At 44.4% G+C, this 144,179-nt stretch overlaps 2 protein-coding genes across 2 annotated transcripts; one reads left to right on the top strand and one right to left on the bottom strand.

Moving 5' to 3' along the window:
* The first annotated feature begins 50,899 nt into the window (after positions 1 to 50,899).
* Positions 50,900 to 69,354, top strand: RSPH9 (radial spoke head component 9). Its single transcript, XM_005530598.2, has 5 exons — positions 50,900 to 51,126; positions 51,304 to 51,466; positions 52,169 to 52,298; positions 52,867 to 53,013; positions 69,092 to 69,354. Exons 1-5 carry the CDS (start codon positions 50,900 to 50,902, stop codon positions 69,250 to 69,252), a joined length of 828 nt encoding a protein of 275 aa, XP_005530655.2. The 3' UTR covers positions 69,253 to 69,354.
* Positions 69,355 to 70,604: 1,250 nt separating this feature from the next.
* Positions 70,605 to 91,947, bottom strand: MRPS18A (mitochondrial ribosomal protein S18A). Its single transcript, XM_005530599.3, has 6 exons — positions 91,835 to 91,947; positions 91,634 to 91,665; positions 88,851 to 88,955; positions 80,798 to 80,921; positions 79,920 to 79,986; positions 70,605 to 71,407 (listed from the first exon to the last, which is right to left on the bottom strand). The coding sequence occupies exons 1-6, from the start codon at positions 91,932 to 91,934 to the stop codon at positions 71,263 to 71,265; spliced, it is 573 nt and encodes a 190-aa protein (XP_005530656.1). The 5' UTR covers positions 91,935 to 91,947; the 3' UTR covers positions 70,605 to 71,262.
* Positions 91,948 to 144,179: the final 52,232 nt, after the last annotated feature.

Below are 144,179 nucleotides of genomic sequence, written 5' to 3'. Positions count from 1 at the left end.
ACACTTCTACACATTCACTCTGCCATGAGGTTTCAGTCCCAACATGCTTGGAGTCCTAAGCCTTCTCCAAGTCTGAAAACTCTTTAACTATATTCTGTAGAATGAGACAAGTAAGAAATAGGCAACAATAGAAAACTACTCTGAGTGTAACCTTAAGTGCAATACAACAAAAGATAAAGTAGAGACTTAAAATTTTGATAAGGATGGAACACTTTGAAGATTTTGGCTTATGTACCTTTAAGTAGGCAAATGAAAGTTCAGAACAGCTGCTAAATAGTATGATTTACCGGAAAATGTTTTCAAATTATCTGTTTTTCCAGTGAACCTTAGGTAAAAAATACATTAGAATAATATAAAAATAAAAGAACAAGGAACAAAATTGTAAGATTATGATCTTTAGTAATTAAAGTCTGCATTGCCAGGAATTCACATTGCTGCCTTTGGCGCACTGTGGCCAGACACATCACATTAATAATAAATGACAGGACTAGAAGTTCAAACAAACTGGAACTTGTCCCATTGCCATTTCTATAAGGACGAAACAGAAAATTCAGTTGTCACAAGTTTTATTCATATATCCTATGAAACGGCTTATTTGCAATTCCACCAAGTTTTGTTAGCTTGTTTTGCATTTCATTAGGTTAATAAAGTGAGAGAGGGGTTTACTATCATTATGGCTTCTGGAATGTGTACAGGAATAGAACATGAATTATATTAATGGCAAAGAAATTAATGAGAGAATCAGGAGCTCCAACCTGGAAGTGAGAAGCATTAATTTAAGCTACTACCCAAGTAATCCCTCTTTGTCTTCTGCTTACCTGACACTCTGCACCTATTGTAGACAAAAGTCTCCTTTAGAATAAAGCAGATTCTGTAACATAGCCAGGACTCGAAGAAGGAAGTGTACAGATTCATCCTGACTGACGTAAGTTAGCATTCCCACAGGACCCATACAAGGTTACAAGCAACAAAGGAAAATCTCTGCAAGGACCAGAAAGGTTTCACTTGCCAGAGTCATGTATCACAGTTCAGTTTTGGATAAGTGCATAGGAGTCCCCAGGTGATGCCAAAGGGATCCAGGGGATCTGTTTGCAGCCTGGCCAGTAGCCATTAGACCAGTTTGTGGTGTTAAATGCTCAGAGCCCCATCAGACACATTTCCTTAGAGGCAGAGGCCAGAAAATGCAGTCAGTAATGGCCTCTTCCAGAGGCAGAACCTCATCCTCCTGCAGCGAAGATGTCTGGTAACAATTTGAAACAATTTATGTATTCCACATAATATTCCTCTCTTTATCTCAATTAGTGATATTTTTCCTCCAGACTGCATACAGGCTTCCTGATTTTACAGGCAATGTGGCAATGTGGCCATAATTAGGCCTGTCTGATGTCATAGATAGAAATTTATAACAAAAGAAACTGTTTTAACATTTTAGCCCAGCTCTGAGGTCAAGCCAAAGATCTTTGGAGCACCTGTTGATCAAACTCAAGTCCCCGTTGCCCAATGATCTAAATAATGTGCACAGTAACTGCAAGCCCCAGTGAGACTGTATATCATCCTGCTGGATTAGAAATTCTTTGCTCTTAAGAGTAACACTTGAGAGATTGCCAAAGATCGGTTCTGTCATAGCTCAAAGGAGCAACAGCTTATATCAGGAATTTGTGTGTTGGTCTGCCATCCAAAGAGTACTCAGTGACAAAAGTCTGAATAAATTCACAGCACATCCTTTAATTTATTTATCTGGGCCAGTTCGGGACTACAGTAAAAAGCATGAGATCAGATCCCAGACAAAAAATTACTACATCTCAGTCTACCAGTCATTAAAGTTGACTGTAATTAGACAGAGGGAAACAGAGAGCAGGCTTTTACTGCTTATTTAGTCTCTCTCAAGAATACTTCAAGAAACTGTTTCTTTTTTCGAATAACAAAAAGAAATGCTTGTACCCTGTGAAAGGGGAATTATAAAATGGTATCATCAGAAAAATAAACTTTTGTTTTAGCAGCAGTGCCTCTAAAGAATTCCCAAGATGTCATGGCTGATACAAGCAGCTCTCTAAAGTATTCAGTGCTCCCAGATGGCACAAAGATATTCTTACGCACTTTTCTTTGCCCTGGAACTAGATAAAGTGTTTAATGTCATTTCAATCTCTCCTCAACTTGCCATAGTAGAGGGTATCAATTTTCTGTTAGGTGTTCTAGACTTATGCATAGGTAGCAAAGCTCTTTTCCTCAAATTTGCTGGTGTTCCCAGATAAGCAAACCTACAGATAATTACAGAATTGCTTTGTACCTACGGCATCATGGGTGATGAACAGAAAAGGTGCATAGCTAATAAATCTATGAAGTATAAATGACCTAATGTACCATGAAGTTCTTAACAGGTCTTTTTCTTGGCTCTGGGGCAGAGAACTACCTCACTTCTCACCAGAGCTTCAATTCAAATCCTACAAGATCTGCAAAGACACTTTTAGTTTCCAAACACACATTATCCTGCTCCAGTGCTTCCCCTCCCTTAAAAAACAACAATGGAAAACTATGGGGAGTTTGACAAAAAGGAACCTGCCAATTTGAGAAGGATTATGTCACAACTAAGCTGCCACCACATGTTTTAATATTGCTTTGCTTTACACAAGGTCCAAGTTTAAGCAAAGAAAAACATCTATTTGTCAGAGCTGTACAGTACTTTTCAGCTCACATCCCAGCTGCCTCCACAGGCCTGCCTTACGGGCTAGGACCAGCATCAAAATGAATTCTGCTGTTCCTCAACTTCTTAAAACTGTCCTGAGACAAAGAGAAGTAGCAATAAAGAAACAAAGGTGTGGTCTGACTCAAGATGTTTTCTGATCACAGCTGCCACATAAGGGTACCAGGCAGAATGTGCCTTCAAATGAAAAAAGTCTGGGAATCAGTTCATGTGGCATCATTCTCCTGAGCCTTTGTGTGTCTCCCTGAAAGAGTGTTACCATTTCATTTGACTTCAAATGCATTTAAAACCCAAATACATCTTTAGAAGAGGGGCCATGCACAAGAAGTCACAGCCCGTGGTGGCATCCCACCATGTGTGGGTGCTGAAAGGGGGGCAGGTGAGTTTTCTGTCAAAAATTGCAGGCATTCTGAGAAATACTTCTAAAGCCAAATGAAAAAATAGGCTGATCCCACTCTTCTGCAGGCCCTTTCCTTCTGCCAAGCTGCTGAAAAATGGCCTTCATGGCAGAAAATGAATGATTCTCACAGCACAGTTATTTGCTGTGCAGAAGAGCAGCTTGTGCAGTCCACTGGCCTGGGTACACATCATTGTAACAAAGAAATCCATGCTGTGGGAAAGCTTGGTATCTGAAACGTAAAGAAAGGAGAAACCTAAGTAAAGCTGATCTCCCAAACAGCAGCAGTGCTTTCTGCTTGATGTCACACAGCTCCTGCGTTCCCTTCAGTGCCAGCGAGAAAACAGAGAGCAAGACACAGTCACTTTGCTTTTCATTCCTGGTTCTCACAGTCTGAAGCTGCATCCTGTCCTCTTGGGTCCTCTTGGAGAGGGACAGAGCACTGTCATTTCTTTGTGGGATAGGTTCCTTAGTTTCTGGCAAAGATATATTCATATTTCATTTCTCTGAGAAGGAACAAAGACAGTTTCTCTGCAGGGTTTTAATTTTAGATCTTTTCAGTCTCCAGACTTGCTCAGGCTATTGCTCTGGGCAACAAACTAGTCTATTGAAAAGAATGTAATGAAAAGCTGGCATTGGTGAGGTCTGTTACAACAAGCAGGAGGCTCTGGAGGAATTTAGCAAACATGAACAAAGCACAGGAAAAACACTGAAGGGAAAAAATCCTTTGCTGGCCAAGCTGACACCATATGTCATTTGACCTTAAAAACCTGTGGCCTGTGCAGACCTGAAGCCACAGGGGATAACATCAAACTAAGTATGGAAGGCAATTCAATAGGTTATCTAGGGCATTCTTCTCCTTTGTAGGATTAGAAGTCCCTTTAATTCACATGTACCAGGTCAGCACTCACTACTCAGTTTTTTTTTACCACAACAGTGACCAAACTAATCTCTGCTTATTCACACCCCTCAGTCTTGATTGAGACAATCTAAAAGATTTAACAGAAACTGTAATGAATTTGTTTCATTAAGTAATTGCAGAAAGTTCAAACCGAGTTTGCAAATCCCTTTAATGATGCTAATCACCTTCTTATTTCTGTGTTTACTTGTTTTGCTTATCATTTAAATGCACAGAGTGCCTTGCCTCTAGGTGAAGTTCAGCCTGCACAGAGCATGCCTCAAACCAAAGAACGAGGCTGCAACAATGACGGATCCTCACACATTGCTATTAAGTAGGTGCAACCTTTCTGTGCATTCACTGCAGCTCTCTGGGGACAGTTAGAGGATAAGGGTCTCAATGACAGCTCTACCCTATGCACAAAGCTAGATGCCCTCTTTGTTATCCAGGGAGGGAAGCCCAGAAGCCCTGAAAGTTTTTCTTTCATGTGTATGTTTTGTCCTGTCTTGAAAACAGCTAAGTGTTAGGGTATTTTCAGAAAAAACTTCAGATCATGCCATTTTTATATTTCAGAACAAAATCACTCAAACTGACTGAGCAGCCTCATATTTCATCCTCCTCAAGCATCTGAAATGGCTTTTCTATCTGGAATGTACACATGTCCTACAAGACGCAAAACAAAGGCTCCTACCATCATGTGATTTTGGGTTGGAGTTAACACATTAAAAGGAAGAAAGCTTTTCACGAGATTTAAGAGATTTCCCTTGTCAGTAAATCTTTTCACTTAACCTTTTCAGATTTTATACAGTGCTTCTGTTCACACAGATGCAGGAAGACCCACAGATGGTCACAGTGCTGCTGTGACACAGACCATAGCCAGCAGAAAAATTAGCTCTCAGTGTTCACTGCAAACCTGTGCTGTCTTATGTGTAACTCTCTGCAAATGACCCTTAATAGTCAAGGAAATTAGTTCCATTTGCCATGAATCAGAGAAGCTGCTAAGTGAGGGCCTCTAAAATGGGCCTGTCAGGACAGAGAAATACTGAGCTGTTGTACTTTTTTTAGCATTCATACAGTGGGACAGCTGCTGTTTAACAGTTAACTGCAGGAAATAAATGCCAAAAGTCATAGATACTGCAGGTAAGGAAAGCTACCTACCCTGTATCTGAGCAATGTGCATATCAGACCTGAACTACAATCAAAGCTTGTTTTTTTTTTTAAACTATCTCTTAGTGACCGGTATCAGGTACATCTGTTACTAAGAAGGTAGAAATGCATAACATTAAAATCCTCAAAAGATGACATTGAGAATTTCCAGCCAGGCACAGTAGTACCAAGGAAGCATGTTGTGTGCCATTTCAGATCCAATATAATCACCATGGCTGGAACTTCTGGAGGGAGAGCCCTTAAAGCATGTATGGCATGCAAGTTATAATTGCTTACATGTCCCATGGCCACGGGAAGCTTCTGCTGAAGGTGGGCAAACACTGCACCTTAATGCTTTCATTGCAAGTCAACTCTGTGTACTACTGGGGATTGCCTCTCTTACCTTCTTGGCAAATAATGAACAGAAAGCTGATTTATCATTTATCAGCTCAGAAGTCCTGCTACAGCTGAGAGGCAGGAGCTGTGATTTAAATCCTTGCAGGCAAGGGCAAGAATGAGAGCCAGATCTCTGCTGCTTATGCTCTGAACATCAGGGTCCTGAATTACAATGTGAGGGAAGAGGCAGCATTACCCTCCCAGCAGTTAACAGGAGCAGCAGAAGAACTGTTCCATGGGAAGCTGAGTGCACATGGCCCTGAGGATCTGAGAATCCTTTCTAGATCAGACCTCTGAGGAGGAAGAGTACCTACTTTTAGATGTTTGTAGCTGTGCAGTAATAGCTAAGCTATTCCTCCCTAACAGATGCAGGCAGCTGAGGAAGCAGGTTGCCTAAAACCATGTCTCCTCAGTAAAAAAAAAAGAATAATGAAAAGTAGAAAAATACAACATCTGTACTCAGGGGAATTTCTTCCAAGCGTGTTATCATCAAACAAAATATATATGAAGAAACCTCTCACATGAACAGCTTGGAAAAGTTCCCAGTTCCTCATCCGTCCTCATGTTACATGGCAGTTGTGTGTTAGGATAAGATTTGAGCTCAGACAAATCTGGCACTAGCATCTTGCACTTCTAATCATATAAGTGATCTCCACTCAACCAGCAAATGCATATCACAAACAAACATGCCTCCAGGATTGTACCTTTGAGAATTGAGGTGAGAGGAAAATCCCACTTGCTAGTCAGAACATCAATTTCATGGACAAGTCTATCCTATCACTGTCTATCCACTGCAGAAATGACACGAGTGACAAATGCGCTGTTTCATGCGCCCTGGACTTACAAGTGACACAGCAGTGAACCCAGAAATTCTCAATTGCTCTTTAATGATACCACATCTTTGGTTTTCACCCCAGAGGGAAAAGCTTACAGCAGTAATAGCCAGTCTGAACGTAGCACAGGATGTATATACACTGTCATACTCCATGGCAATTTGTGAAGCAGTAAGGAATGAAAAATCTCTGAAACCTGCATCTATTAAACCATATATACTAGCTAACTGCAAATGTAATCTCATTTAGTCTGTGCTGACATGGCTGTTAGGCAGCATGTGTTTCCTAGCTCTGTTGGACTTGTATCCCAAGTTCATTTTCACTGCCTTCTCTGCCAGAGCAAGGCCCAGAAGATGGCATTATGTTACAAGGAAACATTACCCTGGTGCCAGTTGCCTTCCCCTCTGCTCTACAAGTTCAGAGGGGAAGTCTCTTTGATTGGGCATATCGCTAGCTTCTTCTTGCTCTTATTGTTTTGCCAAGCCTAGCATCAAGTTGCAACATTTCAGCTGGATGTAAATACAGAGGAGCAAAGCCAGAGAGAGATAGGAAAGCTTTATGTGACTTTCACCTTCATTCTTTCAGCTCTGTTTCAAAATCCCTCACCTCCTGTTGTAGTTGATAGCTTGAAATGTATCTTTTCCCATCTTTTAGTTGTGATTTCCCCCCCCCCAGCTTCTCTTTCTCCTAACTGTTTACCTGGCGTCAAGTTGCCATGGTTACTGAAGTTTCTCTCCTCAGCCCCACGGCGAGAGGCCGGAGAGTGTAAAGAGAGGACCCTGCTGGCATTTCCAGCTGCTTGAAGTTTCTTTAGCTCAGGAGACTCTTCTTTCCAACACGGAAGTTTGTAACTCTGTTTTTCCTGTCCCAGAATACCTCTGAGCTATGGAAGCTGAGAGGGCATGCTTACCTTGCCTTCCCTTTCTTTCCCCCCTGTGTTGCCAGGAAACCAGCCTCCCCCCTCTCTCCCTCTCTGCCCCTCTGTGGAGAATACTCCTACACCTTTGTGGGCATTTGAAGAAGTTGGTGTCTGTTATTTCTTATCTTGGTGTGTGTAACCTTGATTAGTAGAAAGTTTGTAAGGTGTACTAACTTGAGAAAAATAATTGGTTCTTTCTCTGATGTTCCCTCCCTCCGAGAAACCCTGTTAAAAGAGACCCCCCAGACCCCAAATCCTTGGTCTCTCGTCCTTTAGATTCCCCTTCACAAAAATAAACTGTGGAATGCTGTCCTGGGTTGATTATGATGTTAAATTGTGTGAGAAATGAACTTGTAAAAATTCGTAGAAATCTAAATAAATGTATATAACAATAATGATATAAAATATAAAGTACAGTATGACACACAAGCCCTTCCCAGATCTAGCCACGAATTCCCACTCAAAGGATAACGATCCTAGCCGGCGCCCATCAACGAAAAAGAATAGACAGGACACGGCTCATCAAGATGACAGGACAAAAACTCATCAAACTGACAAGGACAGGCTCGGTGCCCATCAACGGGAAAGAATAGACAGGACACGAAACATCAAGCCAACAAGGAGAGGCTCCGACGAGATACTCATCACCGGACCTGAACACCCCGTCTTGCAGGCTACCGTTGGGGGAAGCCATCAGGTAAACAAAAGGAAAAATCCAGCCGAGATATCCATCGGCTCCAACCCGGATCCAACCATCCCATCCAGATGGCCTGAACCACAATGAAATCAAGAACCACCCAGAATTTCTTTACATATGAGGAGACTCGGTCCGGACGTCCATTTGACTCTATTCTCCAACGCCAGGAAATCAATTCATACGACAATCAAGGACTGTTGATGAATGGTGCCTGCCTGGAATTTGGCCTCAAGGCTAAAAATCCCTATAAAAACCCCGGACAGTCTACCCTCCTTCGTGGATTTGGGAACACCTATACCTTTGGGTATAGACCCCTGTCCACCCAGCGCTGCGCTGTTTGTTTTATTGTGGTTTTTCCTCATTGTTTATTTTTTTTATAGAAATTGTTTTATAATAAATTGTTTTTATTTAACCCAAATCTGCCTTTGCATTTATAACAGATTGGTGCCGTGACTCGGATCGGAGAAACTGCGGGGAATCTCGCTGCCCAGGACGGGTACCCCCGCTGATTTTGGCGGCCTGGTGAGTTGAGAACCCCCGTAGTTCATTCCGATATCCGAACCAAATTTAGGCGGAGGTAAAAACCACAATAAAAAGGAAAAATCCGGATCGGAGAGCTCGGAAGGCACGGAGCCTTCGGGAAGCCGCGGCTTACTTTGCTCATAAAACGTCTAGTGCGCACAAGGACACCCACGCAGGAAAATAGCTGTAAGTACTGCTGGTTGAGCGGGCGATCGGGCGAGTGTGTGAGACGTGATCTGATCACGAAGCGAGTGCGGACTTCAAGGTCGCGTTTCCATCCTCCCGCGAGGGAATTGGCCGGCCGCGAAGGAAGCGATACAGAGTGAAAGTTTTTTTTTTCCCTCGACACACACTCGTAAAACCTGAGGCCAAAGGGTGTCTCGGGAACTGATCGCAAGGTACTAAGAGGGGAAGGGACGTCTTGTCGAGCTCGAGGCTGGTAAACCCTCTTAGTAACGGACCCAGGGAGAGGTCCAGGGAAGAATCAAAAGTTCCGATTACAAGAGACCTCAGCTCAGCTCGCTGAAAGGTGAGTATCGGCAAATTTTGATTCCTAAGTACACAACGCAGAAACTGATATCGACTCCCGGAGAAGTCGAAGAAAGGTAAGAATATATTTGCGAAGTATGGGGCAGAAAAAGAGTAAGCTTCAAGGAAGAAGCACAGGAAAAGATTCCTCCGATCAGGGGGAGGAATCACCAGACATCCCACTGGAAAGTCCCTTGGGGTGGATGCTAAAACACTGGGAAGATTGTCCCCAGAGGAAGGGGAAATCAAAGGAAAAATTAATACATTATTGTATGGAGGTTTGGGGAGGACAGGAGTTGAGAAGTCACCTCAATTGGCCAGTGTTAGGCACATTTGAAAAATGGACGTGTAACAAGTTGTTCTCCTATGTGGAGAACAAAGTCCCCTCAGATCCTGAGGAGAGGGAATACGCTAAGCTCTGGGTAAATGTCAGAGTAGGGCTATTTCCAATAAAGCAAAAAGAAAAATGTGAGTCGAGAGCTGAGTCCTGGGAACCCCTCGATCACTTACCACCCCCGTATCGAGGACCAGCGGGACCTTCCTCTGCAGATCAAGTAGTGCCCACAGCACCCTTGGGCCCCCGAGACCAACCCACTGAGATACGTGTGTCTCAAGCGGGAGACTCGGGGCCAGCAGCAATGCCGGCAGCCCTTCCCCTTTCCCCGCCTGTAAACACCGTAACCACAGCAACCTCTTCGGAGGTTTCTCCTGCACAAGGCTGGGGAACACCCTATCCGTCCCTGCCGGTCCAGCCGCCACTACCGGGACCCTCCCATACAACGGAGGGGACTCCTCCCTTCAACCGGGTGGCGGCAGAATTCCCACAATTAATAACAGGGAGGCAACACACAATCACCAATTCCCCTCCCGCAAGTAGAACCCGTTTAAGAGCAAGAATGATAGATAATGAATGGGGAGAGAGTGAAGAGGGGCACCGGTTGTTCCCTCTTAGGGAAGTACCGACGGCCCCGGGAGTGATCGGTTTTGTGAATGTCCCCCTTAACTCTGGAGATGTAAGAGCATTTAAAAAGAGATGGGGCGGTTGTTAGATGACCCTCTCGGAGTGGCTGAGAGGTTAGATGAATTTTTAGGGAGTAGCATTTATACCTTTGACGATCTTATGGCAATCCTGAGATCACTGTTTAATCCGGAGGAAAGGGAAATGATTAAACAAGCCGGGATCAGAGACTGGGACAGACGCAATCCACAGGGGATGCCAGGTAACCAGAAATGGCCTAGCGCAAGCCCGAGCTGGAATGCACAGACGGAGGAAGGCAGACGGAACATGATGGATTTAAGGAGCATGATTATACAAGGTATAAGAGAAGCGGTCCCTAGGGGCCAGAACATTAGCAAAGTTTTTAAAGAGTGTCAAGGAAAGGAGGAACCACCCACTGAGTGGATCGAGAGATTACGGCGAAGTTTACAGATTTATTCTGGGACTGACCCGAACTCTCCTGTGGGGGAGGTTCTGTTAAAAACACAATTCGTTGCTAAATCTTGGGAAGATATTAGGAGGAAATTAGAAAAGATCGAGGGGTGGCAAGATAAAAGTCTTCAGGAGCTCCTAAGGGAAGCTCAAAAAGTGTACATGAGAAGAGAAGATGAGAAGCAGAAATCGCAAGCTAGAATTTTAGTAACAGCGGTAAAAGAGGTCCAGAAACAAGAACAGATGCAGGGTAAGTTTAAATCACTACCCGGGAAAGGTCGAGGTTCTCACCGGGCAGCCCCGGCCCCATGGAAAGAACCCCCTGAATGCTACTACTATAAAAAGGTAGGACATGTTCAGCGGAATTGTAAACAAAAATTAAAAGATGAGAAAATTTTTCAGGAAGACTAGGGGTGTCAGGGGCTCTTTAATTTGGGGACCAGAACATCCAAGGAGCCCTTGATAAAGTTAAAAGTGGGACCCCAACGACAAGTGGTAAGTTTTCTTGTAGATACTGGGGCAGAAAGAAGTACTCTGCAGAAATTACCATACGGATGTGTGGCGAGCAGAGAAAAAGTTTTTGTAATCGGTGCAAAGGGAGACCCCTTTGAAGTACCTATAATAAAAGATGTGGAAATAGAATCTGAAAATAAAATTTGCTTAGGGAATTTGCTATTAGTAGAAGAAGCAGATTACAATTTACTGGGAAGGGACATGATTGTTGCTTTAAGAATTAATATCTTGATTAAAAACTCTGAATTGGTGGTAAAAATATTTAGGTTGACTCCTAAGGATGAGGAGAAAATTAACCCTAAAGTATGGCATTCAAAAGGAGAGGTAGGAAAGCTAGATATCAAACCTATCAAAATAAAAATCGAGAACTCTGAGGACCCTATAAGAGTCAAACAATATCCCATCCCGATGGAAGGGAGAAGGGGGTTGAAACAAATAATTGATGACCTCCTAAAAGGGGGAACTTTAGAGCCTTGCATGTCCCAACACAACACCCCCATCCTGGCTGTAAGGAAGACGGATGGTAGCTTCCGATTGGTCCAGGACCTACGAGCGGTAAACGCTAGGACCCGGACTAGATTCCCGGTGGTGGCCAACCCCTATACTTTACTAAATAGGCTCACACCAGAAGATGTGTGGTATAGTGTGATTGATTTAAAAGATGCCTTCTGGACTTGCCCTCTGGATGAGAGGAGTAGAGATTATTTTGCATTTCAGTGGGAGGACCCAGAAACAAACCGCAAACAACAGCTAAGGTGGACGGTCCTCCCCCAGGGGTTTGTGGAGTCCCCGAACCTGTTTGGACAAGCTTTAGAACAAATATTAACCCAATTTGCTTTAGAGGGCGATACAAAGCTTTTGCAATATGTAGATGATTTGCTAATAGCTGGACCAACTGAAGAAAGCGTTAGAAAAAGCACGATTGCCTTGTTAAACTTCCTAGGAAAGAAAGGTTTGAAAGTATCAAAATCCAAGCTGCAATTCACAGAGCCTGAAATAAAATATCTTGGGCATTGGATATCTCAAGGGAAGAAAAAATTAGACCCGGAGAGGGTAGCAGGCATCCTCGCATTGCCTGCACCAAAAACAAAAAGGCAAATTAGACAAATTCTGGGGCTCTTGGGATACTGCAGGCAGTGGATTGAGGGTTACAGTGAAAAGGTGAAGTTTTTATATGAAAGATTAAACACTGACAGGCTAAAGTGGACTGAACAGGATGAGTCCAATTTTCAGAAATTAAAAATTGTCCTTATGACTGCCCTGGTACTAACTCTACCAGATACGAATAAAGAATTCCAGTTGTTTGTGGATGTGAGTGGACAAACAGCACAGGGAGTCCTGACTCAGGAATGGGCAGACAAAAAGAAGCCTATAGGGTTTCTTTCAAAGATCTTAGATCCAGTCAGTCGAGGTTGGCCTACGTGTTTACAAGCAATTGTAGCAGTAGCTCTGTTAGTAGGAGAAGCAAAGAAAATAACTTTTGGGGCTCCTCTGGTAGTCTACACTCCCCATGATGTGAGGAACATATTGCAGCAAAAAGCAGAAAAGTGGCTGACTGATTCCAGGCTCCTGAAATATGAAGCCATCTTAATCAGTTCACCCGGTTTAGAATTAAAAACTACTTCTGCACAAAATCCTGCTCAGTTTTTATTCGGTGAACCTTTAGAGAAATTAGTTCATAACTGTTCTGAGATCGTGGAGCTGCAGACTAGAATAAGACCGGACTTAGAGGATCAGGAGTTAGAAGGGGGAGAGAAGTGGTTTGTAGATGGATCCTCGAGAATTATTGAGGGAAAAAGAAAATCAGGATATGCGATAATAAATGGTGCATCTGGGGAAGTTGTGGAATCTGGACCTTTGAAAGCAAGTTGGTCTGCACAAGCTTGCGAGCTCTATGCTCTCCTAAGAGCCCTCCGGAGGTTGAAAGGAAGGAGAGGGACCATATACACAGACTCACGGTATGCTTTCGGTGTGGTACATACTTTTGGAAAAATTTGGGAAGAGAGGGGTCTAATAAATACCAAAGGAAAAGATCTAATTCATGGGGAAATAATCAGACAGATTCTAGAGGCAGTCCGGGGGCCAAGAGAAATATCAATTGTCCATGTAAAAGGACACCAGACAGGGTTGCAGTTTCAAACCCGAGGTAACAACTTAGCTGATAAAGAGGCAAAACGAGCAGCCCTGCTTACCGTAAGTATTCCCGAGGTGACTCCGGAGGAATTACCGGAAATTCCTATGCTCCCTTCAGAGAAAGAGATTGAAGAATTCAAAAAAATAGGGGGGAGTCATGAAACAGGGAAAATGGTGGTTACCTGATGGGAGGGAGCTGATCCCCGAGGGGAGTGGCAAGGAGAGTGTTACAAAGACTACACAAACAGACCCATTGGGGAACTCGGGCGCTGGCAGATCAGTTCCTGAAATTTTTCGGATGCAAGGGGATTTTTGAAATTGCCAAACAAGAGGTACAGGGGTGTGTGGTTTGTCAAAAAGTAAATAAAATCCAACTCCAAACAAACCGTTTGGGGAGGGCGGCCTCTCTCATACCGACCATTTGAGAGGATCCAGGTGGACTTCACCGAATTACCAAAAAATCGGGGAGATATAAATTCTTATTAGTAATAGTTGATAAACTTACGCACTGGGTAGAAGCCTTTCCCAGGGCAAGGGCTACGGGCCCAAACAGTATCAAAAATTTTATTGGAAGAAATCATCCCTAGGTATGGGATAGTAGACTGTATTGATTCGGATCAAGGAACTCATTTCACTTCAAAAATTATAAAACAAACTTCAGAAGCTCTGGGTATCAGATGGCAATACCACACTCCCTGGCATCCTCAGAGTTCAGGGCAGGTGGAAAGAATGAATCAGACACTTAAATCCCAATTGTCTAAACTCATGATAGAGACAAAAATGTCATGGATTAAGTGCCTCCCTCTTGCTTTACTAAATATAAGAACAATGCCCCATTCTGAAACGGGTCTGTCCCCTTTTGAAATGTTGTACGGAATGCCATACAAACATGGAATACCGGTGGGACACCCCCAAGTGGAGGATGTACAAATACAACCATATCTCATTGCTATCAACAAAAATTTACAGGAACTACGAAAACGAGGACTGATTCCCCAAAGCACCACTCTGGGATTTGCAATACACCAGATACAGCCTGGGGATAAAGTCCTCGTCAAAGCGTGGAAGGAGCTTCCCCTCACCCCCCATTGGGAAGGACCTTTCCTGGTTCTCCTGACCACAGACACAGCTGTCCGGACCGCAGAAAAAGGTTGGACCCACTCATCTCGGGTAAAGAAAGTGAAGGAATACGACACCTCCAAGTGGAAAGTCACCACCCCTCCGGGAGAACTAAAGATCAGACTACAGCGTAAACCACAAATTGAACAGTAAACGATCAGATAAGTTGTATTCACCCTGAATGTAATTGTTTTCCGTTTATACATTTTAAATGCGCCTATTGTAACCAGATTTGGGTAACCCACTGTTTGGGAGGGTACAAACCTAAAGGATTGTGCACAAAGTGTCTAGAAAAGGAACAGGATTTGACTAGCCGTCTCTTAATACTTGCCACCAGGGCGGGGTTGTTGGAACTCGACTCTCCTGAGTGGTTCCTACTTTTTCAAAAGGGGGATAAGAGGGAAACTAGACTCCAAGGCAGAGGCTTTGGAAATCGAGTGCCGAAAAGACAGTAAAAGTACCGTGCAGGACAGACACGATTAAGTCGTCTCGGTGGGCTACCTTTAAAAGAAGATAACGCCATAAGAACTACAAGGGCCCCTGAAGAATCTCCTTGCTGCCGGGAAGATGGTATTCCCCGCCGTATTTTTTTATAGGGGCGAAGGGCAAGGCAGAGGGATACACTGGTGGGGAATCCTGATGTTCCTGAATCTAGCCATGTGCTTGACCAAGGGGAATGAGCCCGAGGTGCCTCTGGGGGATCCTCCCCTAGAGAAGTGTGAGCGGTGCCAGACCACCACAAATGCCGGACGAATAATCGGACTGTCCTCCAGAACAACAAAGGGGGTTTTGTATATCCAATGGCACTCAGTACAATCTATGTGAACTAACTAAAGGGGGAAGTCTGGTGTTATCATCCAGCGGCGAGTCTTTAAGGACGGGCAGTCTAAAACTATGAAAAATATGACTGAAATCTTGAAACTTCCATTTCAGGTATAGGAGAGAAGTGGGAATGATTCCCCCAATTCATCAAATCTGCAGTCAATGTAACAAAACTGTCTGGATAGGGGGGAAAAGACAATCCACCTTTTTGGCATATTATGCGGTTAACCCTTTATGTTACAATAAAGCGAATTTGAAAATGTGTACCATGGGAGGGAAGGTATATTGGGAAGGTAGAAACTTAAAACATGAAGGAAAAAGCTTTTTTTAATAATGAACCGATAATCCTTGATTTGTTAAAAAGTAGTGATGACCGGGTATGTTTGCAATTCAACCCAGTATTCTGCTTCTCCAGGGATGAGGAAGGGGTGGACTCTGAAAACAAAATAAAACAACTAAACCCTAGAGTTAAAGAGGCGAGAAGCGGAAGCTCGGGAAAAAGAGGCTAGAACAGGAGAGGCTTAACTCTCTTAGTGAACATTATGAGCAATTAGAGAAACAATACAGCAATTGGGGGTTGCCAAACCCCAACCAGAATCTTTTCATAGATCTAATGCAAGAAATAGCCACAGAATTAGGTCTATCTAACTGTTGGATCTGTGGTGGGTTAAAATCAGCTGAAAGATGGCCTTGGAAGGGAGAGGGACTAACCCCAGAGCAACTTCTAAAATGGGAAGGCTCTAAAATATCAAAAACAAAACAAAGACCAGAGGGATGGGTTATAGACCAAAGAATAATCGGTACTGTCTGCATTAGCAGAGAGGAAAAAGAATTCACTGATTTAGTAGGCTATACCCCGTGTGTAAGCACACTCACGGTGAATTCGGAAAGCAAAACTAAAACCTGGCAACCTGAACCACCCGCGGGCTATTGGAGTCGCTCCCGGGGGAATAACTGTGAATGGATGGAAATAATTGGACTTTGCTGGTACAAAAACTCTGGGGCCAATCCCTTCCATGAGCTAATAGGATTGAAGGAATATTGGGATGATCCGGCAAAGTTGAACAAGGGTTGGGAAGCTCCTGATGGTATATATTGGAATATGTGGGAAAAAAGGCTTATAGCGAGCTACCCAGAAAATGGAAAGGATCCTGCACACTTGGAATAATTCGGGCCCTTTTTCTTTACTCTACCTAAAACAGAGAGTAAATCATTGGGAGCCCCTCTCTTTGAAAAATTAACCAGACAAAGGAGGGAATTAAAACGGGGAAACTACCAATGGCGGGAGGCAACCAGAAGTGGAACGAGGAAGAATGGCCTGCCGAAAGGATCATTCAATATTACGGGCCCGCTACTTGGGCAAACGATGGCAGCTGGGGTTACAGAACCCCCATTTCTCTCCTCAACAGACTTATCAGATTGCAAGCGGTGGTAGAGATAGTTTCCAACCACACTTCAGAAGCCCTAGAACTCCTAGCCAAACAACATTCACAAATGAGAGCTTTTGTGTACCAAAACAGACTAGCTCTCGATTATTTGCTAGCGAGGAGGGAGGAGTGTGTGGCAGATACAACGAATCCGAGTGTTGTATGGAAATAGACGATTACGGAGAAACAATAAAAGGATTGGCTGCTGAAATTAAAAAAGTAGCCTCATGTGCCAGTCCAAAAATGGAATTCAATCCTACAAGCCTCCTGGTGGGACCAGATATTCGGGCAAGGGGCTTGGTGGAAGAAGCTAGTATTTTTCATCAACTTGTTCAGTTGCGGAATCATTTTCCTTCCCTGCTTAATTCCTTGCTTCATCAGACTAATTCACTCTGTTGTGCAAGGAATGCAGATTGCCACACTTCCAATCGATCCTGAGAAAGCACAAGGGAGACCTACTCCTCTCTCTCTAAACTAATGAAATTAGAGGAGGAAAAAGAAAACGAAAATGTGATTAAAGCCTTAAAGAATTTTGAAAATAAATATAACCTGGCACAAACATATAGTGAGAATTCGTTAACGGACTGGGAAGAAAATGAATGTGAGTAAAAAAAAATTATAGTCCTCCCCTGCAGAATTGGATGAAATAACACGAATTTTTAATGTAATGGATTATTAGGCGGGGGACTGTGAGAAATGAACTTGTAAAAATTCGTAGAAATCTAAATAAATGTATATAACAATAATGATATAAAAATATAAAGTACAGTATGACACACAAGCCCTTCCCAGATCTAGCCACGAATTCCCACTCAAAGGATAACGACCCTAGCCGGCGCCCATCAACGAAAAAGAATAGACAGGACACGGCTCATCAAGATGACAGGACAAAAACTCATCAAACTGACAAGGACAGGCTCGGTGCCCATCAACGGGAAAGAATAGACAGGACACGAAACATCAAGCCAACAAGGAGAGGCTCCGACGAGATACTCATCACCGGACCTGAACACCCCAGCCTTGCAGGCTACCGTTGGGGGAAGCCATCAGGTAAACAAAAGGAAAAATCCAGCCGAGATATCCATCGGCTCCAAACCCGGACCCATCCATCCCATCCAGATGGCCTGAACCACAATGAAATCAAGAACCACCCAGAATTTCTTTACATATGAGGAGACTCGGTCCGGACGTCCATTTGACTCTATTCTCCAACGCCAGGAAATCAATTCATACGACAATCAAGGACTGTTGATGAATGGTGCCTGCCTGGAATTTGGCCTCAAGGCTAAAAATCCCTATAAAAACCCCGGACAGTCTACCCTCCTTCGTGGATTTGGGAACACCTATACCTTTGGGTATAGACCCCTGTCCACCCAGCGCTGCGCTGTTTGTTTTATTGTGGTTTTTCCTCATTGTTTATTTTTTTATAGAAATTGTTTTATAATAAATTGTTTTTATTTAACCCAAATCTGCCTTTGCATTTATAACAAATTGTATCCCCATTCGTCCACCTAACCCAGACACAAGTTTTGTATTCTTAAAATTCCATCTCAGAGTAAAAGTGAGTGGAAAAAAAACACCGAGTCTGTTATCAGAGACTGTACTTGCTCCCCCCGCATCGGGAGTTTTGACTACAGCACAGACAGACAACAAGAGACAGATCGCCTTGACTTTCCAACTAGCCAGAGCAGAGAGGTCTTCCTGGACTGTTTTCTTTCCCTTTTCTGAAACAAATCGAACCTGCTCTGGACTAGAGACTCAGGAGAGCACCGGGAGCTTGCACCCGTAGACTACCGGGAGCCCAGCCTGGGCAGCGGCATTTTCCAGCGCCAGAGGGACTGATAACAGAGCGAACACCCACAGGAAAGAGACCCTCTGAAGTTTGTAATCTCTTCTGAAGGACAAGAAGTTTTGTAATGTGATATCATTCATTTTTGTGCTGGGTAGTGCTGTGCCTGTAAAATAAACAGGTTTTTTCCACTTCTCTCAGAGAAATCTCTTCCCGAACCGGTTAAGGGGTAAGAAAAAAAAGGCCACGTATGTTTGCTTCCCGGAAAGAACCCCACTAGAAATTTTCTCCCAGATTTTGCCCTAAACCAAGACAAATGCAAACCAGAGAGAGAGTCCCCCCCCTGATTTCTTTACTCGCTCTATAGACTTGGATTCTTGAAGAAAATCAGTGAACCCCACAAACATATGCTGGCTCGAAACTCGAGTGAAGAGAAACCTCATCACTGAGCTAGCCCGGCCACACTTGAGAAGATCGAGTCAACCTCCTTGCACCCTTTGAGGCCAGAATAATCTTTATGTCAGCACTGTTGTATACAACAGGCTGATAATAACTGTTGTCTCTCTAGATACTCTGTAGTGTCTTTTCTAAGAGCCAGACATTAAGCAAGAGTAAATTCAGTGCTGAAATTACTTTGAAATCAGATGGCATTGAGACATAAAAGGTTTAAACATCAGACATGTGAATGCAGTTGTCTGTATTTCAGAGAGAAATAATCCAGAATGTCAAATTAAAGCAGTGGGGTTTTCCAGACCTGTTAAATAATGAGAGCTGAGGGTGCAGGTAGAGCAGCCCCTCAGAACTCTTGTAACTTCTAGCACTGCTACTCTCTGTTCATCCTCATCTGCTCTTCCCTCCATTTTACCAATTCCCTGCTGATCCAGTTCTTCTTGTCTTCAGGACTTCTGCATGGCTGGTTTTGTTCCTAAGATTAGAAATCATACCATGCAGATGGAGCAAAACACTGCTGTGATTCAAGCTACAGAGGTTACATCAGCAGTCCTTAGCTCAGTCCATGTTCTTGCCTGCTACTGAATCATGCTGAACTGTTGTGTACAAGCACAAGAAGCTGGACTTACAGTTATGAAGACCTAGTGATAACTCCTGTGACCCAGCAGTTTTTTAGGATCATACAAAGATACAAGGGTTTGCCACTGTGAGATATAATTCCCTCATCTTTGTTACACAGCTAGTGACCATGAAGGATCGAGCTCCCTACTGCCTATAAAATCAATGAGAAGAAGGCATCAGCTAAGGATGGGAATAAGCAGAATAATTTAAAAAGGAAGATATTTCATTGTAATCAATCTGCTCAACTGTGGAAGATGCATAGAAGCAATGAGATCAAGTTAATTCTGGCTCACTAGACAGAATTTCTTCTGCATCTGCATTGCTTAGTACCCTGCTAGGTTGCTGTGAGGCCCCAGAAAGCTTGCACAATGAGGCTCTTAAAAGGGCTTATAGTTTTTTATGGACTCTGAGTTAGATGTAGGGGAGAAATATTGACAAGATCTTCTCAAGAGGTCAAAACGGCAAAAATCTTTACAGGCAACTTTAGAAAATCAGAGAATTTCAGCAAAAGGTTTGGAGCAGCATTCAATCAACATAAAATATTTCCCGAAGTATTAACTTAGTCCATTCAACTTAGCAAACTACAAGCCTACCTGATTTTAAGTTACTGAAAACTCCAAGAAGAAGGAATTAGAAGAAAAAAAAGACAGAAAATATATAGAAAAGAATGAATATAGCTACACTCCTAGTTCCAACAATGTTCAGCTCATAGAACTTCCAAGAGGAGGTAGGGACAAGACATATGCTTACCTCATGGCTCAGTTTAAGTGCCCTTTGGCTTTCCTGGGCCATTCCCCCAGGTGGAACTTGCTGTCATCTGGCCACTCTGGGGTTGGACTGGGGCTCCAGAGGGAGGTGTGGAACATTGACTGCAGTGTGCCAGGGATTGGCAGCCACCAGAGCAAGGCCCCACCTGCCCTTTCCCCTCACACCCATGTACCTAAGATGTTTTGAGCCAGCAATCTCCTCCAGTCTCTCACAGTTGTATGCCCAGATGAATTAATGCCTCAAGTTCAGATGCTTATCTGATACATATTAAAACCTTCTAAGCACCAGTGTAATTGTAAAATGCTAAACAATCATAAGAACATAGTTGAATTTACAGTAGAAAGAAACATGAATTTTAAATTTGAATTATGAGAGAAATTAACAAATTAACTTTGAATTAACTCCTGCTTTTCTAATGGTTATATTCTCCTAGGAACAGCCCACTTACCTTAGCACTACAGACTTGATTTTGTAGAAAGAAAATGCTCACATTACTTGTATGTTAATCACACAACTCTACTGTGTTTTTTAGTCTTCCTAAATATTAAAAAGCACAGTGAATTTTGGTTCCATAACTGAAGAGGTTCTACTACTCAACTTACAAAAAGAAATGTAGTAAAGATGAGTTCAGTGAGCCTCTGTTTAGAAAAATTAAACTTTCTGAGTCCTTTTGTCTAGTAAAAATAAATCAGTTGAAAAATAAAATTGTATTTCCTTATCATCTAGGCTGTACCTTCTGCATTTATGATGCATACATCAAGATGTAATCACATAATTCAAGGACTCTAATCAGGAATAATTAGAAATAATTATATAAATTGTCAACAAGTTATTTGAATAATTGCACATGTAGGAGTGAGGCCTTCTGTAGAAGCAGATTGTAAATCAACTTTTTTCTTTTGCTTTATCTGATGAATAGGGTTGTTTTCTTTTTTACTTCTAGTTTTAAGGGTTTTTACTACATCTAGCATTGTGATATGATAAATATAGGACTGGTCTTCTGACCCAGAAATTTTCTCAGTATCTTAAAAAACAGAAAGTCTCAGAAACCTCGAGAAACAGCAATTAAACTGAAAAAAAGAAAAAGTAAGAAAAAATGTTTACTGCTTTGAGATAGAGCTGGATCTTCTTGTGCAAGTTCTTTCACTGGGGTTGTTTGGGTACGTTTTTCATCTTCAGTGTCTGTGACATGCTGTGTCACTGAACTATTTCCTAACTGATTAGCAAGTTCCCAAATTAATGTGTAAAAGACAGAGAGAGGCTGTAATATATGGGTGCTAAATCTGAACCAGAGTGCCTGTAGCTATTACAGGCCACAGAGCTCTGTCCTGCCTGAGAGCTAGCCTGAGAAATTCATGGGAGGATTTAAAAACAATCCTCAAAGACAGAAAACAACCCTTGCAGGTGTTGTTTGTCTGTCTCTTGTTTTAGTTGCAGGAGAAAGTCAGGAGGTGGTGTACACCACTGACCAATGATGGTGATGTAGCAGTTAACTAACTAATAAGAGTTTCCTTTCTGTACTTTCCACGAACTAGTCTATAAAACAAAGCTAAAGCAATAAACTAAGGAATTCTCCTGTTCTGACTCCATGAGAGTCTGTCGTCTCTACCCAGCCGATCCTAATTAGAGCGACATCTGGTGACCCCAACGTGATGTGCATCTACTGACCCCTGAGGTCTGAAGACAACCAACGTGATGACATCTGCTAAACCCCTGAGGGTAAGCAGGGAGCGGGAAAACAGCCAGCCCTTCCCCCCAGAGGGGTAAGTGGAAATTCTCCCGGCCTTTCCTAGAGAAAGCTGGTTTGGAAACCAACGGGATAGTGGAGCCTGCCAGTGAGCGGGCTTGGAACGGCTTATCTTAACGAAGTGGAGCTCAAAATCCCGGGTCTGAGCCGATAGCGTCCACAACCGTGTTCACAGAGCCGTTAAGATAAAATTTTCATAATGGAAAACTGTAATTCAGCTGATGAACAGCTTATCTACCTTGCATGGCAGGATGCCTTGCTGAGCATGAGACTCTGTATTCCTGAAGAAGATATACGCGCTTTGCTCCACTGGGTGAACACGCAGGAGTTTACTATAACTTTGAATAATGCATTTAACCTTGAAATCTGGCTATCACTGGGAGACCACTTGTGGACTGAGCTGGCCGCGGGAAATACCAGTGCGTGCAGCTTGGCAGCAACCTGGGGAGTAATTTTTAAGGTGCTGGAACAGTGCCAGCCTGAAAACAGTGAAGCTGGGATGAAAAACTTAGATGCCAGGAGTGCCTCCCTTGTACAAGATGAGAGACTGGGAGATGGGACCGTAAATGAGCAGCGTAGCACTCCCTCGGCTCTGCCCGGACCCTTAAAGAACTTTAACCGTGGGCAGGAGCAGTCTGTGAGCCAGAGATCTCCCTCTCCAGAAAAGTTTGAGCGCCCGCCACCCGCGGAGCTGGGCACCCGGACTTTGCCAACAGAAAAGCAACAGGAGAGCGGAGATCGCGCGGCTCCGCCTTCACCAGCCCCACAGGCACAGCTGCCACCGGCACCGCGAGAGCTGCCTCCGTGCACGCCCTTTGCGGCGCGACCCGGCGCGGCGGGAGAAGAGAGAGTCGGCGCTCGGCTCCCCGGCGCCCGGTGTGCAGGGCGCCGTCGAGGGGTCCGAGCGCCAGTCTGGAGCACTGCAGCCCGCCGCCGCCGGAGGGCCCGGGCAGCCGCCTGAGCTGCGACCGCCAGCCGGCCGCGAAAACCCTGTAGAAGCCGAGCCCGAACCCAGATCTGGGTCCAGGGCCAGAACAAATCCCCCGCGTGTTGCCGCGGCGGGGCGCGCGGCCCCCCCGCGTGCCGGGGCGGCGGGGTGGACGGTGACCCGCGGGGCGTGCTGGCGCCGCGGGGAGAAATCGCCCCCCGCGCCCATCCAGAGTGCCGGCAGAAAAGCGGCGGGGCCGAGCTCTGTGGCCTGTAATAGCTACAGGCACTCTGGTTCAGATTTAGCATCCATAGTAATATATTAAAATGGCAGAGATAATAAAGCCTTCTCTCCCCTTTCCAGGCTGTAAGCAGGTAAGAAACACAACCTTCTAATTTGCAGCTTCCCTACCAGGATACTCACAGTAATTCAGTAGAGAAAACCATGATATTTCTTTCCTCTCCTTTCTCCTTAAAGCAAGTTTTTTGCAAAGTCATAAGGTCATGAGTGATTACAAGGGGACAGGTACCATGTGCTGCAGGTGAGGAGAGTTGCAGCAAGCTTACAAAGGGTTGTAACAATATGGTTTTCAAAAATCTTCATACAATTCCCTGACATGTCTCCCTTTCTGATACGTGACCAATTGGACTGAGCTTTGAGTAGCACCAAAAGTCAAAATTCAGTGTTTCAGGATGTAAGAAGAGGCAATGCTACAGGAAGAGTATTAGGTATCTACTTAAAGGAACATGCAGCAGCCAAGAGGTAACAAAAGTTCTGGTACAGTGAAGGGACAAGCTACTCTTTCTTTGAGAAGGAATTATGTACAGATAATTTTGCCCCACAGTACATTCCTCCCTCCTACATACCCACACACTTGTATGTAATTTGAACACCTGACATCCAGCCAAGGGCAAACCATTACAGTCCTTTTTGGCTGTAAAACTTGGAGCAGTGTATGGTTATGGTGTGGTGGTGCAGGTGCTGCTCTTCAGAGTTCCAACCATTCCTCCTCAGCTGTCAGACCCTGATCAGGAGTCCATGGCTACAACACAGACAGCCAGGTTCAGAGGGGCCTCCCTAGAGAGCTGGCCAGGCACCCCCATGGAGGCAACTCCACAACAGAGACTATGAGGGGTGGCAGGGCACTGAACTGGCTGCCAAGGGAGGTCATGGGGATCTCCCTCTCTGGAGATGTTTAGAACCCACCTGGATGATTCTGTAATCCTACCAGATTCGTTTGCCTTGCCTCATGGGGCCAGCACAAGTATACCCACGGTGTAGGCTTCATTTCTCATCTCTGCCACAAGGCTTGGTTTTGTCCTCACTCCTGACCAATTGCTTCTGCAGTCAAGGGCTGCGTTTCCAGCCTGGCACCTGTGCTCTGGCTCCAATGGCAACTAAACCTCACTGCTTTCTTCCATTGCCCCAGGCCACAACAGCTGGGGAGGCTGGGATTTGATCCCAAACTGTGGACCTGAGGACGGGTTCTGGCCCTACGTTTCCCCGTGGGTATCACTGACTGCTGGAAGCCGCCAGGGAAGCAGGGGGTCTTACACAGCAGGGCCTGGTGCCAGCAGGAAATCCACCAAGAAATCCTTGCTGGCTTGGGAGGGCCCTGTCCTTTCCACTGCTGGAGACTGGGGATATCCAGGAAATTGCCACCATGGGCATGGCCTCTTCTCAAATTATTCTTAAGCCTCCCCTTTTGGTCACTGGTGGAGGCAGCCACTGGGCTAGAAGGACCCTTTGCATGTGCATGATACATTTGTATCAAAAACAAGGAAACTTGAAACATGAATTTTAGTAATTCTGGTGAGTTCTCTTAGGACATTTGGCTGTCTCCATCTATGGAGAAGATATGGCAATGGTGAGCCCCAGTAATAAAAATTAAATTGTGACGCTGCTTCAGATGGAAAAGATTTGTATCCATGAACACTAAGTAACAGGGAAACCAGTGCTGCTTGTTTCCTAAGTCTGCTTTGCAGTCAATGACTTTTAAGGTGGAAGGAGAAATAAGGATTTCTTACAGGGTTTTAGAGGGGTTTTTTGAGTGTATAAATAACAATATCTTAATAATATTTATCATTATTTTAATTATATTTTTATTATGTGAATATAGTAATTTATTTTACACTTGTTTAGGGAGCTTGAGATCCGTGACACAAGTGTTGTCTCTTAAACTCAAGGACTGACAAAATGACACCAAGGCCACTGCTGTGCATTAATATGTACAATACAATTATCATGAGTGTGGCTTGCTGCTATTTACCATCCATAAAATTCTGGAATTGAGACTCTTTGTTTCTTCCACTGCTGGTAAATAAGCTTGGTCTACTGGTTGTTGTGCATGACAAAGAGTTAGAACTGAAATATTATTCATTTTTAATGACACGATAAGGTTGAAAATGCTGGCATAAAAAATACTGGAAAAAACAATTAGTTTAAGATTGTGAAATATTTTTTTAAGATTTAAAATATTGTGCTGATTATCCTGTCCCCAGAATTCTGCGTTAAACTGTAGCCAGGAAAATGAAATTGTTGCAATGTCTTTGTTGTGCTTGACTCCAGGAATATCTACCTTTTACCACAGAGGACATGATTCCTATCAGTATGCAATGCTTGAAGTGGAGCCCCATCACCAGTGAGCTCTGTGATGAGCTGTGAGTTCATATGCAGCCACGGTGCCATCAAAAAGAGACATTAGGAAGAAAAGCTTGCAAATCCATCATCTGGTTGAAGTTCAACTTATTTCTACACTGTAGCTATTTTTGATCCTGTCTACTCCTTGGATTACTTACCTTTAACATTATGTTTCCCAAACAAAAGTCATGTCTCTTAAGGCTTCTTGAAAGGTGGTATCCCTTACTGCAAAGGGGCTATAATTAGAAGACTGGAGAATTATTAGCAATTAGAGGAAAGAATTACAGCCCACGTGGAAGGTAACTGTAAGGTGCCAAGTTTAGGTACAACAGGCTGTGATGTTTCCAGGAGACCATAGCAAAATTCTAATTATTATTCAGCACTGCATAAAGGCTGGGGGAAGAGGGTCTGGCTTGAACATCTTAGAGTGAAATTATCTATACAAGGAATGTGTGAAAAGAGACAAAAGAGCTAGTTCATACTGCAGAGAAAAGATACAGGTTGCTGTTCTCTAAAAGGTTTTGAGAATCAGAAGACCTTTTACTTCAGATTTAAGGGATCACACTAGGGACATTAATGCCCTGGGCCTAAAAGGCAACAAACTGGTACTGATAAATCTAAAATAGATGAGATGTCAGGATCTACATACATGCAAGGAATGTACAGGAGTTTTCTGTGAGCTCTGGTGGACAAAGATCAAAGACTCACAGAGAAAGTCCTGCTCTGGGATGCTGCAGCAGATTGTCTGGTGGAAAGCAGTATTTTTTTCCCTCTCTCACAACTTCTAGTGGCCAAAATGCACAAATCCAGGCAGAAACTACTTGCTGGAGACAGCAAGGCTGCCTTCCACTGGATTTGATGCATGTGTCATAAGTGGAAAGGGGAATCCCACAGGAAAGGATCCTCACAAATATCTCAGAGCATCTTCCTGTACTGGAGCAGGATCCCTTAGTGAAATATGTCTCAGCAAATGTGTTTTTAAAAAGCCTCCTTGGAGAACTATTGGAAAGTTTTCTGCCTCTGTCACATTGCTGTGATTTTGCTGGCATAGCTGCTCTTCTGGCATGGAAAGAAAGACCCTAACAGTGACAAAAAGAACAAAATAATCAGGAGAGAGAATAATATTTTATATACTGTATCTCATTATTGCAGCTCCATCTAAACTTTCAGTTGTTACCATCCTGTAGTCTCTTTCCAACTGGTATAACTTTACTAGAGGATTTCATATGTTTCCATTGCATAAATCACATACTAATAGAGGGTTTGTTTCCTATGTTTTTGTCTTGCTCTTGTCACTGATCTGCAGGATCACCCCTGCAGCAATGACAAAAAATGTGCACATGGAACTGCATAAAGTATTTTTTCAGCTGGTTTAGCAGCTGGATACGAGCAGGTGGAGCCAAACACAACATAACCTGCCAGCTCTCCCAGGACCATTCACTGCTGTTGGAAAAAGCACTCAAAGGCCAAGCAGGAGTTCTGCAAAATGCTGGGTGCCCAATAGTGGGAGGGAGGAGCTCCTAGTATGCATAATTCCACTTTTTTTTTTTTTTTCAGGCACTTTTTTTTTTTACTTATCTTCTTTCTCATTTCCAATTGCATATGAACTTAATCCAAGCTCCATAAATACTATTAATACCCAAACCTGAGACACAAGAAGGAAAGCTGGTGATTTCTGGTTATGAAATGAGCTCAAAAACATGGGTTAGAGTGGACCAAAAAAGCTTTGAGCACAGCTTTTTTATAACCTGAGATGCTGTTGTAACTCTGAAATTATTATTTTGACCTCTGAAGTCATTGCAATGCCCTGTTATAGCTGCAGCTGTAATGTGCTGCTCTTCATCTTACAGCTTGAATGCTTTGCTGCATAATTTTCTTTTTATGCATAAAATCAGATTCACTGTCTTAAGAACATAACCAGAGAGCAGATGGTGCTCAGTAACAAGGGATCTTTATAAATAGCAGGGACAAGCTCACCTGGGGAGTGGTCACTGCCAGTGAGCTGCTGGCCAGTGACGTTGCAGGGCAAGGTGATGTCTGAAAGTTTAAGATCTCCCCTCTGCTCCTCCAGGCTTCTGCAACCCTGCTTGCCTCACAATTTCACTTTGTCTGCAAATTTCACCTTCTTTTTTGCTTTTAAGGAAGCTCCCTAAGGCTGACAAGGCTTTCCTTTGCTTATTGGATATTTGTTCCCATGGTCCAGAGATACTGAGTAATGTATTTCCTTGCACAACTTCCAAAGGGAAATGGCCCCCAAGGTCCAATGGATCCAAGCTGGGATGGTCCATACTCCCAGAACTCTTCTCAATTGAGTATGAAAAAAGCCCTGCCCAGACAGGGAATTGCATGGGAAAAACTAGAGAGCTTACCACATGTTGCTGTGTCCTGAGGATTAAGGAATAGCCCCAAGCACATCACCATACCGTCAATGGATGGTGCTTCCCTTCGCTGTAAGGTCACAGGACATTCAGCTGGTTGGTGGGAGACTTGTTTTGCACCAGTCTACGCCAGTGCTGAATGGCAAGCTCTGTCTTCAGTCTCAGTGATCACATCCTCAGAGGAAACACTGAGCTCCTAAGTATTTTCAAGCTGTTAATTCCTGAATCTTATTAACAAGAGCCAGCTCAAACATCTAAGAGCAGATCGCAGCAATGCCTAGCTCCTGTCTCCACCAGCAGCCAGCCCATGAGGCCTCTGTTTCTCCACGGTGTTTTATATAAAACCCAGGCTGCAGGAGCAATGGACAACTTGGATAATCTCTCTCATTTCCTCCCCTCCCCCACTCTTTTCTTGCCTAGAATGCCTCATAATTTCTACCAGTACCTTCCCTCCAACAGTTTCTCTTCAGTCCTCTGTTCTCCACTGCAAGCTGAATAAAGGTTAATGTTTTCCCAGCTGTAAACGGCCCCTTCTCTGCCTCCCTTATTGTCACGAGACGTCACAATGTTTCACTGCTACCTCCAGGACTGGCCCCTTCTGTTGCTAATTAGGGAGCTAAGAGGTTCCCCCAGGCACTTCCCAGTGAAACCGAGCCCATTAAATGAATGGCAGGCAACATCTCTGGGGGTGGGGAGCTGAGTTACACAACAGCTGTTTGGAAACAGGCAGTTTGTTACGTGTGCTGGATTTAGAGACGTGGCATCATTAAAAACAAAGGCAACTTTCAAATCCAAACCAGTGTATTTAGGTCAGTGATACCCCAGAGATAATCTCAGGGATATTGGTGATGGGAAGCAGGCAGCAGGCACCAGGAGCTCAGGCTCAGAGCCTGGGTGCGCAAAACGTGATGGTGCCAGCTTGTGCACCCAGCCAAGCACTGAAAGGCGGGTGTACAGGACCTTTGTGTGCTCTGGGACATGGGTCCTGCTGTTCTGCACAAGGAGTGCTAATCTTGGAGCGTAACATGAGGCAGAGCCCACTTGGATCTGTACACATTGCTGGCATTTTGGGAAGTGTGGCGGAGGCTTGTGGGCTTGTGCACCAGCTAATCCAGGTGCACAGCAGCCTGGACACAAGGAATTGCTTATATAGAAGGAAACTCCATCCAATCAGTAGAGAAACAAATCTAAACCCTGGTCAATTTTCCTATTTTTATTGTCTTACCTTCTTGGTAGGGCACTATGTATCTCCTGCAAACATTGCTCCAAGCTGTGTAAAATTACCATCTTGCAAAGAAAGCAAAAATCATTAAAAACACATAATGCAACTGGTCAAATGCATTTGAAGGAAGGACTAGTCCCAAGATCTGTGCAATAGTACAGATATAAGTGTCTTATGAAAAGATGTTATCCTGGGTGTTTTTTTCATTATTGCAGTGACAGAAGTATTGGTGGCAGAAACAAAGGCCGTGTCTTCAACAAAAGGTTGCTGATAAATCAGTATGTGTAGGGGATCTATACTCAATGATTTATACAATTTACAAAATAAAATCTAAAAAAGCAATTATCATATTTGGCTGAGGCAAAAAGAAGTGGCAGAGAATGATCCTTCTCAATGGGATTTACTGCTGCTGAGGATTCTTTAATAATAACTATTATCACAGGCCCAATCCCAAGTTCCTTTTCTCCATCCTGATCTTAGCAAACTCCTGGCTTTTGGTGAGCATCAGTGGGATTTGTGGGATGCAAGGGATAGGTGCATTGCAGGAGAGAGGCAGATTCTCTGTCCTGCTGACCTGCCACAGTTCCACATAGGCAGCGCCCCAAAACTAGCCCTTATAACGAAGGGCTTCAGAGGGAAATGAGAAGCCCAGACTCAAGTGTGGTTTTGCAGAGATATCAGCTGAGCATTAGGCACCCACAGGGCTCCCACAATTCATTTGGGAGGCAGCCAAGGGGCTGCTGGAACGTGAGCTCCCTTTGCAGGCCTGAAGAAATGCACAAGAGAAAATGTGTGTTTTGAGAAGTTGGTCTCATGATCTGTTCATTCCAATGGAAATTTTGAAGACTTTCCTGCTCTGATTCTGTGCATTATTTTCCCCCCTTTTTGTGAGCTGCACTACCTATCCGGAAATGCTTTTATGGTCTCCTTTCTGAGTAATTATTTATTCTCTCTATGGTAGCCCTGCTGTCCATTATTAGTTGTTATGCCTACATTGTATAACAACAGTAATCTGAAGAAGCTTTTCTGGTCCAGAGGCATTAAGAAAATGAAGACTGAATCAGCTGAACTTCTAACATAAGGATATGATTTTCCTTTTTCGTTAAAAACAGCTAGTCTGGAAAGCAGGCATGTTTGAGTATAATGTAATAACAGCACTGCAGACACATCACCTAAAGAAAATAGCACTATGGCCCCTGAGCCCTATAAGAGAACTCACAAATACAGCTGGTAAAATAGGCAGGAATTATTTTTTAACATATCTGTCTGAATATGGTAAACAAGACTCTATCAACAAATCTGTAAGTATATTTTTCCCCTTCATCTTTTCAGCATTCTTGCAAAGACTTAGTTAAATAAAATCCCAGCATACATAACTTACTGGCCCTTCCAAAAATGTACAAGGATAAAGCCCTTTGCAAGTGGCTTTCTTAAGAAAACTTGGCAACAGCAGCTTGCAGGATGAATCCTTGCCAAAGATTAATAATCAGTTCCACGAGCAGCAAAACTAATGAAGCCTCATTTTCTACATGTATTTGCAAAATGCAGCTACTATTTGCAAACACAAAGACTGTATTTTGCAAGTACAAACACAACAACTTTCTGAGTTGTTCTAAGACTTTGTTCTTTCTAGGTGTGATTATAAAATTCCCCCTGCACCTCACAAAACCATCAGTTTTCATGAAACATGTAGAAACACCTTTCAGAACTATTTCTGAAATCTCTGCTTGCTGAAGTTGTTGAAATTGGCAAAAAGATCAAGACATTACTAGGAGGACACACCTATAGACACACCAAGCAATTGTACAAGCATTGGTTCTGTGGGAAGCAAGGAACTAAAGTGAGGTTGTGAAAGAAAATATAGAAGAAAGCATCTATTTCTTAGCACTTAGGGATTGATGGGATTTGCAAGGCAACTCCCATGATCAGGGCTGAGACACAGTAGCCAAGAATGATCCAATTCCTTTGGTGTCAGTGGCAAAATTTTCAGTGCCATTAGGGAGATTAGAGCTTACTTTTGTGCCATATCCAAAGGATGAAGTGTTCAGTGAGGTGGCCACTCCTTTTAAATCAAGTGAGAGTTTTGGCATTTACATTCAGTAGGAATGAACCAAAAGTTAGGTAAGTGGGACACAGTGATGGCAGATAGAACATTTGTACCAGTATAAGTTAAGGGAAGCTGGCAAAATGTAATTCAATTACCTAATATTTAAATGAAAAAAATTGGGGCTAGAGGTGATGTGCGGGAAAAGCTCTGGGCACCTCTGTGGACAGCAGTGCAGTGTGGAGAGAGGAAGCTCAGTGCAGAGCACAATAAAACCAGAATAGATTGTTGTCTATTAAATGGGTCAGGAATGTATATACTACCATAAGAATCTCTAAACAAATCAGCTTTGTATCTCTGTGTTGATATCAGTGATAGGCGTGATCACTTCCCTAACGGAGGGGCAAGAGGAATAGAAAAGGCTAGGAATAAAATAGCATCATAATCAATGAGACAGTGGAGGCTGTGATAGAAGAGAATGAGTGAGAATTATGATTTAGCTTCGTGAAGAGCTGAGTCAGGGAAGAGACAGTATGATTAATTTCTAATTAGACCTTCAGCAAAGTCTCTTGTCACCTTCTGGCACCTTCCATGATTTCATGTGAATTATAATCTAGGAATTACACAACACCTGGTGTTGTGTAATCAAAAAGGAAATCTGACTTTATGATGATGAGAGTTTTGAAACAAAAAGAATTACTGAAAAGTGTGACCAAGACAAGTAGCTGTAGTGATAAAATTAGTATTAATAAAGCTGTTGGTGGTGAAAGTCTCTCAATTCTTGTGCCTCTTATCTTAGGATTCCCTTTCAGCTTTGTGTAGCTCACCAAAGCTGAGCTTCTTCCTGCTGTTCTCTAAGCACAGCAACATTCACATTAGGAAATACACTTAAAATGCAGAGAACTGGATCTGAGAATCAACAGTCAGAAAAAGCCAGTGTAGTCCTGGTTTCTGTTGCAAAGGCTTCACTTGAGAGCAGGGAGTTTTCCTTTCCACAGATCCTGTGCTGTTACATATCTCCCCTGAAATATCAAAGGCTTTTTTTTAGGCTGCATTTTCTCTCTGGAGTAACCACCTGAGGGCAACATCACACACACAATGGGACATGCAGGGCTCCTATGTCTGGAATATTGCACTTGTTGGAATATTGCCTCGTTTCGAGGAATCCCATTTACCAGAAAAATCATGACAAATGAAAAGCAGATCAAAGAACAGCAACAAAGATGATTAGGAGGCTGGAGATACTATGCAGAAAAACATTGCAGAAGCAAAATCTAGTTTGCCTAAGCCTAGTTTGATTAGGAGTGGAATCCTGGCCTGCAAGTATTTGAGGAGTGATGGGAAATTATTCAGCATAATAAAGAAAGAGAGAACTGAGCAAATTGCATGTTGAAACAATGCAAGGAAAATATATGTGGTTTTTTCTGTTGTATATTTCCTTCATGTATACTGGGCTGTGATCAGGAGGTATTCATATTCTGCTTCTCTAATGAAAGATCAAGGCTCTGTTACAGTAAGCATAGTATGGGCCAGGAATAGAAATTCTTGGTCAAGAAAAGCAGCTCATAGTATACTTGACTGTCAGGAGGTGACCAGTGGGTAAAGCCAGTCTGTGACATATTTGAGGGGGTTGGTTCTATAGCAACACTGATTTCAAGCAAGGGCTACTTTGCCACTTTCCTATACCCTTCGTGTTTGAGCCTTTGGTTGGAGGCAGTCCATGGGACAGGTCACCATTTGCTCTGATTCTGGAGAATTATTTTTCTGGTGAGGAGGGGAGCTGAGTTCCCTTCACGGATTTGTGATTCATTATCTTAAAAAATGTAGAGATATAAAAGCTTCAGGGTGATCTGAGGCTGCTGGAGAGCCTGGAAAACCTGTCCAATGTGAAGAATGGCACATTATACCAGGACTTTGCAGAGAGATTCACAAGATGTTCCTTTTTAAAATGCAGCTGGAGAAGGGAATGGTGCACTGGCAGACTCATCTAGCTCCAAGTAGTGAGGATATCAACAGCAGTCAAGCTGCAGCAGTGTGATCTAACAAGCTTGCTCAGGCCCCTGACTGGACTTGACAGGCCTCCATGGATTTCTGTCTTGCTGTTACTTCATCCCTGTTAGAGTTTATATGCAGTTGCTATGCTGCAATTAAACACTGATACTGGGGTAGGCATGCCCTGTGTGTGACAGAACCTGAAAATTTGGGAAGCAAAACAAGATTAACCAACTAAATTTCCTCCAAACGGAAAGCAATAAAAGTCAGCAATGCTTCCTTCCCTTCTTAGATCTTATATTTAAGAAAGGAAATCCTAATTCTTCTAACAGTACCATTATGGGCCTGAACTGTATTAATGATGACAGGTCTTAAAAGAAAAAAAAAAAAAGAGATCTTTTGTCTCCTCTCAGAGAGATTATTTACAAATGCAGCTAACCAGACACCTTTCCTACAGTCTGCAGCAATATTTTTTCCCTGAGACTGAGAAGTCAACACTTAAATACATCAGCCTCTATCTCAGATCCTGGAGGCACTAATGCACCATCTCCAGTACAGCATTATCCCCACAGTCCACTGTTTACAGGTTTCTGTTAAAGATTAACAATCAAAGAACATACAGCTTTTGTTTTCACTCTAATACTGATTCAAGCCTGTATCTCTGTTTAAGCAAAAGCAAAGCAACTGAGGGTTCACTTGTTCTGAGAACCACTGATTCCCAGGAAAGAGGACAATTTCTCTTTATGTCCTTTGGATAGCTGGTGTGGGCAAGCCCAAAAGGCTTTCATGCCTCCATGGCACAGGAGCTACAACTCAGCAAATAAGCCCATATGACATGTCCCTAACCTGCAAAGTTACAAGTAATTGTTAGGAAAAAAAAGGCAAGGGGATTTTCCCTTTAATAGAGAGTACTAACCCATGGCCTTTCTGGTAAATTAAAGCCCCATCTGTTCTTTATCAGCATCCTCTGCAGGTTCCCAAACTGGCTATCTCTCAGTGGAGGATGAGAAGCAGAAAGGAACAACCAGTATTAAAGTGCTCATTACTCTGTGCTTATTTCTCCTACCCTTAAATTCTACTCTTGCAAAGCAACATACAAAGCGTGTCTGGTATTCAAATACCTGAACTGTGCGGTGACATGAAGAGGGAGATAAAAGCTATTCTGTTATGGAAGACATGGCAGAGGTTTCCCTAGCTGGAGGGGAAGTCACTGCTAAGAGATCGTTTTGTTTTTCCTGGCAGTTCCTTCCTGGCTTTGTAGGGTCCTTGCCCATAGGCTGTTTTCCTGGGAGAAGCAATCAGAGATGTTCATTTGATGTCATCATATCCTGTTTTCACTAGCTTCTGGAAAATTAAGCTGTCACGAGCATGAAAGAAAAACCAAAGGGTTGAGCCCTTGAACAGCGTTCCGTGGAACAGCAATAGTTTCCACAGCCATATGTGCTCCCCAGCCATCACAACCTGCCCTGCTGCGAAGACCCCAAGGGAGGAGGTGTGAGGAAGTCCAGCATCCTCTCCCCAGCACAGAGATGCGGAAAGGAAAGGGTGCCCAAATATCCACTGGTGCATCACCAACAGGTCACAGCTACCACTGGCATGTCACCTCTTGGACATGTGAGCAGGTGTCATGGTTCAGCTTCAGTGGGTGAGAAACCTTGTGGGCTGAGATAAAGACAGTTTAATAGGGAAAAAAAAATCCACACCTACAAGCAAAGGAAAACAAGGATTTCATTCACTGTTTCCCATAGGCAGGCAGATGCTCAGCCATGCCCAGGAAAGCAGGGCTCCATCATGGGTAACGATGCATTGGGAATGTAAAACACAGCAGCTCCAAATGTCCCCGTTTCCTCCTTCCTCCCCCAGCTTTATATACTGAGCACAAAGATGGATGTTGTGGAATGTCCCTTTGTTCAGCTGAGGTCAGCTGTCTGGCTGTGTCCCTGTCCAACTTGTGTGCACCCCCAGCCCCCTTGCTGGTGGCAGGGGGTTGAGAGCAGGAAGGACCTTGATGCTGTGCAAGCCCTCAGCTATAAAGAAAGCATCCCAATGTTATCAATGTTACCAATTTCCATCACAAATCCAAACCGGCCCTGTACAAATGAAGAAAATTAACTCCATTCCTGCCAAAACCAGCACAGCAGGGCAAGCAGCTTGGCTTTCCAGGTCTTCTCTTGCTCCCTTTCCCTTTCTGACTTCAAGAGAAGAACACTTCCACCCAAGCAGACATGCTGGCCTGAGTGACGTTGGTTTGGAAAATTTGGAAGCCAGCAGCTCCCTCTGCTTAGGGCCTCATGCTTTATTCATCCTCCTTTCCTCTGAGTTTTGGGACTATAGATCCAGCCAGCTTTGTCTTAGAGCTGGACATAGAGAAGGGTCATTTCACAATCCTTTAGAGCTGCTCTAGGTTCACTACCCTCCAATATTTGTCCCACTGTGTATTTCTGACATCCATTTACCATCTGAACTGCTCTTCCATGTGTGATACTTCCATCACTACTACTCCTGACTGCAGCATGCAGTCATGCAGAAGCTGGTGCCTCACTACTTCAGCTAAGTTCAGTGCTGTGTATGTTCCTCTTGCTGGTGATTTCCTGGATGACAAACATTTGTAAGGATCCAAGCCCTCATGTTTCAATAGGCGCACAAGTGGAAGGCAATTAATATTATCCTTATGTATTAATATTATCCTTATGTGCTTCCCAATCTGGAGGAGTTGCAGACACACCATCAAACACGAAGGCAGAAGGAAATTATCTGGAATTTCATACATTGCTTGAAGAGAAAGGAGCCTCCCCTCCTAAACTTTGTTTCAGAAGGAGCTGTCACCCTTCAGGCTGCTCCCCTGGATACCACTTTGAGAGTTCCTTCAGCAGGGGGTTAAATGGAGAAATATGCCACAGAATATCTGTGACCACAGAATATCAAGAAACTGTCTTAAGCTCCCTTACCATGGTCCTAGTAAACTTTCTGAAGCAATGGTGGAAGCTGAGAAAGCATAAGGCCTTTGTGGAAGACTGTTAATACATTTCCCTTTCAATTTCTTCTAAAGCAACTGAGTGTATTCAGTGGCATCTGCATGAGATGAAAAGCATCAGTGGCTCCAGGCAAGTGGACCTTGCAGGTGCAGATGCTCTCCTTGCAGACACCGCGTAACAGGGTGTGGATGAAAGGAAACCCTGGACACTGTCCTGACTTGCACCCCTTGTAACCAAAACAACTGAAAGCAGGGACATGAAGGGGAACCAACTTCCATGGTTCAGCTTCTTCCCAATGGGGTCTGGTGAGCCCCAGGAATCCTGCCAAGTCCAGCAGGGCAGGAGAAGCTGGGCCATCAGAAACATGTTGGAGTCTGCAGCCTGCACCACCTCCTAACAAATCCCAGCCTTGGAATTCCAGCAGCACTGCCTGCCTGAGGAACCACCATCCAGGACAGTGGCTGGGGATGTGCCAGAGCATGCAACTTATTACACACAAAAGCACTACACCAAAACATAAAGGAACAAGATATTAAAGGGGAACAGATGTTGGCTGCTCTTGTCCACCCTGCTCCTGGGAGGCAGCCCAGTGCAGCTGCTGCCTGCCCCAGGCTCTGCTAGATCAAGGTAGCAGGGCTAGGATCCTTGCTCCATTGTGCAGCTCCTTGAATGATAGTACTGAGTGTGGACCTGCTGGTACCATTTTCTGGTGTGGCAGCTTGTTTCATATCCTTTTTGTGAAAATTCATTTAAACGATCCCCCATGATCACTGTGGGACACTGGGTCCCACTGAGGTGAAATGTCAAATCCATAACAGGAAAGGAAATCTGAAGCTCTGGGTCATTAGTCCCACACCATGTTAAACCAGCCATGATGCAAAGCATGGCATTAGAAAAGCCAGAAAATGCTACTGACACTGCTTGGCTGTATACACAGTTCAGCAGCCTATTTCTCACTCAGTGCAGAAACTACATTATTCCCCATTTTTGTATCATTTTTTCCTGTCTTCCTTTCATTGTTTATAGCTTTTCTTTCAATACTTGATCTATCGCTGCCTCCCTTGTTCTGCACTCTTCTGTTTCCATTCAGTGGTGAACTTGGCAGTGCTGGGTTAATAGTTGATCTTAGAGGTCTTCTCCAACATAAATGATTCTATGATTCTATATAATGTCTGGACTCCCTGTCCTCATATCCTTCTTGCTGACCCTCTCGTTTCCTAAATCCTCAGGGAGATGTTGCCACCAACTGACATCTCTGAGGGATTTTTGAAGGTGTCTCAACCAAATCTGGAGAACTTTTTGTGCCATCCTGTCACTTATACTGCACAAAAAGGCCCAGTTTTCAGTCATTTAAATTTGTTTCCCTATGGTCTGATGGAGAAGAAAGAAAATAAAAAAAACCCCCTAACCTAGAAGAATCCCAAACTGAACAGCTTATCCTTTTCAGAATATTCTCCCTCAGTGTCTCTAAGCCTTTTCTACTGTTTACTAATCCCTCCCTTCTGCCAGTCCCCACCACTGGGAACTATTGTCCACCTAATGCAGAGCAGACCATGCTGGTAAACTCTGGCCAAATTCAAACCATTAGCTGTAATGAGTCTACCACTAAAGCATCTACAAATAGCTGTGAAATCCCAGAGAATTAAGCTTGAACACCAAGTGTCAGAAACTGGCCTCTTGATTTCCTCTTGATTTTTATTTGCATATAATGGCTCACTCAAACACATCTGATAACTGAGGAACTGCAGCTGTAACTCTGCAGGAGAACTCAGCACCTTCCAGCTCAACAGCATCTTCCCCACAAGTGTGTCCTGCATCCTGCCTTCCCTATTCCCATCAGAAACAGGAGAGGGGGTCAGCCTTGGTGCCAAGGTGCACCTCTTGGACTGCCATTTCCTCCCCAGTATTGCACTTACAGGGCTCTGCTGAAAGCCCAGTGACACAGTTACATATCTGAGGTGGCACTGCGCCTTCCCCTTGTGAGCACCTTAACAGCTCACCATGTACCCCTGCTAACAGCTGGGCCTTCCCCAGCACCCAACACCTCCAAACAGCACTTCTCCTGGGTCTCTCCTGATACAGCATCAGAAGCTACCTGATCCTTGAAAAAAAGAACATCTTTCTCAGCAGGTGTCCTGAGCCCCCAAGGAAGTGTTTGCTGTTCTCTGTTTGCAGATCTCTTCCCATTTATCAGGCCAGCCTAGTCACTCATCACCTCCTGATGTTAATGCTGGAAGACAGGGCCACTGAGTGCAAGAGCGGCAAAGCTGTTATGCTCCAGCTGGGCAAAAGTGGAGCCTCACTCAGTAAATATTGACAAGTCTGCAAGCAAACAGAAAGCAGCTTTCAGCAAGCAGCTCTCTGACTCCCTGAGCTGATGCTGGACCAGAGACGCCTGATGCTTTGTGGTTATGAGCTGCTGTTTACAGAGGGCAGGATAAAGGAATGGATTTCCAGCAGCTGTGATGACAGTGGCAAATTGATGGACTCACAGGAGCCACCAGCTGCATGCCCACTGCCCACCTGCAACACAACAAGTGGCTGCAACCACTTCAGCTTCTGGAAAAACAAGCTTTTCCATCCCTCATCAACTTCCAGACAGGCTTTCTTCAGGAGGATATTCAAGACAGTCTTCATTAAAAAATAGGTAGCTCAAAACACATTTTTGCTCCAAGTCTTTAGTTCCCCTCCTTTTCTGTCCTAAAATACTGCCATTAGTATTTAGGGGACTGCACAGTCTGTATGTTGTCAGATTTAGGCAAGTCACAGGTGCAAGTGAGTATGATCGGAGTCCTTCTCACGGATTTATGGAACTGAACAGCCAGTCATTAGCAGCATTAGTTCTTACCCTTTATAAAAATTACAATTTAACCTACATTCTAAACTGGGAGTTTTATGCTCCCATTCAGACTATGGCCTAGTAGCTATATGACCACATTCCCTGCAGAGGTAGAGCAGAGTCCTTATTTAAAGAAGATATGGGATTGCAAGCAAAGGCTAGTGATGGATTGGGTTCATTTCCTGGCCCACCTTCTCCATGACTTTGAGCAAGTTATTTGATCTCTTAATGCTCTACTTCCCATACATGAAAAGGAAGTGATAATGCTTTCTTCTCTCCAGCTCTTTTTCTTAAATCTTCTTAGACTGAAAGCAATTTTGCTTTTTTTCTCTGTGCTTCTGTGTTTTCTGTTTGTTTGTATTTCTAGAACAATTAGATTCTGAAACACAGCACAAGTTCCTTAGTGCTGCAGTAAATGCAAATAATTATCTGTTCTCATTTAGAGTCTGTGGGCACCATGAACAGCCAATAAACAAAAGGATGACGCAGATCCTTAACTGACGCTGTATGGATCTTAGAAAGAGGACTAAGGAGTGGAACAGTAAGTTCAGAAGTAGATTCCAGGAGTCACCATGTGTTTAATTCCTTTCAGCTTTTATGAATGTGCAAGTTAATTCTTTACATTATTTTTTCACTCCCTGGTTTGTTCCTACTGCTTGCTGCTTGCCTGCAGAGTAAAGACAACAGCTAATCCCCAGCTCCTTTCCCCTGCATGAAATAAACATAAATGTTTAATATGTTAAACATTAAACATATATTAAACATATATTAAACATATATTAAACATTAATGTTTAATATGTATTAATGTTTAATATAATGAATAAACTCCAGGTAACATGTGTGCTCTGGGGAGAAGGCAGATCTCTGCCATGGAACACATCTCTTCTAAATAAAGATGACAATTTTTTAGAATAGGAATATTGTCATGTGAGGCATCAAGCACAGCATGTCTATAGCACAGCATGTCTATAGCACTGCCAAATGCTTGACAGGCCATTGGTGTGTGTTGCTCTATTGGGAACGGCGAGAAGAATGTCATGGACTCTCCTGTGAGAGAGCATAAGGTTTATTACCTCAGATCTTTTATAGACCGATATGCCAAAGTACAGAAAGATAAACTCTGACTGGTCAGTGAACTAACACATCACCATCGTGGGTCAGTGGTGTACACCACCCCTCCACCTCCTCTTGCAAGAAAACAAGAAACTGACAAACAACACCTGCAAGGCTGTCTTCTATCTCTGAGGATTGTTTTAATTCCTCATTATGATTTCCCAGCCCACTTTCTCAGGCAAGACTAAGAAAATTATGCAGCCTGCTTTTCTACAGGCACTGTGCTCCCTGCTTCTGCTCATATTTAGCATCCATAGGTGCGGACTGCATTAGGCAGAGTTTCTCATTTATTAATTACCTAGAATAAATCAGTCAAAGAAAGTTTTCTGCCAGATAGCTCCTTAGCTGAATCAGTTGTTGGGTGATGCCAAGTACCTAAAGCATGGAAGAGGCATGTGGAAATCTAGGGACAGTGCGAGACCAAGCATTTGGATGCTTCAGGACTGAATGTCTCACTGCTACAATAGCTACAGCCCAAGTGCCAAGCAGGGCCAGAGGGCACTTAAGTGCTGCTTCGACAACACTGGTCTTCTGGTCCAAACCTCAGCTTAGACAAAGAAACTGTTTGATAGAAAATCATTTCAGCTGTCCCTCTCCTTTGGTCACCCCTGCTCTGTGGGGCCTCTGCAGAGCCCTATAAGGAAACCCACAGCTCCAGGCTGGGGTCAGTTCTTTTGCCAAGATCACTGAAGATCACATCATAGCCCATGCGAAAACTTCTGTGTGCCTCCAGGCCTGGCAAATCCACCAGCACAAATGAATTGCAGGGAATGAACATTACAAAGCACATTTCTGGAGAACCAGGGGAAGGCCAGAGAAAGAAGAGAGAAACACAGCAAAGGATGAACAGAAAAAAAAAAAGGGATATCGCAGACCCAAAATGGGATAACAGAAAATGGGTTAACAGAAGCACAAACTGGTGATACCTTTTGTCAAATATTCATTGAAGGATGGTTCGCACAATTATAGCCAGAGGCAACATTAACAGCTGGCACTGAAACACTGCTGGCAAGCTGCATTCCTCTTCTAAAAGCCACCCATCCCTACCACTGCAAAAGTATCAGTACAGCTGTCAGTATATATGATGTGGAAAATTATTCCAGTCAAGTTTTCCCTACAAACTTTTTCCATTATACACAGGTAGAGAAACTATGCTGTATGTCACCTATGCATTGAAGACAAAATGCACAATCTTGTTATTTGGTCTCTGATCTCTCCCCTCAACACTGTAAAAAGTGGGACTGGACTGCACCTTTGCCTTTGGAAGAAGATGAACAGTAAACTATTTGGAGGCTTTTTCTGGCACAGAAAGATGTGTATAGACACAGAAGAGAAACACTGCTTGTTGAAAGGTCAGCAGATACTGATTATGAGCAGAGGAATGTTCTCACAGGAAACACTGAAGACTGTGCAGAAGTAAACATACCTCCAGTGTGGAGTGGTGTGGTGATCCAGCTGAGTCCCCCTCTGGGGACTAGCTTCCCAGGGATGATGCACAAGGCCTTTAGGGTATTTACACAGCCTGTTTTCTAAAGACCAGCTGCCACTCAGCACAGTTTATCTTATTTTCCTGATTATTCAATCTGTGTTTTCTTTTCTCCTTCTGGCTGCTTCTTCCTCCAGTTCCTAGAACTGTGAGCAGCTGAGGCCTCAGTAGCACCTGTGTGTGCGCCAGGCACAGCAGCTGTCAAATCCATGGATTTGGAGTGCAGTCTGTCCACCACATGCATTTCCACACCACTGGGCAACAGGCTACTTTCAGATTTGTTTCTAACTCAGAAACTTCATGCTTTCCTGGAGTGTGAAAAGTCTTAGGTCCCAATATGTCTGCATTTTGTGTTTCTTTCAGTGAGGAGGGCTCTCCAAAAAGACCCATCCTCTTGTTGCTATGAAAATTAGGAGAGACATTTCCAATCTCCGACAAGCCTGGATGAACTCTAGTAGAGGTACAGAGAATGTAAAAAGTAAGGATCTCACTAGATCCTTGCATTTGGGTCCCTCAAATGCTCCAAACTCCAAGACCCTTTCAAACAGAAAGAGTATTTGAAGCAAACACAACTTTGGTGCTCCTACAGAGAATCAAAACCATTCTTCTGCTGGCAAAGGCTTGTGTATCCATGTCTGATAGGTCTCCCTGCAGGGACACAAATGTCTAAGCTCAGATATTTGTTGCAGTCTCTACTTTAGCCTGGAGGAGCCCTGACTTGCACATCATTTCCAAATACACAAAGATTAAGGAGGAGGCCAAGTTGAACGGCTGGCATCCCTTCAACAAACTTCTTAGCTAGAATTTACTTATTTCTTGCAACAAGGTTCAGAGGGATGCACTTTTCTCTGTGGAACAAAGAGGGCACTGTGTACCAAGCTTTTGCTGTACAAAATCAGTTCAGTGAAATTCCCATTTGCTGTTTGCCTGCTCCTAGACTGCTCAAAAGGCCTGCTCCACTACCTCCGCTAATTTTTTGATCCAACAACTGTAACAATAAAAAACTTCAACAGGTTGCCCATAGAACACAATTCACATTTGTTTCTGAACACAGTACCTGAGGGAGAGAGATAATTTTGTATCCACTCCAGGTCTTTTCTAGTCATAACCTTGCAAAGAAAATATCTTTATAAAATATTATTTTAAAAGGATCTTTAAAAAACATTTACTAAACAAACAAAAGCTTCCCTTGCTACCTTCAGGTTGTATTAGCATTAAATTTTCTGCTTAAAAACAGTGGGGGGGAAGAGAAATAATAATGTTACTTGCTATTCATGAGTTGTTCAGAGTACCCAAGGAGGTGTTCTTTAAACTAAAAAAAAAGAAATTTCTTTCATTCTGCCTTCTCCCAGACCATTTCCTTTAGGGTAGGAATGACTGATGTTCCTGCTATTGAGGGAGCAGGGAGCTGCTTTGGCGGGTGCAAAACCTGTGAATATTTACCACGTAGGACTTCTACAACATACAAGGGAGCTCATCATCAGCCAAGGCTACTTCTGGCTTAAGCAATCAGTTCAATGGACTTCAGTATTGTTATATAATTGTAACCAGAAGTCTTCTGGGAGTTTGAACCATGCTGTTGTGCTCTTACAAGTAATTTGTGAGGAATCTCTCCCCTTAGGAGTCTGCTTTAGTTAGTAATGTGAGACAGCTGTGAGTTTTCTTTGGGAGGGAGGAATACCAGTGGCCAGAGCCCAGGCCATGCTTTAATAATCTCCCATGATGTTATCTTACAGATTCTCTTCAGAACAGGTAGACACCTCAAAACCACTTTTAACTTTCTCATCAAGTTCCTACTGTAGGTTTTTAATTATGTTTCTCCATATGAAACATGGACCACAGCTGTTTTACTGCTGTTTCTGAAACTGCAGTTCCATTGACTCTGCATTTGCACTCTCCAGATGAGATCCTGATCCAGCAAAATCAATGAAAGCTTTGACACTGACTTCTGCTGGACCTAGGCTTCAACCAAGAGCCTCTGGCTGTTGTTAAACCTGTGTTTTAACCTATTCCTATGTGATTTTTTTCACAGCACTATTCTTCCAACCACTCAGCAATGCATACATCTAACAGCATACCCGAGTTCCTATTTCTCTTTACATCAAGTAGATGATGTTTAGAAAATGGCTGTAGGATTTACCTTCCCTCAGCCAAGTTCATAGTGCTGTGGTCCATAATTTCTAAGACAAATGAACTCAAGCTAAAAGGATGTGATTCTGGATTTACAGGGGCAAAAATAAAGCTGTGGTCAAATGAAAAGGAAACTTTAGGTGGTTTTGTATCTTAAAATCGGTGAAGCATTTGCACACAGAGACCCACTGAAGTCCTAGAACTAGGCAGATTGGTCAGTATTGACCCTAACAGCCCTCTCCCAAAACAATAATACTTTAGCTCATCCCTGCTGGTAATGGTAGCTGTAAAACAAAGAATGCTTGATGACACCTTGTGGTGGCTGTCTGGGAAAGGAAATTTGGTTCCAAAGCACTACCACAGACCCAGTCTGCATGTCTTAGGTGCTCAGAAGTTGGCAACAACCCATCCCACAGTGATTCTACTGTGCCAGGTCAAGCTTTGCAATGTGTTGCTATTCGTCTGAGTGAACTGTATGAAATTTTGAGGCAGTCTAAACCAGGAGTCCACCACGCCACCCACCCTCCTGCCCTCAATCCATTTTCTTTCCAATGGAAACCCAGAAGCATGGTAGGGAGGTGAGAGAAGAGAGGGCAGACAATTACACACGCAGGCTGCATCCTGACAAACAAGCAGCATGCGACTGCAGTGCACATCTGGGCCTCCAAGCTGTAAAACAGCTCCAGGCCTCACAGTTCAGATGCACCTCTATGCCTCACAAGTTGTTTTAAACAGGAAATTGCCCTGTGACCAGCCATGAAACCCAAATAACTGGCTGTGAGAGACCCACAACATCTTTCATGGGCATACTGCTGTGCTGCTACATTGACAAACACACGGGGGAACTTGGGCATGCGGTTTCTCTTATTGTCATAAGGAAAATTCTGTGGCTCGGATCTGCAATGGCCTCCAGACCTTGCTGGACAAGGTCACTCTGCTGCAGGAAATTCTGAGGTGGAGGCTGGTAGAAGCAAAGGCAAATGTAACAGTGCAGGAAAACAAGCTGGTACTTAGGCCAGACTGGGAGCAGGATTCATCCTGCAAGGTGCTGAACAAACCCAGAGTGACCCTCCACCCTTGCAGTTGTAAGATGGGCTCAGGTAAAGGAAAACCTCCAAAGCTGCAGCATTTACTTGTTCACTTTTTGTTTTTAGCTATGAATTGTTTAAAGACCAAAGAACTGGAAAATAGATGAAACCAAGAAAGGCGGGAAGGAAGTCTGGAAAGCATGTAGCTCAGGCCTACAAATTATGATTTTATAGAGTAGATCAGATTTTGGGAGTGATGCAGACAATGGCAAACAAATCAAGACAAGAAGGAGAGAGGTAAGAAACAAATTTTAGGGGATTAGTATTCTGGCTTACGTAATTAAGAAGAGTCTTCATACATACACATGAAACCAAACATTGCATTCTCTCTTTAGACATAGTAGAAGCCTCTATGCAGACAAGAAGGAAAAATTACTCCTACCAGAGCTCTGTTGATAAAGAAATATCAATAAAGGTTCAGTTGTTAAAACAATTTCCCAATGCAGAGGACAAAATATTTTTTACAGGGTGATCTATTACTTCTTTCAGTGACAACCCTATTCTCTCGGTTACAAATTATTACTTAGCTTATCAATAATAGCTATGTTGGAGGCACATATCCATTTAATATTTGGATTTTTTCACATATAATTCCCTTATGAATGGGAAATGTGTGTTTAAGATTACTAAATGAATAGAGACAAATTCTGCCCTTTGAAAATCTGATGTAAAGTATCTGCCCTAATATAGATTTACACTTGTAGTTGAATCAGAGTAAATGAGGACATACTTCAGCCTCATGATATTCAGCACAGTGGTAGGAATGTAACATAAGAAAGGGTTACTTTCTAACTGCTTGCAGGATTTAAGGCAGATAAATAAATAATAATAAGCCTCTGTTTCTGAAAGGAGATATTCAGTCTACCCAAAGCACCATCTAAGTCATTAGAGGATTCCCAGGTGCCAGCATTTGGAAAGGGTATTATCTATTCAAACAGTTTAGGCAGAGGTCTCTGCTGCTCTCTCTCTCCTGGGTCATCTCAGATTTCCTCAATATCTGTCCAGAGATGAGATGAGGCAGGAAAGAAAAGCTGGAAATTTCAGAGGGCTAACATTTTCACCTGAATTAGACAGAACATGTTTTTCAGTCTTGCAGTAAAAATGAGGAAAGCCCTCCTTTGTAAGTGCAGCTGCAAGGCTGCCTGGGTGAGGGCCACACAATGCATGTGGAGGAAAAGACTGCAGAAGATGCTGTGCAAAGAACCTCTTTTCCTCCCCTTTTTTGATATAATTTACCTGGCTCATCTCTATTGCTGGGAACAGAAACCACATACAAATGTCAGCACAATGCAGCTGTGTTTTTAAACCAAAGTAATTCAGCAGCAAGTGGAAGAGTGAATCCACACAAAGGCAAAAGGCTTGGTGAGGAGACGGCTAAGCTTTTCTGGCAAGAGTCAGTGCCCCAAAGATGGGGATGCAAACACTTCTCTGGATGTTTGATACTTGGAGGGCACAGACAATTATCTGAAACTACATACCCCACCTCAGCTGGTCTCTGGCTCCTGCACATTTTTAAAGGTTAGAAGACCTAAGCAGGTGCCTTAGACTAAGTAGAAATTTCATACTGGGAGGTATTTTCTGAGGAAAAAAAAAAACTGTTGAAAATGGCAATCGCTATAGAAAGTGACACTGAGAAAAGGCCAGTGGTCTTTTATTATCAGGCAGAGAGACATGCAGATGTCTTCAACAGGAATAAGCTCTGCCTGGATAAAAAACAAGCTTACTACAAGAAGAACATTTTCTGGAAACCTTATCTTTAATTAATGAAATCTACCCCACCAATAGTTCTGATGCCAGAGCTCCCCTACTTCCTTGCTTTTGCTCTGGGCTCTCAGGTGCTAGGCCAGAAACACCCATCGCATCATCAGCTTGCCACATGCATCAGGCATCACACCAGTCTTCATTGTTTTTTGCTTAAACACTTTAGACAGATTCTACCTGGGGCCACCTGAAAGCTTCAGACTCATTGAGTTCTCTTCCAAGGACAGGTTGATTAAACCTTGTTACACCAATACTGGCGGCTGCTGATTCATTCCACTCTGTGATGTATAGTGTTGGTCAAGGCTCTGAAAAGCCTAAATCATTCAGATCCCTGCATTATATAAGGCATGCTCTTCTACATTTGGCTGTAGCAACTGCAGTTTCTAGAGATGACTGTCAGTCCTAAGAATTGTACCCATAGAGACCAGGGACAGTTGTCAGCAAGTTGCTTCCAGGGAATCACCAAAACAATTTAGCAACTGTTCATGCACTGCCCATCCTTGTAGGATGTCTGAAAACCTGTGAATTATTTGTGAATATATTAAATCCTAGTGCCAAGACACTAAAATAATGGACTGGATAACACCCATACCAATGTGGAAAACACATATACCAATGCATTAAATCCTCCTGAAGCCTAACCACAGTCAGAACTACACTGATATAACAATTTCTCCCTGTGCTGCTTTGTCTTTCCCAGGATTTCTCAACAGCACTTTCCTCCTCAGGCTGTCAGTAATCTTACTGACTGCATGGCTGCATGGTGTGTGCAGAGTCACAGTGCTGCATCTCACCCATCTGGGTACCTGGAAAACAACCAAGACAGACATGTGTGTTCAGCTGTCAGTTAGAAGTATCACAGCAACTCCACTGATGCCTGGGCAGCATAATGTAATCAGCACATTGGTATTTTTTATCCCAGTAAACTCTACCTGCCCCCTATGCCAAGAGCAGTCAGTATGATAAATGCTACTAGGGAAGTGATGAAAAGCATGAAACAAACCTTAAAGACATAGAAAATTTCATGTCGCAAAATGACAAAGCTCTTTGGCTTCTTGTGCTTGTCTTTTCCTGAGTAAGGCAGGATAACCACTTTTTTTGGGCATATTGCCTGCCCAGGATTATGCCAAAAAGAATCTCCAGAGAAGGCTTGTGACAGTCATCCTGCAGATTTTCTCTGTATCTCAGCACAGCTGTTCCCATCCTGACCTACTAGCCCAATTTCTTGCTGAGTTGTTACTGAGAATCCTACTGCAGGTAGGAGGACATGTGGAGGAGTCCAGCTCATGGCACACACTGCACTTTCACTCCTTCCTCTCTGTGTCTCCACATGACTGCACACAGCTAGCTCAGGTCCCACTAATGGAGAAAATGGCATTGGTCCTGGACAAGCCAAAAGACCCACACCCCTTTCCTTTGAACAGTATGCAGAAAGGTATTTCCAGCTTTTTTCCATATTTAGCACAATCCCCAAGACAGAGGAACGTGTCTGTACTATATCAGGTAGGGACACTCCTGATCCATTCTGTTGCTGTTAAACCATCAGTTGGCTCTAGTTCCTTACTTTTTATTCTCAGCATAGCTCAAGGCTTCACTTTTCAGTTCTTGAAGTTTGTTCAGCTGTTTTTCATCCACAGTCTCCTCCTCTTCTGACAAGCAGCCATGTATCTTTCCTTTCTTATTGAGAAAATCCCTGTACTTTCCTCTCTTCCTTACTATCTTTTACTATCCTTAGCAGTGATGACTTACAGGCAGGAAAATTATTCAAAGCTGCAATGTTTATGAAGTCACAGACAGTCTGAACTTTTGAGATGATTTGAAGGAAAATCAGATTTCATATTCAACACATCGGGGAGGAATAACACTTATCCATTTTTTGCTGCGTCAGAACCAACTGCAGGTTTGTCCCCACCACACAAAAAAGCAGGTGATGGATAGCACTATAACTTGTGATCAGTGTCAGCCCAATGGATTCCCAGGACATTGCAATATTTCTGCAAGACTATTTTGAGGACAGCCTTATTAATTTGTATGTATGTATGTAATTTAATTTTAGAAATGGAAGTGACATGGAATGGGAATGATAGCTATTTTTCTTTATTCAGAGATGAAGTATACTAAAGAACATATAGGAAGATGAGCTCACTTCACTACATCAGTAAATGTGTTTTCAAATGTTTTATGAAGCTGTGCAAGCACTCAGGAGCCACTGTGCACACAGCAGCAACTCATACGTATTTCAAGATGCTCAGTTCTGTAAGCTTCGCTACCTTGCCTGAGATGAATGGAAGGGAGCCTGAGACTGTTTTCTCCCCCAAAAGGATGCCAGGTCTAAAAGGTGGAGCTGGGAGAAGCTGAAGCTGTTTGGCACACAGGTATGTGCATGTTCTGTGCAAGGGCAGGAGAATTCAGTCCTCTGATGGGAGCTGCTAGACTGTGGCACCTTATCTTGCTGAAGCAGGTGTCCCAGAAATGCCACCTAGCCAGCTGAATGATTGATTTCTGGTGCGTCTCTTCCCTCCTGTCTGCCCACTGCTGAGCAGCTCCTTGTTTGAGCCTGGGATGGCAAAGAATGGGAGAAACTGCTTGAGAACTGTTTAATAACAGTGATGGTAACCTTTAACCTTAATGAATAGCAGCGCTTTTGACCTTTCATTTGTTAAATAATGCAACCACTTACTTCCCGATCCTTATCAGTGCTTAGTAATTGGGGTCAAGACAAAGGGGAGCAGAGTTACCCACCAGACTTTACCGAACTACGAAGAATTTCCTTAAGCTATAGATATTCTTTTTTGAAAATCTTCAGTCAGGGTAGGCAAAGACTAGAGACTAGGTGGCTTAGAAGATCCACAACAGGCTAAAGAGCCTCTCAGCTGTTAGCATCTGGTTTGAATCCAGCTGTGGTTGACAAGGGCAGAAACTCATTATGATCTTGGGTTGCCTCTCTGACTCATGGGAAATGAGTTTGGCCTGCAGTTCTGCTGTTTACTGGTCAATCATAGCCCTAACATAAAATACTTATAGAGAAATCAGTGATTAAATGGGTCTACAAAGCATGAAAATTCCTATTCCATTGAGCAAATCAGGCACAGGTAGGTGGCAGCGTGGACAAAAAGTCTGTGGTCACTCTAGTGTATCCTGCCTCATTTGTGTCAGAGAAGGCGGTTAATCTTCAGGAATCTGAGTTGCCTTTTGTACAGGGTAAGTAAAGATAATGGGTCAGCTTGTGTGCCGCACAGCCCATTAAACATCTCACTTGACAAAAAATCAGGTGACAACTGTTACAGGCAGCAGTCCCAGGATCAGTGTTTTCCTTAGAAGTGAACAGGAAATGGATGAAAAAGAAAGAATTTATGACTTTACAATGGATTTAAATGCAAGTGCATGCACGTATTTATTTATACAATGCACACATATAAAAGCTTAAATTTCCTGAAGACGTCAAACAGAAATTCTATTTGTCTAAGCAGCTGCACAATCTCATTACTTATTTATTGTATTTTGTGTTAAGCCAGACGGCAAGATTTTTAAGTGCAGGAGCTGTTTCCTGGATGTCTGTGATTCAGCAAAATGAGCTGCCAAAGAGCAATCCAAATGCTGTAATTTATAAATAAACCATTTATTTACAGAGGTACATGAGCTAGATAAGATCAGAGAATCATGGAATGTTAAGGGATTGGAATGGACCTTCTAATCATCTAATCCCAACACCCCCTGCCATGGGCAGGGGCACCTCCCCCTAGACCACCTTGCTCAAGGCCTTACCCAACCTCACTTTGAACACTGCCAGGGTTGGGGCCTCCACAACCTCCCTGGCAATCTGTTCCACTGTCTTACCATGCTTACAGTAAAGATTTTCTTCCTAATACCTAACCTACATTTCCTTGCTTTCAGTTTGTACCCATCACTCCTTGTCCTATCGCTACTGTTCCGGATAGTGTCCCTCACTGGCTTCCCTGTCGGTAGTGGAAGGCTGCTATGAGGTCTCCAAAAACCTCCAGCCTGAAGAGTACCAACTTTCTCAGCCTGTCTTCATCGGGGACGTGCTTCAGTCCTCTTTATCAATTTCATGGCCCTCCTCAGGATCTGTAAGAGTGACATTGTAAGCGGTCAGCTTCAGAAGGGTTTTTTTTCCCTGGTGTCCCTGTAAGAAATAAAGCAAATGGAGCCCTTTGTGGTATCCCGGTGAAGGAGCAATGCAATTGTTTGCCCGCCTGGGTTTTGGACTCGGCTTTGGATTTAGGCCTCTTGAAACGGAGGAACACAGCGCAGGAGCCCACCCATAACCGCATCCTTATTGGGCTTATTGCTCGTCAGCGTCTGTGTCCCGGGCGAGGTGAGCTGAGCCCGGTGCTGCCGGCCTCGTCGCTCGCTGCCGCGGCGGAAGCGCGGGGTGACCCTGGCCGGGCGGGCCGCGGTCTCCCGGCAACGGGGCCGCGGAGCGCCATGGAGGCGCTGCCGCTGCCCGCGGCGCTCTCGCTGGTGGCCGGCGGCGGCGCGGGGCCCAGCCCGGAGCGGCGGGCGGCACTGGGCGCCTCGCTGCCGCTGGTGCAGCGCGACTACCGCTTCGAGCGGGTCTGGTTCTGGGGCTGCATCCAGGGCGTGCGCGGCGCCTACTACATCGCCGAGGGGCTGGGCCCCGACCGCGCCGCGCCCCGCAGCCGCCTGTACAGGTGCGGGGGTCGTCCCGGGGAGCAGGGACAGGCCGGGCCGGTCTGGGGCTGTGCGAGTCGGGGGATGCTGTCCGGTTCTCGGGAGGGAGCCTCGCTGCGCCCTCAGGGGCCTGGCGAAGTTGGTTCGAGCCCCGTTCTTTAACGGGCTCGGCCCTGAGTCGTGCTTGTCGTTGGCAGCTTGAACTGCTTGGACTGGAGCCTCCTGACGCCAGCCACCAAGGAGATGCTTGCACTGACTGAGCAGGTGAAGGGCCGCTTTCAGGGAGATCCTTCTTTTGAGTACAACTTGTCTGAGATAAACGCAGAAGCAGCTGCAAGACTGATTGAAAGTGGTAAAGAGGTAAATACAGCAAGACGTTTTCGAACTCTGTTCTCTACATTTGTGCCCCTCACACTGCACAGGGGGTGGCTTCTCCTCGTTTGTAATGAGCAGCATGAGCCTGTGGTCAGGCAAAAGATACACAATTTCCTCCTGGTTAGAGCTCGGTGCTTGTAACACCAAGGTTGCAGTTTCAATCACTGGGTGGGCTGTTCACCTAAGAGTTGGATTTGATGATCCTTATGGGTCCCTTCCAACTCAGAATATTCTATAACTCTGTCTGTGTTTCCTCGCTGCTGTTGTGTAGCAACAGCTTCATGATTGAACTCTTACTTCAGTTTTTGCTGGAGTTCAACAGACTTCAGAAATAGTAAATATCCCTTATGCTTTATTGTGCACAACTGGTACAAATCCTCACTGCGGTTTCTGAAGCTTTAATAGTAACTGCAGGCAGCATTCTTTATAAATTAATAGACAAGTCATAAGTAGGTGAATTGAGAGGGAGGAAAGAATAGATGAAGAGATAGTTAGATCTCTGGTGGTTCTAAACTGTCTGCTCCTAGGCATGTTTTCTGTCCTGTCTTAGGAGAGAAATGTCTTTTGAGGTCCTCTTAATGCCATTGGACTCCAAGATGATAAGTCCATTGTGTCACCCCAAGTTTATTTTCAGAAATGAAAATGAGGAAAGCCCTGCCTTTAAAATTTCCCTATTTTTCTTTAAAGCCTGTGATCAAGGAGGAGGCCCGCCTTATAGCTACGATAGAACAGATAGACAGAGCAGTTGGCATTGTCCCCCGGGGGGCATTTGTGAAGACTCCTCTTGGGCCTGTGCATGAAAACAGACACTTTGAAGGTAAATTCTGATTGTCTTTATCAGGATCAACTGTACTTTGATCATAAAGGCTGTAAATTAAGATGATTTTCTCTAACTGATGTTTTGATTTCAGTTGTTGGTTTTTTTTCCCTTGGATAAGATGAACAGGGAGCAGAGAATCCAGTGCCACTAATATTCAGGGGCATGATTCCACTCTGAAAGGTGGGAAAAGAGTCAGTAATAGTTCTGAATCATTAAGTTGAATAATTTGTCGGTATAAACTGTGGTTTATGTCAGTGTTTAGCAATTCTAGGTGTAGTGAATCATCCATTTAGATATAGGATATGAACAAAAGGGCACAGAAAGTTGTCCTCAAGTTGGTACCCACTGGTTATCTGGGACTGCAGTCAGTATGGTCTGCAATGCACAGCACTGGGGAGTGCTGACACCTATTTCTAACAAGCCTTCTGTGGCATCTATGGAAAAAGACTGTGATTCTGTCCTAGGCTGTGGGCATTAGAGAAACAATGTTATACTCGATAGTATAATGAATGTTACCCTAGTTCATTCGCATTTGTATTAATGCTCACCAATGACTTTTTTGCAGGTCTGTCTTTAGTGGAGGCAAAAAAGTTAAGTTCCTATTTCCATTTCACTGAGCCTGTTAACCTGAAGAATAAAACCCTGCTGGAAAAAGCTGACCTGGACCCATCCACTGACTTTCTAGATTCTCTGGAGCATGATATCCCACGAGGTAAAGGTAGCAAAATCAACAGATGCAATGAAAAGGAAGGCAATAGGAAAGTTTGAATAGCCTTGAAAACACAGAGGGGACTGGTGTGGGTTACTGTAGAGGTGGTATGAGAAGCTTCTGTGAATCTGTAAAGGAACTTTATCCTTTACTAAATATTGTAGTTACTTCCTGGTTTATTTGATTTTAAATGCTTACAACAGAAAGATGTACCAGGGCTGTCACATCCTCACAAGTCCGACCACACTGCCTCAGTGCCATATTCCCTCCTGGCTTCTGTAAAGCATGTGACAACTGGTGACCCCATTGGGAGAGATAACTTCACTACTGATAGAGGCAATTTATGTGGTTTGAAGTATTTTACACCTCTTGTTCCACACAGTGTTTCTCTTCTTTATCTAAATGGGCTCTCATTAACACCAAGCTGGTATCTCGGAGAGGCTGAATTCAAATGTTCCTTTGATGAACTGTGTTGGAATAGTCTGTACTGTGGTAGGATTATACACTGTGAAAGGAAAAAAAATACAGGCATACTGGATTGTATCTGCAGTTTACATCTCTACTGTTCTGCTGGACAGCTGCAAATATATTGAAAGTCTCTTTCAGGGATCCCTCTGGCAGGGAGTGGCTTGTTATTTGTTTCTATCTGTTTTTTTGCTGATTTGCTGCAATTTTTTGGATTGGACCAAGTGTTTTCATGTCTTCTGTCTAGGGAGATTCTTGGGGAAACAATTCAAACTTAGATTTGTTATTTTATTCCTGTCCAGGAGTAGTAGGATAGGATACTAGGTGACCTGTGCTAGATGGAATTGAATGGATGGACAGTGAATTGCCAGTGTTGCAAATAGCTTTTCAGATTCCCTCTCCTGCCCTTCCTCTCTCTTCTTACCTCCTCCTCCCAATCTTACCTTTGGCAAAAAAGCGAGAATGTGAGCTTCTGCCTGAATTCTGAACATTTTTGACAGAGCATAAACCACTAAAATCTAAACCACTCTTCAATTTACTGGGAATGTCCTTATGCAGTTGTTTTCCAGAGGTGTAATATGGAGAGACTGTACATTTTTACATACACTGGCTCACTGCCTTTTGACTCAAAGCAGAATTGCAAGAGAGATTAGATCTTAGATATCTTGTAAGAAAATTTTAGCTGCAGTTTTGTAGGATAGTTCAGGTTTTGCTACTGCTTGTCTTCCTGCTGCTCCCCACTCTTTTTTCCTCCCTCCCTCATGGTAGGGAAACATGCCATGTGTTAGACATGAAGATGGTGGTTTTTTTAAAGTCTTCAAATCAAATTTGACTTGTAGCTGTATTTTACCCAATGGCAGATAGAAAGTGAGATTCAACTATACCACTGTCATGACTGTGTTTCTGTGGCAGCCTGATGTCTGTGTAAGCATGAACCCTCATCCCCTTCCCAGGAGGATGTTGCTGTTAGTGTAGATTTCAGTATCCTTAAAAAAGCCTCTAGGAGACTACCTGAGCTGAAGTGCAGCTGAGTGCTTCTTAATGGAAGAGAAGATTCATCATGGTGCCTGTGCAGCTCTGCCTGCTCTGTCCTGAATTTGGGAAAGAGGTGGAGGAGGTGAAGGAGGTAATTGGTAACAGGAATTGGTTACAGGATCAGCAAGGCGTGTAGCCTCTCTAATTGCATTCTATCACATGCAGATAGGAGCTCTGACATTAAAGAAAGATCAACTCGGCCTCCTTTAACGAGAATTCAGGTTGCCTAAAAGTACTGGTTGCTTATGAAAATGTGAGGGAAATAAAACCACTACAGACACAGGCTTTCTGCTGATTTTATCTGCATGGCTTTGCCAGTCACTCCTGGTTGTGAGATACTCAAACTCTGGTTCTCAGATTACTTTCCTTAAGCTCTGACAGTGCATGTTGGTCTTGACAGAGCAGAAAAAGTAGACAGCGCTTTTTCTATTAACTGACATGCTGTTCATAGCTCTGGCAAATCCCCTCATTTTGACCTGAAGTTTTTCTTGCCTTTCCTGGTTAGATCATGTCTTGAACAGTTATTGTCAGAGCAGAAGTAGGAATTCTCTAATTTATAGCATCTAGAATTGTGAATGAAGATAGAATTGTCTCTTTTCTCAGTAAATACGTAAGAAGTGATCTGGGGGTAAGTGACGTTGGAATGAAGCTCGCAGCCTGCGTTGGCTGAATTCTCCTAGCATCTTAAAAGACCTAAAGAACAGAACTGAGAGATTAAGAGCTGATTTTAACCTTTCTAAAAGTAACAACTCTGTTGGAATAGTTTTCTGTATTAATTGAGATTTAGCATCTGTGATGACTGTCAAGGGGGTAACTGTCATAAGATATATGGTGTGTCATTAGAGGAGAGCAGAGATGTCTTACAGAATGGAAAGCTGGAGGCAAAGAGAACATTTTATATGACAGCTGAGAGGTGGGAAGAAAGGAATTTAAAACTGAGTTGAATAAAGGCAACAATGGTAAAAGCAGAGTTTAGTGCAAAATTGGAAAACCTGGAATTTTGTAACAAAACTGTCTGCCATTCTTATCTTTACCAGTGATATCTGTGGTGTTTACAGGTTCCAGATTCTGTCTGTGTGCCTATCAGGTTATCTGCGCACTTCAAAAGTTCAGAATATGTTGCTGCTCCTCCTTTAATTATTCTGTCTGTTTTTTCTTGGTGTATCAACTCGCACAGAAAAGTGACTGACTTAGCTTTTTTTTTAAAAAAATGCATTTTTAAAAATGATTCTAGAGAAAAGTGGGAAATGAGAAACTTGTCTCGACAGAATGAACATGGAGGGATTGTGATACAGATCTTCTGTCACCACAGTATCAGATCATGTAATGCTTCATCCTGATCCAAAAGGCCAGCTGGCCAGAACATTGCATGCTGGGATCTGTAGGTTTTGCTGGCCATATGTCTGCATTAAAGATAAGCTTATTTGCTCTAGTCTAAGCAGACAATCTGCTCAACTTTATGCACAATTAGATGTAGCCTTTCAGCTGCTGGCACATTGCCAGCGTTGCCCTTTCTGCTGCATGGAGTTTGGAACCCTGGACATAGTATTTCAGGAACTGGGGCTGTGGCAGTTTTACATCTCCTTGTAGATAACGGAATGGCAAAGCAAATAGCAGTAATTCTTAGCATGCCTACACCATTTTTACTTGATGACTTAATGTTGTAAAATAATATGAAATATGATCTGAAATAACAGATATGAAATAATAGACACTTTCCAGGCATTGATAATGATGGGGGAAGTGAAAATGGAGGGAGAAGGTTGATTTTACTGTGACCCTGGTATCAGATCAGACTATGACCCATTCTGCAATGATAAAGAAAGGGGATGAATGAAAGTCTGAGGTATTAGTGTAGAATGGAAAGCTTGGAAGTGAGACAAGGGTTGCAGAATCCAGTTCTTTGGCACTTTCAAACTGCAATTCAGAAAAGCAATAACTTGACTCTGGGTGTTTGTTACAGATTACTAACTCAGACCACTTTGATATGGAGATAAGGGACACCAATAGAACACTGCTAAAAACTGATGTAGGTGGGGAGGTATGTCTAGATAGGAAAAGATATGAGTGGAAACAGGGTTTCTATGAGAAGATTTTCTTCAAAAGTCATGACCCCCAGTCAGTAAATAGCTGCCTTTGGCTGAAAACCTACCACAGTTCACTTGCAGATTGAGAGTAGAAATTAGAATAAAAAAAGACATGTAAAAGGAAATGCAGAAGGTTTGGAATGATTAATGATTTATATAAATTGGAATTTATAATGAGTAAAGAATGACAAAAGGAGCTAGAATAACTGGAGTAGTCCGTGACAACGGTAAGGCAGATTTTTTTAAACTATATTGAGAAGAAAAGAAAGCATAGTAAAGATACTGAAAACTGTCACTAAATGGTGATGGTAAAAAGGCTGATAAGCATGTGGAAGGGCAGAAGAGCTCAATTTTTTTCTGCTTTATTTTTGGAAAGAATATGGACTTGCATCAAGCAAAGACAATAAAACAGTGTTCCAGACAGTTTTCAGATTGTTTGCTAAGGGAGGGTAGAGTTAAACAGAATTTACTGTGGATCAAAAACATTAAAATGGCAGTCAGACAAGTTACTTCTGAAATCATTATCTCAGGAGACTTGTGGCATAATAATCTTTAATAAATCCCGGCATTGCAGAATTATTCCCCTAAATTTAATCTTCCTTAGCAGTTGTGATTCAGAATTCACTGAATGGGTGTATTTCTGGGAGAGGTTAGAAAGGGACCAGTACCAATGTTGATATTCTTCAACTTATTTATAAATGATCTAAAAGCAAAGGGTTGGTGGAGAGATGCGTAATGACAAGGGCGGGATGGATACAGAGATTGGGAAAACTGAGCTTACCTAAATACAGTACATTTTGGTGTACTTATCTGCAAAGTCACATGAGGAAAGTAAATCAGACTTTGAGAATTGTATTCTAGAAACTGTGGCTCTGAAAGGAAATCCAGGCACAACCGACTGAACATCAGCTCCCAGGCTGATCCTGATACTTAAAAGGGTAACTTGATCTGCAGATACATAAACAAGGGTGTAGCAACGAGGAGCAGGGGAGTGACTTTACTTGTACATATACTGTTAGTGGAATCATAACTGGATTACTGCACATTGCAAAACTGGAGAGTTGCAGAAAAGAGTCACAAGATGATTCAAGGGCTGGTGAGAGACATAAACACTTCAATCTCTTTATCTTGAGGAAAAGCCTGTGAGAATGGCTTTATTACACTGTGTAAATACTACATGGAGTTTAAGTATTACCTACTGAAGATCTATTTATTATAGCAGAGAAAGGTGGAACAAGAATCAGCGGCTAAAAATTATAGCCAGAACTAAAACGAACAATGAGATACAATTTACAAGAGTGAAAAGATTACCACTTAGCAAGGGTAATGGATGAGCCTATGTCTCTTGGTATCTTAACATCATGCTGGATGTCTTTGTGGGAATTGTGTTTCTGTCAAATGCAAATACAAGTTGATAGTCCCAGACACACGTAAGTGACTTCAGTTTAGTGGGCAGTGGTATGTACACCAGGAGTCCAGATTCCTGGTGTGCCTGGCCATAAACTTGATGATGGCCATGGAGGATTATGTTCAGCTTGGACTTCATTGTCAGTGACAGTAACACAAAGGTGACAATGGGTTCCAAGTGCAAGTCAGCTGGCATTGCTTTCTGAACTATGATATGTGAGGGCTCAAAAGAGGACTGATGAGATTCCTGACTTACTGCCATTGTGGATCTTCATTGTTGAGAGAGATTTTATAGCATCAATCCAAACGGGTATACATACAGTGGCAGGGTGAATCAGTGAGTCTTGTCTACTTGCCATTTCAAGATGAAGGTAGGGTAGAAGTGCCTAGACAGAAGATCATTCAAGCTCCTTTACCACTTGACTGTGGAGGAAGTGACAGGCACTTGGATTGTAGCTATATTTCTTCACCCAAAAGTGCAGTGGTTTTGGAGCACTCCTTATGCAGCATTGCAGACAAAGGGATTTGTAGCCATTTCTTTGGCTGAAAATTTTGAGCATGAGCTTTATGTAAGCTTGCTGAACAGTAGCCTGGGTTAGAACACTAACCTCCTGTCATCTGAGATTCATTAGCACAGTCTTTATCGGTTTAGGAAAAGCTGGTGCCTAATGGCTCCTTGAAGATGGAGGGGCTGCATTTCTAAGTGGGAGATAGTTTTCGTGGCTGCTCTCTAGGGCCATTTTGGTAGCCCCATTACGGCTGTCCCAAAAGGGTGCAGGAAGGAAGAAGGCCAGGAGGCACGACCCTGCTTTATCTCCATACATTAACACAGCTAATTAACTTGCTTTCGATCCCACTCCCCCCTCCCTCCTCCCTTCAAGGCGATTAATCCCCTATCAGCCTCGGTCTCCAGCCATTTGAAGAGTCTGTGTCTGCAGAGGTATTTACAGCCCCCAGCCAGCCACCAGAGGCGAGGGCCCTTTATCGGGGCTCTAAGACAAATGGCTGCCTATCTCCCTAGTGGCCTTGCAAAATCCAGCGATGTGCTACGCTGTGCTGGCCACCTACTTTCACCCAGCCTCCCTTCTCCACTAACATTTCACAGATGTGACCTGAACCCTCCCCTTTCATTGCTTAACGATAAGCAGCACCTCCCTAGCTCTGTGAAAGCCGAGAGCCAGAGCACTTTACTCCTTAGCCTGCCAAGAGCCACGCAGGGACAAGGTTTTTCAAGCTGTCTCACTGAAATCCAAACTAAAAGACTCATAATAAATGAGAAGGCACTACTTGATGTTCGCAAGAATAAAAAGAGGTAGTGAAAATGTAGACTGAAATACCTACCATGGCTCGCAGTTATCCTCATTCCTCATTAGGAGATGTGATCCTTAGGCTTAGTGAATGTGTGAAACTGAGCTACAGAGTCCCATGGTATCAGTTACCTGATATTTATACAAGTAGTTTTGACAAATTAGCTTTAGAATACAGTGTTAGAGAATGAGAAAACCAGATGAGTGTGCATTTGAACTGATCTGATCTGAAAATCGAACCTTAGTGGGTTGTTGGTAAAAGCATTGGTACCTGAATTTCTCCGTTCAAACTGTAGTCGGCCATTCCTAGAAATAATTCCAGGATGACTAGCTGCTGCTTTCCAGCAGAGTGCACTATGGTGCCAGCATTGTCAGTGCTGAGCACAGAAAAGGAAAACACGGAAAAGTAAAATGAGAAAGAAAATCACCAAGAACAGCATCAAATCAAGGAAAAGGTATGCCCTGAGTTTCCCAACTCAGTGTGGCATACTGGCCTCCTGAACTGTAGGTATAGAGAAGATGTTCTCTCCCTTTCAAGCTTAGGCAATTTCTGGAATAGTCACTAGGCTTGAATCATATGCATGCAAATGGATATACACAATATATAAGCATGTTCCCTACATTCTTCAGAAGCAGGGTCACTCTTAATTTTTGCCAGTGATGTGTAGAGGCTATTAATGCTGTTCCTACAGGGACCCAAGACCAAGACAAGATGCTGTCCCTCCTACAAGCTGGGGTGCTGTCAGCTCGGGAGTTCAAGATCAGACTGGAACCTCTCATGTGGCAGCACAGCAGGAGGATTCCCGGCCCAGCTAGTATTAGAACTTCTGACTGGCTGATCACTGTCTGCTTTGATTACTGGAAAGGAGCCTGTTTTCCTTGGGCTTTATATCTATGGGCAATAAAGCAGTGCATTCATGGCTTTTGGGTCTGGAGTCTGTATCACCTCAGGGTCTTGTTTAGTCAGACCTTGTATGAGTTTATACTGGAACAGGGCTGCCCATAAGTTGAGAGCTGTGGTGGAGTCCTTCACCCTCCAGACTGTTGCAGGGAAAGAATGAGGACAGAAGCAGAGTCTTTGCAGCAACTCTCCAGGGTTGAAAGGTTTTTTTTTAAGGGTTTTTTTCTCCTCAGTGAAAGAAATCATCACCCACCCTGTCTCCATTTAAGCTCCTGGTTCCTTGGATGTAAAAAGGAGATTAACTTCTTGCTAAAATGATGGGAAATGCTGGTAAAGCCTTACAGAACCAGAAGCTGCAGTTTTATCACCACATCAGTCAGCCTTGGCCTAACTTTTTCTCTAAGGAATGATGAAAAATTATTTGTGGGGGAAATCCTAGGACATTTGTCCCTGAAGTCAGAACGAGGTCAGCTTTTGCTAGGAATGATCCAGTTCTGAAGGGGCTTCAAGGAGTGGCAGCTCCTGCCTGTGCAGTCGTTGGCATTGGTGCCAGCCCTGCATATAGCTTTGCTTTGCTGTTTGCTGTCCATTTGGCCACAGAGCTTTTGAAAGAAGGAAGCCCACTGGCATTATTCTGTTTTATCATACACAAATATCATATGGATTGAAATTCTGCATGCTGAAGAAGTGTGTGGTAGTGTATAAAGGGAAAAGACAAGGGTCAGGTATATTTGTACAGCAGTTATGCTGAGCAGAAATAGCTAGGCTATCATAGGCATTAAAAGATGCTTAGCCTTTAGTGTTCAGAGTTAGCACTGCACTGTGCTGTGTGGATATGCTCAGTGTGACAGTATTCACTGAAACTGGTAAACTCTTTGGGTAATTTGGTCTAGAATTTGTATGTAGTTTAGTACAAAAACATCAACAGTTTATAATCCGTGCCATCTGTTCCTCATTCCAAGCCGTTTTAACTAGCCTTGCTAATTTGATGATGAGGTAAGAATTACAACTGGGGGACTGACAAGGCTTGTGGACTTGCCCCTCCTGTAGGAGAGTGAACTGGACGTGCTCTAAGCATTTGGTGGATTTTGAATCCCAGCATCGACTCCTTTGTGTTTTCTCAGAATTCAGAGATCAATGTGAGGTTCTTTGCCCCTAATCCAGCCCCTGTTCATCATTATCACCTCCTCAAAGTGGTCAAAGCTTTGTTACCAGGAGAGGAAAAATCTTACAAGGTGGCCATAATCTCCTCTGAGAGTCAGACAGATATTCTCCCGTGGGTAAGAAAGTGACAGTGACCAAAAGCTCTAGGGGAAGCAGGCTAGAACAAAGCTGCCCATTGCATCCTTTCATCAAACTGTTAATCTTTCTTTCAAAGACATCACATTTGTTTGGTGACAAAAGCCCCAAAGAAGCTGAATTGAGCCTGAAACCCTGTAGCAAGATTTAGAGGAAGCGTCTTTCATTCCGAGCAGGGAGGGGCGAGAGACTCCTTTTTCTTCCTACCAACCAATGGGCTCAGAGAAACCCACGAAGGTGACGGATTAATGCAGGGGCTCCCCAGGTAGATGCTACGTGACTCCCAGCACGCTCCAAAAACGTTTCCACAGCGACCAGCTGAACAAGAAATATGGAGTGTGATGAGATCCCGCATAACCTTGTGCTTTGGAAGAAGGTGATTTGCCACTCTGAGAGATTTCTAAATTTACTAGAGAAAACCCAATATTCAGTGATCTGTATTATAGTTGTCAGAATACAAAGCGCATGGATTTTAATCAGGTTTTCTTACTCATTTTAAGTTTTGATTGCATATGGTTTTGCTGTTTCCTCTAGTGCACAGCCCTATTCCAAGTCTTTATTCCAATGCATTCTGTGCAATCTGCATCTTTCTCTTAATTGGAATATTTTGTTGTTGTTGTTTTGTTTCATCAGGTGGATTTAGGACTAAAGGGCAAACTAACAAGGCTATAAGGGAGGCTCTAATTTGAGTCAGTGCTAGCTTTTTCAGTCCTTCCCATCCTCTGCTGCTCATTTATATCTGTGTATTGTCCCTTCTTTTGTGTTGGCATTGCCGGCTGTGCAGTCAGATTCCAGCTGGAAAAATAATGTTTTTTCTGTCCAGTATATTTTTCAGATGGATTGTTTCCCCAGCCTTACTCACTAAGCAGTAAATAAACACTTTTGTGGTCTCTGTGCTGGAAGAATGATGAGGATGGGAATAAGGGTTTGAGGGCAAAGGCTGCTTCAGTTGGATTAAGCAGCACTGCTGTTAGATGCCTAAGTAAGGCCTGAATTTCATTTTTACTTGGAGGTGCATGAATACTGTGTATCCGGGACAGCACTGCAATCTCCGAGTCTTCCTCGTCAGCAGGAAACAGGTTCTTAATGTGTAAATAGAAGGCCTGGGCCTGTTGAAATAATTTCTACTGCAGAAGCATCCCCAGTGGGAGAGGAAAAACATATAAAGTATGACCATTTTACTTTGGGGTTTGGGCATGGTGGTATTTGTGTGTCAAGGACATGGCAGGCATTAGGACCATGCAAGAGTTGCTTGGCAGCATCTGACTGTAAGCTGTGCTTTCCTGGCTCTGGAGGCTTTTAAAAATAGTACTGAACCTGCAACCAGTCTGTGTTTTTATTTAATTATTATTAAATAGTTATATGGGGAATTGGAAATATTGACAGCAGTGTTAACATATGGGGTGCAGGTGGTGTGTCAAGCAAATGGAAGAGATTTAGTTTGCAGCCAGTAAGTGGCACAAAAGAGTTTGGGCCCCACATAGGACTGTTTGGATGTGTCCTTATGGCTGGTAGGCTGTGTGTGAAACGTCCGTGTGGCACAATTTATTGAGAGCCAAAGCACAGTGACCTTTCCTTACAGCTGCTCTGTTTGCAATATGTCTTTGTTCCCTATAGACAAAAAATTAGCAGTAGTAATATCTACCCAGTGTAGAATTTTCTGCTGGAGGGAAATGGAAGCTAAATCCCATGGGTGTAGGGAGGCTTTGTCAGCTCTAAGTGCTTGGGGTCATGCAGCCAAGCAGCGGCTGCTTTTGCAGAGGGGAATGGTTATGTTGCCCCTCTCAGGGTGTTAATATTTGTCCTGCAACTCCATACTTGACTTCTACTTAGGACTAGCTGCAACAATGGATGTTGTAACCTGCTCTTGTGGCAGCATAATGTGTTAATGGTATGTGCAGCCACACTATGGCTGCTTTTCCTTTGAGACATTTCCTCCTTTGAAGAAGAATTGATAATGTCAGTTTTATGGCCCTCTGTGAGATTTTGCCACATGGAGCCTCTCTATCAGGCTGTCTAGCTCTTAAAGCTGTTTTTCCTCAAGCTTGCACTGAAATGAGGCATTGCTGAATCACCTCCAAAGCAACAGTGTTATGAGAGGTCATACTGCAAGTGGACCAGTTATAGCAGCAAAGTTCTACAAACAGCCCTCTTAAAAGGGTTTTGTTTAAAAGCCCATGTCTCACGCACCCTATTGCTTCTGTGGATTACAAGATTCAGCCCATAGCTGAGGCAGACATGGGGGATGAGACAGGGATTTCTATTGGCGACTGGAAAAGAAGAAGAAGCTGAGAAGGAGTTGACTTTTGAAATTCAGCTCTGGTGTTCTGGCAGCTGTTGAAGGGCCATAAAAAAGGCAGTGGTTTAACACTGGGTGAGCATCAGGATCTTCAAAGCACTTTCTTGTTTGGGAAAGATGTAAGGAACTCCTCAGAATTCCTGCCTGTGTTTGGAGGGGTGGAGGCTGCAGCCTGATCCAAAGAGGGAATAGGAAGCTCCAGATCTTCATCCAGCGGGTACTTTTCCCATGCTCTTTCCTCCCACACAGCAGCTCCCTCCCTCCCCTTCTGGAGCAGCAACAGGCAATCGTTTCAGCACAGACAGTGCTTGGCTTTCTTAAGTTTGCTGGGTGCAGCCTGAATATTAGCTTGCATTAAGAAATGTATTTTGAACTTTGGGAACCTCCACCAGAGCAGTGTTACTGGTAGGTATCTCTCACGTGAGAACAATGACCAGTTCCCTGCACTTCAGCGAGCTTTACATGATGAGTGAAGTTAACTCTGCTACCTGACTTAGAGACAGCACACATGGAGATGCAAGTTAAAATCAGTATTTAAGTCTAATAAATCCAACCTTAATTTGCTGTCTCCTAGTTCTAGTTGTATTCTCTCCCGTGCAAATAATAACATTTAAAAATACTTTTTTCTTGACAACTATGATCTAGGAATCTTGGTGTACCTTACAGACTGATGCTTTGAGCTTCCCAGTCTCTCAGTAAGAGACATATTGTCTGACACAGGGACTGCCATGGAATATTCTTAGCCAGTGATGGATTTGGACCCAGAAGCCCACTTCTGCAATTTTATAGCAATATAGACCTGAAGCTGTCTATGCAATGGTTTTACCCCAACAACCATCCGTAATAGCACAGAAGTTTAAAAAACAAAAAGAGATAAGAAAAAAAAAGGGATGAAAGTAGAATTTAATTTTCATGGTTCTCATTCCTTTTTATATTGCATTGTTAAATGCATTTCTAAGATTTTCTCTTAAGGAAGAAAAGGTGGCATATTAATTTTAAGCTATTATTGCATACTGTTCATTAGTTACTGTTTAAAGAACTTCTAGAGTGATTTACGACATCAGTATTTCAAACTCCTACAAGAAAGGTGGGCCTTCGCAAAAAAAAGCATCTTGTTTGAATATTGTGAGATTTGAGCTGTGATAGAAGAGAACACAAATGTCCTGTATCTTTCCAAGAGAACAAACTTCTTCATGTCTCACAAGTTCAAATTGTGTTTTATGCACCATTTCCTGAAATACTGCTGATGTGGTGAGGTATGGGGAAAAAAAAGTAATGAGATAATGGGTTCTAATTTTTTCCCTTTATTAAAAAGTCCAAAGAACCCAGAGAGGTTCCTGAACTTTAATGTAATCTCTTCTTAGAAGACACACTGGCATTCTATATAAAATGCAGTTTCTGAATGGGTTTTGTGTGTTGCAAGAGTCCAGTCTGGAAAAATAAATTGAAAAAATCACCTTTGATGATTAGGTTAGAAAAATGTCTCTAGTGATCCAGTTAGTAGAAGGTGGAAGGTGGCACTGCTGCTACTCTTTGGCTCTGCAGTATAAAGAGCAACTCTAGGATTAATCATCATTCCAACTGAAAGCAGGATGCCAGTGAAAATGACATTACAGTTCCAGACAGATTCTTGTAATTTTTCCTGTTCTCAACCTATGTTGTGCTGATCCAGATGGGATTGCCCTTACGTAACCTGCTTGTTTTTGTTCAGGCCCTCATTTCACAGGAAGGCTTATGCAGCATCAGCAAAACTTCACTATTCATATTTGTGCAGAACTACAGGCAGAAGGAAGGGCCAGAGAAGAGCTGGAAAGTATAATCATAAGAATTACTATTCCCCAAAGGTCTCACATTTATGAGATTACAAATTTGAGCCCTTTGGGAGTTGGCAGCTTGGACAGATGATAGGGAAATGTAGAACCTGCACATCACAGCCTTCAGAGATGTAGCATGAAAGTGAATGGAGCCATCTTCTATTATATCTCCATTTCTGCCAGGTATGAAGGTGCATGGGAAGTTCCTTTGATCAGTGGATTTAACTGCTGATGAATACTTATGATGAATGCTAAGATTGATAAGCCTGTGTGTCACTGGATAAATGTTCTGAGGAGATCATAGATCCACGTACTCTATTGCCCCAAAGCACAGATACAGGGATGTAATTATGTTTTTTTAAACTTGATTTACTCCATCTCCTCTATGAATTTATCCAACAAAAAGATCTCTAAATCCAGATATAGTTCCTAGGAGCGTTAAAAACCCTGTTTTCCCTCTTACCTTTCCCAGTTGTCATGCTCCAGGCATTTCTTTTTTGTTCTGTGTAAATGGTTTGGGGCAGAGGGTTCATCTGTGTAGGTGAACTCATATAAACAAACTATCACATGTACCCAGGTTGTTAGATGCTTTCAGTATGTTGGGAGGCATCAACAAATTACATAATCCCTAAAGGTTTTCACCACCCAGCAAGGCAAGGCACAGTACTATTCTTGACAGACTTGCTTCTCAGAGGACTGGTCCTAAATCAAAGACAATGAGCGTTCCTCACTGCATTATCTTTTTGTCATAGAAATTTTTCAAAAAGTTTATGGTGTGTTGTCATGTCCTTCCCCACAAACCTGCAGCAATAAAGCTGCAGCAAGTACCACCAGTATTTGGAGGAAAGACTTGTAGATAATTTCTACAAATTCAAGCTGAAGAATCATGTGCTAGGAGCAGTCATTCAAAGAAATTGACAGTTACTTGTCACTATTACGTTCAGACCTATTCGCCTGCTACTTGTTGATCAATACTCCTATGCGTGGTCATGCTACTGTCACTAGCATGTGACAGTACTGACACACTAGTGCTGAAAACTTTTAGACAAAAAGTTCAAGAAACTGAAAGCTTGTCCTTTGACAATGGCTGTAGTACTTCTATCACTGGATAATCTGCCTTGTAGTGAAGTGTTCCTCATCTGGGTTTCCAAGCTATCCACGTGGTGAAATTTCTTAAGAACACACAGATCCCCTCAGTCAGGACTTGTAATCCCACTGGCTGAACCATAATAGGCGTTTTTACTCCAGATATGAAAAGATCCAGTCCAGTTTGTGCTCATGCGAGTGGCACTGGAGAGACTGGATGGGAGATTGGGGTTGCCTTGTATATGAAACCACTGCTTGTGAAGATATTAGCTCATGTTGTACCTAGGACTTGTGTAAAGAATTTCACAGTGCAAGGAAGGTGAAAAGATGGCACATAGCTGTATCGACTGTACAATATTAAGAAGTGCTGTGCTTTACTGCAACCCCAGTTGTTTGTCTTCAGTGGAATTGTGAAGAGTGAGTCGGAAGTAAGTTCTCTAAAGCAGAAATCTCCTGAAAAAGACTGTGAATGTCTGTTTTGTACTTCTGTCCAGCAGCTCGAGTCAGTCTGTCAGAAAAGAGGTAGGTATTCTTGCTCTTGTTCACTGAGTTCCACATTTGCACATGACTGAAGAGGGGACTTTGAAAGGTAACAAATCAGAGAAGACACAAGACTTGCTTATTACAGTATAGCAAACATGTGGAACTTGCTACTGGAGGAGACAGAGGAAATGGTGTCCAAAAAACTTGAGAAGTACAGAAATACGAAGAGCTAGGTAACAGGTGAGCAGCAGAACTCACAACACCTGGTTTTACAGGGTTTTAATGGTACTGCTCCTTTCTGATTCTGGAGCCACCACATAAACATTTCCCCTCCACTTCCCTCAGCTCCTGTAGTTTGCCATGAACTGCACGACATCTACTGCAAGGGAGCACGCAAGAGCCCAAGGCTCCACAAATGCTGATTGCCCAGCTAGCTGCTGCCTCGTGGCTGCCAGGCAGGCCTGACAGCCCATGCTTCCTTGCAGCTGCTGGCAGGCCAAAGCTCCAGGAGCTGCAGTCAGCCATTGGGCCACATCCCAGGGAGATCTGCTGTAGGAACCTGGGGTGTTAAAGCCCTTCAGCCCTTTGTTGGATGTCACTAAAACTGGCCAAGTGTTTTAAGTGAGTGGAGCAGGAGCACAGGCAGCTGACAGCAATCACAGAAGTCCTTCCCCAGGCTAACTGTGACATGAGTAAGCATGAATCATAGCTTAAATGGATGAGCCTAAAATTAATGAGCCTAAAATTATCTACAAAGATGAATACTGCCTAAATAGCCCAATACATTATGTGCTTTCTGCTTATCCTGGAATTGGCAATTTTGGCTTTTGGTACAGATACGCTGACTGTAGGCCAGTGGTAGCCTGACAGTTCCAACCACATGTTTTTTAGTTTGGGCCTGCTCCTTTTTTTTTTTTTTTTTAAATGGAGATTCAACAGGAACCTTCTTCCCTACATTGTAGCCTCTAGACATTACTGATGCTGAAGCTGGTATTTTCTTCTCCTGGCAGCTCCTTGCCCTCTGGCAGTGAATCCATGCTGATACTTCAGTCCCTTCCCTCTGGCACAATTCCCAAGCTGTCATGTCAGATGCAAAATAAATACTCAGAGGCTCTGAGCTCCTTGCATCCAGAAGAAGCTGCATTTTCACACTGGCTCTGAACCTCTTCTGTGGAGCCAAAACAAAATTAATGTGGAAACTAATCCCTTTGCCCCTACCACGCACATCCTTTTCAATGGTGGAGCCAAGAAAGACTGAAAAGAATTAACCTTTTCCATAAATTTTCAGATAGGAAATACCCTACTTTTAATTTTCTTGTTTTTTTCCAGTTGCTGCATCAGAGAAACCAGTCTTCCCTGAAGGAGGAAAGCACCTTCTTCCTCTTCCCACTACTAATGCTTGAAGTTTATTTTAAGGATAAATTTCATTCCTATGCAGAATTGCTGTAACTCATCTTGGCTCTCTATAGCTATTAGTTACACCAAGTAGGTGGCAGAGCTTGTTGGAGTAACTGCTGCCCACTCAGAAACAGCCAAAATAGCTGCAGCCTCTCCTGGGGATCAGCTATACCAGTCTGGAGCTCGAGGGTCCCTTCTTGTGACGCATATGACATTACCACCATAGCCATGGGAATATGCTACTATGTGAACCCAGACAGACATCTGGAAATGAGGGCAGCCTGCAATGCTGAAATGACAAAAGGAAAACAGGGCATTGAGGTTTATGTTCTCCCTGACTTCTCTCCTTTCAGGTGTCACAAACTCCAGTGCAGCCTTGCACCCTGCTAACTTGTCTGGCAAAACACACAGCAGCCCTTCTCTCAGCTTAGGATAACTTACTGCAGGAACACTGCCTCTTTCTCTTTTCCAGCAATTCATTTGCACATCTTCTCACACAGGCTCCTGGAGTATCCAGCTAGAGAAGGGAGGCACTGTGGTGGTGCTGCGGAGCCTGCTGTGGCTGGGACTGACATTCTACCATGTCCCAACAACCAAACAATTTGGCTACGTCTACTTTGGCACTGGTGAGAAGAATCTGGATCTGCCCTTCATGCTTTGACTTCTGTCTGGAAGAAGGACTGAAGAACTAGAAAAGATCTAGGTTTTATACTTAGGAAATTTTGCTTACTGCTTGTTCTAATAAAAATGTGAAACCTCTGCACTTTGAGCAGGATTCTTTTGTGCCTGGATCCTGGCCCTGATTCTTTTCCTAGGACTTCATTGTACGCAATCCTCCTTCAACTGCAGATTGAATCCAGAGAATCACAGAATATTATTAGTTGGAAGGGGTCCACAAAGCTCTTAAGTGGATGGCCCATATGGGGATTGAACACAACCTTGACATTATTAGCACCAAGTTCTCCCTGTAATGTGTCACTGCAAATCCTTTAGATAGTAACAAATGCCATTTTCTTCCCTGACAGGCAAGCTCTAGATCAGAAATCAAACCTAGGCCATCTGTCTTGATTACCAAAGCACCTTGCTTACACAAGAATTTGGAAACATGAATGAATACCTGCTGTCACCTATGAATGACAAAAGCAGAGGCAGTCAGAGCAGAAAGCTGATGTAATAATATAAGAGATGTGTACTAAACCCTGAACTCTAGAAAGGCATATTGAAGAGAGTATTTTGCTTTTCAGATGTTAAGATTTCACTAAAATTAGAGAGGTCTTTCCAGCTCATGTCACTAAACTGTAGGAAGAAAATAGCTGTGGGCATTACCTGGTCTTGAAAAATGTGCTTATTTCGGTTCATCTCACGACAATGGTTTAATCCAGTGACTTTTCCATTAGCAAAGCTCACTGAGCAGAGCTACCTGGACTAGAACACAGAGTAACTTCTGTATGTATGAGAATAAAAAAAAATATTTTTCTTTCTGAAGGGCTGTAGCTTTCAAAGCTTCATAAAACAGAGACAGTCAGCCAGAGATTTTATCTCAGTATGGTTAATGAAGTCTTGGCTATGTCTCCCAAAGCAAAAGGTCTTGGCCAAGGGGATGAATCTAGGGCTTTCATTTCACAAAGTAAGGCTAAAAAGAACCATTTAAATCTGATTTGATTTCCTGGATAATACAGGTTTATCCTTACCTTTTGTTCTTGTCCATGCTGATGGTATTAGCAGATGATTCCGATAAAAGCAATACAAAGTTAAGTGGCATAGCAGTACATAAAAATTCTGTATTTATTTGTAGCCCCCAGATAAATAGCAAAGAAATGGAACCAAAACAGTAATGATCATGATAAATTTAATGAGCCTTTCATTCCAGGCCCATAATTAGCAATGGTCAGTAGGTGGAAGATCTGTACATGTACTACACGGGGAGAGAAATGGTGCCACCTTTTAGTTAGAGGACGGATAATCAGTTCCAAACTATCCCAGTTTCCAAGAAGAAACAGTATAACTGGCATGGAAGATTTATGAAAAATTTATTTGCCAAGGGGAAAAAAAACAGGCCAGGTCATCAAGGATGTCAACACTGTGTATTTGCCAGATTCAGGAGTGAAGCACAAGCCAGGAATTCTTAAGGGGGCATGTAAGATACACACCTCTTTGCCGCTGCCACAGGTGTTCTGCTGCAAATTATGGATAGTACAGATAATAAAAAAAATAATTTCAGTAGTCATTAAAAATTTCTGCTACTGCTGAGAAAATACAGTGCTGCAGAGAGATTTTTCTTCCATCTGTGTCACAGGTACAAAAGCATAAATAAGGTACATCTGCATTGAAACACGCGTTAATGGGGAAACACCACTCACTGCTGGGAAAAGAAGGAAACAACATCCTTTCCCAAACCCATTTGTGGAACATAAAGAAACAAAAGCCTTCAGATCCTTTCTGCCTTTGAGGTTGAAGTCTTTGCCCCTTGCTTTCGTCAAATCATCCTGCACACTGAACTTTGCTTTGATGGCTCTTGTACTCTCCTAGAGGAAGAGATCACAGCTGGACACAATATAGAGTACTAAGGACAATTTTGGAATAAGAAAATTTGAGATATTGACAAACTTGAAAAAAAACCCAGCAGAACATGTGGAAAACATGTGCTTACTGACTATGCCAGTTTTGGCAACTAGTGGTTTAAACAGAGAGGCTTTTGTGTATATTTGACATTATCCTTCAGCAAAGGGTGTCCAACTGGAAAGGGCTTTTTGCACCACTTAGGACCCCTCTTCCAAATGGGTTTTGCAGATCTGACGGGCCAGCGGGTCAGGTACCTGTCAAAACAACACAAACGCACTTCAGTTTGAGACTGATCACCAAGGAAATGTTCCAACTGAAGCAGAAGCAAGGCACTATAGCTTTTGCCTCCCTAACATGCCTCTTTATAAAAGGAATAACCATGAGCAGAGCTCCCTCAATTCAGAAGTGACCACTGGAAAGGAGTTTATGTGTGTTTTGTAATTTCTAAGCTCATCTCTCTACTGAACTCACCGGCACCTGCTTGACTTCCAGTTTCACAAAACAAATCAGGTGTAGTCTCCAGGCTGCTGGCAACTTATCCACCTGCAGCTGGAGTGCCAAATCCCTTCATTGCAACTAAGTCTAAGACTGAATATATCCACCCTCTAGAGGAAGTGTTATTTCAACAGCTGGTCTCAATAAGGTAAACTAATTACAAAAGCTAAATTCTGTGAAAGAGCTTCTAAAAATGAATAAATTTACTTTGGGGGGATAATTAATTATTACTTCTGCATGGAATGGGTTTCCTGCCTAGTCTTGTATTTTTATATGTCCAAATTTGCTCTAGTGTTCCCTGTACAACAATATTGCAGCTTGCTAGTGCAGGAAGTCAGCACAGTGGAAGAGGTATTAAGATGGAATTATCATCACAACTACAAATCTCTGTGAAAAGCTGTGTCTGGCAAATATCCTCTGCTTTTTACCATTTGAAGTTTTAGACTTGGCTTTGCAAACAGGCAGGGGATTTCAGATCCAGAATCAGTTACTGGAAATCTTACCCTGTGGTTGGGTGGGCTGAAGTTTTGTTAGGCTTTGAATCTTTTACTACCAGTAGAGAGGGGAATAGAGGTCCTTAGAGAAAGAGGAGTCTTTTCATACAATAAAGATCCAAAGTAAAACCTTAACATAATCTGCACAAACAATGCTCCAACAAATTAGAATTTGGAACAGACTGATAAACTTTGTCCAGTGATGTTTGCATGCCTCTGTTGAGTAATCCCATGGTCTTAATGTAACCTCAATCACTCATCCTCCCCACAAAAATCTGTTACCTTTCATTTGCATCGTGCAAATTTGAGATATTAAGAACTTCGGACAGAGACCATGTAATACATTTGTTTGAAGGCATTTGGCACATTCCTGAGAATTACAAAGCAAGCCTGCTATGCCAGGCAGCTACAGGCTGCGTAACAGCAGCACATTTAGCACTTTTCTTCCTCAGTACTCCCTAACAGCACAAACTGACAAATTAATCACATATGGAACTTTCCACCTCTGAAATCAAGCCACTTTCAAAATTATTTGCTTTAAGGACTTTATGACAGTTAAAACACCTAGAAGCAGCAGCAGAAGGGGTTTGGGTGACGACACAGAGCAAGATCCAGCCACCTGTTCTCCAATACATGCATTAAACTCGTCCCTTCTGACCTGTAATGTTATGCTAGTGCATTAGTGGAATCCCTTACATAACAGGATTGGGACAGGAAGTAGGAGAGATTTTCCTGTCTCTAATTTCACATGCAAGGGGAGTTCAGAGACAGAGTTCAGACCAAACACAGGTCCCCAGTTTGGAATCTGGCAAAGGACCATGGCAATGCAGCTCCTTTGGGAGAAGCTGTCAGGGTATTAGATGGGCACATGGGCTAGGTCCTCCTTTTCATATTCCCCTTGCTGCAAGAGGGGTGCCATAGCACAAATTTTGGTATTGCAACACTACACTTAGAGAAAAGGAGGGAAAAAAAAATCCCAAATTGTTTTAATGCATCAGTGTGCCAAGTGCAATTCTGGTCACGTGTCCACATGATTACAGGAAAGTGCTCCTGTGATAATAAATGATCTCACTGGGAGAGAAGTGAATGTGTGAATGTGAGATACACATCAATGCTGCATGCAGGTTTAGACAGACAGTGGCTTTTTAAGAAATCCCTCTGTTTCTGTGTGGGGGCTGGAAGTGCACACCCCAATTCTGCATAGGAAGGAGGATTTAGTAATGGCCTGATTTTAAAGCTTTTGTTATTTCTCTTTTGAGCAGGTCTAATCCAGCCCTCTGGTCCAGGCTTTTGGCTTCCTTTGGGGACTGCAGGCTGGGGCTTTTCATTGTTAGCTGAAACAGACATTTGGACGCTTTCCCTTCCTGGAGCACATTTGCTTTTAGGGCTTTTAATACTTGCTTTGTCCCAAACTCAAACTTGTCCTATTTTGTTTGCTGCCTCTTTTTTTTTAATTTTTTTTTTTTATTTTTTTACCTTGATTCAGCAGTGCAAAAGCCTGATGCCTGGGAGCAGTCAGTCTACAAAGTTCCTTCTCCTCTCTAACTCCATTTCCTACTGATTTCCCAGCTCTGGGGTTTTTTTCTGTGAGTAAAAACAATCCACAAAACTCAGATAGGAGAGTTTCAAAGCCCAGCACACAGGACTTTTCTGCAAACTCTGCCATCCATTTAAGCTAGGGTACAACTTTTTGTAGCCAAGTCTCCCAACTTTTCATTGTATCCAACAAAGTTTGTCTTGGGGAGTTTTTATAATCACCTACACACGCTGGCAGACACTCTGAATTTTCTCAAGTAGCTGAAGGTTGTCAAGACAGACCCTTTAGGTGTATGCCAAATGCGTCTGGTCTGCAGTGTCCTAACCTGTCACCTCAGTGTGCAGAGCTCCCACTCTGGGCAAAGGGGAACAGAGCTGCCAGTCCTGGGAACTGTGACTCACCTCAGGGCTCTGCTTGCCCCCTTGAGTATGGTAGGGTCCTGAGCAAGAACAAGAATTCCTAGACTCCAAGTGCAGAAATGAGTAGTTTGGATAAAGTGTGACAGGAGCCCTGGTGGCGTTATGCAGATGGGAAAAGGCAAGATATAAGCAAGACGGAAACAACTATGGTTAGTTCATCTGCAGTCATTTTAATAGCCTAAAATCTCTGTAGCATGTGGAAGTCCATTTTCATGGATTCTATTCAGTGGGCATGCCTTCCCACTTGGAGGCTGCCACTTTAGACCAAGGAATAGGCACAAAGCTTCCATGGGTAAGGGATATGGGAAAACCACAGTCCTCTACACAGCTCAAGCAAAGGCCATGTTGGTACAGTTCAAGTCTGAACTTCTGAACCCTCATTGAATTTTTTCAATATGGCTTTTGTTTGGATTAAGAGCAGAAGGCAGAGGGCTACAGACTGCAGGAAACACTCGATCAAAGTGCTGGCGAGGCTGCCTCTTCCCTGCCACATCCCTTCCCATGACACCTCTTGGCTTTGCTCACCTGCAGCTGCTCTGGCTCTTTGCTTTTGAATACACATGCATGCACAACAGAATTTCCATGCAGATGAGAGGAACCACATGCTGCTGGAGTGAAATGCTGATAGTAGGGAAACCAGATTCTGCTCCCAGGGACAAGAGGTGTCCACAGAGCCTGAGAACGTTGTAATTCATGAGGAATTTGTAGGGAGCCTGCCTCTTGCTTAACACAGACCGACTCCTCCAGTTCAGGTGACAGAGGAGGGATTGACATGGATACTATCTGTGCCAAGTTATGCTCTTCCAGTAGAAAGTTGGAAATGGAGTAGAAAGTGAGCACTCAAAATCACGTACTTACAGCACCTCTTGCTGACAGACCCCATAGTCAGGGAACCTCTGATATCCCCTAGTCCTTTTGGATAGGGAACAACTTCATGGTGTTGTGTTTTAACCAATACTTTGGACCTGCCAGAAGAACATAAGTGCTATATTCATATTAGAAGAGCATCTAGATGCTGGCTTGAAATCAGGGACTGTTCTGGACAGACTGTTAGCCCACATTTTCCATGCAAAAACCTCCATGCTGAAAAGAAAACTGCTGAACTATTCAGGTTTCCATTACTGAAAGGAAGAAGTCTGACCTACAGCTGATCTTGACTGTTTCCCAGATGGTTCTGATGTGATGTGCCCTGCACACACATGACTCTGGAGTATGGGAACAGACTGTCACCCTACACAATGCTGGTGAAATTGCTTGGAACCTCCTCAGCCTGACAGGCTAGCGAAAATATTTTGTTGCTGCAGCATTTAACTGGAACATGCCAGGCTGGAGCATGAACAAATGCAGAAATAACAGCAGGAAGTTTTGAAAGGGAGAATACAGGCTGAGGATGAGAGAATGATCCTTGGCTGCAAGACAAATTTTCTTGTGGAATGATCCCCTGGAAAGAGTGAAAGCCCCAGACTGGGCCAAACATGAGGAAAATAAACTGTAGGGAGTAATTCTGCATTGACAGGGTAAACGTCACTTGTTTTCAATGTCCAACTTCTGCACACAAAGTAAGTAAGTAAGTAAGTAAGACAATGTAAGTAAGAGAAGGTGAGGACATGACACTCAAGAGTTCATGGATGATGTGGGTTACTCCCACGGGCATTTCTTCAAAAGAACCATAGCCAGTAAAGCAGTTAAGTGGTAACATTCATGAGCTATCACTGTCAAAACTAATCAGGCAGAAAGCAAAAACGCAAAGAACTGAAGTCCGAGAAACGAGAAATATCACAGCAAGTCTCACCTGGACTTGCCTTCTATCCTTTATCCCAACTACAAGGGATAGAAGAGGGAGAAGTGGAATGCTCCCCAGCTGAATTCTGACCACGAGGTGTTCTTATGCATCTCCTACCACCCTCAGGACCACAAAGCTTAGCATTTCACTTCCATGTTATACCTTCTTTTGCAGTTCCCAATCTCCTCCTCTGTGTTACATTATATCATGGATGAATGTTCCATACTATGCTAGACAGCTGTATAACCAAGTTCAAGGCAGGATCTGTAGGTCAGATATTCTCAAAGCATTCTGCTCTTCTTGAATTCCAGTAGTGGAAACAGGATAAGGAGACGGAGTGGGTAGAAGAAAGCCAGCTGCCAAATGATCCAATGCAAAGCAGGGAAATCCTTATCTCTTTGGAGAGAAATCTGGGGCACTTAGACGGGAATGTCCAAAGTTTGTACAACTGAGATAGTACAACCAGTTCAGAAAACTGAGCAGGAATTCTGCTTTTTGGAAAACATCACTGAATAAGCACCAGAAGAGCACCTTCTTAAGAAGCAGAGGGGCTCTGCATGATAAATCCACACTTCACAACACTAAATGGCATGTCAGCACCCCTGACCCTTATTAAAACAAGGCAGTTTGCTGATAGTTCCATATGGTGGCATGATACCTTTTAATCCCAGCTAGGTGCTAGCCCGTGCATGCCAGACTCTTTGGATTTGAAACAGGCTCACTTTAATCAGGGTGAGAGTGACATGGGCCATTCTGGCCAAGAGAGCCACAACTGCAGTAAAAAAATAGCTGAGGGACAGCTATTTTTTAGTGTTTTCAAAAGTATACATTAATGCAGCTCCTTAGTCGTTTATATACTCCCTTAGTGCCTTTGCCTAGGAGCCACAGAGTTCCTCCCATGTAGCTGGCCTGTACATTGTCTAAGGGACACATCAGTTTTTCATCAGGTTCATTTGTCCTTCTTTTGGCAACAAATGAAGCTGCTCTCAAGAATACTGACACAGCCTTGGAAGAAGCCTGGCCACAGGGAGCACCAACCAGAACTTTGCCAGACAGGAAAAAAATGAAAGGGATTGCTCATCCAAACGAAGTAATCTGCCAAACTTTGACCAGGCTGGGGTTACTGCTCTGAGTCTACATGCAGTAATTCAATGCTCAGGTCTGCAGCATGGCAGAGGCACTGGGCTCTGACTCCCACTTCACAATGAAGTGACAAATCTCCTTCAGTCTCAGGTGGTGTGAGTGAAATCAGTCCCTAAGGCTATCTTAGGGATGTTATTCTAGCAGCTGATCATGTAGTATGTCAAAAACTCTACGACATGAGCAAAACACTCTTCAGTTCAGTGTAAGATGGCAGGCAGTTCCCAGACACTACAAATTCCCACAGAAGTGTGTAACATCTGGAGTAGACAGTGACTTCTCAGAAGCCCTTCCTTTACAAGAGTGTAAACTTTCTCCATTCTGAGTAAAGACACAGACAACAGATTGCTTACATTACCTGTTTCTGTCTTGGAAAAGCTTTAACAAGGGGCCCAAGCATATTATGAGGCATCTCAGCTTCTCCCTGTTGACATTCCCAGGGCTACAGCAGTAGTGCAGAAAGGCACTGCTGCCTCTCATCTAAGCAAACTGGTAAAGATGTCTAGAACAGCCAATACAGTGATCTCAAAAAGAGAAGAAGCTTGAAGATTTGGAAAATACATCACTTAACAGTGTAATGCACTGCCTGCTATAACAGGCTCTCTTTAGATCCTGTTGATCCCTTCTTGAACTGGCACTTAAAAATCCAGTACACAGAAACACAGTGAAGGAACAAGCTAAGTCAGGTGAATAGCCCTGATATTACACATTTAGAGGATGACCCAGACACATTCTGATGGCACTGGACAAGGCAGCTTATTCCACTCCGAAGTTCAAGCCCAATTCTGCCCCTTTTGTCCCCTGTCAGCTCACTTGCATTTGGCACCACCACAGATTGAGTGCTTCCCAAGTTACCGCAGACTTACAGGAAGCTTTGGAAGCAAGTACAGAAGCAAAGACAAGGTAAGCTTGGACAAGTCATTTATGTGGGAAACTTCTGATAAGAGCTCTGGCTTCATTCCCAAAGTAAGTACGGGCTAAATGACTTCAGTCATTCAGCATGTGGGTGCACTTCAGGCTAGAGGAAGGAAGCAATTTGTAATTCCTGCCTTATGCCATGCCAGCTAGTGCTCGAGAGAGCAATGAGGGAAGTACAGGTGGGGGTTCACACAGTCAAAACTCATACAGAATGGCCAAGATTTTGCAAGGCTCCAACACACAGAGCTTTTGCCTTCCAGCAGGCTGAGAAGACAGTACCATGAGGGACCAGAGGAACACTCGTGAAGTACTCCTGCAGTTTATCCTACCTCTTTTGGGACTCATTTGTACAGTGTCAGGTCCATTGCCAAAACTTTCAATCCTATTTCTTGATTCTATTCTCTTGTCTCCACCCAGACCCCAAAGCCTGTCGGCTTCAATGTCTCAGCAAACAGCTCTGCTCTCTTTTTCTAAATTGTTTCCACTGGGCCTGCTACATTCCCTCTTTGGGAAGAGAAAAACAAGGGTAGTGTAGGGATGGGCTAGCAATGCAGTAACCACCAATTTAATTAATTTGGAGGTGTAGCACACCTACTTGCATGTAGAATGTATCTGGAGGTATTCATTCTTTGTTCTTATTAAAGGTCTATAGAACAATTTGTAAAAGTCAGGGCATCAGATCTGGAGTCCTGGTGTGATTCCAGCAAGATACCGCATTTACCATTTCCAGTCTCAACCTGCTACTCAGGGTTGCAATGTGAATGCTAACAAGATAATGTGCTCCACTCCACAGATGCCAGATAAGACACAGATACTAAAGAATCCCCAAGACTTGTAAGACACAAGGAGACCTGAAATGCAGGAGTCTCCAGCCATCCTCAGCCTTGCAGTCTAAGCTCTCCCAGCAACAGCCCCATGGCCTCTGGTAACCCCATGGTTTGCTAATGTGAGGTTCCTACACCGCTCTGACATCCCCATGGAAACAGAGTGTGAGGTTATAAACAGGGGATTAGCACCTCCAAGTGCCCAGCACAGAGCAGGAAGCGGCTGCAGGCTTTCCCTCCACCCACCAAAGGCCAGGGGCCATTCATGTTGGGGAGGGGGAAGAGACTTGGTTGCATAGGAAGGGCAGGCAGAGGGCAAATTGCTGACTGGAGGAAACTGGGATGTGGCAAAAGGTAACAAGCCTGTGATGGGCCCCCTCTGGCTGCTCAGCCCCAGCCTGCCCCCCCCCCCCGCTGGTATCACTGCCTGGGCACCATTCTGCCCTTGAGGGCTAAAAAGGCTAAGAGAGAAGGGATTGCTCAGCCTGGAGAAAAGAAGGTTCAGTGAGGTCTTACCAATATTCATAACTACCTGAAGGGAGGGTGTAAAGAAGAGAGGGGTGGGCTCTCCCCAGTCACTGGTGCTCAGTGACAGGGCAAGAAGCAATGGACACAAATTAAAAAAAGAAGTTCTGTCTGAATGTTAGAGAACACTGTCTTGTATGAGACTGGTTCTCTGGAACAAGCTGCCCTCAGAAGAATCTGGGGAAGGTCTATCCTTGGATATACTCAAAATCTGGCTGGACATAGCTCTGAATAACCAGCTCTAGGTGATTCTGCTTAAGCAGGAAGCTTGGACTAGACAATCTTGAGAGGCCTCTTCCAACCTCAGCTACTCTGTGGTGCTATGACTCCATCTGTGGCACCCTCCTGTGACTGCCTTACTGATTGTTAGTGATGAGAAGGTGAGCATAGCTGAGGAAGGACAGGCAGATTCTAACATATGTGTCAGTTTTAATCTTGAATAAAGGGTTTATATGAGATACAACTTGACCATAAAGACTGACAAGAGAATAATGTGACAGATCTCCAAAATGCTGAGTACTCTTTATGAATCCTGCTGCCTAAGGCATTTCTCACCCAGTTGCAAGGAACTGTTTTTCCCTTTCCAATGTATTCCTGAAAAAGAGAAATGTGGAAAGACAAGACTATTCACCTGTTCAGTTTGGGTTTCTTGGCAATATGCCCTTCAGGAAGTGGAGGCCTATGGTTTGGCAACAAACCTGAAACAGAAAAAGATGTGAGAATATTTTGCAGTGTCTCTTTGCTTCTATTGCATTCAGAAGTCACATTACACCTCATAAGCCAGGCAACCCAGGTCACTGCTGGGACAGCATAACAAAAACTCAAGTACAGTAGAAAGGGCATTTTATCTTCAGTCACTGCTGAACCTGCACCTCAGCCAGAGAAGCTGGGAAGCTGTACTGGGTATAGGGAGGAAATACACACCAAAGACATTGTCACTTGGGCTCATCGCAGAGGCTTTTACAGAGGACACAGGGTACTGGTGACCAAACAGATTTCATCTCCAGGATGGAAAACCTGACTATTAAAATTCTCACTTCATTTAACTTGGATGTAAATCAGGTACCAGGCATAAAGATCAGCACAATACTCTTGACTTTGTCAACCTGGGTCCCACTCCCAGGGAAAAGCAACAAAGTCATCACATGGCAGATGGCGAGTTGCATATTACTAATGGGGTAGGTCAAGCTTAGGTAAATCAAGTAATTTCAGAAGCAGGTGTTTAATCATTAGTTACTGGAGATTGAGCCACTTTCGAGATCTTTCTGCAATGGTCATCTCATCTACAGGTATAAATGTCTGCTGTCAAGGCAGGAGTGTCATGGCACAGAGGAAGCAGAACAGTAATCTCTGTTCCATCACCCTGTCCCAGCACTTAGACCATAAGGAGTTTGCTGGGTGACTGGACAATGACATCTCACTGAGCTATATCAACTGGGCAGAAGATCTCTCTCATGGAGTTCAATAGATGCCCTACAGTCAAGGGTTATCTCTGGCAGAGCTACTAACCTGCACGGTGAGCCATCTGCACACAGACAGCAACCTTCTTGTGCTCCTCCAAGCAGAGGCCTGTGACCCTTCGTGGCAGCATCCCCCCATCTGAACGAATAAACTGACTCAGGAGCAAGACATCCTGAAGGAGAGAGAAGGACAAAAGCATCAGTGCCCCAACCACCTTCACTGCTGCGACTGCAGGTGTTGTGCTGAGCCTTGTGGTGTGTACAGAACTCAAAACAATGTAAAACCAAAAAATTATTCCTCTCTATGCATTTTGTCTGCAGCTTGACAACACATGGCTTTTGTTCGCTGTCACTGCATGCCAGTTTAGCTTAGTAAGGTCACTCAGATGGTTTGAGTCTTCCTCTGACTTCACTATTGTAAACACATGATGTCAGCCGCAATCCCTGCTCCTTCACTGTTGCACTACTTGCTCCAAAATTCTTGCTAAGATAATATGTCGTAGGTACTCAGGCGGAGTTACACAAGACCTACAGATGGATATTGTTTACACAACTTGAAATGCCATCACAGCTGCTGTCCTAAAGTTCACAGATATGTTAGATCACCTCTGACCTCCTCCTTGTTCCCTCAGAGCAGGCCTGTTCAGTGCTATCTGCTACTCAAACTTTTATCTAGTTTCCCATGGTGGAGCTTCCCTCAGGTCTCTTTGGAGGGGTGGAGAGCAGGGAAATGGTCCAAGATCTTGCATGAGGAAGCTTTGTGTAAGAAAACAATATGTGCTGATGAGTAAGGACTAATAGGATAAATTGCTGCACTCAGTCCTTCAACTTCGTGTGCATTAGTGAGGCTGTGACAGTCATGGTAGATGAAAGGAGCACTTGAAGCATGCTGAGGGCTTGTCTGTGATTCAAGAACCATTTAGACTACACTGCTGTTGACCTTTACAATTAAAAACTCTAAAAATGTAAAGCAGTCCTTTTAATAAAAACAAAATTAAAGGGATCTCTAGGATCAGATAGTATCACAGAGCTGGAATGACAAATTTTTAAACACAGCAGCAACAGCTGTTGCACAAGTGTCCCATTAACTGTACACAGTACAACAGCCCAGGATTCAGATCCATGCTCTCTGTTTCCACACACAACACCAGTGCAAAGATACTCCTCAGGACAATGAAAGCAGGTATCCTTGGCATCCTGACATCAGCATAAAATGGCCCAAAGGGCCTCCAGGGACTTTGCACTTGTTTTTTCCCCTTCTGTGAACAGACTTGCTGACGGTTGAGAGTTTACTTCTCCATGGCTCTTTTAAGTATGTTCCTACTTGAGGAGTAGGATCATGCAGAGGCTGCCTGCAGCTGAAGGGACCTGCCAGCAAGCGTCTGGACAGAGCAAGTTCAAACGAGGCATGGCAGAACTTTGCACCCCCTGGCCAGGGCAACAGGCAAGAACAAAGAGTACTTGCTGCTTTTCATGTTGGGTGACCCTGACTGCCTGTTCACAGATTCACAGTCCTCCTATCCCACATCCTTGCTCTTTTACAAAGAGCTCTCTGGAGCATTCCTACCTTCATTTACTGCCCTTGCAAAAGCAAATAATCACGAGTGAATATAAAGTGAGTATTCAGAAATCTAGCTAACTAGGAATTATTCACCCACCCCCACTGCACAAGACCAGCTCAGCTGTCAAGGGGGCTGCTGGAATTTAGGGTCCCTCTCTGGTAATAATGGATTCTGTCAGATGCTGTCACAGAATCATAGAATGGTTTGGATTGGAAAGGACCCTAAAGATCACTGAGTTAATCCCCTCCCTTGACCTGCTGGCCACTCTCTGTTTGATGCAGCTCAGGATAGAACTGGGTTTCTTGACTGCAAGTGCACATTTCTGGGTCATGTCCAGCCTCTTCATCCACCAGCACCCTCAAGTTCTTCTCCCCCGGGTTGCTCTCCATCTGTTTATCCCCAGGCTGTGTCGATACTGTGGGCTGTGCTAACCCAGGTGCAGCACTTTGCACATGTTCTTGTTAAACTGCATGAAATTCCCACAAGCCCACTTCTTGAACTTGTCCAGTCTCCTCTGGAAGGCATCCTGCCCCTCAGGTGTGTCATCTGCAAACCTGACAAAGGTGCACTCAATCCCTCTGCTATGTCATTAATGAAGGTACTAAATAGAAACTGGTCCCCAGTAAGGACCCCTGACATACACCACTTGTCACTGGTGTCTATCAGACTCTGAGCAGCTGATCACTACTCTGGATGTGACTATCCAACCAACTCCTTATGCATCTAACAGTGAAGCCATTGAGTCTATTCCTCTCCAGTTTAGAAATATGTTGTGGGGACCATGACATCTGAAGCCCTTCCTTTGTTCACTGATGGAGTCACTTCATCAATGAAGCCCACTGGATTCACTAGGCAGGACCTGCCCTTGGTGAAGCCTTGTTGGCTGTACCACATCTCCACGTCATACATGTACCTTAGCACAGCTTCTAGGGGAATGTTCTGTGATCTCCCTAGGCACAGAGGTGAGGCTGATAGGTCAGTAGTTCTCAGGTTCCTCCTTTCTACTCTTTTTAAAAATGGATTCCAGTCATCTGGAACAAAATGTTGGTTACAAGAGTTTTAGACAAAATGTTGATAGTTTATATTTGTTTGAGGTCTTTGTGGTTTGTTTTAAATCTTCACAGGCTTATTCCAACCTCAGCTACTCTGTGGTGCTGTGACTCCATCTGTGGAATCCTTCTGTGACTGCCTTACTGACTGTTAGTGATGAGGAGATGAGCACACTTCCTCACCCCCACCCCCAATCAATACCATCCTCACATACAATCATGACACACATTTTCCCTCTTCCCATAACTGGCTTTCTTTCTGCATCCACTTGTCTACAGTGAGCACATTCAGACTGATTTTCAGATCTAGCTCCTTTGAAAACACGGCATGTCATCTAGGCCCACCAATATTTAGACACTGACTTCAATGTCTCATTGATACAAAATGACTTATCAGGCATCATACAGAACAATGCTGTATCCAAAGAAGGAGAAAAGCCCAGCCGAGCAACTAGCAGCAGGTTCCTGGGAGGCCATCGATGGTTAAAAGGGAAGCAGTGTCCCCCAGCCCAGCTAAAAAATGGCCCTGCCAAGGAGAACAGTAACCAGGGCACTAGATGGTGCCAGCTGCACTGGTAGAAACTGGATGGAGACCAGCCAAACAGTCCAAGGGCACTGACTTTTGACTACTCCTGAAGTACACTGGATTGGATTCGGGAAACCAGAGCAAGATCCCCCTTTTTCCTCTTCTTTAGCTCTCTCAATCTTCAAATTGCCAACAGCTCAATTTGCCGTTTAGCACATAACACCTCCCCAAGTGAAAAAGGGCTGTTCAGCTCTGATTGCCTAGAAAGGGAAAAATTTGCAAGGCTTTGCACTAGCCTGGTGCATTATTCTGTGGAGAAGAGAGTTGATGGCAAGTTTGAAGTAGTTTCAGTCTTTGCAGCCATGAAAGGCTAAGTAGGCCACACACTCTTGTGAAGGGTGTGTGTGTGGTCCAAGTGATTTCTCATATTACCACCACACCTCATGGAGTCACAGGCTTGTTATCAAGTGTTTCCATGCAAAGGCGGGTGGTGCGAAGCAAATGGAGATAATTTTTTTTCTCCCTGTGGGAAAAAAAAAATCAAGAAAATCTGTTCTCTGTTATCATCTCTGACCAACAGTGTCACCAACTGACCAACACCCTGGTGTGGCAGTCATTTCTTGATCGAAATCATTAGTCATGTCTCGGCTGCTACAGCTCCAAATTACAGTCACGCTGTTTGGCTTAAAATGCTGCACATGTGACCAAAGGTTTGTCCACTTCTGAAGATTCCCCACAGTTAACAGGCCAGGTGCCTCTCCCAGAGTATTCACACAGATGTATCTTACCACTGGGAGAAAGCAGACAGGTACAGCCAACTTCATGGGGCAGCTGTGGAGGGAAGTGAACAAGTATGTGGAGCAGTCAAATTAAAAAATATGTCTGGCAAGTTCTCACGGTGCCGTCATGTTCCATGAAATTCACATTTTGTGCTAGCGGACAGCCAAGCCTGCAACCGCAGATTTGCTTTAATCACTGGACAGCTCCCACGAGGCTGGACACAGATTCCCACCCCTGTAATCTGCAGCATTTGATGAAAACAACTTTGACTGAATTAATCTAGGGCTAATAGGCAAAGCTTGCAGTTCGGTTTCCCCTAACTGTTGCCAAAGCAAGATGACATATTTACTGCCTGCTCAAACTAATGATGTTTGAAGTGGATAAGGGGGGGAAACTTCTAAAAGGGCTACACAAACTTGCTAGATGAAGTACTATATACTGCACATTCTTGTGAATAGATGGTAACCAAAATGCAGAGGCACCTGCATCTATAATGTCTGTAGACACTTTGAAAAGCAAGATCCTTGACTGACACAATTCATTAAAACTTTGATTTACTGCAAGAACAGTTCTATCTGTGCAGCCAAATTACTACTGGGCTGTATCAGACAAGTCTGCCAGTCATTATTTCCAGTTATACAAGAGTCTAGTTTTTTTCTTTCTCCCTTACTCCTGGGAGCTGTACACCATTCTTCATGCATTTTGTAACAGAATTGCAGGTTTCAGTCCAGTTGCATCCATACAATGACCAAAATAATTTTTTTATCTCCAATGGATATGAATAAAAAATCAACTGACATCTCAGTTTCACTGGACAGAGAGACACACGTAGACCACAAACTGTGAGAATTTATATCTTAAGCTCTGTTATCCTGAGACACAGCAGAGGATCAGGATTGAACTGGCAAAGACAACTGCAGCCCTCTACACCACAGCTGAGGTAGGTTGGAATCATGACCTGCTAATGCTCACAATGCCTGTTCATTTGATTAATGATTTTGGAGACACTAGTCCCCCAGTTCTCTGACAGCCAGAGTAACTCATTATGCCACTACTTTAGACTGTGCTAGTTGCACATGACAAAAGGGAAGTCCTGTGAGGTCATATTACTCAACTCCCTCAGGGGCTAATTCAACACTTCCCTTTTCATAGTGCCTCATTCAGTCCAATTACAAGCATCCCAAGCAAAATAGCTCATACTTTCCCTTCTGTGCTACCAACTGATCTCAGCTTATCAATCTCAAAGGAACCACCATTCCAATCTCTCACCAAACTCAGCATATAGGTTATGCTGTATGAACTAGGCTATATCTTTAACAAAAATAGCTGCTCCCAATTTACAGACATTTAGGACAATTGACCATCAGTGAGAAAACTGTCCCACTGTTTAATTGCCCACAGAGTTAAATGCCTGCACTTTGGTACTTAAGCATCTCAAGATTCTGCTGCTCATCATGGCTACAGCAAAGAAAAAAACAGCTGAGGGTGCTTTAGTGTAGAAAAGGGAGATTTTTATTCACCATAACGTTTAAAAACCTGAAAATCCGTGACTGGTACAAAGCATTCAAAAACATAAGGGATTTACACAACTGGAGAAGTGATCTACTCCAGAACTCAAACTTCTAGTTCTCATCGCCCCCACAGAGGGAAGTTTCTTAATATGTGGAAAGAAACTTCTACAGTTCCAAAATACCAGTTCACACTGCTCTCTTTAGCTTTTTGTTTAGAAGGAGTATTGGATATATCCACACTAGATGCACATGCATTCAAAATCTATGTGACAGCTGAGATGGACACATTTCTAGATTGTGTCTCAGCACCACAATTTCTTAGAAATTATCTTAGCAATGATTCTCAAGACTGGCTGCAGAACTTCACATTTAGATTTCTCTTTCCTCTTAACTGAACAGTAGAAATCAGGATCTAAGAATCAAAATGAAGTGTGGAAGAAAACTCATAACTTAGTTCACTCTACAAACACATGAAAAATTCATGTTTCACAGTCTGTTGTGACCAATTCCTAATCCTGGAACTCAGACTCTACAGAATCACATTGTCTAAAACTTCTTTGGTTCTTGGATTATCTCTCCAGACACTCAATGGAGTCTTCTACTACACATGGCAGTAGGAACAGAGTCTATGTAAATACATATATATAAATTTCCAAGATGTAATCCACTGCCATAACTTCTATTTCATCCCTGAACGTAAGTTTATAGTTTCTCAAGGGTTGTTAATGTGTGACTCATGGAATGCTTTCTGTAAATCTCTATAATTATCCAGTTTAATTATGCTGTTTATTTCTTGCATTTAAAAATCACATAAAATGATATGAACCTTAAAAAAGTATTTTCCAGAGTAACTGGTTGGTTTTGATGACAACATAGTTCAGCAACCATGAAAAAGAATTGCAAGGAAACTCTGCATTTGAACATGTGCAACACAAAACAGACATGATCTGTCTTTGTAGTATTTTAGAAACCTTAATGTTTATCATTTCACCTTATTATAATTTGCAGATTCATTGCATTTCCAGGTTTCATACTCTTGAAAAAGCAGGCCAGAAAACACTGAATACTCCCCTGCCTTATTTCACTATTTAACATTGCACCCAGCCTGAGTAAGCATCAGTGACAGCATTGGAATCTAAATGCCTCCAATTCTGCAACACGTGCTTTGAAAGACACTAAACATATTTCATTTACATCTCACATCCATTGTTTCACCTGTCTGGAGTAATTGCAAGTATTTTGTCTGGTACTATTGCTGTACTCATATTCTTCATAATTCATGAGTCTTAATTAGTCCTATCCAACAGGCTATTTGCTTTTACTCCTAGTTAACACCTTTTATTCGGAATTTGCAACATTTTATTTACCAATTGGTAATCATCAGCATCATTCTCCTTCTTCTCTTACCTACTCAGTATTTCTACTTGCCATTTTCAAACCATTTGGTGATTTCCTAGGATTATTTTTTCATGCTTTAAAAAAATCCTGTGAAGTAATATATTTGTTACTTAATTCTTTCAAAATCTTGAGGCAACATGCAATCCAGGCCTGCTGGTCTGTACCTAAGAAAGTGCTCAAGTTACTTATGTATTTGTTTTTTCCTTTTGTTTTACATTTGCAGATTGCTATCAATATACAAATATTAAACCATAATTTTTCCTTTGCATGTGTGCACTAGGACTACACACAAGCAGCTCCATCATTTTGCAACCAATGTGGCTTTCAGACCCCTTCTCCTCTCATTAACAGACCTTCCCACAAACATTTTTCTCCAATGTATTTCTATCACCCTCTCTAATCCTGTTGACATTATCTTATTCTGAGATTTCTGTTGCCTTATCTTAGTAACAGCATGTTCCTGTCTGGTTTTTCTCTTTTCTAATTCCAGTGCTAGGTTTTGAACATGCAAAGGGGGAAGTCAGTCCTTTAGTAAACTCTGTGTTTGAATGACCTCTTATAAAGCTACATTCTGTGTCTCCTATATCACACTTCTTATTCTGAAGTGTTCCTGACTGTTGTACTTTTGTTTTAAAGCACTACAGGATTTCCTTCCCATATTCTAGGTTTAGTTAGTTATCCCCTCATTAGTTAATAAACTTCTCATTAGCATTTCCTGCAAAATGTTTGAATAAAACCTGTTCTTTTTCTTGCAAGGTAAGTAAAAATGTATGCTCTCCTTCATCCTCATGAAGAATTTTAAAAGCTGTATGAAACATAACTTAGGGGACAATGACAAATGAGAAACCATAGTGCTTGAAGTCATATAATTGACATGGTCAAGTCTTCTTGGAGACTTGGAGTCCAATCTTCTCTGGAACTAGGCCTGTATCCACTGACTAAATGCTACATTCCAGCTTGATTCTCTGGGAAGTGCAATGGTGAAAGGCAGCTGGGCACAGAAGAACTATATGGCCTTTTCAGATCAGATGGCCATGTGAGTAATTCCAAATCTCCTGTTTGATACAAGCTCATCCTTTTTCCCAGGAACACCATCAGCTAAGGCAAACAATTACTGTGTAGGAGGCTCTTGCCACACCCAAGAGAAGCAGAGCTGGAGTTAAGTATCTTTACTAGACCCAAGAAAAGACAAGAGGGGCAGGTTGTAGGGTACATAGATCTGAGAGCAACACTTGTCTAGCAATGAGGATTGGGGGAACTCCTTCATTAAACTTACCACATAATCGTACTTATGTTTCAGGTTCCAGCGACAGATGGGACACTGGCCAGAGGGGTTTGGAGGAGGTGGTGCTTCAGCATCCTCTATAATTCTCCCTTCAATCTAGGGAACAATTCAGAGCACGTAATGATGATTAGGCACAGCTTACAACTCTACCTGCACCTGTGACTCAAGGAATACTTTTCATCAGGTCCACAGTAGGTTGACCAGTTCTGTGCAGATATAAGTGGAACAGCATCTGCATCATTCAACTCACTTTTATATAGATACAACAAGCCCTTTGGTATGCTTATCCCACATACTATAGGGAGAAGGACAAATTCAAAGGGCATAGAAAACCCTTTGGCAAATTCTTGTGCTTGTTTTAAAATGTAGACTAGCTGACAGTCAGTATGAAGTTTTCATATTCACCTGTATTTCATTTATTTGAGTACTCTTTTGAACCACCATGCCTTGAAAGTGTAGAGGCCCTTTAGCCAAAAGCTTTAAAATAACTTTTTTTCTGGGAACATGAGACTGTCACAGAATAGCAGATGCATGTTATAGTTGAAAACATGCAGGGGCTTGCTGGATTATAAATCACCAGCAGGGAAAACTCTGAGCAAAATTTAAATTTAAGAAAGGATAGTTAGGAAATGTCTGTGTGGCTTGTAGATTTTATAATACCTATATTTTATCCAGTTTAATTCTCTGAACAATTATTTTATGAGATTATAAAATTATCTTTTCTACATCACTATAAAGTGGTGGCATCTAATACTCAAATCTTCTCACAAGTAACATGCAAAAAGATGTACGAGGGGTGTGAAGGAAGAACTTGACAAATTTGTTTCCTAATTGTAGATGTGTCAGAAGTGCAAAGTCTTAGCTACACGTGCACTTGTCATTTGTTTTTTTAAGAGGACTTACTAATGGAAGCAAGAGCTATCTCAAATTGTACCCAACTGAACAGAAGAGACAATAAAACTAAGCGTTTTTTTCTCCAAGATATTTTGGAGTTTTCTCTGGTCATATTAAAATTAAAAGCAGATTCTGAACAGCAACTGTCAGCCTCAAAGAGTGCAAGCACCAGAATTCAAAAAGAAAACCTGGGTGGAATGCAAGATTAATTTTAAGAAAACATCAGGTTCTGTGCCTGAAAACCTGGGAAGAGAAAAGCATGACCTTTCCTGTAAGTGTGCATGGGAACCTGGCATCCAGCTGAACTCACAGAGCTATTTCATACCCCAGATTTCTGCCTTTCTGATGAAAAAATGGAAATAGGTAAGTTACTAATAGTTCAAGCATCTCAGTACCTCAGTCAGAATTGTCAATTTTTAAGTAAGATTCCTCCCCCCACAAGTACATCAGCCAGTTTTATAAAAACAAATACTTGACTTATATGAATATAAGATGTAGGCTAGCATCTAATTTCCTATTTATCAGTAATTTTCAGGGAAGCTGGTGTATCTAGTCTTGATTTTTGCCAGTCTAGCTTCAGACTGTAATTCCATCTTGGAAATAAATAAAGATTCAGAATGCTATGTCAATATCAATTTTTCTTGATATAAATTTCAGTGTACAAGTTTTGGCAATTATTTCCCAGCTGCTGAGGACTTCTATACTGCTAATCCACTCAGTTGCTATTTTTCTGTTAAACAACTAAGAGGGAATGCAGGGGCTCTACATTCTCAGTATGCTGGTGAAATCTGTATTTTTCTGGGATTTATTAATTGGTTCACATCAAACACTTCTTTGAGTACTGATTAAAAATGAGGAAACATAAAGATGAGCAGGGAAAGATGGATTCAGGGAAGACCGATGTAGAATTGGCTAGATAAATGGAGTGACCAATGGATATATTGAGAAACATATCAGTCCTTTGGTTTGTAAATTTACACCATTTTTGGCAACATTTTCCTCCAGGGAAATCCAGGAGGGACTGATGGATTGCAGACTGATGCTAGGATATTACACAAAAAATAACTGTAATTTCAGTAGTTCTAAAAATGACAATTCTCTTGATAAAAGTATAACATATTAGATAGTGCTAACTAGGAAAAAATTCTAATTTTACTGCTATAGTATTTTCCTTCCTATCTTAAACTGTAGCTAAGAAGATGCTCTTCTTTATCAGTTACTTCAGAACTTCTTTTCAGTTTTCCCTTAGTATATAAGGGTCCTCCTTTGAAAACACCCGTTTCACTTAGAATTTTTTTTTACCATGTGTGTTATAAGATGGAAGCTTTGAAGTCAAAATGGCACACTCTACCATTAACAAACACAATACAGACCAAAGGCATGAGATGTGTGTGGCATGTAGGCGGCACAGACATGTCCTGCAAGGCCACATCGCACTGTCAGTGCAGCATGAAGTGACAAAACCACTGGCAATCCTGCCTTGTGCCTGTCCACAACCAAGACAATGCCAAATGTCAGCAGTTTAGGAAACGAACCCGTCTGAAGAATGGCCTCCAGTGTTTTAGATCCTGAATGCCTCTGGTCAGGGATTCCGACTTTACCCGGGTGCGGCGAGGGGGTCTGGTGCTCATGAGTGGCTCTGACCGGAGGCACCTGGCACCAGCAACAAGGTGATGATCCTGGCCTTCAGCAGCCAAACCCTCCACTGCTCACCTAAACTCACAACTCCTACCTTGCCTCTGCCTTCACACCCTGAGAGGTCTTTAAAGTAGAAATGCATCCCCCTTTTTCCTTTACTTGTTGTGGGGTAGGACACGAACACACACATGGCTGAAGGAGGAAGCCGCGGCAAAGACAGTTTCCAAGGAAAAGGGACTTACTGTGGTCGTGTTGCCTTCAGTCACCTCCACGACTGCAAAAGTAAAAAGAGACGAGAAGCCAGAATGAGACCCATAAGCCTGAAAGAAATAGCATTTTGGGGTGCGGGGGAAGAGGGCGAATTACAGTGACCGCAACCATCTCTCCGAGACAGCGATGAGGAAACGGGGCGCGGGGCCGTGCGGAGCCCCCTCCAGACTCACCCTGGCGGAGGGCTCGGGCCGGCGGCGCGGCCCAGCGGCTCCCCAGGAGCCCGGAGAAGATCCGCCGCAGCCCCCCGCGCAGCAGGCTGGGCGCCGCCATCTTGCCGGGGGCGGCGCTGCCGTCACGCCGCTTCCGCCGGCGGGGGGAGGTGCTGCCGCCGCCATTTCGGGTCTGAGGGGCAGCACGGGGGGAGGGAGGTGTCCTCTACCCCGCTCAGCGTCTTCGCTGCGGGGTGGTCCTCCGCATTGTTTTCGTTTGTTTCTTTTAAGCTTACTGTGGTTGGTATTTGGCTTGGGTTTTTCTGGTTTTTTGGGGTTTTGTTGTTGTGGATTGTTCGTTCGTTCGTTCGTTCGGGGGCTTGGGCTTTTTGGCGGTCATGTCAGCTTGGGATCACAGCATCACAAATTCAGCTAGGTTGGAAAAGACCTCTGAGGTCATCGTGTCCAACCCGTGACTGAACGCCACCATGGGAACTAGAATGTTGCACTGAGTGCCATGTCCAGTCTTTCTTGAACACCTCCAGGGATGGTGACTCCACCATCTCTCCGGGTAGCACATTCCAATGTCGAAATACCCTTTCTGTAGAGGAATTTCTCCAGCTGTCCAACCTGAACCTCCCCTTGCGCAATCTGAGGCTGTGTCCTCTTGTCCTGGCACTGGTTGCCAGGGAGAAGGGGTCGATCCCTACCTGGCTACAGCCTCCTGTCGGGAGTTGTAGAGAGTGATAAGGCCTTCCCTGAGCCTCCTCTTCTCCAGCCTAAGCACCCTCAGCTCCCTCAGCCATTCCTTATAGGACTTGTGCTCCAGACCCTTCACCAGCTCCACTGCCCTTCTCTGGACACTCCAGCACTCCAATGTCCTTGCAGTGAGGGGCCCAGAACTGGACCTGGCAGTCGAGGTGTGGCCTCACCAGTGCTCAGTACTGGAGGAAAATCACTGCCTATGTCCTCTTCCCCACACTATTGCTCACAAAGCCAGAAAGCCATTGGCCTCCTTGGCCATCTGGGCACATGTTGGTTCATGTTTAGGAGGATGGAGATAAATCTAGAGGTAGTGATGCCTTTGTGTTGTGGAAGCCTGAGCTACATTCCTGCCACAGCTCTTGAATCTCCTAGCTCTGCAGTGAGGGAAGACTGAGGTAGTTTTACTTCAACTATGTGGCTCCTCTGTTTGGATGGGCTCTGGTGTGACTCCCACATCCACCAGGGTTTCAGACCAGCTGTGGGATTCAGGGAAGGGGTTTGTTTCAAATCAGCATTATCACGCCTGTATGTTCAAGGAATCCTGAGGTTCCTGGCTGGTCCTGCAGTGCTTTGTGCATTTCAGCAGGTGACAATTTGAAGCAGTGTCTTGCAAGGCTATAACTCTTGTAAACAGTCAGTCTGGTTTACATACTTTACATTTTTGTTTTAATATCACTTGCCTTTGACAGTTTTTGAAGGCTGCTGAGAGATCATTTTCCCCATCATCTTTCTTATCATACCTCATCACTTGACTTCTTACACCTGCCTTTGGTGGATGGTTGCCTAGAGGTGCTTGCTCAGACCCACATAGTCCACCGGGAATTCAGATACCAAGAAACAATTTGTCTTAGATGGTAATGCTGCATCTTTGTGAAGAACGTACTTGAGTTGAACTGTACTTGAGGGCAAAGGTCATTCATGGAGTTTCTCCAAGTGCTTGTTTGTTTTCTGTCATTTCAACCCTTAAAAAAAAATCCAGAAAGTGAAAACTAATGAAGTAAATTAAAATGACTTGTGAGTCGTGCACACTGATGGACATTCTGTTTCATCACTGGTCAGCAATGCTCATCCAAGATGTTTTATATGTTTTTCGGTGTTTGTATCTAAAAAGTGCAAAACGTAAACTGCAAGATAAATGTAAAATTCATTGTAAAATATAACTTGATCTTCCTATCACAGGAGGTCCTTCCATCTCCTTCCTCTTGTGTGTTACACTTGCTTCTTGTTACAGTCTACTTTGCAAATCGGGATAAATGTTGCAGGTCTAAACTCTCAACTCTGGGACTTTCCAAAGAAGTGGGAATGCAGGCAGGGCTTCTGTCCAGACTTTTGTGCTTTATGCCAAGCAGTGAAAGCAGGGCCATCCCATTTATTCAGAGAACAAACTGAGTAAGAATGCTTGCCGGAAGAGACCTCTACCTCTCTTGTTGCTTTATGCTATATAACGATTTATAGAAGCAGAGTGATTTTCAACTTGTCCAAAAGCTTAAACATAAGAGCCAAACAAAATATTTACTGCCATCCAGTCTGGGAATTATTTTCTTATGAGGAGAAGGAACATTGCTGGGCACAGTGGTGTAGTGAAGTCACAATTTTATGAGTTGCTTGTTGTTTTTTTTTCTTTATAAAGTGAGGTCTATCCTAGGGGAAGAAGCAACCTAACAGAAGAATTTATTCAATGACTTAAAATAAGTGCAATTTCTTCTGCTGCCTTTGTTGACTCTTGTGATTGGGAAAACTTAAGGGATGGCTCTCTTTATGGGATGGAAATCAACAGCTGATAAGCATGATGCTGGCTCACCATGGTAAAGTTACATAGACAGAGGATTAGTGGCTGTTCAAAACTTACTCCGTGTCATGAGACTTTTGAAGCAGATACTTAAGCAGCAGTGTGGCTTTTGGTCAGACAGAAAGAGATCAGCAACGTGGTGATAGTTCGAATGCAGTAAGTACTCCACTTGCTTGCCTCACCTTCAAACAAATGCTGTCTGTAAAGGTGTTTAAGTGACAAATAATTTAATGCAAAGAAGATAATTGCATTCTTAAAAACCTGCATGCTTGGGTTGAGCAATTTGTCTCTTCTCCTGAGATTTTTTTTAGTCTTGTGAATATTTCTTCAACTGTTAGTAGTGCAGACCATCGAGTCCCAAGGAGAAAAACAAAGCATGTGCCAATTTGAGTTGAAGCCCATAATCTATTTCCAAATTTGGAAATTTGACATATTTCTGATTTCTTGCAGATAATTTTTGAATGTGCTTATTTCATCAAGCTCTTGTGTTCAGGGAAGAAGATATATAGCCCTGAATACTATGTCCCTGTACATGAGAAAAGAAAGTGATTTTCTTTCTGTAAGCTGGTTCAGCCGTGGTCTGTGATTTGTCAGCACTGTGGTGGGTCATCCACTTTAGATAGAACTGGATGTTTCCAAGGAGCAGAACAGGATGTCACTGGCCATTGAAGAATCAGTCCTTTTCCTTTTGAATACAAATTAAATCTGTGCTCCCAAATGTGGTCTTGTCAGGAGCAATGAAGCAACATAAGTTGAGAAACTTATACCCTAACTGCTCACGGCCTCCAGAGATTTTACAGGACTGTTCTCAAAGAAATTGTATTCCCTTGTTTGAACTGCTTTGGGATTACACATTGTAGAGGTTCTGTAAGGCTCCATTTTTCTTTTCATACTAATTTGTGTTATGTTCTTGTCTGAAAATGAACTATGTTTTCTTATTTTTGTTGTTTCTTGTAATGTATTAGTGTATCTGCTTCCATCTACAGAGAAACTTTTCTGGTCCTGCGAGCCTTTTCTGGTCCGCTGGATATTAATGGATGACTTGTATATTTGCTCCAGAGCCTTACCCATGCAAATAGTTTCTGAAGGCTGAGACTGCTCCAACCAAACATGATTAAAAGTCATAGGAATCAAGATGGAAAAAGCTATTAGGTCAAGTAGTTCCCACACGCACCCCCAGGACCAGTGCAGGTTTGTTTCCAATGGTACATTCTTGGTGCTTTCCAGAAGGGGTCAGTGCAGGTCAGCGCTCACTTTGCATCCAACAGCCCTTCCCCCTTCTTGAAAAATTAGGAAACCTGAATCTGGTTACAAGTAGGTTGCAAAATGTCTAGAATTGATGTTAAAGTCTATAATTTGATGTTGGCTGATCAAAAGCAGAAGAAATGTGTTCAAATCCAACAATTAATCATCCAAGATTTTAAATGAGAAAAATTAGTGAGCCCTTCAAAATTACTTGTTAGGTATGTACATACGTTACATATGTTACAGATCCTAAGAGCTGTTCTGGGGTACTCAGCTGTAATGAGAGTGACACAGATTCACAGGTTTATCCCGTTGGGTCGTCCATACTTAGAAAGCGCATATTACTATAATATTTTATAGTTACATAAAGAAAAGCATGGAGAATGAAAAACTCTGATCATAAAAGACAAATGTGACAAAAACTCTCGTAAGTCTAAATTAAGGAAGAAAATAACAATCATTCTGCAGCAAAATACAGATCATCCTACTCAGCCACTAAGATACAGGAATGTCCTTGAAGATTGTCCAGTGTCACAAGTCCTTTAGGGCATGGAGGCTGCTGCAGGGTTCATCATATGTGTATCAGGTGTCTGGTCAAGAGCGGCCACATCTCATCAGCAGGAAAGGCCAAGCCCATTCCCCACCACAACTGTGTCCCTCAAATGCCTGCATCCATGAAGAAGTGACAGCTAGCTTCTGAAACTGACTTTAGAGGGTGGAGGAGAATGACATTGGGAAAAAAATTAATAGTTGCACGTGTGAAGGGAGATGAAAAGGTGGCTGGAAATGCTAAGAAGGAAATGCTGCAAAGAGAGCAGAGAGAGATGGCACTCGGGTAGAAGAACGAGTGACTCACTTGAATATAACTTGTTTATATTTTTAAGGTTTTCTTATTTTCCCAGTGGATATGGCTATTTTTCAAAGTAAAATAACCAAGGAATAATTTCATTACGTTTCCTTCCAAGATTTCAAGCTAAGTGTAAACAAGAGAAATCCAGTGGGAAAATTAATCCAACTTCCTCTTGCAAGAGCATTTCAGTTCTGTTTCTCCCCCCCACCACACTCCTTATACACTTTCGCTGCTACTGTTCTTATACCCAGTATCTGTGGCACTGCTGACACCAGCTAAAATACCTCAGTGATGGCATTTATTAGAGGAAGATGACTTTAGGAGCACTCAAAATTACTTCTGATATAGAAATGATAAGTTCTGAGCTTCTTAGTGTTTAAAAACTACTGAAGACTTTTGATGCTTTGGGAATGTTCCATATGGGCAAGTCAAAATTATGGAAAACAACTGAACACTTGCACTGGATTTGATCTCTGGCAATTAATATTTGGGCTGCATGGAAGAATCATAAGGAACAAAAACTCTGTAACACCACCGTGGCAATCAGACCGGCAAACTTCCAAAGCTTTAATTTTTCCAGATGTTAAGTGCCTTGATTTTCCAACGAAGGTGAAGGAGGGACTTCAGAAAAACAGACAATAAAAAACATTAAATTTGTAATGGTTGACTGGCATAAAGACTGCTGCACTTCTGAGTGTTCAGATACCAGTGTTCTGAAACACAAGCAGCCTTAATTTGAATTAAATTAAATCAGAGTCTTTATATGAGACATAAATAAAGATAGGTTTTATAAGTTTTAAAATACATTTGTATGTTTTGATAATAAAAATATTGTTTCTTCAGATGTTTCCAGGCTGCGCTGTAACAAATGCTGCATCTGCCTTCTACAACAGACATGCTTGTAAATGGCCAGGGTGAGCAGGAAGAGACCGGAATCCTCTAGTTCATTCACATTAGGAGAGCCCTGGGGTGGTCTTTCACTAGGGAGTCACAGAAGCCTGAGGACAGCTGCTGGTGTCAGTGTTCTGTGCTGTTGGCTGCAGCACGCAGAGCCTTGACTCAGTTTCTCTCTTGTTGCCACCAAAGCTTGAGATTTATTGGAGAGGCCTTGGGACAATATACTTTGTGAAAAGAGTAGGGGCTGTGTCATAAGGATGAGCTTTTCAATCCTCTTCTTGCTCATCTTCCCATATTTCACTCCATGAGATTGGAGTGGGGGAAGTCCGTGCTGTGCTCTGATGTTGGACCGTGATGGGATGTGATGGGGAGATCTCCAGCAGGGTTTTACTCTTATGGCTTCTCCAGCCAGATGGCTTCAATCTACTGACCAATTCTCTGTGCTTTGTGTGAGGTCTGTATGAAATTTAAATGGAGCCTGTTCTCAGCTAGTTTTGCCTTTTCTTTGCTCCCCTCCCCCACATGCACATATATTCCCTTTTTCTTTAGCCATTAGGGGAAATTATGCTGGCACCATATTACAAATATATCAGCTGGATTTGCCTCAAAGTCCTTTACTTTTGGAAAGTTTCAGTCATCTAACTCCTACAAGGATTTCTGAGAAGAGTGCTGACTTAGCCAACTGTGCTGTTGATGTAGCTCTCAGAGTGGTATTTCTTTGTGATGCTGCTGTTTTCCAGCTGGCTAGAAATTTTAAAACATGGCACTTCTTGTACAAACCTATATATGCTACCACTCTGAGTCTCAGCAGATTTATCTAATCCACAGAAAACGGTTATCTGAACCTTGATTTATCGTTGCATTCTGCAAATCTGGAAAGAATGTGTTTGCTTTCTAAGTTTTTGCTTGTTTTTCTGTTTTTTTTTAAATTTCCAGTATTGAAAAGCCTCAAATATCAGAATAAATAAAAGCAGGGAATGCACTTCTCAATGCATTTTTATCGCTTAGCATCAAAATTGCACTGAGTAGCAAACAGTAAGAGACCATCTTATTAGACAGTCTTCTAAAGAGAGGACAATAGAAAACAATAGAAGAGTGATAACAGTGCAAGACAGTAGGGCATTTCTGTTTTATTTCAGTCATCATCAAGCCTGCTTCCTGGACTGGCATGTTGGAAAAAAGGTTAGGTGGGCTGGAGTCATGATTGGTGGTCCATTTATGTCAGTTTTACTTCTTCCCTAACTGTATGTTCTTTCTGCTTTGCAGTCTGTTGCATTGCATTTTTAGTGAACTCTTTACTTTTATTTATCATCAACTGGGAAGAGACTTGGAGGCTGCTGGAAAACCATAGCAATGTCCTTCTTGCCATCAGGTGAAAACACAATATAATCTTGCATTTCCCTTTGTCTTCCAGGACGGATGGCTGGATGCCTGACCTGTTTAGAGACAGATAATGGAAAAGAGAATTTCTAAAAGGATACTTCTATGACACTTTCCAAATCTCCTAGTGCATTGGATTGTAGTGTCTACGTGGGTCATGTTGGGTAGCTCAAAGAGCTGTTCCACTGATGGGGATTCCCAAAGTGTATTACAGTGTGGTGCTTTTCATTTAATGTCTGTCAGTTTGTTTTTGGGGAAGACATTCTGTGCCTGTTTGTGTGAGTGATAATGACAACCAATTTCCATTTTGACATCCAATACCTGGAAATAAGATTCCCTCCTGGCCCCAAAGATACTTGTTTCTGGCACCCTGCAGATCTAGTATATAAACAAGAACTGTGTGTGTGTTTTCCCCAAACAACAAAACAAAACTATTAACTGTAGTCTCACTGAGTGCATCATAGAAGAATATGAGTTTGGCGTGCAACAAGAAAGCTGAGGCAGTGCTTAGCAAAGATAAAAATGAGACACTGATGGCCATAGTTTAATTGGGTTTTCATAAAACATGCTGTTCTTCACAATTTGGCTAGTGCATGATAGTTTCTTTTCATGAGTCTGGCAAGACAATCAAACTTCAAACCATTTGCTTTGCAACTGGAAAAATGAAACAGAGAGATATTCAGAAGGGCACTAGGACCCTTTGTTTCTTGTATCAAGAGGATGCAATTCAGCAGCAAGGGAACAAGAGCCTCCAACAAACATACAAGCACAGTTTAGCAGTAAATCAGCTCAGCTGCAGTCCTTACCACGTGATATTCTGTAGTTGCCACTGGGGGGAATTCTTCTGTCTCCAGACAAGATAATGACTTGAGTTAGTATTTATTTCCGTTTTTACAGATGTGCTGTCTGGTGATGGATGGGCTGTATTAACCTTCTACTTTTTCACACCTGGTACACACCTGTTTGGGATCTCATTCTCTGTCCTACTGGGCAGCAGTTCTTGAACTTTGTTGGATCCTGGATCTCAGGCCAGATGAACAGCTTTGAAACTCTTGGCCAGAGGGCTTTTTGTTTTTAAAGTCAGAGAAGTTGGTAGATTTTGTTTTGTTCTTGACTGAATATTAATTCTTATGACAAAAACATTTCACAATAAGCTGTTTCCATTTAATAGCTCTTTGGTAATACATTTGTGAAATAAGTTGGGTTTTTTGTAGTCCTAGTGAACGAGAATATCCCTTTCTCTAAAAGGCCTTGGACTTTCATTGCATTCATTGACTTTAATCAAAAAAGTTGCGGACTAAATGTTACTCAGAGTCAAAACTCACTAGGGAGCATAGAAGCCAATTCTCCAACACACTGTGAAGAATCTTGTCTTGCCTCTGCAGCTCCTTTTGAGTTAAGAAGGGGACTTTGGTCTCCAGGGCTGTGGATTCAATAGCATGAAATTCAATACCACAATTTTAAAACAAACAAATGGTATTGTTTTGAATCCTTTTATAGCATGTTTTTTTCATTTGCACTGCATGAGCTTTAAATATTACAATGTGAGCATTAGCCAAATTCAGGTTGATCAAGACTAGAGAGGAGCTCAGAGAGACCCAGCTAAACTTACTGAAGAGGAGGCTCCATGGCAAATTAAGTTCCCTGTAGAATGATTTGAGAGAATGTAGAATGATTTGAAACAATCCATGATTTGAGAGAAAACTCATTTGTTCAGACATCTTGAATTGCTCTAATTCTATTTATTTAATTCTATTCATTTAGGAAAAGACTACTCAGTGTTACAGTATTACAGTATTACTGTTTACTTGGTTGGGCAATGTGTGAATGGCAAGTATGTGGAGAACCACTGTAGTTATTAACACCATAATTGAAAGCCAGAATAAACATGATGTTTCAGGCTTTTAAGCTAATGTCAGTTCAAATTTAGATGGTACACAGGCTACTAAGTGGATTTTAAACCCTCCCCTTTCTAGTCTGGTAGCTTTTTCAGGAGGTAAAATACTGAACTATGGAGACCTTGGGATTGATACAGCAGAGCAACTCACATGTTCCAAATCTGCTGGTTTCTGTACAGGCTGAAGAGGGTGGTGAATTGGGACTGAAGTGCATGGAAGGAGCTGTGCTGTGAATGAGAGGCAAGAACAGTTGGGATGTCATGAGTGAAGGCATGCAGCAGAGATGGGTTGTGGGATCCCAGAGCTGAGATGTGAGTAATTTGTGAGTAGACCAGCATGTCACTGTCACACTGGCTGTTGATCAAGGCTCAAAGACAACTACTGGGAAATATGTCATGGTCCCAGGGCTGGAACAGTAGGGAGAGCTGTAGGTCAGCAGTGCTTCTTGTGGTGACACCAGGGAACAACAGAGAGAGGAGGGGAGTTGCCAGTCAGGAATGAGACATGTTAGCAGAGCTCAGTATTTGGACTAACCGGTTAGCGCTGAGGTGCTTTGTTCTTCCTTAGATGCCATTATGTACCAGTTTTTCCAGGTTTTCCAGGTTTGGTTTTTTTTGTTTGTTTTTTTTCCCCAATTTTCCTTTAAGAATCTGAACCCCCTTGAGCAGCAGGTGATCTTAACTATAATGTAAAGGAATAAGCTAGGGAAAGTTTTGTTCAAAGACAGTGGGTTATAAAAACAACCGTCTCTGCATGGCTTGAACCTGTCAGTATGATGCTGCCGATACTGCAGCTGGAGGGGAACACGACAGGCTCCACAGCCCTGAAACAGAGCAGCCCACACAGCCTGCAAATGTTATGGGCCTGATGTGGGTTTGGGGGAGGTGTGCCTGCTTTGCCAGGTGGGCCATGCATGGAAGTCAGATGCTTAAGTAGCTGTAAGCCTCTAACTAAAGCAATAATTTTGAATCACAGTCAGCCAAGAGTGAGAGGGGTGAGGAAAGTGCCTGAAAGTCCTGTCGGGCTCATCTCCAAAGTACAGGGTGCTTTTGAGTGTCTGTTTTGAGCCTAATCTTTTTCCCCCTTTCTAGATGGAAAAACTCTTTGTAATGATAGTTCTTGCTGCAAGTGGCTGCAGCATGCAATTGTTCTGGTGTCCAGGCCTGGGGCAATCAAATAAAGCTAGAAAGAAAGTGCCCAGGGGCTGGGAAAGTTTGTGTCTCTGTGGCGTGGGATGCTGGTCAGCCCAGGATGTCTTGGTGTCCAGCTCAGAGGCTGTAGCCTTAGAACAGGGGCTGCTGTATCATTTTCATCCAGACAAATTGACTGCGTTTGTTCCTGTTGGCTTTGTTTCTGTTTCCTCTGTGTTCCAGAAAGGGAGAATTTACCCTTTGCAATTACAAGGCTTATACACAATTTTCCTGGAGCTCAGTCAGTCAGCCAAATCAGCAGGAGACTTTTGGAAATGACAGGAGCCAACTGAGGTCAGTTTTGATCTGGTAGAAACTTTACTAAACCAGTATTGGTTAGGAGTCACTTTCATTAGACCAAATAAGTAGGAACTGCAGAGAGCTGGCTGAAAAGGTGTAATTCCCGGTGAGGAGCTCTTGGGTGAAAGTAACCACCAAGATGGAGTCATGACTGTGCTGCATTATTTGCTGCTAGAAAAGTCTTTGTTCTCAACCAGATGAACTAGACTACTCTCTTCAAGATTTTTTTTCAAGTTTCCTCATTGTATATTAAGACCCTTTCCAAACAGGCAGCAATGGCCCTACAACCGTTGTGTAAGGAGCGTCAGAAGTTACTATGTCCTTTGTGGGTGCCCAGAGGCCAGGCTGGAGCCTTCTCTGCTTCCAGCTGCTGTCTCAATCCCACTGTGTGGTCCTCACTCCAGTTGTATGGAGGCTTCTCTTGATCTTTAGAGATAATGCAGGAAACTATTTGCTCTCACTTCCTCAGAGATGTCTACTTGGAGAGGAGGTGTCATAGCCTAGCACAACGCACCAATGTAGGTAGTGCTATCCTGTGGAATATTCAGCAAGCCATGTCTGCCTTGCAGCACTATGTGTGAACATGCCCTGGGGCCTGTTGGTTTGAGGTAGCTCATCCTTTCTCCCACAATTATTTTGTGTTCTGTTTTCTGGGTTGTTACATTCTGAGGGTGACACAAATTTTCTCAGGGTGCTTCTAGGCTGTCCTGCTTCTCATGCCTCATCTGATCCATGTTCTTAGGTGACTAGCTGGGGACACAGACCACCTGGCCTGAATTCTCTGCTTTGCTACAGATTTTCTATGTGACCTTGAAAAGTCATGGGGTGATTTTTCCAATGTTTTTCTTGTGAGCAATTAAGGGACACATTTTTAGAAGCTGAAGAGAAACTCCAAGAGAATAGCAAGAATAAACTTTTGTATTCTGGCCATTCATGAAGTAGAGAGTACCTACCAAAATGTGTTTTTAGTGAAGGATTAAGAAGTTAGTTACTTTATGGTCAGGAGCATAACAACATTGGCTGAGCCACCTAGGAGGAATATGTTCTGCATGTCTAGAAGCTAGACTGGGAATTATTTACTGCCTTCTTTTCCCAGCCTTGGGCCATTTCCTTGTTTATCCTGTGACAAAAAATGAGGACAGTATAGGGTTGCATCAGTTTGAAGACATCTACATGAGAGGTTTTGCTGGCACACTTACATCAGCAGCCCTCTTTGGCTGAATGAGCTTTGCAGTGTGGGACAAGCCTTAGTCTTTTGAGTTCCTCAGGGACTTAACCATAATTGAGACATAGTTTTGCCTCTCTTTCCTGTAGGTCTGTATGAAGATGAACACATTAAAATGAAAAGCTGCATAAGCTGTAGCTGAAGGGACCATTGAAAAACTTTGATAGGTACAGTATCATTCAACCAAGACTTCATAAAATATACAGTTGATAAGATGACTTGAAACCTGTGCACTTGATAAGTGGAAGTGAAAACAGGCAGAAGGTGGAATGGTAGATTGATTCAAACATTTCCCTAATTATAAATATCCTTTGCAATGCTACTAAGACACTTATGTTTATATATAAGGAAGGAAAATGTAAAACAGAACAGCACAAAGGTGATCTGTTTACTTCTAGCTGCTCACCTGGCTTTCACAGTGTTTTGGTTGTTGGTGCTCAATCTTGTCTCTCAAACAGTAAAATCATTGAATTAGGGATTATCAAAGGACAACTGTGGATAATGCCACTTCACTGAAAATTTGAGGCCTTTCAGCTAATCTTTATTAGTCTCTGCTACAGGGCTAGTAGTTCTGAGACTTAGTAAGCAATTAGGTTTCTTCCAAAATAAAATTGTGAAGTGGATCCACCTTTATGCTTGAAAGCTACTGCTGGGGGAAGTTCTGTGGCCTCATCCATTCCTCCACAGATCAGGCTCTTGTTATAGGAGCTTTTTTCAGCATGGCCTGTAAAAGCAGCTCTTTCTCTTGGCCTGGAAACTGATGGTCCGATTGATCTACCACTTTTGGCTTCAGGGAGAGGCCCTGATCCCACTGATTTAAAAAAAAAACCAACCCATTCCTTGTGGTGGCTTCCTAAAGTCACCATTTCACATTGGTGCATACTTGGCCTTTATATTTTCAAAGGTTTTTATTTTCTTTCCCTTCCAGATACTTGGGAACAGGAGGTTCAGAATGATTGGTGATGCAAGAGCAGGGTGGTGCTAGGGGCTGCATTGCTGGCAGCATAAACACTCTTGATGTATAAGCTGCTGCCAAATGAAGTTCTTATAAAGCCATGGAAAGACTATCTGGAAAATCAGTGAAGGTGTAACATGCAAATTAGCCACCTTCCTTTTTGCAGCTCTCAAAACCAATTCTTCTGCAAGGTGGTTTGGGCATTTTAGGGAGTGGCAAGTGAACCACACCTCTTCTTCCTCACTAGACCTTAATTCTGCCAAGCAAAAGTCTTTTAAAGTTCAATGTCAACAGACAAGTGTTGTCTGTTCTCTGTAGGGACAACATGTATCTGAGTGATCTAAAAATATCATTCAGTGTTGAGAATAAGAAAATCTGTGGTTTTTTTATGGAACCAAATTACACAGAGTAAGTGAAATACAAAAATTATTAATTTGGTCCAATAATTAATTGCTGGTAGCATGTGAGGACAGTTTTTGGGAAAGACCAGTTTTCATTCTTGGCTTCCTGAGCCGATATAGTGGAACTGTCTGTTCACTTACCTGCCTACCTCTTCTAGACATGCATGAGATTATGGTGAAGAATATAGACCTGAGTTAGATTCTGAGATAGTTTCTTTGCATATCAGCTATGCCATGCACAGACTGCTGGGGGAGATCAGGAAGCCAAATGCAACTTTCTTATTATATGGGACAATGACAGAGTGAGTGAGTGAGTGAGTGAGTGAGTATGCTATGGACAGTTCTCTCATACTGCTGATGGTTAAACTCCATGGAGTCTTATTCTGATGAAGAATCATGTAATAAAACAGAATCTGTGAAGACTTTTGCCCTGTTAAAACATCTCTTCACTGTCCATTTACACTCAGAGTCCTGACAACATGCATTGAGTTATGCAGAATGGCAGGGATGGGAAAAAGTGGTATGTAGTTTCCAGGCCATTTATGCCAACCCAGAAGTCTTTACATCCCACCTCACTCCCTATGTCTTTGTAAATGGCAGGGAGGAACTGGACTGTAACATACAAGTCATGTTGCTTTTTGTTGGTTTTTTTATTAGTATACATTGTACACTGAGATGTGACATAAACTGCAAATGCTCTGTAAAGGACTATTTTGCCCTTCAGTACAAAGATTTCAGTCTGTGCCCCAGTACAGCTCTGCCTCTCTCTTTTAATGGGAGGCCTCAACACAGGGAAGCACATCCTAAGAAAGCAGAACAATAGGGAGGGAATTAGATGCAATGGAGAGCGGCTTGGTACTAATGGCCAAATAGGCTCTGACAGCCTCACACCAACAAGCCACTCTCTTCTATGGGGAGTTTATGAGGCCTTGGCTTGTGTGGCCACCTCCACTTATGAATTAAAATCAAAACCAGATTGACGCCCCCCTCCCAACAGCAGCTGCCTGTTTTTTTGCATAAATCATGCTCCCCAGCCCCTCTCCAGGGGAGCTCCATAAAATAAATGGATTCATTACATGCGGATTTCCTTTTCCTTCTTCTCTGGAGAAACAAAGACCCTATTAGACGCAATATGGAAATGCACATACGCATGCACACACATGCAGACAACATGAAAATGTACATGTGTGCATTCAGTGTATAAGCTCCCTCCCATCTCCCTACACAGGCAGTGCCATAAAAAACATGGACAAAACCCCTTCTCCTTTATGTGTACAGTTCTGCCAAACACACAAGCCTGTATTCATTCATGCAGATCTGCAACTTAAATTCTAAACTAACAAGTACAGGAAAGCCCAGGACAAATTGCCTCCTCCCAAAAGGTGAAGGACTGTGAGTAAGCTGAGCGGGGCTTGCTTCCTTTTGCCAAAGCCTCCCCCAGTGCCCAGGAGCTGTGTCTTTACCAAGAGCATAAGGGCCCCCATCTTTCACAGAGCAAGGCTCACAACAGGCTGTACTCATGGGATATTGTAACCACAGAAGCTGGGAGGCTGCCAGCTCTCCCTCCAGCTGAAATTGAGGAGGATGCTTTGTGGCTGAGAAAAGGCAGAGGGATGAAGGTAAGGAAATGGCTGGGAGCCCTTCATTCCTCTCATATCCAGGTGGCGGCAATACTGGTGCAGAAAAGAACTGGAAAACACCTTTCCTGGAAAGCTGTGCCTGTGTACAGCAGCCACAAATGCAAATCTAACACACTTGTTAATGGGGTGAGGGATGCACTGGAAACCCCTTACTGAGCAGGTTACACGAAGTTAAGACATGTGAGCATTCAGCTTCAAAATGCTGCTGTAAGATGTTGGCCCCAGGACCAGACTGTAATATGTGGGCATGTTCACACTGTATGCTAAACCTGGGTCAGAGCCTGAGCTTGGGCATTAACTTGTTTCCCATGCAAATTGTGAATGCCCTAGCCCTCGGGGTTCCAAAAGCCCCCAAAAATGTGCTGTGCCATAGAAACAAGAGCCAAATTACAACATCAGTGGAAAACTGGTCATAACCTTTACCAGCTCGTGGCTACCTCTGCTAACCTGATAGTGGAACGAGAAATGGAAGGGAGGAGAAAGAGGAGAGCTGCTTTTGCTGCCTGGCCAGGGAATGCTGTGCTCTGAGACAAGGGAGAGGGACACAGAGCTCAGCTGGAGGCAGACACAACAGTGACATTTGCTGGGACAAAGCTCAGGGCCATAGTAAGGACATACTACTAGTGCCTGAGCTGGACTGAGTTGTAGTGTTCAAGGGAACATCAATTTCCTTCTTTTATCCAGAATCCATACTGCTGTGGAGTACTTTTTAGCCTTTTAGCCTTTTTAAGAAGCAGCAGTGTAAATTTGGAATGGCAAATGGCACAGCAGCAGGCTGGAGGCAAGAGAGACCCATTCAAAATCGAGGGCTGGGGAGAGCAATGTTGCCAGCAGAAGGAGTTCCGATACATGATCCAAGACCTGAATCTCTCAAATCATAATGTCTCAATAGTGTAAGAAAATACTGGTGTTTTTCTCAGGCCTTCAGTATTGGGCTTTTGGGTTACAACAGGGCTCCATTGCTAGCTTTTCCTGGCAGCTATGAGGTGTAGGAACTTTCCTTATATGATGTAAGTTTTCACATTATCGAGTGAGTCTGAGAGCTGGAGCATTAAGAAAAACAGTGACTCCAATGAGATGTCTGATGAAATCTAGAAAGTCAGCAGCATGGGGGGAGGCAGACCCTGCAGAGGAGGGCTTCTGAAGAACTGCTGAGCTGCCCTGCAACTGAGAGAAGCTAGAAAGAGCTGAGATATGAGGGAACTTAAAGAGTATACATTGCCTTAAATTCAGTATTCTAAGCTCCAAGGGTTCAGATGTTTTAAGCTGGACCACAAAAAGTTGTGATAACTGTAAAATCATGAGCTTTTGTAAAAGAATAAATGCAACGTTTTCTCTTTGCCTTGGTTTCTGAGGCTTACAGCTACCTTTAAATAGCATTTTTTAGTTTTTACCCACAGTGAAGACTACTAGAAACTTCTCTTGTGTAGAAAACATGTTTCATTCGTATCACAACTTTAGGTTTTCCCCACACACAAGACTAGAAACTTGTCTTATGCAGATAACATGTTTCTCACCTAATCATCTGTCATCAGGTTCTGGAGTTTTAAGGAAAAACAGGAACAGGATAATGAGATACACAATCCATCACAAACACTGGCAATGCTGCTTCAAATGGCTTCACTTCCCTGGGGTCTGCAAGGACTTTGTATATGCAAATATGGAGATTTCAGTCTTGTCTCTGGAAACACTGGAACCTTGAAATGGTCAAACTGGGTGAACCCTAAAAATCCATTTATTCCCAGATCCTGTCACTGATTATCTGATGCTTTCTCCGATGCCTTTGCCAGATGCTTCAGGGGAAGGTGCAAGAACATCTGCAGTAGGCAGATGTAATATAATCTGTTCAACACTTAACATCACTTTCTGGTTACTCACTGTTAGGGATGGGATTGAGACCAGGAGGATGCATTTTAGCATATTTTCCAAAAGTGTTGTTAGCTATCATTAGTATGTTTTTTTGTTCTTCTCATGCACATAATTGTCCAATCTTTTTGTAAGGTTTGCTAAATTCTTGTCTTCCACATTTTCTTGTGTTCCGGCTGGCTTAGTCCAGATGAGTGAAGGAAATTAGTTACTTTGATGAAGTTTGGACTGGTCACTTCCTCGTCTAATTGAATATCTGTTTGCTCTTGTGTGTCCAAAGACAGCAGCAACACCCAGTCACCTTTCTCTCTGTGAGTATTTTGTACGCTTTCATCAGGATGCCTTCCAGTTGCAAGAATAAATGGTGCTGGGGATTTGTGCCAGGGAATCTCTTTGCTCAAGTCTCCCAAGTACTTTACCTGCTTTCTTTTACAGACCCTGCTGCCCCTCAGTGTTTTTCTCTCCCTACATGTGTTACCCTATAGCTAAACACTCAGGATGGACTGAGGCAGCCTCTGATGTTTCCTGCTGGGTCCTTTTGCATCAGCATCTGCTCCTCCTTAGTCTGTAAGCTCTGAGGCAGAGTTGAGCTTCTGTGTATGTGTCTTTGCCTGCAAACCATTATTTCCACTGGAGCCCCTCTGTTCTGCTTCAGTGCACACAGCAATTAGTAACAATTCACACCTAAATAAACCCTGCTCTGCTGTTCACAGGGTTAAGTTGCAAGTTCCTTCTTCTTGACCTGGTGTCCAGGCTTGGTGGTGGGGGCTCATCCCTGGAGTACAAGGAGGCCAGTGTCTTGGAAGGGATGCAGAATGCTCCTGATTCTTCTTGGGAAAACAGAGGGCATGCTATTCTCTCTAGAAACAATCCTGCCTCTGGTCTCCTTCCTTTGCCCCTTGTCTCCAAGGAGATTTGCATGCAAATAGGGTCAAAGGCTCAGAGATGTGACACAAACAATATTCAAGTGAGCAAGGAGGAAGGATAGAGGCAGGGGATCAATCCATGACCCTTCTCTGACAGTTACCCTTGTTTCTTACACTTGGGAGTCACTTGCTGCCGTTTCTGGAACCAATACCTCCCCTGTGAATGGAAAATCCAGCTGGAGATGTGCCTATGATATCTGACACTTGTAATTCATGGTATGTTGGTCAGTTCTGCAAATCGGATTTGAGAGCACAAACATCCCCTCATGACTTTCTAGCCACGTGTGGAATTCAGCAGTCACACCGTGTGTGGGCTCCTCGGAGAGGAGAAACCTTTCCAAGCACCAGTGGACTGTGATGAGGGTGATAGGTGGGAGGGGTCTGGGACTCCCCAGTTTGGATCTGAGCAAAAAGGCAGGTGAGGATTGATAACTTGCAGATTTGCTCAGGCCCAGGAGCTGGTGAAGATTTGGAGGTGAGGACCTAAGCAGCTAGCAAAGGAGACAATCTGATGGAGGGAGGAATGGAGATTTTGTCTGAGCTTGTGTGGGGCTTTTTTGTCTTCGTTCCCACTGCAGTCTGCCTCCAGGATCTGGAATTGCAACTGCCACCACAGAGTTCAGCCTGGGCTTCTTCTTGGGGAATAACTTGTGGCTTTGATCAACCATAGCCATGTGCCTCCATCCCTGCCTGCTCCCTGAGCATGGAATTCAGGTGTTCAGAAAAGAGGCAGTTTGGTTAGAGATGGTACATGGGCCCTGCTGCTGTGACAGCCCTGCCAGAGCCAGCAGTTGCTCTCAGGGAAAAGACAAAGATGCTGGCCAGCCCAATTGCCTCTGGTGTGCAATGTGCGTTCAGCTTCAGTTCAGCTCTGCTGCCCAAACCACCCTGCAAGTCCCCACAGAGGAGGAAAGGGCCAAAGTGGCCTTGGAAATGTTAGTGTCCTGGCTCTTAAGGGAGACTGGGATGGTTTGTAGGGGTGAGACAGAGACAAAAATGACCAAGGCAGCTGGAGGGAACCATGTTGCTTCTGCCTGCCTCTGTCTTCTCTGCCTGCCCTACTGAAGGCAGCAGAAAGGCTCCTCTTGTGTGTATGCCATATCCTGGCAAATTACCTTTGTGTAGTCATTCCTCCCTTAGCAGCTGGGGCATACAGCAATAAAATCTGTCTGCATTTCAGACAATGCTGTTTTCAGTCTATTCCCTGTCCCAGCTGGTGATCTCTGGAGAAGAAGGATATAGTAATGATGGGAGGGTAATAAATATTCAGGCTGTTTTCAGTCTATGAAGATATTTCCTGCCCTTCACACCCATCACATACACTATGTCATGGGTTAGCCGATCTCAGGAATGAACATTGGAAACCACCGCGGGTTGTGTTCTTTGTGCTGCACTGATACTTGGGTGCTTCAAACTGTTGAAGGCCTGAAACCTCAAAGTTTAGAACTCTTACTTGCTTCTGGATGGGCCCACTAGCCTAGCCCACATCCAGACACAAAGCCATGTCTATCCTCTGGTTTGCAGACAGGATGTTTTTTTCCCACTAGTTTGACGGTAGACTCAGGTCTGGCAGCCTGCACAGCCTATTAAAAACCAGCCTTATAAAATATGAGCTAGGAAGCAAAACTCGCTGTAAGAGAAAGAGGAGGAAACCACCAATTAGGAACACCTCCCGAGGGGATGTTTTCTTAGGAGCCAAGAGGCACTCTGCCAACAGGGCTTTTGGAACAGAATGGGGCTGGCTGGGGAGGGCAGAGTCAGGGGTACCTGCCTTGCACAGAGCTTTACTGCACTCAGGAGGGCTGGTCCTGCAGCCCAGAAGCTACTGCCCCTGGAGCAAAGCAGCAAGGGATTGCACCCTGGCTGGGCAAGGACTGGAGTGGGGAGGAAGACCAGGAGAAAACACCACGATGGTACAGCCTCCTTAGCTCTCCATATCAGCTAGAAATGAGAAATTCCTTCTGCCAGAAAGCAGCTTTGCCAAGGTGCAGCTGGGGGAAGCTTTCAAAGCTCTCCTGATAGCCAAGCTTCCTACACAATGGCAAATACGTGCCTGACCACAGTGCGCCTGCAGACACAGAGGCTCTGTGGCCCTGCAGTGAGCAGAGAGGTCCCCTCATGAAAAATAAACCCACAGCTGATGTCCCGCTCCAGAGGTGGCCTCTTACACCACCAGGTATAGGTTGGTAGAGAAAAAGGACATGAGGTCTGAGCTTTGTAATCAGTGCATCCTTCTGGTGGTTTAGTAGATGCTGGGGATTATTTTTTATGTCTTGGCCCGCAGGGTGGTGGCTGTGGGAGTCAGGATTATTGTCTGTCTGTGGTGTCAGAGCATGGTTGGTACTGGGGGGCTGCACTTGCTGCCCTGATGTTGAGACACCAAGGGCTGAACAACCCTTGTTGGCTTGTGGACCGTGTGCTTTCTGATGGAGAGGAGTGGGTGTGTACTGTGGCTTTTATTTGCTCCAGTCTGTCTTGTTCTTCAGTTTTTGTGGAGATGACAGCTGTTTACCAGCTTAGGAACCTGCTTAGGCAATGGGGTGTGGGGAATGATGAAGTATAATACTTGCTTGGGTCCACTGGGTGCTGCCTATAGGGACTGTCCATGGCCTGTGAAGAGGAGGGCCTCCAGTGGGAAGCCCGAAGCGCCTGAAATCCCATCTGCTTTTTGGGGTGCCAGCGGAAGCCTTTCAGAAGATTTAGGCCCTACTGTTTTCTCAGCAATGAAATGGCTTACTAACTGGCTTCCCAACAGTTTTTAATATCTGTAGTCATCATTCACTACCCTGTAGGTGTTCAGCACTTTGCTTCAACTCTTTAATGATGCCTTAAGTTTCAGCTTTCATATTTTCCAAATTCTGTACTGCCTTAGTGAGTGACTCTGAACTTCAAATAAAGTGTTAGCAAGTTCTCTTCACAGGGTACTCTTCACAGGGTACTTACACAAAACAATCCTTTTCCAGCCTGAAAGCCAAGGACACGATTGCAGCTTCAGGCCCCAAGAAGTATAAACAACAGTGAACTGAGGAGAGCAAATTGGGAGGATGGCAGTTCATAAACCAAAGTTGTAATTGGACAATTAACCCCAATATGTAAATGGCCCAAAACTTACTAAAATGTGAAAACTTGTGACCAATGGTCCATCTTGTGTCCATCTTGGGTCCATCTTGGGTAGAGCCATGGCTGGACTCTTGCACTGCCAAAGTGTATCCTTTGAAGGCCTTTTAATAAATACCTACTTTATTCCTTTAACTCTGTCCAGCCTCTGTTCCAGGCAGCCTCTTTAGGCATCATTAACAACTGGTTATGTGCTTTGGGAGCAGCTCAGCTGTCCTTACTAATCCCCTGAGTGAAAGGGTACATGAGCAGGGCTTCAGGTGAGACCTGCCAGGCATGGGTCACTGCAATGGCCACCCAGGGCACAGTGGGCAATGTGGCACAAGGTATTTTGAAGATGCTGTGTGAGAGTTGCTTAAATATTTGCTTGGATTGAAACAGGGACTGAGATCTCAGTCTTCAGAGCTTTTTTAGAAACATTCTGCAAGTTTCTGTGTGGAAGTGGTCTCCCTCTTCCCAAGGAGCTGTTTCAGGTTATGTAAGGGATTCACTATTCATTAGGTGAGGGATTTGAGTAAAGGCCTCATCCTGGCAAAGGAACCACAGCAAAGTAATGAATCAGTCTCTCTGGTCCATTTGATGCAGATCATGAATCTGGGTCTCCTGCATCCTTCTTGCGGACCTAACCTTGACCTTTGTGATCTTTCAGCCTTGAAAAATTCCCACAAAGTTGTTAATGTCCAGTAAATTTATTTTTTTTTTCCACTTAAAAAACCGGCACGAAAACTTGCTGAGAAGTATCAGGTAAGATCTAGTCCAGCCATGTCAGTCTTCCCACACAAAAAATAATTTGTACCAGAAATCATCTTGCATCAGATGAATCTCATAGAGAAAAAAAATGCACTTCAAAGTTACTTAGTAAGCCTTTTGCCTACTAGTACATGCAAATGAAATTAAAAAAAACAACAAAATGGATCTTTAGTTTGACACAAAAGGTAACAGAAATCAGGCTGTGTAATATTTTCTGCCTGACTACCCTTATCTAATGTGAACAGCATGGTGAAAAGGGAAACAAGAAGTGGATAGAATTTAGAAATTGTCTTCTGAGTCACTGCGGAGTGAACAGGAAGTCCTGATGATTCAAGATTTGGCACTTTCCCTTGCTGAACTCAATGGCACATCCTAGTACTAGGATAAACTAGGGTGTAGGAAGAACAATCTTTTGGCTGAGATAACAGGCCTGTGATCGTCCTCTTTATCAATGAATCCAGTGGTATTTTTCATCAGAAAATAAAGCCCTGTTCATAGAATCCTGACTGAGACTGTATGTGTAAGTCTTCATCATCTCACTTTCCACAATGTCATGAAATCTCTCCTCATTTCAAGCATATCTTGCTCTGTGATAATGTGCACATACATCAATTTGTTAGTCTATTGGAGGAGCTAGTTATTTTGCTCATTAGAACGAATTATGTTTATCCTCCTATTTTGTTACTTATAGCTTTCATTTTTCTCTGTTTTTGAAGTGTTGAGATACAGAGCCACTCTCATTGGCTATTTGTGGACAATACCATTGTTTGGTGTGTGCATTTTGCTCCAGATAAAGTCAAATCTATGCTCATTTTAACTTCCTTTTGGAAAGCAACATGGGAGAAAGATTCTTGTGGCCTCTTGTCTGCTTAATGGATTCTGTTGACCAGTGTGGGATGTGATAATGTTAATTTATAATAGCAACCCTTATTCTTTCTTTGCTGTTCATTTTTTGAGCAGTGCTCATCCAACTGTCTCTGCTCCTGTCTCTTTCTCCTTCTCTTGCTTTCCCTTTCTTCTCTGTCCGTCCAACTTGCCCGTTGTCCAGGTACCTTTGGGGAAGCACAGATGTACGTGCTTCCAAAATCCTGCTGTGAGCTGCTGGTAGTATTCCAGCAGTGGTAAAAACCTTATATTTCATAGCCAACTCAACAAAAAGGATGGGCTATGCATGGATGACTCATTTAATTTCCCTTTGCCTATAGCAGAATCAGCTGAAGAATTTCCAGTTGGTTGCTCCTTTAGCCGGGGTGTCTTGCTGTAAGTGTGTTGAAATTGCATACGTAGCAGCAGTTACGGTTATTGCACTGGTGAGCTAAAGAGGGCACTTGAGGCTTTTGAGCAGAAAAGATGGACTCCTGAGGAAAAAGTAACGTGGAAACCATGTCGACCATCCCCAGGCTACTGGCTGGTCTGGGCCTCATCCCCATTGCCTCTGCCAAGCCCGCCCATAGCAATGATGTCAGTAAGTCGCTCTGTGGGGTTCTGGAGAGCAGTGAAATGCACCAGTGAAGTCAATGATGACATTTCCAGTCCTGGGGGTTACATGACCATGGGTTGTCCCTGTGCATGTTCTATTGGATGCAGATCTGGCAGCAAGACCTCTCAGCTCCTGGAATACAACTCATTGTATCTGGGAACAGAGCCAAGGGGGAATGAGGGAGACTTCAACTGTGTCAATCCCAGCTGCATCTTTGCTTAGCAGCACAGGTTTGTGTAAATACATTGTCCGTGGCTTTGCAATCTCTGCTTATTTTTTTGCTGCAAGAAGATGCCCATGTGGGAGCTGAGGCCACCCCTAGGACCACTGGCCCACTGTGGCCAAGAAAGTTTTGGAAATGCTAAATCTATCAGCCACTGGGCACTAGCAGCCATCTGCCAGGTGCTGCTCCTCATGACTGAACAGCAGTAATTGCCATGGGTCCTGCAGCAAGAAGGGCAACAAGTCTCTGCTCATCTTCCCAAGCAGCCACACAGTGTCTGCTGCACTCTGGCTGCATTTTCTGCAATATGTAAATGCCAAATGGAGGAGACTTTAAGATCAGACAAATATTTGGAAAGAAAAAACCTTCATATTAGAGACAATGTTACTGTACTTTCAGTTTGGGTCAAAGACTCTTCCTCCATCCTTCTAGGATGGAGGTGCTTGACCTCAAATCATACTGGCATCAATCCATCAATCCTTCTGGGCATGAGCTAGGAACCCTGTGTCCATGTTTTGAAGGGATCATGTGTATGGATGAAGTTAGTGCCACTTTTTGCTTTATTTCTAGGTGCCTTCACAGCCCCTGCTGGGTTCAGTGGGTAAAACAAAAGCTCTTCCAAGTACTAATGCCAAACAACCAGAACAGGACTCCAGAGCTTCCCTTCCAGCCTTAGGTGCTCAATTGACCTAAAAGATGAAGCAGGCCCCTGGAAGTCAGGATGGCTGAAATAATTTTCTAGCAGTAGGAGGCACTGAGGTTAGGTAGCTAGGAGAGGGGATGAGAAGCCAGGATTCCTAGGCTGTAGCTTTACCTTTAATGGAGAATCTTTTTCTGATTCTGGTGGCAGAGAACTTGGGTCAGGACTGATCAGTATTATGGACAAGCCACCCAAAAGCTTTGTTTGCCTTTGACTCTTGTCTGGGTTCATTCAACTTTCATCTGATGCCAGATCCAGTCCCACTCCTTTCCCTTTGAAATGGTTTTCCGTTACTGGTGTAAAGGAGAAAAAAAATGACTCAATCATCTCGCTGAGTAAACAGTTCCCACTCCATCCTCTGAAAACAACAGCTGAAGATTGATTTTCCTCAGGACTCACAGCAGATGAATCAGAAGGCAGGGCTTTTTGTGTGTGTGTCTGAGTGGGCTGACAAGAACAAGAGCCAAATGGGTATGGCAGAAATGGCATCAGAAGGTGGCACTTCTGTGCACTGGGAAAGCACTGTATGTTGGATGTGAACACAGCTGAGGAGGAGGGACACTTCCAGCTCCTGGCCTCCGGATAGTTCAGCTGTTGAGTCAGATGAGTCTGGGGCTTTATGAAACAGCAAGGGGACAAGGGTGAGCAAAAAGCCAAGAGTGTGTGTGTGAGAAAGATGTTTCACCTCTGGCAGCAGGCCAAAGGAGTGGTTACTGCAGCCCTTGGAGACATGCTTGTACACACACATGCTGGCTTGCACACAAACACACTCGCTCACACACACTACTAGCACAAGGGAGGCTGCTCCCAAAGGACAGCCCTGCTTCACACTGGTCCCTGTTAATGACCAACATCTGGTGAAGTAGCTGGGGTGGAGAGAGAGCTGGGGTCTGGTGAGAACTTTTGCTGGCAGTGAGTGAAGAGGAGGACTGAGGGCTGAGGGGTGGGCTTGGGTGGACTTTACTTCTCTAAAAGCAGCCTGCAAACACTCATTTCTGCTTTCTCTGTGGAGAGCAGAGGTTGAGCAGCTCTCTACTTTCATGTTTTGTGTGTTCAAAAGCTGCTGAAAGACAATTATGGGAAGCCCCCCAAAGGTCCCTAGCTGCACCAAGCCATAATAGCCAGGGAAAGTTTTGCCAGCCCAGCCTGATTTTGCCTGATTTTAGCTTTGGTGCACAGCGTAGGGGTGCATATATCGTCAATATATCCTGTTAGGAAGGATGAAAGTAATTTTCAAAATGAATGTGGTCTGTTTACAGATTTGGGTTTCTCTGACCATACTGTTGGCAAAACTGTTACTGTTGGGAGGAGGCAGCATCTATCCCATGGCCTTGCAGCAGCCATCCGCACAAAAAAACAGTGATGTTTTGGCAGCCAGGGAGGATCCTTCACTGGTGTGACTGGGTGGGTGATGGTGATGCTGCTAGAGGGTGTGTGGATTTGCCCTTCTGCTGCCTGTCCCGTGCCTTGTGTGCTCCCCAAGGTCTGACGTTAACTGAGGCAGAATAGAAGATGCACTGGTAGGGAAATATGGGAAAACTTTGCATTTTTTAAATACAGCCATTCTTCATCTAGAGGGATTCCCCTGCAAGCTGGCCAGTTGCCCCCTCCCTGCTCCTTAGCAGCTTCACCCCATCTCACCCCTGGAATTTATCTGCAGGGGCACATTCTATTCACACCTTGCCCAGTCTGGAGAATCCCAATCCTCCTCACCAGAACTCTGGGCAGCAGAAACCTTCCCCCATGTGTCAGCCTGCCTGAGCAAGGACTGCAGCTACCCCAAGACAGCACTCAGCAAACATATCAAAAGTTTTCTGGGCATCAGAGTGGTGATATTTTCCAGCTCTGCTGTTATCATTGCCTCCTCATTGGGAGTACAGGAGGGCTGTCAGAGGTGGGGAGAGAGAGATGGAGGGTATGGAAAAGCAAAGGAAAGAGAAAAGGTCTTTTATGAGCAAATTTTGGAGGATTTAATCTCTGCCTGTCCATGGAACTCCTGAGGAATGAGGCCTCATTTCCTGTAGCTGAGCATGAGCTGGCTGTACCCTCTGGAAAATACCCTGCCTGACATGTCACTGAGCTGAGGATCTGGGAGAATGATGAGGGCAGTCGAGGCTGGGAATGGTGTGCCCTGGAGACATGTACCACAGAGTGCAGTGCTGGGCCTTGGGAGCTGAGCCTCACCAGCATCCTTCACCCTTCATCCTCTCACCAACATTTGTGCTGCCTGTAAGGCACTGGTTGGTAAGGGCTAAAATGAACATTTTGTCCCAGGAATGTTCTTGAACTGCAGGTCTCCCCAACCTGGGGTCAGCAAGGCCAGACTATGCCCTCAATCTCTAGCTTCCAGGCTGAGTGTGGGACCACAGAGGAAGGCTGAGGTTAGAGTTTGGCCACAGATCTAATTACTCCCCCAGATGTGTGTACACATGTCACAGTATCACCAGACACAATCCGCATGTCCCATTGCTCACCAGTGAGTCACGACAGACTGGAAAAATACAATCCCACTTTGATGCTGTGACAGATTTGTGAGTGCTCTCTAGTAATACGTGAGTAGTGTATGTGAGCAGCCAGTCAGGACAGTCAGCATCTGACGTTGCTGCCTTGAAGAATGGGATGTTTACTGTACAGCTATGTTGAGTTCAACAGGGCATGACTCATGACAGACCTCCAAGACATGCTTGAGGGTTTTTGGGGATGATGGTCATCAGGTTCTGAGGACACTGCCTTGACCTCCTTCCCGTTCCCTTCAAGCCCATCATATAAGCGTTGGGCAATCAAAGCCCTAAATCACAGGTATTGAGGAAACAAGGGAAGTCCTGTTTTATCATGAGACATTTCTGCTAAGAGGGAAGGAATTCATCCTGGTGGGGGTTTGGGGAAAAGCACTTTCTGGAGTTTGACCTGTCTAGGGCACCATGATGAGCTCATGAGTGAGTTGGTGATCAGGGAAAAAGCAATGTCTCTTGACCATGCTCCCTCCTCACTGGATACTGCTATGTAGTGGCAGCCAGACACAAAGTCCTGCTGAGTGGGATTCTCCACAGAGGACCAGCCAGCTCTTGTCTCAAAGGCTGAGAGGGGGCACCAGCTCCTTTCTCAGAGTTGAAGGAACAGCCCATACAGCACACATAGGCTGGCAATTCCTCTCCTGCTGGAGGCCCCAGATGCTGCCAGTGCTGCCAGCTGTGCACAGCTGGGTTACAGATGTGCTGCTGTGGGGTGCACCCACAACATGCCCATGTCTTTGCTGGTGGGACCAGGAGAGAGTCCACAGTGATCTGAACTGCAGGTGAGAAACTGAATATTCCTGGGCTCTGTAGCCTTTTCTTCAAAGGCCCATCTGTGAAAGGAGCCAGTGCTGACCCAGATGTGGGATCAGCAGGAGTGTTCTTTAAACCTTTACATGTCACCCCTTTGCACTTGCATACTTAAGGGCTTAAGAGTTGGACAGCAAAGGGCAAATGGTCTGGTCTCCTGACATGTTGAACTTAGGTGACTAGGGAGGCAGTCTCTACCTGGTGAAGGTATGGATCCCAGCCATGATCAGCTGGTGGGAACCCATTCTATAGTCTCTGGCATTTATATGGAGTAGTTAGGAGGCTGCAGGCTGCTGCTGGGGTGTAGTGCTGTGACTGAGGTTGCTGCACCACTCTTCTCCCCCCTTGACCTTCCCAGGCAGAGAAGACAAGGTAAGACTTTAGTGAAGAGAAAGGGAAGGGAGCTAGGTGGACATTCTACCAAACCCTTGGTGGCACTGAGCTGCCATGCAGTTGGAATAGTGAGGAGGAGTTTGGTGCTGCTTTGTGTCCCATAGAGGTGGACCATTCTAACCCTCTGGCTTTGCTTGTCTGACCAGCTTGACCACAAGTGCCAACTGTTTGCCTTCAACCAGCATATGCTACCAGCCAGTACTTCTTCCTTGCCACTGATTCCCTTCTCTTATTGTTTGCATCCATCCAGTGCCAAAAGCAGGTCATGGAATAATAGAATTATAGATTAGCGGGATGGTTCGGGTTGGAAGAAATCTTAAAGATCATCTAGTTCCAACCCCCTGCCATGGGCAGGGACACCTTGTTCAGAGCTCCATCCAGCCTGGCCTTGGACACTTCCAGGGATGGGATGCTAAGTCAGTGTGAGCTGCATTAAACTTCAGGATGAGGTGAGCACTTCAGTATGAGGCCTAGGGCAGACCTCCAGCTGGAAAGCACTGCAAGCCAGACCCACACAGTCAGTTTGGCATCTAAGCTGCTGTTGAAAGTAACTCACTTGTCTCTGAGGTGAAGCTCTGTAGTATTTCATCTGCTCAAGTCTGCTGCTGGGGGCCAAGACTGGGTCCTGTTTCAGGGAAATGATTTGAAGACAAAATAATATAGGAAAGACAGTAAAGCTGATACAGAGATCAGATTAAGCATAGAAGCATCTGGGTCCAAAGAGTTGGCATCAAACTCAAAAACCCTACATGAAAGCATAGCAAGAAACATATTCCCGGGTCAGCTCCTGACCCTGCAGTTTTCGCGAAGGGCTTTCTATGCTTGACACTCTGCTGAGGTGCTGAGCACTGCGCTGTTGGCTCAAAGGTGAATTCAGATTGTAGTCTGAAACAATTTTTCAAGTGACTAGTGTAAAACGTCTCTCTTCCTCAAGATTATGACACCCATCTTGTGGGGCTGTAGTTACAGTTTTGAGGGTTTGGTGGCTGTATAAGACACCAGCAAGAATAAGCCCCTGAGTAAGACCCAAATAGGTGATAGGTATCCAGGGACTGACCTGACTGGTGTGCTTTGCCCTTTGATATCCAGGTTTGTCCTGAACATCTGGACTCAGACAGTGGTGAGAAAAGAGGAACCTGGGAAATGGGGGAGGGGGGGGAGGTGGCAGGTGGCAGGGAGGGCTTAGCTAGCCTGACATTGGGGGGAACCAATAGCATCATGGGTTATCCCTTAGCAAAAGGGAACAGAAGCTTGCAGTGCTGAAATGTCTTCCTCCCTCCACGGTGCCTCAGGCTCAGAGCCAGAGGATGTGCTAGGACTGTTTCTAACTCGGCTGTCTGCATCACGGATGAGTGTCTAGGTGCGTGACTAGGTAGGGGTGGATCAGGTTGCTGCACCTTAGGAGTTGTTTTAATGCTCTCTCCACTGGTATTAGGTTGTTGCAGAGTCAAGGTGGCGTGTCAGGCTCTGGGAGCTTTGGTGAGACCACTTGTGGGGTAAGGGGGCTGTGTTTAACCCTGCACACTGCCAAGCGTGCTAGGAGGCTGAAGTCTGTGGAGACAGCCACATTTCCAACTCCTTAACTGACTGCGGTTTTCTGCCAGCATGAATAGTGTCTGCATGGGGAGGAAGGAGGAGGGAACTGCACGACGCTATTCCTTACGCCTCCTAAGCAAAGGATGAGACGGGCAGAGGTTTCCCCCGCGTCTGTGACGCTGGCGCATTCCCTAGCCCGAGGCTGACGCTGGGCTGGCGAAGCTGCTCTGGGTCGCAGGGTGTCTGCACGCTGCTCCCAAGGCACACAGAGCTCGCACGTCAGCTGTCCCTCCGGCCACCTGCCTCTGAATCACAGCGCTCGGGTCCTGGCCGAGAGCAGGGGGATTTCCCAGCGCCCAGCTCACGGGTTTGCGTGCAGAGAAGCCTCCGTGCACGCAGCTGGAAATCGTCTCCAAAGACACATTCCTGGACAAGCCAGGGCTGAGAATGTCGCTGAGTGGGTGGAAGTCCCTGAGGACTTTTCTGTGTTTTGTGGGTTCTGTCCCTGCAGTGAGCACAGGGACAAAAGGCTCTGGCTTTGCTGTACCCCCTGGTGTGGTGTCTCTTTCTCCAGTGCATCCTTACATTTCCTGCACTTCAGGGTATCTCCAAAGCCATCTCTCTCCACAGAATGGACAAGTGCTGACACTGTTACCTGGCTGAGCGGGGGCATGAAAAAAACCCTGGGTTACTGGGACTGTGTGGGGCTGTGACACCCTGAAAGGGGCCAGTGGAACCCCTTTGATGGGGGTTTGCTTGTCTGGTTGCTCTCAGTGTGAGCTGCAGGATAGCAGAGCGAGTGCAGGATGGCTTTGCTTGCTGTTCCTGCACAAGGATGATCCTTCCCCGGCCTCTTGCCCACTCCTTACAGTGCTGGGCACCCTTTTCCTGAGTTTCCCAGGGGAAAAACTGCTTTCATATTTCCTGTGCTTCTATAGCATGTAGCTGTTGTGGGAGATGCTGGGGTTGCATACAAAGCATCGTGGCAGCAGGGATCTGTCTGAATGTGATTCTCTGGGCGTTTGAGTGGAGGGTGCTCACCACATCCCCTGAGCTGCTTCTCACTCACTGCCTGTGGGAGGAAAGGATATTTTAGCATAAGCCAGGCGTAGATGCCAAACAAGCAGCCAGCAAAAGCACAAATATTTGGCTACCCCAACACATCTGTTTAGAAGCAGCTCAACCCCAATTTTAAACAAAATGGGAAAGAAAAGACATTAATTGAAGCCATGTCCTTAGGAATGCAATCCCTTGGTGGGGGCCCAGCAATGGCAGCTTCGCTTGGAGATCACATGTCACACAACTGAGACAATTACCCCGGCTCTGTTGTGAGCCCCTTGTGCTGCTTTTGGGTGCCCTATGGAAGCTCAGGTAAGCTGTACCTGGCTATATGAACACATGGCACTCTTGTAGGACTACATACTTGGGCAGCTTCACACCTCCTCATTGCCCTCCTCACAGCAGCATCCTGTTTCTTGGAAAGGACTCAATGTAGCTGCTCCTGTTCTGCTTCATCTTTTGAGAGAAGGATCCAGCACTGTGAGATCCTAAAAAAAAGATCAGCTGTTTTCCGAGCAGCCCCTTGCTTTGTGTGTGGAACTTGGATTATTAGATTGGGAACAGCTGATCCAAAGTCTGTTGACAAATGCATGAAGAGTCAATGAAGCTGAGACACTACTCTCCTAATAGCCTCCTTTGGTTGACCCCAGACCTTGTTAATCTCCCGAAGGCAAGCCTGCAAAAACAGCTTAAGATGGGGAATTGATGTGTGGAATGAAAAAGGGAGATTCCCAAGCATCTCATCTGCTTCTCCAGTGAGCTCTGCAGCCCTTCCTGAACTCAGTGGTGTTGCAAGTATCTGGGATATTTAGATTGAACTCAAAGGTGAGGAGAGCTTGCACTGTGGTCGTGGGCATGTGCCCAACCCCACTGATAGACCACTGGTGTCTATGTTACCCAGTGCCTCGTGTGTCCCACAACACTGGTGTCCTTCTCCCCACCTCCTTCTTCACAGTGCAGGCAGCACAACCTGTCCAAGCTGTCCTAGTTTGGCATATGGAGGTCTGTGGGAACTGCTGGAGGGAGGCCAGCCCTCCAGACTACTGCAGTAGGGGACTCTCCTCCCTCTCACAGCAGAACAAAACACATGAGCTCAGAGGTTGCTGGGGTCTGGGAAGGAGGTTGGAGAAGCCCAACATACAGAAATAGGGATAGGGAAGGAACCAGCTGCCCCATAGTCCATGGGATGGCCATACTGCAGCACTCAGCATTGGTGAAGTCCTGAGGGACAGGCCCTGGCTTCCCAGCAGGGCTCTCCCAAAGAGCCATTGGATGCCCCTTAGGTGGTGATGCTTGGTGCTATCATTGGGTCTGTCCAATTCTCAGCTAGGGTTACATTCCCATGGGCTCCCTGTCCATGCTGGAATTGGCCATGCTCTGACATTGAGAAAGGCAATGGTTAACAGCTGTGCCATCATTATTGTAGTACGCAGTCAGCCTCTGGGATGTAATAAATACTAATGTCGTCCTGGGCAGGGGCGATGGGGGCAGGGAGTGCTTCAGAGGAAACCCTTGGCTTGTGTCAATCAGCGCAACTTTTTATTTTACAGATCATGCTGCACAGTGCTTCCAAGTATGAATAAACCTAAATGAAGACAGCTGGCAGAGGCTCTTGTCATCTAATTCCTTCCAGATGTGTGGTCATATGCTGCAGTTTCTGACTAATGACATCCCAGAGGAAAGCCCTGGGGATGTGGCAGCAATGGGGAGGGCGAGGGGCATGCCAGGAACCTGTTGGTGGGCCAGCAGCATTGATTCCCAAGGAACTGGTGCCTGGAGACCCTGAGGAGGGGCCCTCTGCTCTTTCTCTCTTCCTTTTGAGATCATCAGGGCTCAATGGGTAGCACAGGGCTGCCTCTGCCATGCTTGGGCACCCAGGCAGCTCTCCACAGGTGGGTAAAGCTACATAATCCAAGAGCTGTATCCAGCAGAGATAGCCACTTTATGGCCTGGAAGTAAAAAAATCCTCACTTGGTAGGGTTGTGCTGGAGCAAATTAGCGATGTTTTCTGATAGTGAATTGAGGTTGAAGCATTTATGCTTCTTCCTGCTTGCAAGCCCATTCAGATCTCCCTGCGGGATGCCTCTGTCTGCCACAGAGATGTCTGAGGAATCAGTCTGGGTGGGAAAATTTGTAAATCCTGCTGCCTCCCTCTAAAATAGCTGTCTTGCATGTTCCCATTTTTTGTTCATGCACAGCCTGAATTATATTAGAGCTGTGCACAGTCTCTAGTGGGTTTTGTTTCCTCACTCCCTTATGTGGAAGACAGTGCTAGTTTGATGATCTGGGACTTAGGAGATGCTCAGTGTCTTGGAGATGGGTCAGGAACTGTGGGGGACAAGTCCTTCTGACCACAGGTGGGAGATCACATCATCCTAGAATACTGCCTCCTTGTCATGGGGTGACTTTACCTTTAAGATAGCTTTGGGAGCTAAGGAAGTTGAAGCTGCTGGTGGCTGATGGGAGTATTTTCTTGTGACCAATTATCGGTCATTTCTAAGAATTGACAGCAGTTTTGACCATTGAAAAGTGAGATCAACTTGTGAACACCACCTTAAGATGTAAAGCAAGAGCTCTCTTGTTCTTTTTTTAGTTTCTGGCTTCTGAAAAGGTAACAAGGTTCTGTCTCGGCCTTCCCCCCCGCCACCTCCAGGCCAGACAAGGCCGCAGAGGATGGGGGGGGGTGGGGGGGATGGGGGAAGAAAAATGGAGCCGGCCAGCCTGGCTTAGTTTGTAGTTTTTGCTGCTGGACTGAAACCAGACACTATGAACACCTGCAGCTTTTTTTTACTACCTGGATAAAACGTACAGATTACTCTTTTTTCCCAGAGAGACAAAGAGAGACAATCAAGATGAAGAAGACAGTGAAGAAAAGAGTTAAGTCTTAGATGGGGAAGAGAGAATAAGGAGATGCTTTATAAGCTGAAATATTTTTCTGTTAAAGCTATGGAGATGGACAATAATGTTCTGAAAAAAACTCCTTTAATTCATGACAGAGTATATTGGGAGGAATGGAGTATTCGAAGTGTAGATTTTGAGCAAAAAGTAGAGTAATTGTGATACAGTGAGGTTCTGGAACAGAGTAGAGCGAAGATTTGAAGCCTTGAGGGCAATGAGAAAACTGTTTTCCAGCGAAGCTCACAGAGACAGATGAAGAAGACTTTTGCCTTTGAATAACTCATCCTTAAAAAATGATATCCCTAGACTCATGGCCCATACACACCTCAGAGTGATATGAAATGGGAGGAGTGAACTGATGGCAGATTTCCGGGCAGCTGGCATCAGAGAAATACAAAACTATAACAGAAATAGTTTTCTTGTGAGAAATTCCCTAGATTAGCAGAAGAAGACTTCTGTTTCTCTACAAAGACTGATGAAGAGGCTCTAGCAGGAATTGGGACTGTTTTAAACACCAAAGTTCCAAAGTTTTTTTTGTCTCTATGTTGTCATGTGTACAAGAGAATGGTTGGGTAGTGGGAGATAAAAGGGTTTTCTGGAAGTTTATTCTGGTGTTCTTATTCTTGTAGTTTTGTTTATAAATTTTCTTTATTTTCTTTTAAGTTTTAAGCCTGTTTTGCTCTTGTTCTAATCCATATCTCACAGCAAGAAGTAATTTTTTTAGCTACTGCTTTAAAACCATGACATTTATTTAGTGCGTTAGCCGGGAAAACGAAATTGACAAATCTAAACCACTACACTCCTTCACACTGTATTTCAGAAATTGCAGCCCACCTGGGGCCAGGCTTGCTGCTTAGGAAGAGGAGTCATTTTGGGTCTACCCGTGGTCCCTGTTCTCCCCTCTTCCTCTTCACACCTTTGCAATTAACCTCTGAACTCTGGCTAATCCCAGGATTAGCATGTCATGGGCTGTTGGTTATGTCTTCCACCACCCATTCTGTGTCCCGACATCCCTGACAAACTTGCAGGGGGGTCCAGAAAGCCAGGTTGCCCCTGAGAAGAGAGGAGGCTTGTAATGAATGCACGATGTCAGGAGCCTGAAGGGTGGTGAGAGATAATCCAGGAGTCACCTATGACTGATAATGATCTCCTGAAGCCTGTGAGCAGGGTGGAGGGGCACAAAGAGCCTGAGGGGCTGTGACAGCCACTTCAGCCTCCCTTATTTGGCCCCTTCTACCAGAGTGGGCTACAGAGGAAAGGAAAATCCTGGTGGGTTTTCAGTGGAGGTGTAAATATCTTCTCTGGCTACAGGTGTAAATATCTCCTCTGGCTGCAGGCAAAGGAATAGCTTGTGGCTTTGGTGCAATGTCTCTTCCAGGACTTACTTATGTGCACGTGTTTTCTCTTGTGAGGGTGTCCTTGGGCAAAAGGAGAATTTGCTTGTGTGGTTTATTCAATATCAGTGCTTGAGATGCACTCCAGGTCTGTGGATGAGCTTTCTGCTCCCTTCTCAGCTCTCCCCTGCCTTGCCTATGCCTCCTTGGGAGCACTTCACAGCTCCCAGACGAGTGATTTTCAAGGAGAGCCCCAGAGAGATTCTCATTTAACCTAACAGAGGCAGTGAAGTGACCTCTGTCACTTCTCCCTCAAGATGAAAACTTCCAGCCATGATGAAGCATTAGGCAGTACAGTCAATTTAGCCATAAGAGCTGCTTTTACGTCCCAGACATCCAGCTGTGTAATGGACCACATGGTGGAAATAACAAGTAGAAAGGGACTCATGCTGGGGTTGGCCCAAAGGAAAATAGACTGCAGCAGAAAGCCTCATAGATAGTGGTGAAGACATACTGAAGAGACCCTAGTACCCGTTTCCCTTAGCTGAGGGGTTTGTCTCAGGTTTTCAGTGCTTGTTAACTCCCTTGCCCTAAATGCCTGTGCTCTCTCCTTCTCATGTAACTCCATGAGTTTCTCCATGGCCCTGGGCCAGGGGAGAAGGGTGAGCCCAGTTGCTGGAACAATTCCTTGCCACACTGGCAAGGTGCTGGGGGCTCAGCCTGGTGGATCTTCCGGAGGGGAGAAAACTCCTGGAAAGGCACCTGGATTTGCAGCAGTGTGAGCTGCAGTTTCCTTCCTCCCTGGAGCAGAGGAGCAGCACTTTCTCCTGCTTCCACTGTTCCCCAAGGATGGAAAGGGGAGGGGAGCTGCTTCCCAGAGGCCACCTGGGGAACGAAGAGGTCGACACGAGCTGCCAGTTTGTTTGCACCTCTAGTTACAGAGGTGACTGTAACCTCTGCTGGGAGCAGGACTGAGGGCAGGTGCAGATATGCTCAAGAGGAAATGGGCAATAAGCTCATGTCCCTGCCATACCATATGCTGTGTGTGTACAGGATGTCTGGTTTCCTATCAATTCCATCCAGAGATTGTTGGGACAGGAGATTCTGAGTCCATGGAAGCTTATACCCAGGAAGGACCTGGCTGCTCCCTGTTTGAATGGGTTTCAGTCATGCTTTGGCTCCCAGCTAGAAAATGCACTAGAGGGAAATCGGTGGTACTTTCCTGACTTCTCACTCTTCTTAGCAGTGGTGATGAAGGGAGTACCAAGGAGGGAGTTTAGGAAATACAGTTACAAGGTGCAAGTACCTCTGAGGACAGCCAGCCCTGCCCCATCTGATTTCTGTGATATCAAGAGGAGTGTACCCCAGGTGTGTGCCCTGAGCCTCTGAGCAATACTTTGTTTGTAAATACTTGTTAAAAGACCATTAAAAAAGTAAAGACTTTTGAGATAATCTCAGTCTTGCCACATCACCAGGTGCTGGAAGAGCTCTGGCTGCCCACAGAGCAGAACTTGGGTAAGCCTCAGGCATGCCACTGGGGATTCCCTGGCTTCAGAGAGGGAAACTTCTGGGAAGAAGCACCACCAGCTTCTGTGAAATGCTTTCATTCATTGCTGTCCAGGAGGGAACCGATCCTGGCAAAAAGTGGTGAGGGGATGTGTTTTATTCCCAGCATGGGCTGGTTTTGATCGGAAGTGATCTGGCACTGGACCTCAGCACGACTGATAACTGCAACCTGCTGTCCTGAGTGCAGCTTAGCCCTGAGTAGGCTCCCTTGTGTTTGCATTTGGAAAGGCCTCCCATGCTCCCAGCAGCTCACAGTTGAACAGCTTCCAAGGCAGCTTACTTTTTTCTCTTTTTATCACCATTATTATTTTTTAATAAAGTTCTCTGATTAGCTTCTGAGGCTTCGTGGTAAAGTGGCCTCAGAATTAATTTCCTCTCCTTGGCTACTCACGGTGGTTTCCAAGCCAGCTCAGCACTGCTGCGAAGTTAGACTAAGTGTGGTGGCTCCCAGCAGGCTGAGAGGAAGCCCAGGACACTGACTCTGTCCTGATGCCACAGCGCTCTCTGGGACATACAGATGGGGCTCAGGGAGAGCAACAGCTTAGGGGCGGAGTGTGGTGTGGGGAGTGCTGGTGTGGGATATCTACCCAAGTTCATCTCCTTGACTTCATTCTCCTCTGCATCTGCTGTAGGGCTTTCCTCCACTCCTCAGAAAGCACTGTTTATTAATATCGATTGTGTTATTAGTAACAATAATGAAAACACCAGCAGTAATACTAATGCACAGTGTTTGTTGCTATTTGCAGAACTGAGGACAAAAGGAACGAAGTCTGCATAGAAAGAAGACACTGCAGGTACCATCAACTCTTCTTTTTTTACCACCTTCTCTGTCTTTTTCCCTTCTCCAAAACCAAGAAAAAGTTCTCCTGCTCTCCTTTAGGTGCTGGGGCTGCAGAAAGCCAGAGGTGTGGGGCCCCACAGGGAAGGCAGGTGGATTGTGGAAGCCCAGGCTGTGTTGCATTTGAGTCCTGGCTTGGCAAACACCACAGTGGCAAACAAAGCTGACCTGGGAGAGCACTTCCAGCATATCCCTGGGACAATTTGGTCACTGCAGGAGGACAGGACAAGTTCAAGGCTCATTTCCCCAGAGTGCAAAATGAGTGCAGTGGAAGCAGTGTCATGAATGGATCAGAGAAGTGGAGGGGCATGAGGAGAAGTTTTGGGTTCCTTACTGAGAAGCTTGAGCCAACCTCACCCATAGCCACTGGCAGACAGAGGGGACATCCTGGTTTAGGCTGAGCAACAGACAAGTAACCTAAAGGATAGGCATGCCCCTGGCCTCATGGCCCTGTTGGGGCACACAGAGCTTGGCTACATCCCTGCTGGCAATTTGCTTTGCAGAGTGGTGAGGCAGAGGCACAGAAAAGAAGAGAACATATCTTTAATGGAACATATCATGTATTAGGGTTGAGTGCTGTTGTGAGTGGGATTCCCAGAGAGGGGGACACTGGTACTTGGAGGCACCACAGAGCTCTTGTGTTTATGAGCTTTAGTGATCAGCAAGCTCTTTGCAAGCCTGTACTGCATCCAAGCTGCTCTGGCCACCTGTTCTCTACTGGCTGTTAACTCTCACTAATTCATTTGTCTAGAGCTTTAAAGCTCTTACATACTCCTGATTACTGGGAGTCTGTGTGGAGAATGGAGATGCTTATATCCTCATTACCTTTTCCCTCTCTTCCTATTCCTTCCCTACTGCGGTCCTTTGCTCTTTGGCTGTGTTTCTTCCTTAGTGCAGCACCTCACCTCCCTGCCCAGCTTTGGTCTCTGTCTGGTTTGAGGGAAGGGCCTTCTATTGCTAGCATATATTGCTTTGCTTGCTTTCATTTCCTCATGACCTTCTCTCCGAGGCTGATGTGCTGAAGATAATATATCTCTCCCTCCCTTTGCCTCACTCACCTTTCCCCTTTACTGCATGTATTTCTCTCTCTCTCTCCATTCCTGTGATTGAAACTTGGCAGAAAATTCAGATATGCTCAGTCATTAAAGTGACTAAGGAAAGGCCAGATCACAGCATCAGAGGGAGTGGAAATGGGCTCTCAGCTGATCCCCATAATTTCCACATCAGCTGGGAATGAGATCCCTCCTCCCTGTGCTAGCAACAGCCCCTGGCTTACCCCAGGAAAATGCTTACCTACCTGAGTGGGAAGTGGAATCTGCTGGGACAACTTCCTTGATGCTCCTTGCCCTGACTTTTGGGTTGGAAGATGAACAAGTGCTTTCGGTAGTCCCTGGGAGAGGGGATAAACAGGAAGTCACATCTGGGAGTTCAGGGGCAGATCCCTTGAGCTGTGCTCTGGAACAAGTGTGCTGGTGTTGGACTGCGATGCTTGGGTCTGTGTGTGCATTGCTGCTGTGTTTGTGTGTGCCTTTTCAAAGAGTGGGATGCTGCTGAGGCCTACACATGAGCTGTGTGTACTCATTGGGTGTGCTTTCCATGGGCAGAGGTTTTGTCTTTCTGCTGCTCCATCATTCTCCATCTCTGTGTTACATGGCCAGCTCTGACACCCAAAATGACAGGACAGGAGGCAAAACGGGGCAATTTGCTGTAGTAAGTGCATGGCCTCAAACAAGGGAGAACTGTGGCCTACGTAGTAGCTTGAAATGGAAATAAGGGCAGTGCAGTAGTGGAATAAATGTTGCAGGGAGATGTAGAGAAGCTCTAGTGTGTCACAGTTTTCTGTTCCAGGTGAATGGGGCACAGGCTGAAATGCAAAGGGGCCAAACTCCAGGCAGATAAAAGGGGTGATTGTGCAACCCTCAAAACCAGTGAGTAACTAAGTGCAGAACAGTTGAAATATTTTTAATGACCAAGAAGAGCGTTAGCCAATTGCTTTATAAAGTGCCCCAGGTGTTGCTCTTTAGCCACTGGAGCCAGGATCTGGGGAGGTTTTGTCCAGGGTCGGGTTCTCAAGGCTGAGTGCCCAGCTGTGGCAATGGTTGGTAGCTGGACACATGTAGTCAGAGAGATTAAAGCGTGCTGTGGGGAGCTGAGGTTATGTTTTGCTGAAGCTGATGCTCTATGACCCTGCTACTGTTTTCCACTTGGGCTGGGAGGCAGGACACCTTGATAGATGAGACCTCCTGTTTCTGTTTGGCAACAAGCAGGATAACTGCTGCGGCGACGGAAAGCCCGGAGCACCGCGACTTCTCTAGAGACACAGCCCTGAGAAGGGCCGGCCCGAAGCGTGTGAGCAGCTTTGAGCGGTCGAGTGATTCCAGCTCGGCTCAGCAACAGTCAAGTGATTTCAGCTCAGCTCAGCGGCGGCGGCAGGCAGGCAACACAGGAAGCAGGGACGAGAAAGCTGGTCCAGCGTTCCACCGAGGCACAAGCCTTTATTCAGGCAGAGCTTCAGTGAAGGGTGCCGGCAACAGCGAATCTCTCAAACAGGGGAAAACCCGGGATATTTATGGGGAAGGAGAGGGGCGGGGGGAAGCCCGAGATACCTGTATCGGGGTGGGACAGCAGGGGAGAACACCAATGAAACACAACAGTTTAACATATCTAACTCAAAGATCCCTGGGAGCGACACATTGTGTCTCTCTCACAGAGAAATATCTCCTCTCCAGGGGAGAGCCAGGATCTTGGGCCCAGCGGGCTCCTCTGTACCCACAGATAACAATCAGTGATGGTGTCTGGCATGGCAAAGAGTGGTTTGTGGTAGCTGGCTGGACCATGCCTTCTTCAGCTTCATTTCATTTGGTGCAGCTCTGGTGGCATTCTTATGGCATGAAGTCACTGGATCTAGATGTACAGCAGCTCTGGACAAGACTGGGCTTTGATGTGCTGGGGATTTGTTCTTGCAGCTTCCCCAAGAGATGTCTTTCAGGCAACATCCCAGCTTCCCCATGGGACAGTGCAAGTGCCAGACATCATTAGGTCTAGAGCAGATGTAAGGAGAAGCTACAGCTGTTCCCAGCTAAAACTGCCCTTTCTTGGGCTTGGTGGGAATAAGGTGATGTGAGCAACCTGCCCAGAGCAGGTATTTGGGAGCTCCTACATGGGTAAGGGAGATCTTGGGAATGACAGGAACTGGCAATTTTCATAAGCCGCCCTGCTCCCTTTTTCTCTAAACACATGGATGCTGGCCAGACCATATGAGGTTGGCTCGTCAGTACTCATGGTGCAAAAGTGCCTTGTGGGTTCTGTTAAGAGATCTCTCGTGTCCCCCATGCGGGATCTTGGTCAGCTTCAGTTCCCTCATGGAGTTCAGCCTACCACCAGCAAGCTTTAAAGGAAGACAGGCTAGACTGCTAGCTGAGATGGCTTTGGAAGTCACTGTCTCCTGAGTGGAAAGAAGCTTTATGAGCATTACTGGAAGCTGCTGTGGCCGAGTTACCAGAAATAAACCACTTCAATTTGGGGCCAAGTGCTCTCAGACCACTGCATTTCCCACTCTGGTAGCTGGGCCATCTTGCTAGTGCTTTTGCTTCTCAGCAGGGAGATATTCTGTAAATGCCACCCACTGCTCTTGCTGATTTGGGTGGGTGGCAAAGAGGCAGGAAGACAAAGGTGGGTGCCTTGCTGAAGGCTCCTGTTAATGTGGATTTTTTTCTTTTTTTCTTTTCTCTTTTCTGGGAAATGTGTTTTAAAAGAAGTAGTAATAATAGCTCTGTTTCATTCACAGGCAATGGGGGGCAGGAGGCAGCTGGAAAGAGAAGCTCTGCCTACAGTCTGGGAGCAGAGGATGTGTCCTTGGGGAGGCATAGATGCCTCAAATGGAGACTTTACACACATGGGGGTGGCAGGATAAGTTTCCCTTAGCCAACGCATCCTTGCTATTCTCTTGCCTTTGATTTTAAATAAACTGCAAACATGACGCACAAGCTACGTGTTAACCTGCTCGTCATCAGGAAGCATGGAGGCTGATGCCTACACAGCCCCCAGCAGATGAGATTTTTTTCCCATTACCCCAGGAAAAGGGGGCAGGGACCTGTCAGCCTTGGGTCCTGGAGGGGAGACTGAGGCAAGGAGGGGTTTGCCTGCTGCATGCGGAGGAGGGAGGTCTGAGCCCAGTGCTTTACTCCCAAATCCATGTTTTCTATTCTGTGGGAATACCTGGTGAAGAGGCAAAAGCTGAGAACAACAGGGATGTGCAAAGATTCTGTGTGGCTCAGGGCAAAAGTTATGACTGGTACCACTTCTATGTCAGGATGGAGCATCATCTGACAATTCAGGTCTCCTGATAATTTCCTTTGAGTCTTTGAGCTTTGCGAAGACTAAGAGCCTGCCAGCAGATCTTCTTGGCAAGTGCTGGGAGTTGCATCCTCCACCAGGATTCCTCTTCAAGGGTTTTTTGGGAAAGAGTGGCAAGAACTCTCTGTGGCTGAGGCTGGTGCCCTTTTAGCAGTACGTTCTCCCTGCTGCACTGTGAACAGTCAGCCCTGCCTGCAGCATGGCCAATCCACCAAATCCACCAACTTGGCCAATTTCCTAAATCCAAACAACACAGTCGATTGCCAGGCAGTGCCTGGTTTTCTTCCCTGGAGTCAAGGAGAAGGAATGTGGGTGGCTCTGTGTGCTGTGGGTATTTACACCATGGTGGTGGTCAGCCCTTCTTAGTGTCGATTTCCAGCCTCTGTGAGGGTTGGGAACCAGCAGGAACCCTTCCCTGTGGTCCCATGTGGTCCGAGCTTGGATGCATGGGGCAATAATCCTCCATTGAGGCAGTGTCCAGCTCTGGAGTGGGTCAGGGTGATGTTGGAGGGTATTACTATACCCTGTTGTGTCTTGTGCTTGGTATAATGTCTGGTAGCTCACTGTACACATGCTACTGCCTTACCCCATCACGTTACCCTGTGGAGCTGGAACTGCAGGCCACAGCCCAAAGTCTGCCAGACCACATCCTCTGGCACATGACCTGATCCTTCTTATGTCTTCTCCATCCTGAAGCTCTCAGAGGCCTATGAGGAGCAGGTTGTGGACTCTGAAAACTGTTCCTGCTCTTTGCTATCCCCCAGCCTTTTCCTTGTGATATGACTAGCAGTGTCTTCAGTGTGTGATCAAAAGCCTGGTTTTCTCCATTGTTTGGAGAGGCCAATCCTTGCCATGTGATGGAAATGACTATGGATGTCAGGATGGAGGTGGACTTTTTGCCACAGAAAAAGAGAGCGACCCTGCAAGGAGGATTTTCCCTACCCTTGATCCAGTAGAAGGTGTCAGATGTTTTACCTGCAACCCGAAATACCCTGAGATAGACCCAGTTATATCTCAACAGAGGATGTAACAACTTGTTGAAGGGGCGCTATCCACTTAAAAATGCACTTCTCTCAGTTATTTCCATCCCCTTGCTGAGCTGTGAAGTTCCCAAGAGCAGAAGAAAACGTTCATGCTCGGCTCCTGGCTGGGTCATATGGTGTGTGTGTCAGCACTTTGGGTGCAATCAGTTTTCCTTTGGTCAGTGAGTTTCTTCTGTTGTTTGGGTGGGCCTTGCACAAACTTTGGAGGAGAGTGAAAGCTTTTTTAGAAAGTGGAATATATGACTGTGAAACCACAAGAGTGTCGGAGGGTCTCAAGCGTGGGTAGAAGAGCCTAAATGGCTCCTGGATTTCAGGATGTTAGTCACCATCACTATCACTTTCCTGGCCTGCTACTCCCTGCTACCCACCTTTTGTCATCATCCTGGTTCTCCGTGAATCATTTAGGATTTTGGGAAGACCATTCTTTCCTCACCATCTGTACAATGCATAGTGCCTCATGGCTGCTACCATGACATAAAAAAATGTTAGTAATATAACCACAACATACTCATTTTGGAAACATATGAGAAATCAAATTGACAGTTTCTCTCTATATTTAGGAGTAAAGCCACAGGTCCTGGAAAAGCTCCAGCTGGTATGAGGCTTAGCACACATAAGTGTCCAGGAATATTTGAGGTATGATACAGGGAAAAACTTTCCTACTGTCAGGCTGGTTAATGAAGGGGCAAACAATCTAAGGGTACAATGGGAGATCCTTCCTGTGATGTTTTCAGAGGGGCTTAGGCTAGTATCTCTCAGACAGTGCTGGTGATATCTGAGCTGGGTCCCTTTCATGCCTACATGTCTATAATCTATCCTACTTTCTCTCCTGGAGGACAAAGTCCCGTTAAGTATCTCTGGCTTTATACTTGGGAGCTCTGTGATGGCTTGGCAGTTCTGAACTGTTGCTGAATTAGTGGTGCCATTGTATGTTGCAGGAGTTCCTGGAAGATCTCCCTGGTAGAGGCAGGAGCTGTCCCAAACAGCTAAGGACAATGTCAACCCCAGGAGCCACGTCTCTGGCACGGAAAGGCAACAAGCCCCATTACACCTGGGCATGATGGAAAAGACACTGGACTGAGATCACATGCCTGTGTATCCTGTTGCTTGGGTCAGTGTATCCAACATCTTACCAGGAGTCTGGGGTCAAAGAGTCTGGTCTGGCGTCCCAGACACCACCGTGCTTCCAAAGGAAAAGTTACCTACTTAATGTTATTTTTATTTATTTATTTAAGATGCCAGGGGAAGGCATGTACATCATGTACAGTACAAAAGCAAAGAGGGCTAGTTCTTTATTGAACCCTGGGTAAGCATCAGGATGCAGTAGGGGCTAAAAATCTGTAACTCTTGTGATGATGATTAATCAGACACAAGGAGTAATAGTCCCTCAAGGATTCTTAGTTATGAAAGCAGTTTCTGTCTCAGGAAGGCCTGAGCTACAATCAGCCTGGAAGAGTATGCAGAGGCAATATCACTGCTGGCCTGCTCTTCTCTTCTTCTCCTTCAGGCATCTATCAGCCAGCATCAGAGACAGAGCACTTGGCTAGATTGATGCTCACTTTGACTCAGCACAGCTGTGCTTGTTCCTTATGTGTGGAGCCACAGGGAGGCTGCTGTTGCACATAGAGTTTTGCCCATGACTCTCCCTGTCACATCAGATCATAAATACTTTGCAAGGGAAAGCTTTACAGAGCCAAAATGTCACGCTCTTCCCTCTTCTCTGTGAAAAAGTGCATTGCCTAACATTCCCAGGCTGTTGATCAGTGCTGTCTCTGGTCACTGCTGCTAGGGTGTGTGCCTTGTCTGCTGTCCCTGAGGGCACCCAGACATGGAGTCTCATGGGGCTGGGTGAGATATCATCCTTTTGTGCAACTGTGTTTAGACCCTATCTCCACACAGTGGGAAGTGTGCCAAGAGAGGGGTGACCTCTGGGAGGTCAGAAGTGAGAGGACCGATGGTCCTTTGGTATCTTTAGCTAAGCACTGCATGATCTGTGCACTGCAAATTCCTCTGGGAAGAAACTGCACAGAGCCCTGTGGTGGGGAAAGGAGCAGGAGAGTGCATCGACAAGGCTGTGGGAAACCTTCTGTGTGCTGTGAGGGAGCTGGTATTCACAGCTTGTTAGGGAAGAGGGGACTGCTGAAGTCAGGTCCACATTGCTTTGAGATTTGGTAAGAGGCACAGCTGATGCCAGCCCCTGAGCACTGCCATGCAAAATCCAGGTGGCACAGGAAGATGTGTCCCTGCTTGGTGCTTCTGTGTAAGCCAAGGCTGAGGAACTTTCCAGAGAGGTCTGTCAGGGAGATGTGGGGCTTGGTGTGGAGAGGCAGGCATAATCCCTTGGTCTGGGATGCTGCCTTGGAGAGACCCTCCTGAGCAGTGGCTCGTGCCCTGCACACAGTGTGCCGGGTCTGCTGGCAGAGGTTTCCTGTCTAAAACTCCTGGAGGAACCTCTGCTTGTGGAAAGACCTGCCAGGTTCCTCCTGCTCCTTCTCTCCCTTTTGCCTGGTGCTCTCCTTTGGGATCTGTGGCTGGCACCGAGGATTTTTTGTTTTGCTATTTTCCTTTTTCCTCTCTGAAGGGCAGAAAAGGCCAGGATGGAGATGAGCAGCTCTGCATTCACACCAGAAAAGGTGGCTGGTTAACAGGGAAGAGAGAGCCAGGCATCAGCGGGTGCAGCATAGCCGTGGGCCAGACCCCAAGCAGGAAGCCAGGGCGCCCCTGCCATATTTGCACAGGGCTGAGGACTGCTCCCCTGCCCCCTGTTTCCAACCCAGTCCCCCTGTGACCCGCTCCCACCAAATGGCTGCCCCCCCGGCCCCGGCAGGGCTCTCCACACAACGGAGGGGCTGTGTGACCTGCCTGCTCCCAACTTGGTTGCTATAGGAAAGGGAAGAGGCTGCAGAGAATGTGTGGGGCCTATTCACACCCCCAGCCCCGATTCATGGTGCCCCTGAGGTAATGTTTGCCTGGCTCGCCGTGATCTTGCCTGATAAAGGGGCCTCCTAAAAGCCGGGGGGGGGACACACCAGACCAAGGAGTCTGGGAGAAATATTTGTCTTGAATGCCAGTAACATGTGGAAATGGGGAGGTTGAGTGGGGAGGGGGGTATGATAAGAAAGGACCCTTTGAAAAAGAGGGAGGTGGGGGAAAATGCATGCCTGGCTGGCCCCACAGGCTTGCTGCCTCTGCAGAGTGCAGCCATGCATGGGAATATTGGGGTTCCTCTTCACTGGAGCCAAATGGTGACGTTGCACAGGTACACGTTTATGAACACTTACAATGATGCTGTGACCTGTATCCAGGGTGGTTTTCTTCTGGAACTGGGGATCCAAAAGAAACATCATCTCTGCAGCAGCAGCAGGGGCTATACATCTTTCCAAAACCTACCTTTTGTTCCTTTATGTTCAGCCATCTCACCCTGAATGTTCTTATGATTCAAATTATTACTGTTAGTATAATATTTCTGCTTTTGTGCAGTCAGAATGTCCTGTGGGCCCATCCTTTTGTAGGTTGTAATGGTTTTGTTTCAGAAAAGCCCTTTGGCTGCATGTGAAACCTGGGAAACAAAACCAAAATTCTCATTGCCTAAAAACAAGTAAAACAAAACTCCAGTGATCCTGTAAATGTTTCCCTGTGCAGATTAAAACAGGAATTTTGTTACAGGGCAGACAGTGACCACCTCCTAAATTTTCATAGCTGATCTCAGCAAATGTCATGTTTGTATACTTGCTATTCTTGAGTGGCCTGATCAAAGCAATGAGATGAGTATGTCACTGCTGTTGGGATGCTTTGTGATGAAGGCTGAATTCAAAATGCATTTTCAACATTGCCAATGAGGCTCAGAGGTTGTCTGGTTATCTCTGCTCCAAAGGAGGTGTGAGGAGAGTGGTGGGAACATCTGGACCCTGAGGCCCAGAGAAGCAAACCAATCTGGGAGAAGGTGCATGGCATGGTACTGGTCAAACCATTCATTCAGAGGACTTTGTTTCAAATCAGCTATAGTTGCTTTGCTGGGACGCTCAGTATCAGTGGGCATGGCTGGGTGGAAAGCTCTTCCCAGTGTGTCACTGGGGTCAGAAGGAAACAAAAACAGGAGTGGGGTAGAAGAGGAAAAAAAAAGAAAACCCAGCAAATATTATAGTGGCATTTTCTCATGGGAAGGGAATATAGTCTCCAGCTCTGGTAAAAAAGAAACAGAGGGGGTTGGGGCACTGCTACTGAGAAAGGCTGGGAGCCTGGGAAAAGCACTTCTATGAGAGAAGGACAAGATGAGGGTGATTTAGGATAAGAAATGTTGTCATTGGCTTTGACTAGAGGGAGAGCAGGTCTGTTCCTCCTTTTAATTGGCAGCTATCATGGTAAGAAGAAAACAGACTCCAAACAGACCATGAATATTGTTTATAAAAACTTCTGCTTATACCGAGACAAGGGCACCTAGAAATGAGTTTCTCAGCCTTTTCCTGTTGCAAGGAGTAAGCCTTTCCTCACTTGGGAAAAATATTCAAAAAAAGAAGCCCTTGTGTGTGAGGGAAAAATAAAAGGACCATCAAAATGCTTGACTGATGACTTTGGGAAGAGAAATGGTGTTCACAGAGGTTACTTCTGTCCTTCTAAGGATTGCACTGGGAGAGAGACAGAAAGAAGCAACATTGCTTTTCTTTGTGATTAAATAACACTTTGGCGGTCTCAGCACGCTTTCTGCAGATGGCAGCCTACCAGCTGAGGAACACTGCCTCTCCAGCACTGGGGATACACAGCACAACAAACAGGGAATCTGGGACTTACTGCAAGTTTTATATTTCATTTCAGCAGCTTGATTGGGGTTTTGCCATTGTGTCAGTTGCTGTTAATCCTGTATTTGTATTTAGCAGACACACCTCTTTCTCTGTTTTCTGGAATTCCCCTGGAGAAAGCTCTCATGGGTGATGGAGGCTGCATCTCACAGAGTTTAACTTTCATTTATCTGCAGAAGAAACAAGACTTACAATACTTTTGCTGCTGCTGCTAAAGCTTAAAGTCTCCCCTTCCCCCTATCTTAGGTTAATTTCATATCCATCAAAGGATGTTATTACTTTTGGATGAAAGTTTTTCTTTAAAGCCTGTGTTGCAAGTGGCCTGGTGAGGCTGAGCACAGTTTCTGAGTCCTCTGAGAGCTCCCATGGCTGGTGCGGATTAAAGGAACTAGGTCAGATTTCTAAACTATAGCACACACGATGCTGCTGTTCCAGCTGGACTATCTATAAAAGCTGGAAAAGAAAATCAGAGTCCTGGAAAGGTTTTCTTGGATGTGCACTTCCCAGAACTCCCCCGAAAAGTCATCCAACTGTGCAGGCAGGAGTGCAAAAACTTCAAAAGGTTTTTCCTAAATCAACCCAGCCAGCTGAAATCCACGGGAAAGCTTGTGAGAATTCTGCTCATGAGATGACAGATAATGCAAAAAAAAAGGAAGAAAAAGCATTTTTCTACGTGATGTCACTCCCAGCATTATTTAATGTGAACTAATCCATAAATAATTGTGTTCCTCCTTCAGCCTTAAGCACAGATAGGAGGACTTTATCACCCATTACAGAGCAGGTCTTTCTGGGACAGAAAGCTGTCCATGCGTACTGCGGAATTGCTTGGGATGTGCAAAGAAAAAGAAGTTTGTAGCCCATTGAAACTCCCTCAAGGAAACAGAGAGGTAGAACACAGCATGCCATGGTCCTAGGTGGCCAATCTCCACTGACCAGGCAGAGGGACCATGCTGTCCATCTCATGAACTTTTTTGATCTCTGTCCTCTGTGAAAAGGGTGCTGGTCACACAAGCCAGGTTGGAGCTTGGCCAAAACAACATCCTGATTCTGTGGCAAGTGCTCTGGGATCAGACCACATGTGATGAGTACCCCAGATTTGTGCTGCATTGGGAAGAGACTATTGTCATGACCCCTGCTGTGCCCTGGGAAAGTCAGTCGGCCATGGCTCACAGGAAGGAGAAAGCTGGCTTTCCCTTGATCCAGGATTTTCTCCTTCCCTCTTCCCCTGTCTCATGTGCTGCACCACAGCCTTCCCCACACCTGGCATGCCAGAATCAAAAAGTAATGTGGAAAAGTTGTGTGGGCTGCCAGTGTTCCTGTGCCAGCAAGGGGGCTGGTGCATGGCTGCCTTGTCCCCAGTGAGAGAGATGTCCTTTCTTCTGCCCCACAGTGCCAATACTACTACATGGTGCCGGCCTGCAAAGCTGCCTGCAGGACTGGGCAGCCCTGGCATGGACCAAGCACGGCTGAGCAGACTCTCCAGTGTGGGAAATTTCTAAAGAAGCAGCTTCCTTTAAACCACATTTTCATTTAACTAGTCTAAATATACTTCAGTTTCAAAACACACACTTAAAAATATCTTACAGAAATATTTATATGGACACTGAAAGGAAGTTTCCAGCTTTGGGGATTCAGTCTGCAGCCCACGGCAGAGCCCACAACTGCCTTCCTGCTCAATCACTCTTCGCTTGTTATTGAGCCTCTTGTTTTGGGAATGTTTGAGTCTCTTTCTCCTTAAGTTATCTTGCTTCACTCCACCCTGCGTCAGGGACTAAGAAGGTTTTGCTTCAGTGAGGTCAAGGCTGATATTGCAGGATAGTTTTTCTCACAGTCACAATCATCATAACTCTCACGATGCTACAAGTTTTCCTTCAGACCTGGAAAATTCAGCTCCCCCTGTGATGGGGCACAGCACATATTTGGGAACTCCCTCTGTCATCACATTGCCCCTCTATATGCTCTTCATTCATTTGCCTGTCTCAATTCGTGTGTTGCTTGGAGCAGATCTCAGCTTTTGGCAAATGTTTGTCAGCCTTGCATACTGGGCTTAAAGATGGGATTTGGAATCTTCTAGGTGGTTTTACAACCCCAATGCGATAGTAACGGTAATAACAAAACCTTCTGCCTAGTGGTTTTCACCATAATTTATTCACTGCTGTCAATATTTTCTTCAGTGACACTGTGAGTTATCTGGAGGTGTACCAATCACTTCCCCTTTTCTATATAGACAATCCCCTTTGCTAAAGAAAGGCTAGGCTCTTACTAAAGCATCACAATTAGGTCAAGTCCACAAGTCCATACTATACATCATATGAGAGAGAAGCAGTCTGATGGGTTGGGACAAAGGTTGTCTGATAAGGATGTGTTGTGTCATTTGTCTGCATGTCTTGGCTTTTTGAAAGACATCCTTGTAGCCCAGGAATGTCTTACAGGGGGGTTTAAACGTCTCAGTTTTTCGTTTCACCAGGTTTTTTTTTTTAGATCACGATACAATGTTTGTTCAGTACATATTGTGGCATTAGTAAGAATCTGTCCTGTGTTTATCAGGAACAAACAGCCCAGAGGAAGGTGTGCTCGCTATGATGAAGAGTATTTGAATTACAAGAGAGGCCAGATGACTGCAAAACTCTGAAGCTGTATGACCATTCAGTCTTGTTTGGTGCTGCAGGGGGAATTGATCTTGAAATGTTTAATTACTGAAAAAGTTCTGCTACAATAAACATTTGTGTTGCTGTAGATGAGGTAACTTGCACATGAAAAAGCACAAACCAAAACTAGTTCTGCAGTATCTTTTATAGGAATAACTTGTGATAATGTAAGGTGTCACTACCAATATGTCTCTGGTTTTTATTTTCAGAGTGAGGTTCAGCACCCTACTGGTTTGTTAATGATTTTGCCTCTTTCCCTACATATTTCTTTTTATATGTAAAGGCTGAAGAGGGATTTGTGAGTGAATGTGTTTCAGTGTTTCTCATCAAACTGTAGTCTAAATTTTCATACAAGGCAGTGGGAACAGACTGTAAGTCACCAATTAAATGCAACTAGCTAAAAAATGTCACACAACAACCATTTAAAACAGTCCAAACTCCAGGCTTGGATTAAGATCCAGGCATTCTTAAAAACACAGGATTAAACAGAAAGCTCAGATTTCCTTTAAAACAGAAAGCTTCCTGCTCTCTGCCTGCATAGGCAAGATTAAACCCCTGATCTAAAGAGAGGCAAAGCAACACCTCCGTCTGGGGTCCCAAAATCCCAGGGGTGCAGTTCAGAGCTGCAGTTTGCATGAAAACTTTTTGCAAAAATAGGCAGAGGTTTCTGTCCTCTGCACTGAAGCTGACTGTGCTGGTTGTGCTACTGCTGTCATCTGCAAGTTCTATCACAGAGAGGTTTACAGAGGGATGCAAAACTTGCTTTTATTTTAGAAGCTTCTCTTTTTTTAGCCCAAACCATTTCAATGAATGAGCTGTCTCTTGGTCATGTACATTGATGTAGTGGCACAACAGGAGATAAGGGACAAGAGGAAGGAAAAGTTGCTGTTTCAGGATCAGGATCACAAGGCTAGGGCAGGAGCTTCCTAAGTAGCTTTGCTGCTGAGGAGAATTTGTCATCAATATGCCCCTGAGAAGGCAGAACATTGCAGCATGGATTCAGGAGCAAACAGCAGGCTTAGGAAAGGCCAGAAACTTTTAAATCAGCTTTGTTTTTGGAGAAAAATGGATCAAGACTCAGACCCTGAGACAGCAGCTCTAAAGGGAGTGAACTGTTCTGCTCACTGGAGTGTCCTTTCCAAGGCTAATCTATAGCAGACCCAAGCAGGCACTTCTCATGGCCTCTCATGGTCACAGTTGCTCAGGGCATCATTTGCATCCTCCACAAGAGGGTCCCTTCTTAGGACAAGCCTACTGATGGCCACACTAGTTGCGGGATGGGGGAGGCCTGCAGTGGAATGCATGAACCACCAGTCCACTTGGAGCAGGACACCACAGCCTCATGGAGCCTGCTGTCTCAGTGTGGTGCTCCCTGACCCCACATAGATTTCTGGGGAGATCACATCTTAAACTTGGCATACCCAGGGACCACAGAAGGATGTTGTCATGAGGATTAGGGGCCAATTTTCTTTCCAGAGGTGTCAAAGGTGTTGCATTATGTTTACATCAGGAGTGAGAACAGACATCACTGGAGGCAGTGATTCCCAGGGACTGCAGTGTGAAAGCTCCAGGGAGCCTTGCCGCAGGGGGACCAGCTCCCACCACACTCTGGTGAGACAAGGCCAACCAGCACACCAATTACAGACCAAGCCAGCAGAGGTCACAGTAGGTCCAACAAATTCACAAATGTCCAGCTCAGTCTGCCCTCACAGTTCATCGCTGACTGACTGGCATTAAGTCCTTGTCCTACTCAACAGCCTGAGCAAACCTGACAAAGACAGGTTTCGGCTGCAGAGTACCTTCCTGGAGGGAGCAAATAGTTGCTGGACACTTGGGCTGTGGTTTGGTTGTAACTCATCCCCAGTGAGTGCTCCTGTTGCAGCTAATGTACAATATCTTGGTGTTAAAATCAGTCATGAGGGTGTGGATGTGTTTTCCTCCTGTGACTGCACAGAGGAAAATCACTAGACGTGCCAGCCTGTCAGGCTCCTTTATCTTCCCAGACCTCTCACCTTGATCCTCCCTGTGCCAAATTCATGCCCAGGCTGGAGGATGTTCCTGCTGCATGAAGGTGATTTGGTCTACAGGGAGGTTGGGTCTATGTCTTCTTGTGCTGTGTTACCACCTTACCAGCAACTGCTCTAGGAAAATCTCCTGAGCATCTCCATGCCACTGTCTGGGTGGATCCCTGTTGCATTGGGCTTTCCTGTGGTTTTCCACAAGAGCTGAGATAGTCCCCATGGAGATACATGTGTTTCAGGGGCAGGTAAGTTTGTAGACAACCAGTCCATGTCCCTGCTCAATTACAGCTCCACAAGAAAATGGCAGGCATGGCAAATGCAAGACCAAGTGTATAGTTCTCCATCTAGAGACACTGGGGATTTCCTTCCTCTGTTTCTAGCAACAGTATCTGGAGCAGAGAAGAAGCAAAAGTCAAAAACTATTTCTTTTTAAGTGAATATAGGAGCCATGAAGGTCTGTATGCCTTTGCTGATGTCAAGATATGCACAGGATCAGGGTCTGGCTGGTTGAGGTCTCCCACAGGCTACTGGACCACATGCCAGGGCACATTTCTTGGTACAATGCCTTGGTGGCTTCAGAACCCACCATGACGCATGGCATTGCCCGATGGCCACAAATACCCTCATTCTGCTATGGCAAGTGTGAGATAGCTGTGGCTGGGCGAGCTGGGCAAGCGAAGCCTGGTAGCTGATTCCTATAGGTCTCTGCCACTGGAGGGGGACAGAGCACCTCACTGCAGAGGTAGGTGCCTGAACATCCCTCCCAGAAGAGATCCTCCCATGCTGTAGGGCTTTCATCCAGTTCATCCTGGTGGATGGGCCACTGCTTGCAATGCCACGCCCTGGAGTGGGTCATTGCCGGATTATGCTTTTAGTAGAGGAGGGGTGCCATTTGGCAAGAAGGCAACATTTCACACAGTAGCAGTGAATCCACTGAGTATTGCTGAGCCTGTCACCA

The sequence above is a fragment of the Pseudopodoces humilis genome, chromosome 3 (genome assembly GCF_049639895.1).
Source record: "Pseudopodoces humilis isolate 2021_Gansu_Grassland_sample_001 chromosome 3, ASM4963989v1, whole genome shotgun sequence".
NCBI classification, from domain to species: Eukaryota; Metazoa; Chordata; class Aves; order Passeriformes; family Paridae; genus Pseudopodoces; species Pseudopodoces humilis.
Note: the sequence above shows the minus strand (reverse complement) of the source record. Positions and strands in the feature narration are given on the sequence as shown.

Excerpts from the sequence above, each read along its gene's own strand:
- RSPH9 (XM_005530598.2), top strand. The coding sequence starts at position 50,900 with ATGGAGGCGCTGCCGCTGCCCGCGGCGCTCTCGCTGGTGGCCGGCGGC. Across the intron at positions 51,467-52,168 it reads TGATTGAAAGTGGTAAAGAG|CCTGTGATCAAGGAGGAGGC; the intron begins GTAAATACAGCA and ends TTTTCTTTAAAG. Across the intron at positions 52,299-52,866 it reads TGAAAACAGACACTTTGAAG|GTCTGTCTTTAGTGGAGGCA; the intron begins GTAAATTCTGAT and ends ACTTTTTTGCAG.
- MRPS18A (XM_005530599.3), bottom strand. The coding sequence starts at position 91,934 with ATGGCGGCGCCCAGCCTGCTGCGCGGGGGGCTGCGGCGGATCTTCTCC. Across the intron at positions 88,956-91,633 it reads CTGAAGGCAACACGACCACA|ATTGAAGGGAGAATTATAGA; the intron begins GTAAGTCCCTTT and ends ATTGTTCCCTAG. Across the intron at positions 71,408-79,919 it reads AAGAAACCCAAACTGAACAG|GTACCTGACCCGCTGGCCCG; the intron begins GTGAATAGTCTT and ends TTGTTTTGACAG.